Raw genomic sequence first — 144,179 nt, forward strand, 5'->3', positions numbered from 1 at the left:
ATACAGAGTTCTATATTAATATTCATTCTAGGGCACTTATATTACCCACACCATTGTTAACCGTTCAAATCTTAAAAACAAAGAAAGATGTACCTTGACAATGTCACCTGACCCACGAGTGATAAAATGATAGCCATATTTACATAATGTGTTCCAGGTTATAGCAGTCATTATATCGAGATGTGCACGTGATACTATAAGTGAATGATCCAGAAGAGCAAAGGGATTTAGCTACCTCATTGAATAAAATTCTTCATTAAATCTACGTGTACTTATTTGCATGAAAACAAAGGCAGTATAAAATACCTCCTATGATTGCATGCTACGTATAGTCTCTTCTCTTTGCTTTACGACCATCCTTACTCATCTATAATCCTAATATTTATACCCTAGAGAAACTCGCTTACACGATGGTCAACAACCTAGTGCAGCTTTACTATCGCACTGCAAAGTACGTACACAATAACACGTACATTTTAAAACAAGAAACATAATGAAATATTTTGAATCTAAACACTAATTTAAAATAAGATACATCACAGTAACATAGCTCTTCAGAAACCAAATTAAAGTATAAAATGAAGCATATCGTTTAAAATTTCAAAGTAAAACAAGCAACCCCTTCTTAATAACAAACCAGAAATACTTGATGAAAGTAAAAGAGGTTTAATTCCATATTTTATATTAATCCTTAGATGAAAAGACTTGGCATCTTTTGGTGGTTAGGGAAGTCGATTCGCATTCTTCGGGCCGCGAGTTCGAATCCACGTCAACAAACATACTTATCCTTTAGTCGTGGGGGCGTTATTATGTTATCGTCAATCCCACTATTCTTTGATAGAAAAGTGACCAAATAGTTGGCTGTAGGTGGTATTGAAGGAAGGTGCCTTTCTTCCCTATAATCTATCACAACTTAATTAGGAACAACTAGCTTAGTTATTTCTCGTGCAGCTTTGCGTGAAATTCAAAATACATCAAACCTTTAATGAAACAATATCAAATAAAATAGTAGATATTATACTTAAGTTATACGCCTTTCTCAATACTCATGACCTGAAGCTGTAATATTACAAATTAATTTTGCTCACTTCTTTTGACACGAAGCTGTAATGTTGGAAGCTACTGTTTCACAATATTTATGGTTCTAATCTCTAATGTTAAAAGCTTGTCTTTCTCAATGGTCATAACCTAAAACTCCAATAGTACAAGCTGTTGGTTCTCAATAATTATGCTCCAAAACTTTAATATTATAAAGTACTGTTTTTCAGTACTCGTGACTCGAAACTCTAATATCACATGATACTGTTTCTCGAGACCCATAGTCTGAAACTATAATATCACATGATACTGTTTCTCGAGACCCATAGTCTGAAACTCTAATATCACATGATACTGTTTCTCGAGACCCATAGTCTGAAACTCTAATATCACATGATACTGTTTCTCGAGACCCATAGTCTGAAACTATAATATCACATGATACTGTTTCTCGAGACCCATAGTCTGAAACTATAATATCACAAATTACTGTTTCTCGAGACCCATAGTCTGAAACTATAATATCACAAATTACTGTTTCTCGAGACCCATAGTCTGAAACTATAATATCACAAATTACTGTTTCTCATTTTTGAAGTAATTATTAAGTGAAAACTTTCGTGTGAATACAAAAACTATCTTCGAATATACGTCCCTAATTTCGAACTAATATATCACAGAAAAATGGCAGCTATTCAGTACTTACCCACCACCTATTCTGGGCTACTCCTGATTGAATTGTGGGATTTAACTGTCATTGTTATAACTCACAGCTCTAAAGCTCTATATGGATGTGTAAATTCCTAGGTAACGCCTGGCCTCAAAAGTAAGTAATTTTTAAGAACAAGTGAATAAATCACGAAAGCTGTAGGACGTTTAGTTTTGAGTACAAAGAGTTTGTTTACTTACTGCTAAAAATCAGTTGAACATAATTATTTTTATAATAGAATAGAATATTGTCAGAGCAGACATGTATGCTAGGTGATATACAGTTTATGACAATTTTCATTAACGTACATAAATTGAGATAGTGCTGTGGCATAATAAAAGGGGGAGAGTAAATAACATTTTTTTTGGTGATTGGTTTCAAGGCTGGGTAGACGCTATAAGAATTAAACAGGCAAAGAAGTTATTTCTTAAAAGAGTTGTGAATAAACGATATATTCCTAAGTGCGAAAAGGGATAAAATACATATTATCCTTCAAGTGAGAAGAGATTAAACGACATACCTCTGAAACAAGAAGGTAAAAGGCATAGTCTACAATCAAAAAGAGGGTAAAATACATATCCTTCAAATTAAAAGTGTGTAAAATACGTATCCTCCAAGTGAAAAAGAGGGTAAACGACATACCTTCGAAATGAGAAGAGGGTAAAAGACATATTCTCCAAACCAGACGAAGGTAAACGACAAGAGGGTAAGTTGCCTAAATTACTCTTGTATACACCACTTCAACTTATGTGTAATATGTTAGCAAAAGAAACTGTAAGCAGGACACACCTTACGTCGAAATAAAAAAGTGCATTTTAACTTCCGTAGAATAAGATGACGACAACATGTTGTCCTATACACAACAAATAAACCAGTAACCTGTGAGGCTTTACGTTTCACCCTGAGTGCTAATTAAGTATTAATCTTCGACGTATCTGAGTGAAATGAGAAAATAAAATCTTGCGAAAAAAAGATGAGTCCAAACAACATATTTGATCTCCAAAAGAAAGTAAAAGGAGGAACATTAACAATAACCTGGGAATTCAGGTCATGAATTGATCCTGGTGGGAAGCAAACTGTAATCAATGACTACTCCTAACGTTAGACTTTACAACTAAAAATCAAGATCTACCTATTCAGCTATTACAAAAGTTCTGCCGATACAGAAGAAATAAGGACGATGTTGGGGAGATACCCTTTGAACTTGTATACAGGAAACTAGTTAAAAGAGGGTCACTAACGTTTACGGCCAATAATTTTAAGCCTGACAACATAGGCTAACAATAAATCAGCTGAAACCATTCTCGCCTGTATTTGGGTGTTTGGAACCTGGTTAAGCCATACTGTCTGATGGTTAAACTCCGGTAGTGAATTATGGGACATGTTTTCTGTGCTCAATGGTCCACGCTTTCGAATGAAAATTAGCAGTCACTGAAATCAAAGTAGGATGTGAGGAGCACGAGCGAGTGGTTGAAAGGGTGACAAATCATGCTGGTCATTTTCTTGCCCATCTGCGATTTTTTTTGGTCCAGTTATTCTTCATGTTTTATTACTTTCGTTTTTCTTGTTATAACTTGAAGAAGGAAAACCTAAGCCTAACACGAAATGATCCTTTAAGAATAGAATAAATTCATGAGATTTTCGGTATGTATAAAAAAAAAAAATTAAGTAAACAGTGTTGGTGAAGATCCGTCAAAAGATTTCGCACGTATCGTGAGATAAATAACGAATAGAAGAGAATATGAATTTTACTGCATAGGCCTCTAATGCATAGGACAGACGGGGCACGTGCCCTTCATACTTCTTCTGGTTAATGTACATACTATATTTTTAAGAACTCTGTTAAATTGACTTACCTTCCTCCAACTTTCTAACAAAGTTGGACAATCATGTTTGGCTAGAATGTTTTTATGATATATCTTATCCAGTAATAATAGACAAAAAGATATTACCTAATATGTTATAAAAATATACTTTAACAATAAAAGTTATTTAAAATGTACACAAAGTTTTACTGTTTCAGTTAACATCGTAACTTAAACTACCTGGGGGAAATATTAATATGATCCTTTTTCTTTCAGTTGTTAACAAAAAAAACAACAACCGCGATTTAGTTTGATGGTTAGAGGGACTCATTTATCTTAGTTTTTAAGGTTATTGATCTATATTCCAGAAGTTCGATGAACTTCAGTATGGTTGCAAAAGCAAAAGTATTACAATTAATTTATTGTGATGTAGGAACATTTTATGTATATTTTTAATAGCTGTAAAATATATTGTTTTTTAATTATATATTTATTATTATTATCATCATTATTATTTATTATTATTTGTTACAATTTAGAACAGTAAATGTTGTGATCAGTCAGGATTTGTCCCTCGCTGGTACAGCGGAAAGTCTACGGATTTACCACGTTAAAATCAGGGGTTCGATTCCTCTCGTTGGACTCAGCAGACTGCCCGACGTGACTTTGCTGTAAGAAAACACACACACACAGGGGCACGATTATAGCTTACAGACGTTGGTTGATCTTGGTTTATTATTAGTCGTAGATATTTGGTTCAACACGAGAATTTCAAGACTACGACCATTTGTCTTCTTCACTTTGTTTCTTCGGGAGCTTCACTTGATCTTGCTTCAGTTATTTTAATTTTTACCATCTTTCCTGATAAGAGTTTGTTTGTTTTTGAATTTCGCACAAAGCTACTTGAGGGCTATCTGTGCTAGCCGTCCCTAAGTTAGCAGTGTAAGACAAGAGGGAAGGCAGTTAGTCATCACCACCCACCGCCAAGTCTTGGGCTACTCTTTTACTAAGGAATAGTGGGATTGAGCGTAACATTATAACGTCCCCACGGCTGAAAGGGCGAGCATGTTTGGTGCGACCGGGATTCGAATCCGCGACTCTCAGATTACGAGTCGAACGCTTTAACTCACCTGGCCATGCCGAGCCTCCTGTTAAGAGACGGTTTCTTTCTTAAAATTAACATTAAATCCCGACTCAAATAGGATTTGAAAGCCTGAAAGTCGAGCGCTGTAACTAGTAGTCCATTCTGAGATCTAGTGATTAAAACTCAACTTTAACAAATGTTAATTTAGAATATCGTGGTATTCGTATCTTATTTGCACTAAAAATGACCGATTTCATTTGAAGTTTGGACACTCGAACTACTAAGGCAGTTTGTGAATTAGAAAACATTAATAACAGTGTGTGTGTTTTTTCTTGTAGTAAAGCCCCATCAGGCTATCTGCTGAGCTCACCGAGTGGAATCGAACCCCTGATTTTAGCGTTGTAAATCCGTAAACTTACCACTCTACTAGCGGGGAGCCGTTAGCAACACACAGTGGTTTTTACATTTTTACATATACGGATACCTGTAGTCAGGGTATGTGTTTTCTTATAGCAAAGCCGCGTCGGGCTATCTGCTGTGTCCACCGACGAGAATCGAACCCCTGATTTTAGCGTTCTAAATCCGAAGACATTCTGCTGTCTCAGGGGAGGACTGTAGTCAGGGAAGGAACGGCCATAACAGTAGTCGGTGCGATCACTAGGCTGGTCCTACTGTTTTAACCAATTACCAGCCCGCTGGACTATTAATATACATACACATAACAATAAATATAAACATAATATACCTAAAATTAATCTTTTTTAAGTTGTTTTCATTCGTCCGCATAAAGTAGTATAGTTTAATTAACGATTGAACTCTCACAAGGGTTTAGGTGGGTCTAATAGCCAAATCATTGGGCCACTCTGACTTCTCTGCTCACCACTGTCTGTGGCGTAAAATTTATAATTTTAATACAGTGGATGAATTCAGTTACTGAACAATCAGTATTAGCTAGTCTGTCAGAAATTTGGTTTATTTATTGATTTAGTAAGCCAATTTTTAAGCTGTGAGATTTTGTTTTTGTTTAGACCTGGTGTTTAACAAGTTATGCTTTCTTTCACGTATATGTGTGATTAATGAAATAAAAACCCTTTAACCCGAGTCCCTGAAAACTGTAAGGGGAAAAATTGAAGAAGAAAGATTCACCTTCTGAAAGCGCTCGGGTTATATGAATTTTTATATCATTTTTATAAAGACTTCTGAAACATATGTATTTCTCTAACTTCTTTGTTTTTCACGCAGAAGTTCTCTACAGCATCGACCTGAAAATGGTTGAGAAAATTTTCTAGTGAATGTAACTTTCACAGTAGTCTTTGTTGTTGTGAGTTCAGACAATACCATAGCTGCTTCAATACTGCTGGTGTTCCGTGATCGTGCTGAGTATATATATATATATATACAAAGAAAATTAACAAAACACAGTACAAAAATATCTCAAATATTTTATACATGTCTATTTTAATGGTCTTAAATGATATCGTGTTGTTTATTATATGTGTATATTTCACAACAGTAAAAGCAATAACAATAAAGATGTTTGGTTTGGTTTTGGAATTTCGCACGAAGCTACTCGAGGACTATCTGTGCTAGCCGTCCCTAATTTAGCAGTGTAAGACTAGAGGAAAGGCAGCTAGTCATCACCACCCACCGCCAACTCTTGGGCTACTCTTTTACCAACGAATAGTGGGATTGACTGTCACATTATAACGCCCCCACAACTAAAAGGGCGAGAATGTTTGGCGCGACTCGGGCGCGAACCCGCGACCCTCAGATTACGAAGCGCACGCCTTAACGCGGAAGGCCATGCCAGGCCCAATAATGATGTATCGTGGCGATTAGAATTTGAAGCATCTCATATTTTATCTCGTTATTAAATATTTATTTTTTTTCTCCTAAAATCAAAGTTGCGTTTTTGTCTTTCGAAAGCATCTTTTGTAGTTTTGTCTTCCACATTGAGTTTCTAGCTTTGTAGAAGTTCCTGGCCCGTTCTTCTGTATAGAAAGATCCCTGTGACGTACGATATGAGAAGGAGGTTTTTAGAACATGTAATTGGTGGGATCAATCGAAACGAGATGTGACGAATATTGACAACTTGACAGAGTATTTTCTGATCGGTATGGAAATTATTGTATCAAATAGCATTATGGCCAATAATAAAATAGTAATCCTAAGTCATATTAATTTTGTGTTTATATGTTTTTATCTTTATTAGGGAAAATATTATTTATATTTGAAGAAGGATATAATCGAAAAGTGTTTTTTTTTTCAAAGTGTCAGTTCAGTGTTCCACCAACATGTATTTAAAAATATGCAATTGCGTTTATCTTTGAAAACTTCAAATCTTTAATTGGTAAAATGTATTACGAAATGGAAATATATATAGAGAAATTTATGCATATATGTTCTTACAGTGAACTAGTTAAACCCGTTACTGACCAGTTAGAATTGTGTGAGGAACTTATTACAAATTTTTCTTACCATCATTATTATGTGTTTTGAACAACTTTTATGATTAGTTAGTTCACGATTATGGTTTTACAGGCTTTAGTGGATCTACATTTTTAATATTGCTAGATATTTGAGTAATGCAAGAATATCTTATGTGTGGTTCTTCTCGTGTTTATTGCAAATAGTTTCAAGCGCCTGAATATAACACATCTTCCTTTATTGAGTTCAACTCTCATAATATCACAGAAATTGATGTTCTAAAGACTTTATTTAATACAGTTAAAATTACACGTGATCACCTAATTGAACTAATAAAAGAAAGCACGAACAATGTATGAACATTAGAAATATTTTTTTGAAAACACAATACCATTTCAGTGTACATAATAGTAACAAATTAATTGAATTTTGCAATAACTTTTGCAGGAGGCCATGTTCACTGATCGGTCTAACTTCACTTAAAATATTTTCAATACAAACTCCAAGACAAACGAATATCAAACTTATTTATAAAATTATTTTAAATTCATCAATAATTGATCGATAATAAATGATTGTTTGTTTGTTTGTTTCTGCATTTCGCATTAGCCGTCCCTAATTTAGCAGTGTAAGACTAGCAGGAAGGCAGCTAGTTATCACCACTTACCGCCAACTCTTGGATTACTCATTTGCTAACGAATAGTGGAACTGACCGTTACTTTATAATATTCCTACGGCAGAAAGGGCGAATATGGTTTGTTGTGAGTAGGATTCGAATCCGCGACCCTCAAATTGTGTGTCAAGCGCCCTAACCAACTCTAAATAAATGAATGGTAGAAGAACGCAATAACTCTCACTGTCTAATTCACTGATACGGAACTGAATAATTTCTCAACTGAATACTTCACTTATTCTGATAGTTATATAGTATTCTTATTTCTACACACTATAGAAACTTCTGGGTTACATAGAGACCATAACTTTCGTGAAATTTCTAGATCTTGCGTCATGGCAAGCTTCCTGTAGCAAACAAATATCTGCATTAAAATAGTAAAAACCAGAGCTTACCTAGATTGCTAAGTCTAACAGTACACTAAACTGTCCACTCATTATTCAGGTTTTTTGTGGTTTTATTTTCCAAAGATCATGGTATGCAAATGGATGAGCTCTTGTCCCTTGTCGTTATGTGCTGTTCTGTCACTAGTGGAATTCTCCTTATAGTCGAACGTATTATCTTGCTTCTCTATCCTTCGCGATCCTTTAAAAATTGTCTCGACTGAAACTTGGGCTTTTTATTGGGTTGATTTTCTGCTGGCAATTTCTTTTTTGAAGTTACGTAAGTAGCTGTTTTCTCATTAATGTCTTTCCAAAGATTATTACAGTATATGATCTTTGACTTGGATTGCCTGTCTTCCTTGATTCTGTTGACTATACCAGCGTTCCTTTTCAGTATAAAATATGGCCGCTCCCAGCATACCTATTTAACTTTGAATGGAGTTCGTTCTTTCTTACTATGTCACTTCAATGAAATCCAAGCTGTAGCATTTACATTATAGTGAATTTCATTCTATCACTAACTTATTTTAATTTCTTTCCAGTTAAAGTCATGTTTAACATTAATGATGTTGTTAGGTTGTTCGAAAAATAATGGCGAATTTTAAATTTTAACTTTAATAAGAAATAAAAAATCAAAAGCAGCTTTATTTATCCAAATAAAAACCTAGTGAATCTACGCACTTTTGTCAACGAGAAACAATATTATTTATGCCATGACGATAAAACTCTGAAGTCTTAAAACTTAAAAATTATTTAAAGCCAATCTCTGCCACTGCTCTGTTGTTGAATCTTTTGTCCTGTAAAAAGTGCTTGAAAAACTGGTTGTCTGTGGGAAACAGGTCTGGAAAGTAAGGAGGATGAGGCAGTGTTCCATAGCCCAATTCGTTGAGTTTCTGGAGCGTCATTTGAGCAACGTGTGGCCGAGCATTATCATGAAGCAAGATTGTTCCTCTTCAGTTGACTAATGCTGGCGATTTTTACGCAACTTACTACGCATTACTTTCAATTCTTGACAGTGAACCTCTGTAGTAATATTCTGGCCCTGGTTGAGCAAGCTGTAATTGACAATACCTGTCGCAAACCATCATACAATGACCCTAATCTTCTGTTGTGAAATTTTGCCTTTGGGAAGTGTTTTGGAGCCTCGTGTCGGTTGAGCCATTGCACAGATCGCTTTCTGTTTCGTAAAGGATCCATTTTATGTAGTAGGTGACAATTCGATCAAGAAATGGGTCATTTCTGTTGCGCAAAATTAGCATAGAGCACAGTTCAAAACGGCAATTTTTCTGACTCTCATTGATGAGTTAGTATAAAACCCACTTGTAGAGCTTTCTCACTTTTTCAATTTTGCTCGAGATGGTCCGATTATGAAATTGCCAATATTCAGATCTTGTATCATTTATCGAACAGTTTGACATGGGTTTCTCTCCACTAATGCTGTCAATTGGTCGTTTTTAATTGCAGAAGGATTTCCTCTGCCCTCCTTATTTCTAAAACTCACATATTCATTACAAAAATTTTGAAACCAATGCTGTATGTACTTTCGGAAGTGGTTCCTTTGCCCCATGCTTGGTTCATATTGCGAGTTGTTTGCGATATATTATGACCAAGTTTGAATTCATGCAAAACATGATGCGCAATTTTTTTTCCACCATTAATTATAAGGGTCTGACATATTGGAAATTTAAGTTTTAGAAAAGAATAGAAGTACTAATAAAGAAAAGAAAACTTAGTTTTTCATTGATATATATATGAAGTCTCAAAAAAGAAGAGGTTTCTTATCCCTGTAAATGACTAAAAGTTTAATATAAAACTCTGTCATTATTTTTCGTACAACTTAATTCTTAGTCTCTCTACATAATCTGTATAAGACTGCTGAGTGACTGTCCTGTGAATGACTACAGAAAACATCCAATGGGATTTTAGTTTCTCTTCCAAACATCAGTAGTCATGGCTTGTAGCTTTGTGTACTACTGTTCAATAATTCATAAATAGTAACAAATCTTGATCGTATATTTTCTGATGTTCGTATACATAAATGTATAGTTTATTTAAAGGTTTACGTTTTTATTTTTCTACCAAGCTATAAGCACCTGAGCTTTTATTATTATATTAAGGATATAACACACCTTCGCAAACAAGTTGGTTTAAAGTTCTGTTCTTGATCTGAATGAAGTCCCATGGGTATCTCAAATCTTGAAATAAGTTTATTTACGAGTTTTCCAAAACTTTTATTCTATGTTTAAGTGAAAAGTCTATCACAATCATGATATATTTTTAACACTGTCACTTTGTAATATATAGGCCTGGCATGGCCAAGCGCGTAAGGCGTGCGACTCGTAATCCGAGGATCGCGGGTTCGTGCCCGTGTCGCGCTAAACATGCTCGCCCTCCCAGCCGTGGGGGCGTATAATGTGACGGTCAATCCCACTATTCGTTGGTAAAAGAGTAGCCCAAGAGTTGGCGGTGGGTGGTGATGACTAGCTGCCTTCCCTCTAGTCTTACACTGCTAAATTAGGGACGGCTAGCACAGATAGCCCTCGAGTAGCTTTGTGCGAAACTCCAAAACAAACAAACAAACAAACAATTTGTAATATAGGAGCAAGTGCATCGACAACAGCTCTCTCCAGTCGTGCTTCAGACCTTTTCACCCACAGTATAGTTCTCTCAACTTACACAGAAGCTTAACAGAACCTTGACAAACAACTAAATAGAATCATTTTCTTTGTTTTTCCAGGGTCTTCTTGACACCTACATATGCAGCTGTTGGAAGAATGTGAAGTTGTAGAGAATGTGGAAGTAACAATTATATTTATTATTGCTGTTTAATTGTGTTTTCTAGTGTGGAAGGCATTATGCGAGAATAACAAATAGTAACATACTGCTGTCAGAAGTGGGATTCATCAATTGTTAGGAATTAAAACCCAATAATATCAGTAAAATCCGAGAAGGAAAGTTAGTTGGGTGAAACAGTAAAGTCAGAAAAGAGATTAAGATTTATATTTCGTTCTTATTTTGCCTGTTTTGGATTAGATGATGCTTCAATTAACTCTTACTAGTTATAAATTATGTGGTTCATCGTTTAAGAGTGTAAAATTAATTTCAACATGGGCGAGAATTGAAAATCCTTGCCGAGAAATCATGTGGTAAATAAATATAGAAAATTGAGTAAAACATGTTGTAGCAATTGGAACAAAATGAGATACCTGAAATAAAATTACATTAGATAATTGTTTTTAGTCTTTGGCATGGTGAACATTTAGGAAATGCGAGTGGTTTTTGCCAAGGTTGTCATGGAAACAGTTAGATCCTACTAAGATACAGCTTGAAATAAGATGCTAGAAACTTGAAAATAAACACTTAGAAGTAGAAGGTAAGAGTAAACGCTTCAGAACAGATGGTGAGAAAAAACATTTAAAGCTAAAGCTAGAAGAAAGGGAAAAATAATAAATAATATTAGTTGATGAAGAATTAAAAGCAGGATGATTCTTGTAAGAAAAAGTTAACACATGAAAGAAGCACCCACTTGGAGTCATCTAAGATTTGAGAACGTTATATAGATGTAGTTTTTTTGTGTTTTAAAAAAGTAGCGAAAACAAAGGAATGATAGCCACAGGATACGGTGAACAAATTATTTTCTGCATTACCTGTAAAAGCATTAGAAACATACAATTAGATTGGAAGTACAAAATAATTAAATTATGATATGAAATTAGTTATTTTAGAGACGTATTAATTAAGTCTGGATATTTATTGCAAGAAGCTTAGAGAGTTAGAAAAAAAAAAGGCAAATACGGCCTTTACAAAGTATGGAAAAATGCTGCATGAGGCAGTAGTTAAATGGGTTAACGAATTTAGCTATACTGGATATACTGAATTAATTGCAAATTTGGCATTTCAAGAACAAATGTTGACAAGACTATCAACATAGTTAGTAATTATTTAACAGTTAGAAGGCCAACAAATGCATGTGAGACAGTGAAGTTAGCAGATGAAAATCAAACTAGTGGAACTACTTAACAAAGATAAATAAAACTAAGTCAACGTTCCTCGATATTCCAATGAAGAACCTCTCAGCAGATTGATTTTGTTAACAAGGAGAGAGGTTAAAAACGTTCACCAAATTGTTTACGATGTGACCATGTCAGCTAAGTTCTGCAGCAAACATTTGAAAACTACATAATTAAGAGAAAATATAATATGTTGTATTGAAGTCAAAGATAAAATGTCTAGTATATCAAGTGCTAATGATAGATAAGACTTTCGGATTTTCTTAGTAATGGAGTAGAAGCTGTCGGGTTGAAAAATACATCAGTAACAATAGTAGATGACAAATAGCCAGAGTAACCAGGTAAGAGATGAGATTAGAAAGAAAAACAACCAAGACGAGATGGAATCAACAGTGCTGAATGTATTACGGACAAGAAGGAGATATGTTATTGATTTAGACATAAGGAACATCAGTCGAAAAGTTCATATAGTAGCCAGCATTTGGCCTGTCACTAAGGAATTAGAAGATTACAGTACTCTAGGTCAATAGAAAATAATTGGTGTGAGTGAATTAGTGGCTGCCTCTTTCAGTTCAGCTGGATTGGAAACCACAAGACTCCATCTGGTTATGAAATGTTATAATTTGAAATACGGGAGACAGATAAAAGGTCAGAAGCAAAGGCATCTATTTGGCATAAGCTTAAGAAAAGAGTATAAAAGACAGAAGTTTACCGAAAAGAAAAGAAAGAAAAAAGACTGGGAGATGTGAAAGAGAGCAAATAAACTAAAAGAGGTGAAATAAGAAAGTAATATATCACCAATAAGAAACAGAACCTGTTTCTAAGTCTATTTATTATTCATTGTCAGCAATGAACAATAGTTTGTTATCAGTGATGTCGAGAAAACCCACTAGTAGAGAAATATATATGCAAAAACGGCTCGTTTGGGTTGAGAAAATATTTTACATAGAAGAGCGAACAACTTTTCGACCTTGTTCGCTCTTCTATGTAAAATATTTTCTCAACCCAAACGAGCCGTTTTTGCATATATAATAGTTTGTTATGTTTATATTAGTATGAGTGAATTCCTAATAGTACAAATTAAATATGACTGATGGATGTATGAAATGTAAGCGAAGTACGAGAACAGTACAAACGTAACATTGGCAAACTTATCTATATTTTCAATAACATCGCAATGAACTGAACAACGCAACAGTTAAATGATTTTACTGATTCTTTTACTTACTATCCTGCACTTATGTCTGCACACCACACAACCAAAGCCTCCACTTTTATGAAAAATTTCTAAATGTTGTGTCAACATGACATTAAAAGCTCTCTTTAGCAAACAAATATCTAAATCAAAGGAAAATAAAAATATGCTTTTAATCAAATTGCTTGAAAAACGCTCTTTAAAGCAGCCGCAAGATGGCGAGAAGTTAATTTTCTTCAACTCCTATAGGAATAGAGATAAATCTGCTCCCGAAACTTTCCTACGGGTTACAAAAAAAATCCCTAATTGCAGCATATTCTTCCCATGAGTTTGCACATGTTTTGAATCCTTAAGCACATATAGAAATGAGCATTTTACTTCTTTTGCTCACAATTTTAAATTGCGAGTTGTATGACCTGTATTAATACACAATTTGAATAAATTAATGCAAAGAGTTTTAAAGTGCTTTGAAGAACAAGAAAGATCTTACAATACATATCTTAAAGTCAAGTTTTTTATATCTTTCTAGGTAACAGCATATAACTGGAAACCACGATGTTTAATTATGATAGCTTTTTTGATTTTTTGTGTGAATATTTGAAACCAAAACCAGATATGCTTACAGCTTTATTATGTTTATTTGTAGTTACGCACAAAGCTGCACAGTGACCTGTTTGTGTTCTGCTTACCACAAGTATCAAAACCCGATTCATAGTTGTATAAGTCCGCAGACGTATTGCTATGCTACTGAGTGCACTTAATTATGAATTGTAATAAAGCTTAGAATAAGAACAAAAATACAGAACTCAGTAAAAAGTGAAGAACTGATCTAAAACTTCATGTAGGATTGGCAGAAAATTTAAATAGGCCACGAATTGAATGTAGAAAGACTATTATGACATGTAGAAATAACTCATTATTTTAGTGTTACTCCAATACCGGATAACTATAATACCAAATCAGCACTTCTATATAATACCAGATAAAGATCACCACAGGAAGAGGTGGGAATTAGTGAAAGGATCAACTACCAGAATCAGACAATTGGACTACCAACACCTCTGTGTATGAAAGTAAAAGAGGCCTGAAACTGCTTTGCAACTTCTTGACTTGTCCGGTAGTTGGAAGCTTGTGTCCTGTAATGTTCTCCATCTGATCAAGGAACTTGGCTATGTCAGACCTCAGCTTTGACTTGGTTGACTTGGAAGCCAGAGTTTGTAACTCAGGAGGATCATATTGTTTTCCACTTCTAATTTCCAGTTGAAATATCTGAAATAAAAAAAAAAATACAGTTATTTCTGTTCATATATTTAATTGGTATGAATAATGTTATTACAAATAAATACCCTTGTCAAAACCTTGTCAAATAATACAACAATGGTTAAAGCTTCAAAAATGAATGTCTACAAGTGGTAAAAATATATTTATTTTTGGGTCGCTAATAAGCTGACTGGAAACACTATGTGGGGAGGGTCGTCACACCTCAAGGCAAACGCTCACTGGTTAAATTTTTTTGCTCAATTTTCAGTGAGCTGTTCTTAAAATATTTAATTTTGAATATTTTCAGAAAATGGAGGAAACGAGCCCGATTTTACTGAAAAACGCGGTGAAATATACATGCCTTGGGTCACGCCTTAGAATGATCCGATAGACCTGAAACTCTTTTGGTGTTTCAACAACTAGCATGTTATGTGTTAAAAACATTAGGATAATGTAAAACTATTTCTGTTACTTTTGAATCGCACTAATATATATACATATTGAAACGTCAATGATCAAAACGAGAGCAATTTAGCCCAAACCCAAAACACAATTTCAAGACAACAATCAAGTGTCAGTGAACCTAAATAAACTACAAGATCAAGCATTAGTTAAGAAGTTTCAAAACCTAAATTCTAACACAAGCTTATATAGCCTGTAGTCTGTCTAAGGACCAACAGAAGAGTACGTGACATGACCAAAAATAAGGATATATCCTCAGAAAAGAATTGTAACCAATTTAAAAGCTAAACAAAACATCAATACGACTTAACCGCAGAACGAGTATCGCCCATAAAAACGGTAAGTCTTAAGATTTATAACGTTAAAAACCGGGTTTCAATATCCACAGTTGGCAGAGCACAGATAGCCCATTGTGTAGATTTGTGTTTAAAACTAAAACTAAAGAAATATATGACAGATCAAGGACTAAAACAAACAAAAAACGATTATATGATACAACCTAGGACTAGAATACAGCCTAGCGACCCGACCAAAATCCAAACCAATCAACCAGTGAGAAGGAAGGTCCAGCATGGCCAGGTGGGTTAAGGCGTGCGATTCGTAATCTGAGGGTTGCGGGTTCGAATCCATGCTGCACCAAACATGTTCGCCCTTTCAGTCGTGGGGGCGTTATAATGTGAAGGTCAATCCAACTATTCGTTGGTAAAAGAGTAGCACGAGAGTTGGTGGTGGGGGGTGATGACTCGCTGCCTTCCCTCTAGTCTTACACTGCTAAATTAGGAACGACTAGCGCAGATAGCCCTCGAGTAGCTTTGCACGAAATTCAAAACAAACAAAACCAGTGAGAAGGCTAAACAAAATATCATAACTGCTATATTTATACTGCCTATCGAGAAAAAATAAACAACAACACAAAACAGACCAAAACTACAGCAAATAAAAGCTGCACGACTTGTCTAGAAAAAATTTAAAAAAAACAACTATAAGACAAATAAATGATTCATGGATAGCATAAAACAAAGGGAATGGATTATAGTTAAATAAATACAATGACAGAAAGGAAGATATAAAAATACACAAAAAGAAAGAAAAATATAAGGGTATTCCAGTTAAAACCGTCTAATTTGTTCTCGTTCACAGAGCAGAAGTTTTCTAAGCCTGTAAAGTATCTTATAAGCCAAACGTGTATCTTGTTGATCTTACGGTTCAAGCATATCTCTATGTAATTACATTTATTCTAGACAGGCAGGTTCATGGCTGTAAGTTACTTCAACTGCCTGAGGTCTCTTATAAATTATGTCTTCAGTATTTTTCTAGTTTAATATACAATTCTTTGATGTTATGTAAGGTCGATAAACTCGCGTATTACTTATTCATTTATTTTTATGTTTCTTGTCCATTGCCTATGCGCCTTGTGAATCTTTGGAGTAATTTATATAACCTGTTTTGTTTTGTAACATACAATAGGTATTTTCAAGTCGTATTTGAAAAATTATTTGTGATATAAACTTATTTTGGTTATTTTATTACTATTTGCTACAAATTTAACCGTAGGCGTGATCACAAGGTGGCGATATTTGGTGTGTTCTTTTTTATTTGCACTTTTTTTTTTTTACCTTACTCAGATAAAGTTCGATATTTAAATGTTTCACAAGTTTCAAATGGAAAGCTAAAGTTGAAAACTGCCTTTTTAAAATTTGAGTTAATGGAGTAAAAGATAAGACCCATAGATCAATTTGTACAAAATAGTTTTTGAAAATTAGTCAGTAATTATTTTAATACTTCTTCATTGTTCAGATCTCATGTTCACGAGTGTCAAAATAGGCTTATGTGTTCATCTGCTCATGCGCCCAAAAATTACCCATGAGATCTTAAGGATTAACTTTGACTTTTAAAACATATTTTGCCAAACATTTTAATTATTTATGAATTCATGACTTTGCATATATATTGTTTTACGTATACGTGTGGGTTTTTTATTCTTATAGAAAAGCTCCATCGGAATATCTGTTGTGTCGACCCTGATTTTAGTGTTGGAAATCCGTAGACTTACGGCTGTACCAGCGGAGGACGTGGTATTACAAAATTCCTGTAGCAACTTATACTTCATGCAGAAAATAAATGACATCACCTTTTATATTTTCTTCTCCAGTTATTTACACTGAGTGTTGTAATAAGCGAAAACATAAACATTACATCAACACATAAGATATGTGGAACTTACCAATTACGCCATAAAATAAGATATCTATATCTCATCGATTACTCCATGAAATAATGTATATATATGTGTGGATTTCATCGATTATTACGTCATTACATATATGGACTTTACCTATTACTTCATAACATAAGTTATGTGGACCTCATCAATTACTTCATGACATAAGATATGTGGACCTAGCCGTTTATGAACAATAAGAAACAAGTCGGTAATTTGAAATCATATTCTTGTTGCTGTGTACAGTTCTACTCAACTTTTAAGTAAATAAATGTTACATCTTTTTACAGTATTTACTTCTCAAAGATATCGTGAAGTTGTTTTATTCCTTAAATACATAAACTTTGTTTGGTTGTTATTAAATACAAATCTACAGAACGGGGTATCTGTACTATACATGGGATGGGTATGAAAACCTGAATTTTAGCGTTGTAAACTGTGAGAATTGCTGCTAAGCGTCATGGGAGCTCTGAGTGTGGGCCATCTACCAATTATCACTGCAGAAAAATATTTGAGAAATGTGATTTATATATTTCTTTTCTTTGTAGACCTTAAGACATTACAATATGGATATATCAAAGATTTATTATTTTCTAGGAACAGTGCAGTTGTAAGGTTGAAACTGAAGAACCATATGGTTGTTTCTTACACTGTGAATCATTACCAAACTTTTATTACCTCACGCTTTCTGCCGTAAAATCGAGACATTAATATATCACAGCCCTACTATTCGTTCAAGCAACAAAATGTATACCTTTATTTTATATACTTACCGATACCCCCGTAATGTCTTCACTATTTGGCGAAAATAAAACGATTCCCACTAATACTTTGAACTCTAAACATCGGGTTCGAATTTCCATAGAATCAAACATGCTCGCCCTTTCAGTCGAGGGAGCATTATAAAGTGACTGTCAATCCCACTATTCGTTGTTAAAAGAGTAGCCCAACAGTTGGCGGTGGGTGGTGATGACTAGCTGCCTTTCCTCTAGTCTTACATTACTAAATTGGGGATAGCCCTCGTATAGCTTGGCACGAAATTCAAAAACAAACAAACAAAAACGACCTGACCAAGTATTTCAATTAAACATTCATAGAATATGTATACAAGCATATATATACATATATAGATATTCATATTTCGTGTCAGATTATAACCAAGCTTCCTTAAACTTACGCTTTGTGAGCCGTTTAACGAACTTTCATTGATCACCAGATTAAATAATGAATTAAAAAAACATTAAATCTTCAATAGCACTTAAAGCTAGTTCGATACACATAATCTGTGAATTGCGGGTTTGAATCCCATCACCAAACAGGTACGCCCTTTCAACAGTGAAGATGTTATAATGATGTTCAATCCTATTATTCGACAAGAATTACCCAATCGTTTACGGTGGATAGAATTGGTTAGCTTTCTTCCCTTTGGTCTATCAGTTTTAAATTAAGAATTGCTAGCGCAGATAGCCGTCCAGTAGCCTTGCATTTAGAGTCCTGGTCAGCATTTAACGTATCAGTTTTTATTATTGTATTTTCATTGTGGAGACTGTTTTCCTACGTTAACTTAGTACACGTATGGTTATAGGAATGACTAACTGGCCGAACAATGTGAGATATTATCGTTAACAATAAGGGTACCTAACAAAAAGTTGTCACCTAATTTTTATAAATAATAATAATGTAAAAATAATGCATTTAATTAGCTGTGATCATCACCGATGTAATTCTATTATTGATCTAAGTAGGCAGGTTGGTTGTTCTGACCGAAAGCTTATATTGATAGACATTAAAGTCAGCTTATAGTTCATTACTAGACAGTTAGCAGCTACAAAGTAAAAAGTAGGAAGTTCCAACTTTGAACTGGTGAGCGAGAAAGGCGAACAGTTCGATGGTAGAAAAAGCGAGTTATCTATCCAGTGACTTTCCTTCATTACCAGCTCCCTCTTTCTAATGTCTCTCAATAAACGTGAACTTTCACATAGCATAAACACAAGGTGTTATGTTCAGTATTTCTCCTCTGCTATTAACGCATCCTATCAGTATATAATAGCTATTATATGTCAGTAAATCACATTGTTTGGACACGACAAATAATTAGATGTGATTTTATTCTAAAGAAAAACTGTCTTTTGTATGCGATGCTTTGTGTTTCTAGCATAGTTGTTTCGGTCATCTCAGTTAGTTTGAAGTTAAATACGAAGCTACATCATGGTTTAACTGTGCTCTGCCCACCACGGGTATCGAAATCCGGTTTCTAACGTTGTAAGTCCGCAGATACATCAACTGGTATGATACGATTTATGTTTCTTCACGACATTTTTGATAAGCTTTCAGTAAACATTATAAGTCTTTTGTACAGAACACAATCAGAACCTTTAATAAAACAGTTTTCCTAAAAATTAATGCATTAATAAAGTAAGATGAGTATTCAGTACCATGTATTGTATTCACTTCTTTTATAAGAAACGTTACACACAAAGTAATATAACAAAGTAACAATAACAAATTAGACAAATAGTAACTTTATTTCTCTTGCCAGCTGCCATTTAGTTGATCAAAACTGAGAATCTGACAAAAAAAAAAAAACATTGTAAACTGTGAAGTACTTAAATAAGACAGTGTTGTTAATACAGATAAATAAATTATAGACTAGACTGTCAAACTTTGAAACAAACCGTTGGTAAAGCTTTTGTATCTAGATGCGTGTGATATCATGGGTTCAATATCTAAAGATACGTATTGCATCGAATACTAGAATGAGATGTCCACCTTCTATCAATGTAAATAGCTTTAATCAAGCCATTAAAATGTTAATCGTTTTCATTAGTTGTTTTTGTTTATTCTATATGATTCCTTGACCAACTAATCTTTTATTAGTAATTTCTAGTTGGCTGATCAAATGAGAGTAAAAATAATATATTTTCTAGTCTAATTAGACAGGAAATATCTGTACTCCTAGAAGTACTTCCTGAATGCTTTCGTACATCTTCACTTCCATTTATTATGTCTTCAGCCAAACCTTCGCAATCATCTATTATCTTAGCGATGTCATTCACGGTATAGTAGTTTACTTTGGAAACCTTTTCTTGGTAAGAGTAATATATTTTGTTCATCTGTAATGTTAGTCTTTTTTTGAAATGTTTGTACATTTGTGTTACAGGAGGCCCTGTTGTAATGTCTTGGTCAGTTAAGAAAGTTTCTTGAATGCCAGAAAAGTTAGCACTAGAATACATTATAGGTAATATATATACATACGCTATTCCTTGTTTAGTGCTACTCTTATTATTAAATTGTTATTACACACATTATTTTACGCCGTTCACTTGGTATACAGATGTAGAGTGAATCTCATGAGATGGCCGAAACTCGTAAAAGATAAAATTGGGCTTAAGTTTGAAAATATTGTTAAAAGCGATGAAACAGTATATTCTAATCTCTATAAGTAACAAAGTTAAGAACAATATAGTTAATTAGCTATACTTATTCAAACGTTGTTGTTGTTTGTTTGTTTTTTTATTTAACGTTTAATTACTATTAATATGTAGTAAGTGAGGTCAGGGTCTAAAAGTAAGTCCAGTCCTTATTGGGTCACCCGTAAGTTCACGGACTTACAACGCTAAGATCCGGGGTTCAGTTCTCTGCGGCGGACAGAGTGCAAATAGCTTACCATGTGACTATGCGCTGAAACAGACAATTTAACGGTTACGTCTCTGGGAAGAACTGATTTAAAGTGAATGTTATCATAAGGTGTAAAGTGTCTTAGCTGGCAATATTTGTATAATAGTAATTTCAAAATAAGATTCGCGCTGATAATAATTTAAATCACGTTATTAGTAAATCACCTAGTGCAGGTTTCCATTAACAAGAGTAACTATAGTGTTTCAACTATTCTTTGACAAACATATTTATATTTCGCATTTCACCAAATACGCTGTACTGTACAATTCAGTCTACCTGATGAGTCCTGGTATTACAAGATTATTCCTCAGTGGACTTAGCAGACAGCCTGATGTGGCTTTGCTATAAGAAAACACACACACATGTAGAAGATTATTAAAAATTGTTAATGTATAAAAGGGGAATAGGGATCTTAAAACAATTATACAAATAAAATAGATTGCTTAAAATGAAAGTGCAATCGCTAAAAGTCAAGAAATGAGCGTAAAGTTAGAGATATCGTGTTGACATTATTTCAATTAACCTCTCTTGTTAAATTAACAAATCTTAACAATCTTGTTTCTTTAGTTTTATGTCCCTCTTTTATGAACTTAAATCTGAATTATACAGTCGTGTGAAAAAGTTAGAACACCTTATGAAAGCCTGTGTATTTTTGTAACATTTTGGATATATAGATATTTACTCTCAATTTCAACAATGCTGAGAGATTATAGGAATATAACTAAACAATTAAAACTGAAGAAAAGACAAAAATGCATATTCTAACTGAAGGAAAAGTTAGGACACTCCCACATTTATTCCCACTTAAAATGGCTCAACTCACACACAGATGTATCACACCAGGTGCACATGATTAGAAGATCGTTACTCAGCATGTTGAATGAGGCTTGCCCTATTCAAACCTCAGACATTTAGTTTGGTGTGCTCCTGACTGTTGAAGTGAGAGTGAGCACCATGGTGAGAGCAAAAGAGCTGTGAGCCCTTCAAAAAGAAAATTGTAGCAGCTTATGAGTCTGGTAAGGGATTTAAAAAGATCCCAAAAGATTTTGAAATCAGCCATTCCACTATTTGGAAAATAGTCAACAAGTGGAGGGCTTTCAAAACAACTGCCAACATGCCCAAGTCTGGTAGTCCAAGCAAGTTCACCCCGAGAGCAGACCGCAAGATGCTAAAAGAGGTCTCCAAACACCCTAACATGTCATCACTGGACCTACAGCAGGCTCTGGCTACTGTTGATGTGAAAGTGAAACCCTCTACAATCAGAAAGAGACTGCACAAGTTGCAACTTGCATGAGAGGTGTGCAAGGAGGAAACCTTTGCTCTCTAAGAGAAACATCAAGGCCAGACTGAAGTTTGCCAGAGAGAATATAGACAAAGACCAGGACTTCTGGAAAAATGTTTTTTGGACAGATGAGTCCAAAATTCAATTATTTGGACACCAGAACAGAGGACATGTTTGATGTAAACCAAAAATAGCATTCCAGGAAAAGAACCTTATACCAAGGTATAATGTTGTAACTTACAACATTATAAGTACAAATACATATATAATACATATATATTGTATGTTATACAATAAATTTGTAGTAATTGGGCCATCAAATTACTCTGACTGAGTTTTCTCCAGTAGCAAATATTTTATTGTTCAGTGTTTTGAAGTGTCATGGTTTGGAGCTGCTTTGCTGCAGCAGGACTGGACATCTCACAATCATAGAATCCACCATGAATTTTACTGTGTATCAGAGGGTGTTTGAGGATCATGTGAGATGATCTGTACCAAAATCAAAGCTGAAGCAAAACTGGACCCTGCAACACGACAATGACCCAAAACATACCAGTAAATCTACCAAGGCTGAAAACTAAGAAATGGAGAGTCCTGGGATGGCCGAGTCAAAGCCCAGATCTTAATCCCATTGAGATGCTGTGGGGTAACTTGAAACGGGCTGTACATCTCACAGCTGAAATAATTCTGCATTGAGGAGTGGGGCAAACTTTCTTCAGACCGATGTCAGAGACTGATAGATGGCTGGCTACAAGAAGCGTTTCACTGCAGTTATTTCATCCAAAGGGAGTAACACTAGTTATTAGAGGGTAGGGTGTCCTAACGTTTTCATCAGTTAGAATATGCATTTTTGTAGAATTACATTTATAGAAGATCTTGAAAAGTCTTTCCTTCAGTTTTAATTGTTTAGTTATATTCCTATAATCTCTCAGTATAGTAAAATTGAGATTAAATATCTATATATCCAAAAATGTTACGAAAATACACAGGCTTTCATAGGGTGTCCTAGCTTTTTCACATGACTGTATCTCATATAGTACTTACAAATATTGACATATAACAATACCTGAGAATCCAGAGGTTATGAACAAATTCTGACTACATTTTTGAAATCAGCACCATCAAATTACTCTGACTGAGTTTTCTCCAGTAGCAAATATTTTATTGTTCAGTGTTTTGAAGCTCCATGTAAATTATAGATTCCATTAACAGGATTGGATGTTAACGGTTATACAGCCGTTGTTGCTTGCTAGGTAGTCAAATAACCATAAAACCTACTCTACACAATGCGGAATGATGCATTTAGTAATATTAGCCACGTTTTAGTACAAAACTCACACCCAACAATATAAAATAATAATAATAAAAAAAATAAATTGACGATTCCTGTTATAAACCACTACAGTGATCCATGATACAGTGTTCTTAAAGGTCCAGTACAGTGCAGTATCGTGTATATTATTACTGAATAATAGCACAATCAAATTGTGAAAATTCTTGAGTAAGTTGGAAGAAGTACAACTTCAGTAAGTTGTTCTATTAGAGTATCGAAATTACAAGAAATAAGAAAACAATTTTTCTATAGTTTGAAAAGATAATTTTCCTTGATGATTATGTAAGTGATTTGTAGATTTCAAAATAATTCACTTGAAAGCTTATTACATTACAGTACGTTTTCTGAAGAAGACTGAAGTGCACTAAATGAAAAATCTATTTTTCTTTTAAATACTTCATCTTTGGACTAACTTTGGACTGCACAAGGAGTAATATTAAAAGATACTTCTTAATATTACTAAATATTCATCCTTCGGTAAAAATTCTATTCTCATACAGTTTGTTAGACACTGTTCTAAGAAGCCATTAGAGGAAGCGAGGAATAATATGTTATAATATATATTCAGTAACGACAAAGGCCTTTGTTGGGCCACTTGGAGACGATAGACGTAAAAGCGCTATATATATATATATATCATCAGTTTTCATGAGCAACATTTGTCATGCTATAAGCCAAATTAAGCAAGCGAATGTTTAAGAGAAGATCTTGTATAAATTATCTTTAAGTACTAACAGCGGTGAAAGGGTGACGTGAAAATCATGGTGGAGCAAGTGAGTCCAGGAATCGGCAGTAAGTAGAGTTTGTGAAGTCCAGAGATTTGTGTTACGCATGTTACCTATTTATAGTTAAGCAAAAATGAATACAAAACTGCAGTTTATACATAACTAGAACAAGGAAGTTCTACACTTTAACATGAACACGATATTCATGTTTACAGAGAAGAAGGAGGAGAAATAATTGGCTATTGAAACAGCGATCAACACACTGGGAGAACAGATGAGATATACTAAAGAAGGCAAGCATAAATGGAAAGCCTTGTTCCTTATAACAAAAAAGGATTATTTTAACTAGATGTACCTCTGCAGTGTCCCCGAAAGTGTTCTATTTCAAGAGTAAATAAAACCATAATTAAAAGTAACAAATACTTTAATGTCTTGTTTTTGAAATTAATATGCTATGTTGTATTGTAGTCTACAGAGTGCATGATGTTTCTCGATATTCATGGCATCTGCACGTTAAGCGTCTCTTATTTGACGTCATTTTAGTGTTCACTGACTGACTGACAGATACGCTACTGTATAATGGCTTAAACAGATGATCTCTCCAGTCGGACTGCGGCCCCTTTTGAGGTAATAATACCCCCCACCCCACCAAACAAGTGGAGGCCAAAAACCTGCTGAAGGTATTTATATAACATAATACTAAATGTCATCGACGCGGATTTGTCAAGCCTAGTAGGTATCACTGGAGGAGCTGAGAATTCTAAAGAGTAAGAGATAGTGGACTTAGAGACACAATGCAAAGATACTGAGGCCAAGATGACTGAGTATCTACAAACAGCTTGATCCCAAGATAATTATATAACTAATATATTTTTTATATTATTTTATCCAATGGGCGAATAGGAAAGATAGCATAACGTACGTGACGATTATGATTAGCCGTCATATGAAGAACCTTGTGATAAAATAGTATACAAATAGCGTACGTAAAATGTGTTATTTGAATACTAAATTACTATACTTTTATTATAAATAACTTACATTTCAAGAGAATTTAAATTATAAGATATTATTCTAGAAATATGCACAAGAAAACTTATACGCTAAGTTTGTTAATCGTATAATACTGATGTATTTATGGACTTTTTATTATTTAGTTAGTTTGTTTGTTGTTTTTTTAAATTCGCGCAAAGTTACAAGCTAGCCGTCCCTAATTTTGCAGTGTAAGACGAGAAGGACTGATTATAAGATTATTCATCACCAACCATCGCCATCTCTTGGGCTACTCTTTTACCAACGAATTGTGAGATTAACCGCACATTATAACGCCCCCACGGTTGAAAGGGCGAGCATGTTAGGTGTCACGGGTATTCGAACCCGCTACCCTCAGATTGCGAGTCAGCCGCCTTAACAACCTGACCATGCCGGGCCGTTTTATTAGTAGTAAACTTTTAATATTGTATAATTTAAGTATATTGTACATGAACAAAGAATATAATTATTCCTGTATTTAAAGTCAATTTAAAGTGCACCAATATAATTTTTAACCATATTAATGTGTAATCAAACCCAACAATATACTATTATTGTATTTGAAACGCATGCGCTTTCTACTCGAAATACATTGTTGAATGTATTGAAACGATATTCAACATTTAAACTAAGTTTTATAACATTAAAAGTTCAGTTGCTTGTGAACTTAACTTTTTGCTTGCTTATCAACAACCCTGTTGTCCCTGTTAATACAGCGGTAAGCTGACGGATTTAGAATGCTAAAATCAGGGGTTCGAGTCCCCCTCGGTGAACTTAGCATATAGCCTGATGTGGCTTTGGTATAAAACACACACACACAACCCTGTAAAAACTCGAATGAGGATTTTCTCAGCGTGATGCATTCTGCGCAAAATGTGAGGCAATCGCTTATGCTGTGGTGACTTTGTAGTTGGACTTTTTGACCTGAAGCACTTTACTCCGGTGATCTGTAGTAGTCAGAACCGTTGAAGTCCAAAGGTTCGTTCAGTTTGCTTACATGTACAGCAAGCTTTTTTATCGCGAAGTACCATATTCTTAAAACAAGAATTTAACATTCTTTGACAAAACTAGACACAGAAGACGTAAAAAGTAAAATTTCTTATTTTTTGATAATTAACGTTACTGTCTACCATGTTGTTTATCGTTCTGTACTGTCAACCGAAATGTTATTACTGCTGGTGGGGTATACTTAATTAATGGACAAGAAAATTAAAATATTTTAACTTTCGCTGAGATATCAGCGGATGTTCACATTTCTCAGCCTCTAGTGGAAAGTTGTAGAGCACTAAATTGTTTGAAAGAAGCGAAATTTGAAAGAAACAAAAACTCCTTTAATCTAGTGATTAATTTGCAAAATCATAAATAAGCAAGAAAAATTCTTAGAATCAGTACCAGTAGAGTACACCACTCTATATATGCTAATTGAGGAAGAGCTACATAAAAAGCGCTCACAAAGAGCTATCTCAAAGCTTTGCATGTGGCTAATCTATTGAAGACTAAACAATTTTCTATTGAAAATTTGTGAATTGTTGTTACGCGAAAAAAATAATATCCTAGTTCAACATGCTTAAGCAATACCTGAAGGCTAGGTATAATAGCATTGGCTCATAAAACCTTTTCTGATTTTGGACCACTTTTCAAACATCATAAACAATCTCTTTATATAGATTAAAAAAATTTAACTAGCTACTCTGAAAATGCCACAACATTCTACACTAGACTACAGTTTTGCTTGATTTAAATATATATCGGTACACTTGATTAAGATTTATAACAATGGACAGTTTTATGTCATTATCATTGTTTTATATTCATCGTTTAACATATTTGTTAATAGCACAAACGTAGAAGTCGACATCGATCAGATTATAGAGGAATTGATTTAATATGTTTTGTAGAAATCTAGTGTTCTGAAAATAATATTTTATCACGCATGTTTAGAACAGTGATATTCATAAATGTATGTTCTTTATACGCTGAAATTAGGTTTCAAAGAAAGTGAGTTGCCATCTGGCAGCTATAAAAACACGCTCTCGACAAGCCCGGATGTCTATCAAAAATGATTGTCTGCCTCGCGTCTGTCTTCCAACTCGCAGAACCACGTAAATTATTGGTTTGTTTACGTCGCCCGTTCGTTCCAAAACCTACGCTTACTTACTGGAGCCTCGGTTTCCGGGTGTCAGCCTTCGCTTGCTACACTCAAGCAAGACCAACATTCCCTTCTGGATCAAATGTCAAATGTTTTTATATCATTGTCCAAAGTTAGCTAACAGCGTTGTGAAAATAGAACTTGGTGTCTGGCTCAAAATTATACCACGGAAAACAAACAAACAAAAAACTCGGATGTATAGAAAGTATTGTCCTTCCTTACTCACTGTCATAAGGTATATGTATGTTTATAATGATGCTTATTAATGTATGTTCCTGGACTTACTGGTCTGTTATAACTTAAAATGTATTCATTTCATTTTATTTGTTGTTTCAGATATTAGTTTATAGCTGACGTCTTTCCAAAAATTGTTCACATGAGGTGCCAAAACTTTCACGTAAAATCGGGTGATATTTAGCTCCTGGTATTATCACAGTTTAGCACATTACTTGATATCACGTTTATATATGTGTGTGTGTTTTTATAGCCAAGCCACATCGGGCTATCTGCTGAGCCCACCGAGAGGAATTGAACCCCTGATTTTAGCGTTGTGAATCCGTAGACTTACCACTATATGTCCTGAAATGCTCTTTGATGTTTGGTAACACAAGAATGGATTTTCTTACAATATAATGGTGTTGATTTGAACAAAATTTCCTGAGAAAAATTTAAAGATGAAATGAAAGTGGAGCATTTTTATTGAGCTGCCCCCCCTCTAGTACAGCGGTAAGTCTACGGATTTACAACGCTAAAATCAGGGATTCAATTCCCCTCGGTGGGTTCAGCAGATTGCCCGATGTGGCTTTGCTCTAAGAAAACACACACACATACACACATCTTATTGATCTAGGGGAATAAATATACGTCGCTTTACTCATTGAATACTATGCAAAATATGAATCTAAGAACACAAAAAATTATAAAAGTCAGTAACATTATTAATTTCACCGTTCGTAGTCGGTCTGAATGACCGAGACGGTTTTCACTTCTGGTAAGACTAATATACCATAAAAGCAAGAGAACCCACGAACTACTGAATTAGCTGATTTTTCGTAATTTGTAGAGTACATGAAATGAAAATGTGACAAATGATATAAATTCTTTAAATTTGTCACGAAGTACAGAATATTTGTTCAAAGACCAAATTTATAGAAACAAAAAAATTCTTTACTTTTGATTCAGTTCAGGAATTATATTTTAAAAACACTTTACTTCTGTTGCATTTACCATTTTCTTCACTGACAGAAAGGATAAGGTATCTACAGTAGTAAGTAATTCAAAGGAGAATTTTTGAACCAGGAAATCTCGCAGACTAGCATTCTAGATGTGACAACACAAGAACCGTAGAACTGCATACTTTGGTCCACTTTTATGTGAGACGTTTTCTTAGAGAAAAACATAAGTTCTTCTTTCCTTCAGGGTTTTTACTCTTTGATTTTTAACTGAAAATAAATAGAAACTATTTACTTATCTCCTAAGCAAAATACCAACCGCGCTATATTTCGTTGATTCAGTGGAAGCTACTTAACATTTATTTTAAAAGAAATACTTAATTTTGATCTAGGTGTTAGTAGCACGTCCACCGGGATGAGGGCAGGCTTCACTGAAGAGCTCTGATCCCAAATAATCGCATATGAGGTTTATTATTTTAATACTTTTTAATTATCTACGTCATAACTTCCATCGATATGAAAGTGTTATTTCTGCATCTCAAACTAACTTTTCGCCCCGTTATGCCTCCTTATAAAACACATTTTAAAACTTCATTGCAATGAGTATGTGTCTAATATGTTTATTGTAGCTGAGAAAATAAAATCCTATTTTGAATTAACTACCTATTTTAACTCAGGGTTATTTTAAAAGGTCAAATATAGATCTTAGCTTTTCTTGATACCTTTTTTAGAACTACAAATTTTACAGAAACTCACGGCAGATTTTGTTTATTATCCTCATCAGGATTTTTACCAGACGACTCTCAAATTGAAATTATTTCAGCTAAAATTATATTAAATTAACATATGAGTCCAAAATTGTAATTGGATCCCAGATCAGTCAGGATATGACGGAGCTATGAGCTGAAAGTTTGTATTTGAAAAACTCAGACCCATTCTATGATCCACTATGCCGTGACTAAAAAACACCTTAGATGTGAAAAAAGTGATGCCCCCCAAAAAAACGATTCAGCATACGACTTAAAGAAATGAAACCACAATTGGCGGCCCAACTGGTAGCTACACTTATAGCGTTCATAAAAATTTTAGAGCAAATATTAATTTATTAGTTAGCGAGGCTGTGTATTATGCTCTATCTACTATTATACTTCAAGCTGAATATGAGTCACTGTTAAGTAAGAGGGATCAGGGTGTCAGACACTCTAGCGAATATTAATTCCTAGTACCGAAGTCGTGGGATGCTGAGATAATAGCTATATCTTATCCATGGGTCCTGTCAAATTTCTGCTTGTTCTGCGGTAAATGATTATCTTGACAGCTTTTCTCTCATCTTATAGAGGGTCTCTGCTGTTCCCATTAGTCATAATTCTTTTCCATGAATGCACACTCATCTTTGATTATTGAGGTAGTTTACCTGACTCCTAACTTTCAGGACATTTTGGATATTTCTATTCACGAGTGACCACTGTTCGTGCTGACAGAGCTCCCCTCCACTAATGGCATATCTCCTGTGAAAAGCATCAACCAGAGATAGGACTCTGTCTCCTGATTGGCATATATCTATGGATTCTCTAGAGATTGCTCCACAAAGTATAAGATGCCTTAGCCTACTCACTACCAAAAAGATTTCATTTTGTCCAAGGGGTTGTTTTGATGAGAACACCATATCACACTTATTTTCCTTTTCAAAATTATGGCCGTAGGGTGATAGATTTTAGAGAACTTTGAAGCAATGAGAAAAGTTCAAGACTCAGAAGAGGTATCTCCCCAGAACTTGCTAACTTATTTACTTTCTACCCCGCCTCAGAACCTGACTCTTCCTCCTCCTCCAAGTTGTACATCTTACTTTTTGTAAAAGCGTTATTTCTGTGTAATAATAGAGTTGAGATGCTCACTCACATGTGTAAGAGTTTGGCTGTTCACCCATTCAAGGACAGCACAAACATCTGCAACAGTGATATCGTTAGATTATTACAGTAAAATTCCTTTTTCCTTCTACTGTGTGGTACTTTATGTTGTACAATTTTCCCAAAGAACAATCATTTAGAGCCTGCTAATAGAAAGTTTGAAGAATAACGAGTTATAAAATGTAATTATGTTTATCTCTTTGCACTTTAAGATTATATTCAAGAGAGGTAAAAACAAAACACAATCAATGTCATAATAGGCTGCAGAAGACAAAACATAAAAAACTGTTTGTGATGGGTGTATTAAATTGAAAGTCAATTGTAAAGAAACCTTTAATAAATTAATCTTATCATATTCGGTGCGTTTATGTGCTTGTTTTGAATTTCGCACAAAGCTACACGAGGGTTATCTGCGCTAGTTGTACCTAATTTTGCAGAGTAAGACTGTAGGGAAGACAGCTAGTCACCACCACCCACCGCCAAACTTGAGCTACTCTTTTACCAACGAATAGTTGGATTGATTACTACATTATAAAGCCCCCACGGCTGAAAGGGCGAGCATGTTTGATATGACGGGGATTCGAACCCAAATATTGCGAGTCAAGCCCCCTGACCATTTTGCTATGCCGGGCCCCAATGCATTGTGATCTTCCTTGTTAGCTATACTAAAAGAAAGACTGTAAAATAAATTAGCTCTGATAAATTTTGTAGGATGTAAATACATAATAACTTTAAACAATGCAAATGTTAAATTATGAAAAAAGTTAAGGTTACTATCTACAAAAAGTTGGCAACATCTAGAAATGACTAAAGTTTATAGAAAATTATTTTATAAAAGTAAACACGGTGACAAAACCTAATCACAACAACGTGAAGTTACACAACCACACCTTGTCCACGTAATCTTTATGTTATGATAACTGATTGCAAGGACATGCCAACTCAGGCCATTATGCAATTTGCCATTATGAAGTCTATCCGTCCATTATGAGCTATCTTTCTTGAAAGAAAACATGGCTAACTGCCAGTTAGTAAATTAAGTGTATTGTGAGCACCAGGAAAGTTGAGTTGTTTACTTAACCGATTCTTTATTCAAACTGAAATGAAATAAAACAAACTTCCAAAAATCTTATGTGTTAATTAATGGGAAGTTTAAGTCATAGCACAACCCTATATGACAAAGTGAACTTGCTTTTCATTAAAAGTTATAAATACAATAGATACATGTTAATTTTCTATCCTGACGCGGTTTGTTATCATAACACATTTCATTGTCGAGATATGGTTTCTTATCTATCAGTTTTACCATTAAATTACGAGTCGAAAATCCTCACCACTAGGCCATGCCAGGCCTTACTGGGGAATAGTTTCGTGGAACATTTTCACTACAAGGTTGGTTTTATCTGCTAGCTTTTATTGCACATTCATATTGTAATCAGAACATCTGAGAGTAGGTAATATCTCGAAAATTTAAAATAAAGATTAGGTGTTTCACATTAAAGATTTCATTTAGAGGGAATAAAGAATAAGAGTTTGTATCATTTAAACTTAATAAGGACTTGAAGAGAAAATTCGGTTAACAACAAGCTAATTTAATTTTGTATAATAATTTGTACATAATGAAAGGACCTGGCATGAAACATGGTCATCCTCTCATTCATGAGGGCATTATAATGTGACAGTCAGTCTCACTCTTCGTGGGTAAAAGAGTAACCCAGGAGTTGGCGGTGGGTTGTGATGACTTGCTGCCCTCCCTCTAGTATTACACTGCTAAATTAGAGCCAAATAACCTTCGTGTAGCAAAATTCAAAATAACCAAACTATGCAATGAAGATTATTTACAAAATTTTCTAATTCGAGGTTGGTTCAAAGATGAAGCCTATGAATATAGTATTTAAAAACATGTATATAGAAAAGGAACAGTAACAATTCTTTAAAAACAATCTGGTTCCGAACACATTAAGAAAACCTATAGTGACTTAGCATTACCCTAAACAGTTTTAAAAATTGAACTGTGTCTTTTCTAAATATACAACATTTATTCAATAACGATATTAAATAATGTTTCAAGAACAGTGGGTAACACAGTAGAGAAATATTGAAAAATTCATTTTCTGGTTTGGAAAACAATTAAGCCCATATGTAAACGTGATGATGTACACAATTACTTAATAAAGGACATATTTATGAAAAATTTTAAGATTGAAAAGAACACGTAATAAAATATCTAGAGAACCCAAAATAAATTGTGACGTATAACAATTTATCTCGGACAAGTCTGATTTATTACGTGACGTACGTTACGTCTTAGAATTTGAAATAGCTGAAAATTTTAATTTAGAAGTTAATTAAATGTTAGCATGCATCAACTTTATTATATTTGTCAAAAGATTGATACACACAATTTATTTCTTAACATAAATATATTTTAATATACAAAAAATACAATTTATAATAACGGTTTTTACAAATAGTTAATAAAAATAATTATTTATATACAAAATTTTACAAACTCACAAACAATATTCAATCTTCTATCTAGTTTGTAACTGAATATTTTATCAACGGTCCAGATACACAAGGCACAAAGTACTTTTATGTTGATACACAGGTACTCTTCACTTGACAGGAATACTTGCTACCTTTATTCTTGTTTAACCTAAGGCGGTTTACGAGCTCACATTTTACTGAGGAAGATATTTAATGTCCTCTTAGAAATGCTAACGTCCGAAGTTAATTCACTGAAATTCGAAATCTATAAACGTTTCTGCACACATTATCTAGTTTTCCGATAATTAAGCGTTAATCACAGTCATAGCTTCCGAGGCTTATAATTTAGTGACTGTAGCTGACTAATAATATTTTGTTCTATCTCTCGGCGCGTCGATTTATATACTTTAAGGCGAGATTCTCGAATGTTCAACAATGTTCAAAGACATGCTAGTGTTTTCGTAAACTATATATTATTGGATCTTGTTTTCGAGAATTTTCTACAAATTTAGAGAACAGGTGGGACTGCACAATACACATCCAATAATATTGGTCACATGCGTGAAACTGAAATAAAAGTAGGTATTAAAATAAGTATGTAACAATAAATCCATTACAATATATATATAAAGCTTGGAAACGATCTCAGAGTAGTTCAAGGTTACAATAAAACCTAAGAAAAAATAGTGAATTCACTGTACAATTATGATACATTAGTTCACGAAAAGTAATTATTACCTCACTAGCGTAAAACCACTTCAAAAATGACGGGAAATCACTGGAAACCAAAATATTCCCTACAAAATTGGTAATACACAAAATAAATATAAAATTTTCTCATCCAGAAACATGGTACAAATTGTTCCTGAATCCACTACATGTAACTAACGAACATGCTACATATTGGTGGTTTGGACAAAATATTAAGACATACATGTGATTACCTACACACCTGTTCTTCTTCTGAGGAAAAGTTGTCCCTTTTCTTCACAGATAATTGGTATCTTCAGTCATAAACAAAGCATTTTTCGTAATAATTCCCAAACATAGAATTACGCTAATGTTTGGCTTATTTTCCATAAGTGTTGATAAGGTAGGGTGCGAATGTAACTCCATGTCTTCGATGACGGAAGTCTTCCAGGCTTTCCTACTTAGCTTGACGTCAAAATTATGTGAATGATACTATGTCTCACACAGTTTAATTTCACAATATATTTTTCGCAGAACCCCCTGTTATTTTGCGGATCTTACTCGAATACTTGAATATAAATCAGTGAATCATAAGAACTATATAAATAATACATTTGTCAGTTTGTCTATATGGAAGTTTTTTGTAAATTACTTAATTAAACACTACAGATCTTATATCGTTAAGAACTACAATACATTTGTCACACGAGTACAGATTGCATATTGGCTTTGCCATTCAAAATCGCTTTACGTTTTTTGTTTATTTGTTTCCTTAGTTAAATTTTTCAATGCAACAAATATGCTGCACGATAGCACACTATCGTTATCGTCACGTGACAACTGGCTTCAAGTTCAACTTCAGTTTTTTTTTTGTTATTTGCAAATTATTTCACGTAAACAACAGGTAACATGTGTGTAATTTCCTTTAAAAAACTAATATTACGCTAAATACAATTTACATGGCTTTCTCGATGTCCATCAGTAGCACAAGTGCGTCTACGGACTTATATCGTTAAAAACCGGATTTCAATACCCGTAGCTGGAAGAGTACAGATAGCCTTATGTAGCTTTGTGCATAATAACAAAAGAAACAATCTTTCTCGATTTATTTAGGCCTAAGATTTGCGTGCACAGTTCGTTCGAAACCATATGCTTATTATTTTGTGAAAATTCCTTCAGACATCTCTACATATACAACTAAGTGTGCCTTCATTATAACTTATACATTTACATTACTTTGTAATAAACTGGCTTCTGCTCGTTTCATAGACAGCATTAAATACTTTTTTATCACATATTTCTTTGGTACTTATTTTATTTATTGTTTCTGTGAATTTCTTTGTTTCAAGTCATAAAACATTGCCATACACCGAACTCTCATAAATAAGTATATAATGATTACATTATCTTGTTTTGTGTAGCTCTATTAAATAAAGTTGCATAAGTATAGTTTTATTAAATAAAGTTACATCTACGTAAGAGTTTGTCTGACTGCTTACACATTTTTCAAATAGACCAGAAAATATAACTTAAATACCATGCGTCAAAAGGAAAGAATAGGAGGGGGAGTGAATGGAATGAAAACTACGGTAAATGTTTTGCGGTCGAAGCTGGTATTCCACATAAAAACTGAATCAATTTTAACATATGTTATGTGAAGCATTTCTATGTACAAATCTACCAGAACATCAAATTATGTTTTCAACTAAGCTTAAGTTTATAGTTTTATCGTATATTTGTTGTTTTTAATAATTAGGTTCTTTGATCTAGTCATATGTAATTTTTCATTCACAAAAGTAAACACAAAGGCAATGGAGCCTTTCAATATATCACGCGTTAGTTAAAAAGAAGTTAAAACATTATCTACAACTACGACTGGTTATTCTTACGCATAATTTTAGATAAAATATGTACATTTATTAAATTGTTCGTTTTTGTTTGTTTGTTTGCTGTTAATCCCAAATACAATTGGTTATCTGTACTTTGCCTGTCACTGGAATCGAACTCCGAATTTAACATTTATCGCTGAGCCACCAGAGGAGTAATTTATCAAATTGAGTAAAGTTAAATAAACGACCTTTACTCTCTACATAATAAATAAAGGCTTTTATTTAAGTCAGTGTTTTATTGTTGTGGCTTGTAAACCTCTACTCTTATACTTTTCAAACGTAATAATAATAATAAATAAATTTGTTTATTTTAAAGCAAAGAAGCAATGGGCTGTCTGCTGTGTCCCCCCATGGGGATTGTAGCGTTTTAAGTCGGTAAACTTATCGCTCTCTGAAAGTGGTGGGGGTGGGAGACAAAATTATTAGGAGAGGGGCTCACTGAGACTCCAACAAAGTACACTGCTGGTCAAAATCTTAAGGCCAATGAGCATAAAGAAAAAATATGCATTTTGGGTTGTTAGCCTCAACCACTTATTTGAGAAAAGGTTCGAAGGATGAAAATAAGAAAAGGGAAAATAAAAATAAAAACTTTTTAGCATATAATAGGGAAAATGTGAACACTATGAAATTAGCCTAAATACTAGCTGGTCAAAAGTTTAAGACGTGTTCAAGCATTAGCGTTGTCAACATCTCCCACTGACATCTCCTGTGTTACATTGGGTAAACACATGGCAAAGGCTAAAAAGTTGACATAGTTTGAACGTGGCAGAATTATCATGCTGCAAAAGCAAGGTCTCTCTCAACGTGCCATCGCTGATGAGATTGGGCGAAGAAAAACTGCTGTTGCAAATTTCTTAAAAGACCATGAGGGGTACGCAACGAGAATTTCAAGTGGAAGGAAGGTCCAAAACAATTTCGCCGGTGTTGAGCAGGAATATTCGAAGGGTTGTCCGACAAGACATCAGCCGACCGTCGAACCAGATGAAGGCCCTTACGGACGCAGAATGCAGCTCAAGAACAACATGACGGCATCTATGAGAGAAAGGCTTTAACAACCGTAAAGGTCTTCAAAGGTCACGCCTCCTTTCACATCACGAAACAGCTCGGTTAAACTTTGCTGAGAAGCACCAAACATGGGACGTAGAAAAATGGAAGAAGATTTTGTTCTCTGATAAGAAAAAATATTAACCTGGACAGTCGAGATGGCTTCCAACGTTACTGGCACGATAAGGATATCCTACCGGAGACATTTTCTACACGACACAGTGGAGGAGGTTCCATCATGATCTGGGGTGCTTTCTCCTTCCATGGAACAATGGAGCGTCAGGTTATACAGGGGCGTCAAACAGCAACTGGCTGCATTGACATGTTGGAGAGAGCATCCTTATTGACTGAAGACTCTCACTTGTGTGGGAATGAATGGATCTTTCAGCAGGACAACGCTGCAATCCACAATGCCCGCAGGACAAAGGACTTTTTTCATGTTTGAAGTTTTTCGAAATGACGGCCGTGCAACTCACTAATGAGACCTCTTGTTGGGCATTTTTGGTATGGTCTTAAACTTTTGACCAGCTAGTATTTAGGCTAATTTCATAGTGTTCACATTTTCCCTATTAAATGTTAAAAACGTTTTTTTATTTTTATCTTCCCTTTTCTTATTTTCATCTTTCGAAGCTCTACTCAAATAAGTGGTTGAGTCTAACAACGTAAAATGCATATTTTCCTTTATGTTCATTGACCTTAAGATTTTGGCCAGCAGTGTATTATATCGCATAAAACGAATTTTAGTGTCTCAGGTAAAATTATATATATTTCGATTAGTGTTTTTCCTAAGCCTGGCATCGCCAAGCGCATAAGCCCAAGAGTTGGCGGTGGGTGGTGATGAGTAGCTGCCTTATGTTCCTTGATGGAATCTAAGGGTGATAACTAACTAACTGTTTTTCCTATTTCACAAGATAACATTCACTTGGTAATATTGCATACTTGCGCGGATATATATATATGTGTGTGTTTATAGCTTTTACACCTTGTATTTAAATACCAAAACAAAAAACACGTCATTATGTGAAAAAGTAAGAACCTTATATTTAAATAATCCTTCATTAGCGGTAAGTCTGAGGGCTTATACAAATAAAAATCGGGTTTCATTACGTAAGAAGAGCGCTGATTAGTCCAATGTATAGCTTTGCGCTGAATAGCAAACAAATATAATACAAAAAAAAAAAGAAAGAAATGAGAGAGAAAACTTAAAAATCAAGCATGCGCGGAATCTTCCCAGTCATTACGTCAGCTTGGAGCATTGTTGCGAATCTGGAATGAGCCACTAGGCTGTTGCTGGCATAAAACAATTTGAAGAACAAAAACTCTAAACGTTAAAATATGACATCTTATCAAGCAAAATGTTAGCGACAGAACAAACGACCAATTTTACTTGCTTTTTACAAACAGTTAATTTGTCTTTTGGAATAACTACTTTCACTGTCCGATTACCATACAGATCGCAATTTATCTAACTGACGCCAGGCCGGTCTGGTGTTCAAGGTATTGTGTTGCTTGCCAGGTGATGTCACAATTGTTATTAAACTCTTAGGGATCTCGCGCACTCATTTATTTTTTATTTTATTTTGTAATAGTTCATGGCATTGTAATGTAATTTCTCCAAGCCATCGTTACAAGTGAACAATGTAGTTGCGATTCAGTTATGGCAGGTTTTTTGAATGTCTAGACAGTAACTGACAGAAAAAGAAAAGTAAGATAATTCAAAGAAATGGAAGGCTTCCTCGAGTTGTTTGAGTATGCTGGGAAGGGCGTGTTGCACAAACCCGGCGCCAGGTTTTCTCTGGTCCTGATGCAGAGACGTATTCATAATAGGATCCCCTAATTTTTAGTTTATTTTTATAGGCAGTATGGAAATAACAGTATATATATATATATATATGTATTCAAAAACATTAAGTGTCAAATGGATCATACAACAACTATTCTATAACACATGAGACCTATGAATATCGAATACCTTTGAGAACCTTTTATTACTAGGGTCCTGGTGCCCTTTGTGTTTTCACCAGTACCGGTACTGAACATGTATTGATTGTTTCATGAAATCATTAAGCGGATGGCAATCAGTACAAGTTTTTCTGTTTTAAGGTGAACAATTTTTCTGTTTTAAGGTGAAAAATGTGAGTACAGTACACCACGATGGCTTGTCAAGACTTCTGCTGAGTAATAAATCAGTCCCGGTATGGCCAGGTGGGTAAAGCACTCCACTCGTGATCTCAAGGTCGCGGGTTCGAATCCCCGTCACACCAAAGATGCTAGCATTTTCAGCCTTCGGGACGTTACCATGTTTATGGTCAATCCTCCTTTTCATTGAGAAAAGAGTAGCCCAAGAGTTGGCGGTGGGTGGTGATGACTAGCTGCCTTTCCTCTAGTCTTACACTACTTGATTAGGGACGGCTAGCGTAGATAGCACTCGACGAGCTTTGCGCAAAAATTAGATAAAAAAAGAATAGTAAATGACAGAACAACTTCTATGTCTTATTGATTTATTTACAGACGGCATGCACGTACACAGCTGTTTCAAAGTTGCTTAACATTTCAGGATAATTCCAAGAAACCTGATTCCGTGAAGCAACTGAAAGTACACATAAGCTTATTCAGGCACACGTAGACCAAAGATAAAACTGAAATACATAAATCAACAGTTAACAGTGTCACCCTGGGAAAGAAACTTCATAAATTAAAAATCTTAAGCTACATTTCTACACAGATGTTTTCTGTTATTTTAGAGTTAATATATTTGCTGCTGTTATAATAGAGGCAAAAATTGCATCAATTCATCCATTTATCTTTTTGTCTGTTTATATAATCACACTGCACAACAATTTTTTTGAAAAGCTTTGCTTCCTGAAAAGTCTTTGCTGATTGTGACAGGTACCTGGTGGGTATGCACAAATATAGTTTTGGTTTTGCTTCATCACGTTGGAACTCTGAGAAATAGACAGTTAACTGTTTACCGGCAATAACGTATTTAAATGCGTTTATGTTTCTAATACGCTATTAAGTTCAACATAATTAAAAGTGTTTTACTCCTGATTTTCGTTTGAATTCAATATCCGCCCCCCGCAAGTACAGCGGTATGTCTCCGGATTACAACGCTAAAATCAGGGGTTCGATTCCTCTCGGTGGGCTGAGCAGATAGCCCGATGTGGCTTTGCTATAAAAAAACACACACACAAACACACACTCAATGTCCGGTGCATCACGTTGCAGTGTCCAACAGTAGTCAGCAAGCATTGACGGATTCCAGTGGCCTTGATATCGTTTTTCCATTGTAGCAATGTCCTGGTGAAACTGAAGATTTCGATGAAATTGTACGTGATGGGCAAAAGTTGGATCTCATTTTCGTGATCAGCAGCCAAAAATCTATAAGAAACACCCAACAGTGTTCAAGAAGCAAAAATTTTGTTGTACAGTGTTAGCGGTCGTAAATACGGCTCAAAATGTTTGTTTAACCTCACTAAAAAATTCATTGCACCTTACGATTTTATAAAAATACTGGTTAAAATCAGCATACAAAAGTGTCAGTAACGGACCAATAGACGTTTTCGCTTATTATAACAATAAACCTGGTGGCAGGAAAGTGAAAATGTGTGGGTCGGTTTTTACTTAAGCCTTGTGAGGGATTGACTCATCTTGAACAAAGTAAAAAACAAAACGTATGATTTCCAGTAACTTGTAGTTTTACATTATAGATTGACTCTTATTAGAGCGTGACTTGTTAATGTCGGTGATGTACGACACACTTAACATAAATAATCATGAAACTTGTAATAAGCCCCATCTGAACTTTCCTCGTACTGTTTAACATACTGTTTAACACAATAGAATGAAAATATTTATTATTATTTAATTTCCATTCATAAGGTTAATTGATTGTTTGGAGTTAAGCACAAATCTATGCAATGGGCTATCTGTGCTCTGCCCACCACAAGAATCAAAAACCGGTTTCTAGCGGTTATAGCTGTGCCATGGGTGAGGGGGATATTCAAAAGGTTAAAATGATGTCAAAAAAGTTTCCGGGTGAGATATCGGTAAATTTGTGAACTTACAACACTAATTTCTGAAGTTAGATTCCTCACGGTGGATGCAACAAATAGTTCAATGTGGCTTTGTTCTACAAAACTACAAAAGAAAGAACGACAAATTAATAAACAATAATTAGAAGAAAAATGTTACGCAGTAATGGGAAATCACTGCTTTATAGTTTTAAAGACGAGAACATTTCTGTGGCAAATCTGTTTGTTTTTTCCTTTTAAATTGTTATTTTTTAACATTTCTTACTCAAATGTTTAATTTTTCTTGTGTATTTACTAGGAAATTCAAGAAATACAAACGGTTAGTATCTTTATGTCATAATTCATTGTCTGACGTGTAAGCATATATGAAATAAAAAAAACCATAACTCGAGAACTTTCGAAAGGTGGACCTTTTATCTTCAGGGACCCGGCATGGCCAAGCGCGTTAAGGCGTGCGACTCGTAATCTGAGGGTCGCGGGTTCGCATCCCCGTCGCGTCAAACATGCTCGCCCTTTCAGCCGTGGGGGCGTTATAATGTGACGGTCAATCCCACTATTCGTTGGTAAAAGAGTAGCCCAAGAGTTGGCGGTGGGTGGTGATGACTAGCTGCCTTCCCTCTAGTCTTACACTGCTAAATTAGGGACGGCTAGCACAGATAGCCCTCGAGTAGCCTTGTACGAAATTCAAAAACAAACAAACTTTATCTTCAGGAGCATGCCCCCAGTGGCACAGGGGTATGTATGCGGACTTTCACACTAAAAACCAGGTTTCGATACCCGTGGTGGGCAGAGCACAAATAGCCCATTGTGTAGCTTTGTGCTTAATTCTAAACAAACAAACAAATCTTCAGGAGAAAACTGGTTTCAAGACTTCTTGAACCTACGTGTTTTTCTAACATCATGGCTGTAATCATATATAGTACTTATAAAATACTGCTCAGAAATGTTCCCACTTTTGCTAACCATAGCCTTTTTTTTTTTTTTTAACAGAAATTTCAACCTCACTCAGAGGTATCTCATGGGCATCTATAGGAGACTCCTTGATTCAGATATATTCATTCCTAATATTGTATTTCTAATTCAGAGAAGTTAGCCGACAACATTCATTGCCATAGGGGTTACGTCCTTCTTTTCCGAAATAAAAAATAGAATTCACTATCAATTCACTGAAAGTGCGAAATGTATTTGGCAACCTCGCGTCTCGAATACCGGAGCCTGAAACATTAACCAGTAGCAACGTTCGGCTTAACCCCATTTTACGAGCTATTTCACCTGCTATGTTATCTTAATATTTTAAAACTGAAAAATAGTTGATTATTATTGTATTTGTATTTAATTTCACACATGTGATTCTACCTTGATACACCCATCACTGAACATACTCGACTCTTTGATCCAAATCAGTCTCTAGTGAAGAACACAAAAACACATTTAAAGTTTATAGATCATACAAATCCAAAACTGTATTTAGCTATAACTTTTTGTAAACATTTCAAATAAATAGTTATTCAACTGATTCGAATAATTTTATTGTTTATAAATTCCTTTTGATATTGTTATATTGTTGTTATTTTGAATTAAGCACAAAGCTACACAATGGGTTATCTGTGGTCTGCCCACCACGGATATCGAAACCCGGATTTTAGCGTTGTAAGTCCGCAGACATACCGCTGAGACACTAGGGGCTATTCCTTTTGAATCAGGACGTCTTGTACAACAACATTACTTCCATTGTCCCCGCTAGTACAGCGGTATGTCTCCGGATTTACAACGCTGAAATCAGGGATTCGATTCCCCTCGGTGGGCTAAGCAGATAGCCCGATGTGGCTTTGCTGTAAGAAAAACACACAAACACATTACTTCCATTAATGTGCTTCCATTATTTCTTTATAACAATTAGGATATTTTTTCATCAACATTTGATTTAAATGTACTTAACCCTCTAAATACAACTGAGCTGTGCATTTATGGACTTCTGGTTATTGTTTTGAGACTGTGAGATCATAGGCGCGCTGAAAGTTTGTCAGGCTTACCGTTGGGATCAGGGCGAAAGAGAAAAAAACTAAAATAATTTTATACTAAGGAAATAATTATATACTAATGGAATGTTAAATGGTTAATAAAACTTCTAATAAACACCAAATGTTTTAGCTGCCTGACTATATTAAAAGTTATAGTATAGTGAAAGTTCCTATTTTTATAATTAACTGTTTCAAGACTGATTAATAATTTAAACGACACTTTAAACTTTTTTCGCCATGTTTTCCATATAACCCTAAAATTCGAGATTCGATCCTCACATTGTTTTATTTGTCTGTTGTTTATGTTTTGGCTGCAAGCTTACTGCTAAACACCAGGGGTATCCTTGAGCGAACGCAATATGTGCATCCACCACGCAGCTTTTTTTAAACAAATAAACACCTTACCATTACGGTAACAAACAAACCTAGATGTTTCTAATCTGTTTCCCCAGTGGCATAGCGGTTTGTCTGCGTACTCACACCACTAGAAACTGAGTTTCGATACCCGTGATGAGTAGAGCATAGATAGCCCTTTGTGTAGCTATGTGATTAAACCCAAACAATTATTATTGTTTCGTGCCCATTAATATAAACAATACGTTTTGGTGGTTGATTAATAAAGTTTTTCTATTTATATGACCCTGGCATCATCTTGTGATTAAGATACTGGATTCGTAACGTGAAAGTCACGTGACTAAAACCCGTCTCCGGACATGCTCGTCCTTTTAACCGTGGTAGCGTTATAATTTAACAGCCAATCCCACTTGTAAAGATTATACAAGAGTGAGCGATGGGTGGTGTTGGTTGGCTAGCTAGCTACCTTTCTTCAAGATTAGAAAAGCTATTGCAGACAACCGTCTGTTGGTTTACACGAAGTTCAACAATCAGCTTTCCCTTGGTCCTGCTGTTTTAAGACCAAACATGTCTTCCGGTGGCTGAACGAAAAGCGACAACTTCATCATGTTGCTTCGCACTAAAACGAGCAATAAACAAATAATAAGTCCAGATAATTTTCTTTAAAAACAAACATTAAGTAGTTTAATACTTTTTTAAAGTACTATCTTACAATAACACACATAATTAAAATTTCATTTATTCTTTTTCTGTATTACTCTTCGCCGGATTTCTTAGAATATCACAAAAAACAGCATCAACTGGTAACTGTGATAAATAGCAGCTGACTCCATTTGAGACAAGACAAAGGCCAATGAAATCGTTTGTTTACACTGTTAGAAACGTAAAATTGTTGACTAGCAGTTGAAAATTAACAATAATTTAAGACATACTGTAATCACGATGATAGTATAATAACAATATTAAATTTATGTGTGAAATATATATAATCTGAGAAGCTTCGTTTAGTTTTTTTTTTTATTTTCGTTCAAAGCACACGAGAGCTATCTGCGCTAACCGTCCGTAATTTAGCAGTATGAGACTAGAGGGAAGGCAGCTAGTCATCATCACCCCCAGCCAACTCTTGGTCTACTCTTCTACCAAGAATGGTGGGATTGACCGTCACATTATAATGCTCCCACGGCTGAAAGAGCAAGTATGTTTTGGTGTGACGGAGATTCGAACCCGCGACCCTCGTATTAAGAGCCAAGCGCCCTAACCACCTGGCCATGCTGGTCCGTCTGTGTTATTACTACATATTCTTCTGTTACACAAAATTCATTTGTCAGTGGCTTCAATGACTGGAAGAATAGAAAGAAAAAAATCCTTCAAAAGAAAATTCAAGCAAGTATATTAGGAATGACAAGAGAATATAGAACTGGCATTAAATTAACAATATATTTCGCTCAAGAAAACGTTACTGGAAGAGAAAGCTAAAAACAACTCAAGTCGTTGGCTTTTTATGACAATGGAATCTTACTTTCAGAAGGTATAATAAAATAATTGGGTTTTGTCACAATAAAAACTATCCAATGGCTGTTGTATAACTTTCTGAATTTAATCTATCTCTTGTTGAACATATTCACAAAAGCAGAAACAAAGAGAAACGTTCTTTCTTGTACTTGTCTTCTACAGTTTGTAAGGAATTTATTGAATTGCTTAAGAAGAATCTTCATCAATGTGCCACCAATGTACTTTTTCATTAAATGTTGACTCAGCGCTAGATGTCAGTATTAATAATTTGTTTGTTTGCTTTTTGAATTTCGCGCAAAGCTACACAAAGACTATCTGCGCTAGCTGTTCCTAATTTAGCAATGTAGAGCGAAAAGAAAGGCACCACCAAGTTTTGGGCTACTATTTTACCAATCAATTGTGGGATTGACAGTCACCCTATAACGCCCCCACGGCTGAACGGGCGAGCGCATTTGGTGTGACTGGAAATCGAACTCGTGACCCTCAGATTTCGAGTCGAGTGTCTTCACTACTTGGTCATGCCATGTCTCAGTATTGATGAACAACTAGTCATTATGGTAAGTTGCACTGAGAAACTAGTCATTATGGTATGCTATATAAAATCAAATAGAGAAGTTATTGTGCTTTTTTTTTTCAAAGGTTTATAATCACTCATTCACTACTATGAATATTAATATGTATTAAAGTCTCTTGCAAGAAGTGTAGTAGATAAGCTCAAAAACCTTGGAATTAATATCCACAGTTTTGAGAGACGTATTTACTACAATTGTATTCAGTGTTTACGCTCCATGCGCGACTAATTAGTTGAATATGTTAGATAACCAGCAAACTTTTGCCAAGTTGTAGTGAAGTATTGCAGTATCATTCAACATCCAAGTACTTTTTACTTTTTCTTCAAAGTTAACAAAAAGATGGGAAGTGCTTACATCTGGCATTGAATCAAACAATAAAAGCAGACAGTGAAACACAGTGATACATGATGGGCAGCTCATACAAAGCCCTTCACATTCATTTGACAGTCCACAGAAGAGGAACGTTGATGACAGAAGCATTTCTGAAATAATTTTTCAGAGCAGTCAAAAGCTACGAGTTGGGTCTTATAATGTAATAATGGACAGACTTTTCCAAGATCTTCAGAAGAGCTAAGCAGCATACAAAAGCCTGGCTAGTATATTTGGATTTCTTACACACTTGAGAAACTGCAAGATGAAGGCATTCACACTCAATGTCTTGTGGAATGTATGCAGCTGAAAAATATTACCTAGTCTCCTTAAAAAAAAAAAATACAGCAAATTTCTTTCTGAGAAATTTTATTGTTTGAGATTAGATGCAATTTTTCTAAACTTTCAATTACTTTACGAATATACCTCCCAATTCCAATACCCAATGGAGAACACGAACAAGTTTTTCACCATTGAAATAGATCGAAAATGAACCGTGATCTTGCTTTGGCAAAGGCAGATAAATGCTCTTTCGCTTTTGACTATCATAGAATATTCAAGAAAACGCCGATATAATTATAGACAAGTATACAAGGCTTAGGATCTCGGAAAAGAAAGTTGTAATGTTCGTGTGAATATTTTTGACAGTTAAAATTTCATAATAATAAAGAAACCAACCTCGTTCAGGAAAGTAATATATTCTAATTTGTTTTGCTAATTGTTAGTTTGCAGATTTAAATGTCATTATGTTCTGTCCACAGCGAACATCGAAACCCGATTTTTAGTGTTATAAGCTATAAAACTTGCTACTGAACCAGTGGGAAAGGAGCTTCTCTTTGATAACATGTTTTTCTTCACATCTGTTATATATACGTATATATGTAAAATAAACAACAGGCAAAATTTACAAATTTGTTATATTAATTTTTTTTTAATACTTTATGCGGCGAACATTTGTTCGGTGGACTGAGAGGGCCCAACTTAACTATCTTAATCTATCACTGGCAGCACCTATCGCCTACATGGCTTACCCTAATTGCGGGACTGAGTGCCAAATTTCTTATGTTCAGCATCTCACATTAACCACTAGGCCAAGCCCGTCTGAAATATTAAAATAGCTAGTATTATAGGAATCGTTCATCACAAAATTCGTAATGTCCATGAAGTATATTTGAATATATTTGATATGGTTTCAACCCAAAACTTTTTGATACTCTTATTGTAATGGGCCCGGTATGGCTAGGTGGGTTAAAGCGTTCGACTCGTAATCTGAGAATCGTGGATTCGCATCCCCGTCGCACAAAATGCTCGCACTTTCAGCCGTGGGGGCGTTATAATGGTACGGTCAATCCTACTATTCATTGGTAAAAGAGTAATCCAAGAGTTGGCAGTGGGTGGTGATGACCAGCTGCCTTTCCTCTAGCCTTATACTGCTAAATTAGGGACGGCTAGCGCAGATAGCCCTTGAGTAGTTTTGCGTGAAATTCAAAACAAGCAAGCTTATTGTAATGAAAACACAAAACATAATAAACTGGAAACTCTATTTTTCTAAGCCAACCGTCATTAATACGTTCAATATATTTTCAGTTTGATGCACAACTTAACGTTTTTCAGTAACTTTATATTTTCATTGGAATATTTTTTTTTATTTAAAAAGGTTGTAAATTATGATGAATTAAAAAGATAATAAAGTTTGACAACAATAATACAATAATTTTGGAAGAAATTTTCAGGTATTCATTAAGTAAAGCTATAGATCTCAAATTCTTAAAATCTAACTCATATCTCCCTTTCTCTCCTCTTACCGCTTTTTCAGCCGTGTGAAATTATAATATGACAGTCAATCCCACTGTTCGTTGGTGAAAGAGTAACCCAAGAGTTGGCAGTAGGTGGTGATGACTAGCTGCCCTCCCTCTGGTCTTACACTGCTAAATTATGGACGGCTAGTGTAGATATTCCTCGTGTAGCTATGCGCGAAATTCAAAAGCAAAGAAACCATTCACATTAAGAGATCAACTGTCACTCTTATAACTCTCCCACAGGTTAAACTATGAGAAACCTTTCATGGTATTTTTCATCAGCTCTGAAACAGAGATTTCTGCCACACTACCGACACAGGCATACAGCTAAACTAATTTTTAAGCGATATTGCTTAAAAAGAATGAACTACATAAAGAAAATTAAACAATTTTTTCTTAAAATAAAAAAAAAGAATTAATTATACATTTTATATGATGTGTAAAAAATTTACTGTTGTACATTTATTTTAGTGCCTACGCTTGTTTCTGTATAATTTTTCATTTTTTGCATGTGACGTATCTTCATGGCTGTGTTTTGCGCAAGTCCCTCATGTTCTCGAAATTTATAGCAGATTCTTGGGCGTAAGAATCGACAATGTACTAGGTGTGTATGTAATACTGGTGACTAACAGTATTGTTGTCAAGTGAACTTTAGTGAACGTTCTAGAGTCTCGCATGATTCGTATAAAAAGCAGCTAGTGAGAGACAGAAGAATAATATTAGTGGTCGGAAGTTACAATTGTGATTAACGCCTATTAATTGTAAAACTACAGAAGTTGACGAGGAACGTTTGTAGATTTCGAACATTACAAACCGTTTAACTTTAGTAAATTAATTTCGAACCTTAGTATTTCTACTAGGACATTAGATGTTGTCGCCGATAAAAATTTACGTGTGGTGCATGCTGAGCCAACCGTCAAAAGGAGTATACAGGTATATCAAAAAGTCATTAATTTGTTCTCCGTCAACGTGATAAAATATTCAGTTCTAGACAAGATACAAGACTCAGTATTGTTTGTAAGTTTCTAAAGTTCTTGTACATAAAGCATCTTTTATAATAACTATTAGTAATAACCGTTATTATAAATTGTACTGTTTTTATATTTGTATATTCAAATATATTTATATTTAAAAAATTGTGTGTATCAATCTTGTTGGCAAATATAACAAATTTAATACATACATATTAACATTTAATTAACTTATAAATTCAAACTTCCAGTTATTTGAAATAGTAATATGTAACGTACGTAACATAATAAATCGGAGACTTGTCCGAGATAAATTATAGTACGTACCAGATCCAGTTTAAGAGCATAGCAATTACTTATCATAAGAATGATTTTCGTCGGAGAGTTTATCACTAACTTATGATAAGATCGGTGAGAAAATAAAACAACAGCAACAACAACTAAGTAATTAAACACTTATTGTTTGTTTGTTTTCTAATTTGCCACAAAGCTACTCGAGAGCTATCTGCGCCATCTGTCCCTAATTTTGCAGTGTAAGACTAGAGGGAAGGTAGCTAGTCATCACTACCCACCACCAACTCTTGGACTATTCTTTTACCAACGAATAGTAGGATTTACCGACACATTATAACGCCCTCACGGCTGAAAGGGCGAGCATGTTTGGTGTCACGGCGATTCGATCGCCCGACCCTCGGATTACGAATCGCGTGCCTTGACCACCTGGCCATGTCGGGCCAACACTTATTGCTATTAACGTAATCGTCTGGTAGAGTAATATTTTGCGCAATCTGCGTTTGAGCCTAGTATTTTCATAAGTTCAGGGAAAGAAATTTAGAGACTTGTGTTGGCTTAAGAAGACTTAAGTTGGCTTAAAAATTGTATTACCCCACCCTCAGAGCTATAAACTCTTATAATCACTGATGTTATTACTTAAACAAATGCGTTTAAAATTAAAAATAAATAACTAAAACCATGTTTACGATTTTTTTGTATGATAAGGGGGAAAAGTGTGGGAGGGGTTCCTGCTTGTTGACCCATATGGGTCTTAAAAACTTCCAGGCCGAGTATTTTCACAGACTGCCCTTTGACAAAGTGTAATTTTGCGCATTTTATACGTGGACCTGTAGAACGTCGGACTGAGTATCATCAGATGGATCGTGGAACTAGGTATCTCGCAAGAGAACCTTTTATAAAGTGTTTCAGGCGGTCCTTGAGCAGCTAGCTGTCCAAGATGCACAATCTATGTATGCACTACCCAATAGTTTAAGCCAATTCTTAATAAAAACATTTTTAATGAATGGTTATCACGCAAACATTTTTCAAAAACGAGTCGACCAATATACTTATCAAGATGGCATTTCAAACTTGTATAACATCTATGTTACGCTACAAAGTGCATCAGCATTAATCATTTCTGTTGTTTTGAATTAAGCACAAAGCTACACAATGGGCTATCTGTGCTCTGCCCAACACGGGTATCGAAACCTGATTTTTAGCGTTGTGTGTGGGGATTTTAATCATTTCCTTTAATATCTTCAAACAGACCTAGTCAATAGATAAATCTATAAGCATTAAAGGTAGAGTACCACATGCTCCTCAAAATCGACTAGTTCCAGTCACATTGTCAGATGTATCCATATAGTCATCAGGTTAGTGATGAATTACAGAACTAATATCACCACATTCTTCAACATTGACTAGGTACACCGATATCTTAAGTCGTCAGATGCATATTGTTTCATTTCTGTTAGAAATACAGAGTTTCTATCACCACATTCGTCAACATGAATTAATTAGTTCTAGTGAATTCCTTAGAGCATTTCATCCTCTGGAAAGTTACCGTGTTAAACGTTTGTGAGAAGCAAAGAGCTCACATCACCATGTAAAACAACATCAATCAATTTCAAAGTTATATCCAGTGACCTTCAACCACCAGGTGAATATTAATAAAGTTTTGTGATTAGTAGAGCTTACATAACCATGTACGTCAGAATTAATTAGTTCCAGCGATATGTTTAGGGAGTTCAACCATATAGTGAACACAGTTTAATTTCTGGGAAAAGTGAATTTACGTCGTCTTGCACTGTAACAGTTCCAGTTATATCCTCTAGCCCAGTGGTTCCCAACCAGGGAGGCGAGATAACGTTCCACGGGGTGCGAGATAACATTTGTTTTGGCCACCTTCACCTTTATTCTCAAATAAATAATTACTGTGAGGGGTGCGAGAATATATTAATTTTTTTTAGGGGTGCGGTGCATAAAAAAGGTTGGGAACCACTGCTCTAGCCACAGAACGAGAAGTCAACAATTTACATCATCACGTATGCTAATATTAATCAAATTCAATGATATCTTGAGACAGCTCCAACCATCAGATTCATGGATGCAACCATAAAGTGTAGACACCTTACATAACCAATAACCTCCTAGTGGCAAAGCGGCATGTCTGTAGACTCACACCGCTAGAACTGGATTTCGATACCCGCGGTGAACAGAGCACAAATAGCCCATTGTGTAGCTTTGTGCTCAATTCAAAAACAACAGCATGATCATAACCAATCATGTGACCATTAATCTGTTCCAGTTACTACAAGGATGTTCCAAATTCAGGTGAATAATGTTGATCTTTTATGAGCAGTAGATAAATGACGTTAATGTTAGTCAGTTCCAATGGATCTATATACAGCTCCAGGTGAATATTGTTAAGCTTCTCAAAGGAATATAGTTCACATCACCAACGTAAATATTAATCAGTCCCTCTTGATATTTTTAGAAAGCACCGGTCTTCAAGCAAGCGTATTTGTCATCTTTAGTGCCAACGAGGAATAGTTCTATTCACTATAAGAATCTTTGAATGTCTTACTGTTTTCTTCTTGAACTTCAGAAGAATACCAGTCTACAGCCACTAGCAACTACAAATCCATCTGTGCATGGCCTTCGTTTACAGGCGCGAGGACAAATTATTGAATTGTCTGCTATCGATTCTTGGATGTCTCGAGGAGGGTGTGACTGTAACAACACACTGGCCCGCTGCCCTACCCAGAGTGTCTCCCCTAATCTATTGATTAGTTAACGATAGACGCCTAAGAGACCGGGAAGATTAACGATTCCCTAAAGACAGATGACACCAACACTGTAGACGGTATATATACAGCTACGCGCCTCATGTTGAATAATATACAATATTATTTTTTTTAATAAACTCATAATAAATCCAGAAATATGAAAAACGATACGACAAGAAAAAAAAACAGAGAGAGAGAAAATAAGTGAAAAAGGCATAAAATTTTTAGAGCTGGATTATGACATTCATACTAACTCTATGAAATTGTCGTGTACATTTTTGGAAAATATATACACCCAGAAGAGGTAAATTTTTCGGTTTGATATAAAAACAGGTGTTCTTAGCTGGAGTGTAGTGGCAGCTGGAAACGACCTTTATGAGAGGTGAAGCACGCGCTATACACGGCAACGTTTTCAACGAACTGAAATCGACGTACGTCACGTCACGTCCCGCACCTACTCGTCTCTACAGAGTCCGTTTCCTACTACTTTGTTCGACAATCTATAGCTCGCTTAACCAAGCTCTCCTGTTGGCATGGCAACGTGCCATTCTGGCATACACTTTGTTTGAACTCACGAACTGTTTCCTTACACAGAAATAGTAAGTTGTGATTGAAATTTTAGTAGCAATAAATTAATGTTCTATTACACTGTCGTAAACTATTAGAATTAGAACATAATAAATGATAAAAAAGTACGTTTGTTTAAAGTGTTTAGATTAGGGACAGAACATGAACATGGCAATTCTACGTAAGGACGTAAGGCAGTGTCTCAGTTGCCTTACCTGATGAACCGCCAGGTTGAGGTATAATAGAGAAGAATTATCATATGCTGTGACCAGATCAAATAAGAAAAGAAGAGTTTAAGTCAATAAATAGAGAATAGTTGAGAAGTACTGAATTAACATTAATTAATACAGCTGCATTGTTAATTCTGAAAAAAACAACAAAAAACACTATCCAGTTAACAAGATGAAATTGTTTCCGATCCAGACTTTCGTTAGTTACTGGATAATGTTTATTTTGTTTTTGCTGTTTCTGAGTTACAAACTCATAAGTCCAGGGAGTACCAACCATCGGACTTTTGTTGGTAACCAGTTCATGTGTTTGTTGTTGTTGACGTACGAGGGGGGGCAGCCCCCTTGCTTGCAATACATATAGATATTTGAGCAAATTTCCAGTTTTTCATTCGGGCAAAAATTTGAAGTAGAAAATTGGGCGTTTTTTAAATTTTTAACTTAATTCGGTAATCATTCAAGGCCTCATTCGGGAGAAAATGTGCAACTCTCACTCTGAGAACTCCCCCGTACACCCATAAACTGACAAACTTAGCACTGGTTACTTTCCCAGGTATATATATATATTATATTTTTTTCCATTATAGAGCATATTCACACATTTCTATCTTTATTACTCAACGAAATATATTTGATTTATATAAGCCTGTTGTTTCGCCAGTTTTTGCAAATATAACACTGATTAAAATATAACTATAATAAATAAATAACGCTGGGTTATTAATTCTTACATTAAAAAATCTAATATGTAAATAACATAAACAGAATTGATAGAATTTACAATGTATTGCTTAATCTAATTCAAACCATAACTGTCGTTATTCAAGAAAATTTATGACAAATATATATATAACTGCATAGGCCCTGGACTATTACTGTGTCTATATATGTTGTATCTCAGCCACGCTGATTATTTTAAATACTGGGCGAAGGGTTTGTTGACACTGGATTTGACAGATGGAGTGTGATTAACATATTGTAAATAAAACAGTTTCCTGTGTTTTCACTTACAAATTTTAGACTCAACTTTCTGATAATCGAGTCATAAAGTACAAAACACTCAGTAAATTAAATATATTGAAAGTCTTTCATCTAAGAGTCAACTTATAGTGAAACTACTCAGTAAACAGTTTAACATAAGGATTTGGTCTAAAAACCAATTTGCAAACTGTAGACTACTCAGCAGACTATCATTGATTTATATGTGTCGTTTCGAAGCTGCCTCACAAATTATCTTCTATACAGTGAGCCAAGTATGACTTACACTTTCCGTCTCAGAGTTGATACTTAAACTAAGTTTGACTTATGTTCGTTGTCTTAGAGCCAATTCAAAGTGTCTAATATACAGTAGACTAAGTTTGACTTACACATTTCATCTCTGAGCTGACTGAAACTAAGTTTGACTTGTTTTTGTCTCAGAATCAACTCATAATGTGTCTACTACACAGTAGAATAAGTTTGACTTGAGATTATCTTTTCGGGGCTGATTGACAAAACTGAAAACGTTTAGTACTCTGCGTCTCAGGTATAACGTAAATCTGCCTACGCTCTCTAACTCGGTGATTAGATTTATGTTTTGTCTCAGAGTTGATCTGTAAAATGTATACTATTCAGTATAACAGGTTTAACTTACACTGGTTTTCTGCCTCATAATTAAACTGCCGACGCACATCCTAGACGTCCATTGGTTTTTGTATAGCAGAATGTCTAGACTTCATTTGCGCTTGCGCAAACGCTTCTGTCTCGTGCAGAGGAAAGTCATTCTGCACCTCGTTCTTACGTTCCTTCGCAGAAAACGAACTTATTCTAGCTCTCTCTGCATTGACCGCAGGCACTCTTAGGTGATGCCGAACTGTTGGTCACTATCCACCGACACGTCGCACAGCTCTGACCGCGGCGCACGTGCTGTCTTACGTTCCAAGAAGGTTGTGTGGATTTGGGATTTGCAATCTTATGACAGGTGGGCAAGTAGATACATAACGAAAGTCGAAGTGGAATTAATGTACAGGTCTTTGCTTTTCATTTTCTGCTTTATTTACAGAAAAGTAAAAGAAAATTACAACGAAATCTAACAATATTCAGCTAATTTTGAGAAATGTCCCAATGTTACTAAGTTCTTTATATACGTACGGCGTTTTTAGTTGTATTTTATTCACCACAGGGAAACTGTATTTAAATGGGATTCGAAAAATTAGTAGCATTGATCCTATTAATTTATTCCTTTAAATATTTCAACACACGAGTTGTTTAAAATACGAAAATGGACCAAATGGTAAATCGAAGTTGAGACTGAGCTTCAAATTTATTAATTCATAAGTTCCGTGCAAAATGCAATTTTTGTAAGTAATACTTGACTACGTTACGTTGAGGTTAGAATGTTCTGTGTCGTGTGTGTGTGTGTTTTCTTACAGCAAAGCCACATTGAGCTATCTGCTGAGTCCACCGAAGGGAATCGAACCCCCTGACTCTGTGGTGATACGTTTAATCTGAAATACAGTTCATCGTAAATATATATATATATGTTTCGAAGTAAAACAACAACAACAAAACTATATTATTGCGTTCAGTATCGTGGTAACAATTTTTTACTGTTATTGTGTTCAATACATTATTAGTAATTTTTCGTATTATTCTTAGATTTATTATATCAGGGTTAAAATCTTTGTAACTATTATTTTATGAGAATTTGTTATTTCATCTTATATATTGGTAATTAAGTTCTTTAATGTTTTCAGTACGTTGCCAATATAATTTCTATTATTATCACTGTTATGTTCGGTATGTTACTTATAAAATCTATCATTATTATTATTATGTCCATTATTATTGTTATGTTTAATATTTTATGTGATAAAATCTTTATCGTGCTCATTTTGTTTATGGTCAAATCTTTATTATGTTCAGTATATTAACAACAAAATCATCATTATTACTAACTGAGTGTACTCGTTAAGAAAACAAAACTTATATGAAGGGCAATGTTAGATAATGTTTTCTATCGTTTGTTCTTGGCCCGGCATAGCCAAGCGTATTAAGGGGTTCGAATCCTCGTCGTACCAAACATGCTCGCAAATTATTTCTTTCTAGTGACAAAATAAAGTAAAAATGAAGTAAGATAGAAACATGTCAACTTACGAGGGCTTATTACAAAATTGCCATTAATTGTGGCCCGGCATGGCCAAGCGTGTTAAGGAGTTCGACTCGTAATCCGAGGGTCGCGGGGTCGAATCCAGGTCACACCAAACGTGCTCACCCTTTCAGCCGTGGGGGTGTTACAATGTGACGGTCAATCCCACTATTAGGTGGTACAAGAGTAGCCCAAGAGTTGGCGATGACTAGCTGCCTTCCATCTAGTCTTACACGGCTAAATTAGGGACGGCTAGCGCAGATAGCCCTCGAGTAGCTTTGCGGGAAATTCAAAAATACAAACAAACAAAACCTTCGTTCCTTTGTTATTAAATCCATATCCTGTTTTGTGGAAGGTAAAAATTGACTCATTGAACCGATTATGTACTCGTGTCTTTAAAGTCAGAGCCAAAAGTCTATAAAAACAGAAATGTGGCCTATTTCTAGCCTTTTTTATCTTATTGTCTGACAAAAAAATCCTACAACAAAATAATTCATGTACACCATTGAACAGTTTCCGGTAAGATTATGTTCAGTACGTTAGCGATAAAATTGCTGTTATTGTTACAATGTTCAGTAAAATGGTAAAATTATTATTTATGTTGGTGAAATATTGGACTTATGACTGGTGGTCTTAAAAGTAGAACACGATCGTACATTGCAACATCAAAGTCCTTTATTTATTGTCCATTGGTAGTTAACTGAAATTGTAAAAACAAAGATGTGTAAAGTTCATTGTGATATTCGTAATACTTTAAATTAATTTCTTCAAGTTGATTAACTAGATTTTGTTTTGTTTTTTTTTATTTTTGCGCAAAGCTGCTCGAGGATTATTTTCCCTAACCGTCCCTAATTTTGCAGTGTAAGACTAGAGGGAAGGCAGCTAGTCATCACTACCTACCGCCAACACTTAGGCTACTCTTGTACCAACAAATAGTGGGATTGACCGTCACATTATGACGCTTCCACGGTTGAAAGGGCGAACATGTATGGTGCGAAGGGGATTCGAACCCGCGACCGTCGGACTACGAGTCGAACGCCTTAACCACCTGGCCAAACTAATTTTTTTTTTCTACCTATGAAGAACATAACTTATGTGTCTGGTCCGATCACTTCAGTTTTTGGTGTGATAACTAGAAAACGTCTGGTGATATACAAGAACTATTTTATTTTATTTTATTTCTCATCTGAAATAGGTAAATTTCCGCTTTTATCGATTTTTGGCTTTGAATTTAAGGACACAAGTACTTAATAAGGTAAATGAGTCAATTATCAGTTAGCACAAAGTAGGATATGCAGTTAGCATCTGTTGAGGTCGTTAAGGTTTTAAAAACAGAAGAAAGAATGGAGGAGAACATTAACATTATTCTTTACACAATTTTTGCATCCTTAACGGGTACCCTCGGCTAGTAGTTATTACACTGTAAATGAGGTTTATGCAGTTGATGAATAGAAATTGGTAAATACACGTTTTAGGTTCATACTACTATAAGTAACTTCACAAAGGTAGATAAATGTAGTTTTTAGGTTTATATAACTGAAAATTCTCCGATAAAATTGTTGAATAATTTTACGTATAATCCGCTATAACTGATTTTCATGATGTGAAAGAATAGATTTGTTTATTGTACTATAACTGATTTTTATGAGCAGCTTTATATTTATACTATTGTAACTGATTTTCACGAAAACAATTAATATTTTTTTACGATTATATAACTGACTGTAACCGATTTGCATGAATTAACGAATGCTCTTTTCATAAACACAGTAAATGGCATTTTGAACGTTATCAACAAAATTTGTTGCTTATAACAATTAATACTTTTCAAGGTTACGATCGCTGTTTATTGTTAAAGTAATTTTTTAAGGTTGAAAAACATTCTTTTTGTACTGATTCTTCATTCTAATAATGGCCCTATTGTGAATCGTCGGTAAGCTTAAGGGTTTATAATACGTTCTAAAATTTTGAGGAAGATCACTGTGATAGATTTGTTTATTTTTAATTTCGTGCAAAGCTACACAAGGGCTATCTGCGCTAGCCGTACCTAATTTTGCAGTGTAAGACTAGAGGGAAGGCAGCTAGTCATCACCACCCACCGCTAACTCTTGGGCTACTCTTTTACCAACGAATAGTAGGTTTGAACGTAACATTATAACGGCTCCACAGCTGAAAGGGTGAGCATGTTTGGTGTGACGGGGATTCGAACTTGCGACCCTCATATTACGAGTCGAGTGCCTTAACCATGCCGAGCATAGTAGAAAATACATAATATGCTCGCATATCTAAGTAATGGGAATAAACTGTACCACTCGATATGTTTATGTATGGTCAGAGTAAATTTAATACAGTATTTTTGTTACAAATAAAATATATTACTGTGCAAAAGTATTAGGACAATTGAATTTTTTTTTATTCTTCACATTAATGGGGCAAAATCTTCCATGCCATTAAATAATGTAAATTCCAAAAGTATGGTAATGCTTCACTGATCCCTGTTGACAAATGAATGAGTTAGGATGGGAATACTTAACATTCTTTAAAATTCCAATATAGTTGTACCAAAGGCATGTCATAAGGGTTGTGTTTGAATGAACATATTGATGAAATTTAGGTTCTGAAATAACTGTCGTGGTACCCCATGCAATGTCTTAATTGCATAAAAACAAATTAGCAAGGAGCTAGCATATGATACTGGTTTATGTTGGAATACACTTCCACAAATAAACCTTAATAACAACCGTGTTTAACACTATATATTAAGTTTTGTTGTAATGCCACGGCCCAAAAAAGTAGAGAACTGTCAGTACATAAAAGAGCCCACATAAAAACTGTGCGTGATGCTGGTTGGACTCGCCAACAAATTGGGGCAGATTGGAAATGTTCCTCCAAACACTGTCAAATACAACCTATGTCGTGAGACCGAAACAGGTTAATTTGAAAATAGAACAGGAAAAGGCAGAACACCTAAATTCTATAATAATGGTGTTAAGTATCTTCATCTATGCAGTCTTACAGACAGAAGGAAGACCACCACTGATCTCAAGCATGACATAAACGACATGTACTAGATGGTAGAAGAGTGTCCAGATCTACAGTATCGAGAAGACTCAACAAGAATGGAATGTTCGGTTGTGTATCAGTTAAAGAAACCTTTACTTCGATATTCAAATATTGTCAAGAGACTGAAATTTGTTAAAACGTTCAAAAACTGCACTCTTGATGATTGAAAAACGGGCATTATGGACGAATGGGTCCAAGGTTGAAATATTTGATCAAAGTGTAAATTGTACGTACGGCGAAAGAAAGGTGAAATATTCTTACCTCAATGCATAGCATCTACTGAAGCATGGGAGAGGCGGAGTGATGGCATTTTTTCTGTTGAGGCGACAGGAGATATTTGTAAAATAAATGGAATAATGGAGCAGCACAAGAACTTTCAGATACTGGTTTGTGATGGTACACCCAGTGGTTCGTGTATCGTTGGTGAAGGATTCTACTGCCAAGAAGACAATGACCTAAACACTCATCCCACCTATGCAGAAATTATTACAAAAGCTGCCGGAGTCATTCAAATAATGCAATGTCTCCCACAGAGACCCGATCTCAACCCAACTGAGCAGATCTGGGATTTTATAGATCAAAAACTTGACAAATCAAAAGTTTCTTCCACAAACACTTTATGGGACTGTATTAGAGGCATTTGATTAAAATTCCAAAGAAGACTTTGATTAAGTATTTTGCAACAATGCTTGAAAGACTCTCTGCGGTTATTAAAACAAATGGTGGGCACATAAAATATTAACTGTTTGCTGACCTCAAGCATTTTCACCGAATTTCTGTTGTATTAGATATGAAGATTAATAACAATTTTGAGGTGTTATCTGTGATTTACCTTCCCTCTAGACGTCAAAAATCTCATAAAGATTATCTGTTGTTGTTTATAATATTGGAATTGGGTTGTTTTTAATGTAAGATTATAATGATATTAACAAAGTGTACTTATTATGTGTGTGACTGAAATACTGTTTTTCTTGTAAAACCTTAGGAAACTTTTATTTGGATATCGCACCAAGCTACAATAGGGCTATCTGCACTAGCCGTCCTGTATTTAGTAATGTAAGACTAGAGGGAAGGCAGCTAGTAATGATCACCACCGTCAACTCTTGGGCTACTCTTTTACCAACGAATAGTGGGATTGATCGAAACATGATAACGCCCCCGCGGCTGAAAGGACGAGCATATTTGGTATGACTGGGATTTGAACCCACGATCCTCAGATTACGAATCGATCGTCCTTATCACCTGGCCATTCTGGGTCAGGAGAAAGAATAAAGAATATAGAATATAAAGAATATATGACAGGTCTGACACTATTACTATTGTCTTACCAAAGTATAACTATCTGTAATCATGTTTCATTAGCTTGGAAGAAGTATTCACACTATAACAGTTAGTTATAATATTGTTAATCTACTTCGTTATTGTTATTGTGCTAAAGATAATATATTTTTATCTCGTTATGATAATAGTAATAGTAATAAATTAAATTGCACGACTTATTTTGTTAATGGTTGGTTGTAGTAACTGGAAATACTGCATAGCTTTATAATAATGTTAATAACTCTTAATGACGAGAAACCCACTTGAAGTAAAACTGTATCTCAGACAAAGCGATTAACACTTTTACTAATATAGCAAAGAACAACGTTTCGACCTTCCTAGATCATATTCAGGTTAACAAAGGTCATCCTATTTAAAGCAAGTGTTGATACACAATCCAAGGTATAACTGAAGAAAATTATGTGTTCGTTTAAAACTGACGAAATACTATGCCGACTGTCACAAAATTTGGCATGTATCTTAAGAACCCCTTGAGAAGTGACATAGAGGATTCGGCATTGGGATCTGACTCCCCTGTGTGACAAAAGTTCCTATATCTTTCTCGTGTGCCATTTAATATTGAATATAGTATCGTATAGTCACGACTTAAATATATTAAAGATTCTAACAGCAGCTTGCTTTCGACTCTTCAGAAATTGTCTTCAGATTAATGAATAATAAATAGTAATAATAAATGGTATATAGAAATTCACATTTGACCCAATGTTCACAGGTGAGGGTGTAAGTGTGCATGGCATTTTCATAGTTACATTTAAAGTGTTACTAAACAGCTTTATTATCAATATTAGGCAGTTGGAATCAAAAATTAGCTTATAACTAAAGTTTTAATTTCGTAGTTTAAAAATGGAATATTCAAATAAAGTTTCAGCCTTAAATTCTCTGTGCAATGTGATGCCTCGCTTTTCTGACTTCTATATTTTATATTTCCTTTTTTTCCCCTTACATGTGTTTCAGAACGTCCACCAATTAGAAGCACCAACTATAAGATATCAATAAATTTGTTACACCTCTCCCCCACACACACACGGAGCTTCCTCCCAATGCTGCATACATTTGAAGTGACATCTTTGCTCACGCTTACTTGTTTGTTTGTTTTTGAATTTCGCGCAAAGCTACTGGAGGGCTATCTGCGCTAGCCGTCCCTAATTTAGCAGTTTAAAACTGGAGGGAAGGCAGCTAGTCATCACCACCCACCGCCAACTCTGGGGCGAGCATGTTTGGTGCGACAGGGATTCAGACCCGCGACCCTCAGATTACGAGTCGAGCGCCTTAACCATCTTGCCATGCTGGACACGCTTGCTTGTTAATGGTACATGTTTATACCGAATAGAAGGGTCGTTTAGAGAATTATGTTAACATGAATGTTTTTCTTTCACGAAAGAAGGTTGAAACGTTGTTTGCTCCTCTATTAGTGCGTTCTCTATCCATTCCAGTCGTTTGTAAATATATCATTTTTTCTTTACAAGTAGGTTTTCTCGCCATCACGGATGAACGTTTTTCATTTATTTCAGTAAATAATGATATTTTTATAGCCTGTTAATAAGTTACTTAAAAATCAGTGCAAATCGTATTAGTTTTGTGGCATTCTGATTGGCTGCTTAAAACATTGTTTTTGTTTTAAAATGCATATTTTAAAGCTGCCTTTATTATTTTTGGACAAAGTATGGAAAAAAAAGTACGCTAAATAAACGTTCTCCAGTCCTAATAAGACCTGAAAGCAACGGTAAGGGATAAATGTCTTGTTTTTATGTATATTTATTTTTATATATATTTAAACATATGTAACTAAGATATGAAATTTAAAAACGTATTAGCCTGAAGAAAACAAAATTTTAAAAAGTTCTTCACGAGGTATGCCCTCGAGCTTTTGGTGAGTTATGTAATTTGATAATTTCGTCAGCAATTATACAACGCTCCATGTTAGGAAAGAAGAAATAAGACGTAGAGTACAAAGTTTTAACGAAAAAAAAAGTTTTACAAATTAATTTAGGAGGTTCTAAAGTTATTTGAATATATGTTGAGAACTGAACGTGAAAAAAGGCATTTTTGTTCTTTAACATTAAGACTACCTTGCACTCAGACTAGTCAAAGCAAGAGTCAAACTGACTACAAATTCACGGACATATCTTGAGTAAAGTACATTATTAAAACTTTCTTTTTTTGTACAGTGAATTTTTACGTTTACTAAATGCTTCCCAAACTTCATGATGATACATGGACTTTTTTCCTATGTTTACTAAACGCTTGCCAGATGTCATGATGTTACATGGTTTTTACGTTTATTAAAGGCTTGCCAGATTTCATGATGATAGATGAACTTTTTTACGTTTACTGAAAGCTTTCCAGATTTGATGATGATACATGGATTTTTACGTTTATTAAAGGCTTGCCAGATTTCATGATGATAGATAAATTTTTTTTCTACGTTTACTGAAAGCTTGCCAGATTTCATGATGATACACGAAGTAATTTGGAATAACAGTTAGCATTAGTTCTCCCATGTGGAAAACACCAGTACTGAAATGTACCTAGAACAGCGTAATTTGTTTGGTTTGGTTTGTTTGAAATTAAGCAAAAAAGCTACACAATGGACTATCTGTGCTCTTCCCTCTACGGGTATCGAAACTCGGTTTCTAGCAGTGCGAGTCCGCAGACATATTGCTGTGCCACTGGGGGGCGTGTACTTTGTACTGTTGAGAGCTGACGCGGGATATTATGTAACAAAGCACAAGGTTTAGTATGTTTTGAATTTCGCGCAAAGCTACACAAGGGTTCTCTGCGCTAGCCTCCTTAACTTAGCAGTGTAAGACTATAGTGAAGGCAGCTAGTCATCACAACCCACCGCCAACTCTTGAGCTACTCTTTTACTAACGAATAGTGGGATTGACCCCTACATTATAATGCCCCCACGGCTGAAAGGGCGAGCATGTTTGGTGTGACGAAAGTACAAGGAATGAAAGCATAGTACAATAAAAGTAGCTAGAAAATTTAACTGAGTATTTATAATAATAAAAGATCCTGTGTGTGTAGCCGCCATGACTCCAAGAGGAAAGATATTAGAAACACGAAACGTTCCACACATAATAAAGTGATTCTGAGGGTGTGCACCTGGGTATTATTTTTTAAATCTGGCTCAAAAAATTCGGTAATTTGTTTACCCTACACCCTAATAATTCTTGTTCCTGAAGGTCTATAAAAAGTACCACACTGTTTTCTGACTCTCACTTATTGAATGAACAACGTGTGACGGTTTTCTGGCAAATACTCTTTTTCAACATAAAAGTAGGAAGAAAAATACAAATTTGAGGATTTAAGAACGTTTGGAAAACGGTAACAAACAACGGGGAAAAGTGTGAATCAGAGAATATTATATAATTCAGAGAATAAAAAGATTTCAAATAAAAACACAGGAAGAAAAATCTGAACTCAGAAGCTAAGTTAAAACTATTTGTTTTTAAAAAAGAGCTTAAATGAATTAAGTTCGAGAAATGCCAACAGACAAAGCAATTAAAGAATTGACCCATTCGGGTAGCTATAGATCTAATTAAGATAATGAAGACGCTTTACTGGTACACTGAGGCCTCTGTGAATCATGAGGGGTCCTTTGAGCATGGGTATTTTAAAACAATAAAAATTTACTGTATTAGTGTTTACGTTTATTATTGATTACTCTATTGATAAGAAGGACTCGGCATGGCCAGGTAGTTAGAGCACTCGAATTGCAATCTGAGGGTCGCGGGTTCGAACCCTCTCACACTAAACACGCTCACCTTTTCAGCCGTGGGGACGTTTGTGATAAAGTAGCTCAAAAATGGGAGAGGATGGTGATGACTAGCTGCTTTACGTACCATACTTACTCATGTAACTTTGCGCGAAATTAAAAAAAAAAAAAAACGATGATAGGAAATAGCTCCATTTCTCATGTTTACGATTGGTTGTATTAATGTAAATTATGTCTCCGGATTTACAACGCTAAAATTAGGGGTTCGATTCCCCTCGGTGGGCTGAGCAGATAGCCCTATGTGGCTTTGCTATAAGAAAAAAACACACAAACACACACACATTAATGTAAATATACTGCATAACTAGTAAGATTAATATTAATGTTTACCGAAAACCTGCGCACAAATACATATTTGGACTTCACGGCCATCAGAAATTAGGCCAGGAATTTTGAAACGTCTCACAATAAGAGCGAAACGTGTGTGGCCAAGATAACCTGGGGATCTAACACACTAAAATCTACATCTCAAAACAACAAGTATCCAGATCCTCTCGTTTAATATTTAACGAATCAGAGGAAAACATCGTGTAAACAACAAAACATTGCTATGGAACAATAACTTGATCAGTGTTTGATTTGTACATTTCCATATCTTTCAAAACTCAGCGAAAGACTCCAACGTGTTAAAAAGCGTTGAACTAACCATTGTATATGCATCGTTCATAACATTACGTATCTACGATTTTTTCTACGAACGTGGACGTCATACGTCTATGCGCCAAAAAATATAGTGTACAAGGTAACACATTGTATAATTAAACTGATGTTGGTGCAACAGAACTCTCACGTTCCCGATGTTAGAAACACATAACGCCTACGTCACTACGTATTATGTGAAATATCTCAACATTATCTTGATTGTCTTGATCCAACTACCGATAATATATTCAATGGATATATTTCTAACACAAAATAATTTCTCTAACATAAAAAAGAGGCTATTTATATCAAAACACTTAATATAGACCGAGAAAAGGACTAAACATAGATTTTTATGATTTTATTATATTCCTAAGGTTCTCAGTTTTGGACTCCATTTACAATTGAATTTTTATTATTACATATCAGTTTAATTTCTTTATTTTTATCACTTTTAATTTTTAGACATTTACCATTATATTGTTTTCATTTCTTTGGTTCTGTCCGTGGCCTGCCCGCAGTACCTCTCAACACTATAATATGTACTTTATTAAGCACATATTATACACGATACGATATAAGCCTTTTACCTCGTACGTGGAATTTGTTCTTTCTAGTATTGCATTGTGCCTAATAACGACCAAACCAAACGACATTTGACATTTTGGGATTATTGGCTTTACGTTTCAATAATGAATTTTTGTATACCGTTGTGTATTTTCTTGAAGAGAGTCGTAAACTAACTCGTATTAAACAGGCTCTTCAATACTCCAAAGTGGTGTACACCTTTTTTTGGTTTTTAAATATTTGATGTTGTATATATCTGATTATGTATACTCTTTGTTATATAATATCAATAAACTGTATTTCTTGATATATTTATTGTTTGTTATGGTATTGTTAATACAGTGAATAAATGGTTAATGTATTCGCAATCAGCAGATAGCCTGATGTGGCTTTGCTATACGACAAAACACCAGCACACTTTTAGTACTAAATTAGGGACGGCTAGTACAGATAGTCCTCTTGTAGCTTTGCGCGAAATTCAGAAGAAAATATTAATATACTTTATAGCTTGATTAATTTGTTGTTTAGAGCAAAGTAATTTTAATATATTGTATAACTGACTCGGTTTTTTTTTCATTGCATTTTAATATAATTTCTAATTAGTTATGCTTATTGTTTGTTCTAGTAACGTTAATATAATATATAACTGGTTATATCTGTTGTTCCTTATACCTTTGTCAACATACTCTGTACCTAGCCATGTTTATTTCTGGTTATAGCAATGTTAATTTACTGTATACTCTTTAAGTTTATTCTTCTTTAGTAGTGTTAACAAACTATATCAGGTTTATGTTTATTTGTTTTGGAATTTTGCGTAAAGCTACTCGAGGCCTATCTGTGCTAGCCGTTTCTAATTTAGCACTGCAAGATTAGAGGGAAGGCAGCTAGTAATCACCAACCACCGAGCTACTCTTTTACCAACGAAAAATGGGATTGATCGTCACATTATAATGCCCCAACGGCTTAAACGACGAGCATGTTTGGTGCGAGGGGAATTCGAACTCGCGACTCTCAGATTACGAATCGAACGCTTTTACCCGCCTGGCCATAAGGATTACGTTTATTATTTTTGTAGTAGTTGATTATGTATATAGATGGTTGTAGTGTTTTTAATGTACTATGTGACTGAATATGTTAATTGTTAATATATAATTGTTTATGCTTATTGTAATAATGAGAGTAAAGTGTATCACGATATTAAACTTTAACTGATTACTTATAAAATATTTAGTTTCTTGCTGTGCAGTTTTTGCCTGTTATTATACTTACGTTTATTCTTCTAAAATCCATGACAGTTATTTGAGACTTTGTTTTCAGTTTTATATGTTATACATGCTATTGTTTTCCTGAAAGGGGACCGAAGGACACTTGGAAAGGTCATCTGCTTTAACCATTCGCAGCATTATACAGTAGAGTGTTGTCTGCCAGTCAGTCAGTAGACACTAAAATTACATCACACAGGGGACGCTTAACGTTGCAATTTGTACTATCCTGACGTCAGTAAAACGTGCATACGTCATGAATCACAAGAATAATTATGGACTATGTATGCTACAACGCAGTAGGACATATAAACTTGAAAAACAAGAAACAAAAATATTTATTGCTTATAATTTTAATTTCATTTTCTCTTGAACGAGAACTCTGCAGAAGTACATCTAGTATATTTTTAATCCACTAACTTCTTATACCTGAATTTCACTACTGACCTTACTATAACCTTCTTTGTCTTCAGAGTCTTGCGTGTTCAAATGTTCTTCCAAGGAGTGTCTACGGAGCTTGACGCTAGTGTGTAACGGTGTATTCGATTGCTTGAACGGGAACGATGAGAATGATTGTCCGGTTAATATCCTCGAAACGCCAACACCTAATGCGTTTGCCAGTCTGCCTGGTGCTGATGAAGGTAAAGTAATTTGATATTTAATTCTTTCTACAAGATTTAAAGTGTTACGTTTTAAAATGTTTACGCCTATCTCTCGCTTTCTGTTCACATTTTTTATTTGGTTGGAAAGAAGAAACACAGTGTGTCGTAACATTTATTACAGAAAAGAGGTTTCGAGGGGGGTTCTGTTGTTGGGGCATAAGGATTATTCCATTTAAAATAACAATGTCACGACTGTAACAGTAATTAATGATCATACAAGTTTTAGTACTGCTGCACTGTGACGGCATTTCTTCGTCATTGAGAAAGCGTGGTTGGCATGTTCCTTGCGTTTCTTTATAAATTACAACTGCGCTTGCATATCATTTAACGCTAACAAACGGTTATATAAAGTAGCTAGATAGGGATCTAATCTCTTGGAAAACCAATCTTTGGTAATGTGAACAAATGGTTATGTAAAGCAGTTCAAGTAAAGTTATTCACTGATAATGTGAAGAAACAGTAGTTTAAAACAGTCAGACACATAGCTAAGCTGGAGAAAAGTACTTCACTGATAAAGTGAAGAAACAGTAGTTTAAAACAGTCAGACACATAGCTAAGCTGGAGAAAAGTACTTTACTGATAATGTGAAGAAACAGTAGTTTAAAACAGTCAGACACATAGCTAAGCTGGAGAAAAGTACTTCACTGATAATGTGAAGAAACAGTAGTTTAAAGCAGTCAGACACATAGCTAAGCTGGAGAAAAGTACTTCACTGATAAAGTGAAGAAACAGTAGTTTAAAACAGTCAGACACATAGCTAAGCTGGAGAAAAGTACTTCACTGATAAAGTGAAGAAACAGTAGTTTAAAGCAGTCAGACACATAGCTAAGCTGGAGAAAAGTACTTCACTGATAAAGTGAAGAAACAGTAGTTTAAAGCAGTCAGACACATAGCTAAGCTGGAGAAAAGTACTTCACTGATAAAGTGAAGAAACAGTAGTTTAAAGCAGTCAGACACATAGCTAAGCTGGAGAAAAGTACTTCACTGATAAAGTGAAGAAACAGTAGTTTAAAGCAGTCAGACACATAGCTAAGCTGGAGAAAAGTACTTCACTGATAAAGTGAAGAAACAGTAGTTTAAAGCAGTCAGACACATAGCTAAGCTGGAGAAAAGTACTTCACTGATAAAGTGAAGAAACAGTAGTTTAAAGCAGTCAGACACATAGCTAAGCTGGAGAAAAGTACTTCACTGATAAAGTGAAGAAACAGTAGTTTAAAACAGTCAGACACATAGCTAAGCTGGAGAAAAGTACTTCACTGATAAAGTGAAGAAACAGTAGTTAAAAGCAGTCAGACACATAGCTAAGCTGGAGAAAAGTACTTTACTGATAAAATGAAGAAACAGTAGTTTAAAGCAGTCAGACACATAGCTAAGCTGGAGAAAAGTACTTCACTGATAATGTGAAGAAACAGTAGTTTAAAGCAGTCAGACACATAGCTAAGCTGGAGAAAAGTACTTCACTGATAAAGTGAAGAAACAGTAGTTTAAAACAGTCAGACACATAGCTAAGCTGGAGAAAAGTACTTTACTGATAATGTGAAGAAACAGTAGTTTAAAACAGTCAGACACATAGCTAAGCTGGAGAAAAGTACTTCACTGATAAAGTGAAGAAACAGTAGTTTAAAGCAGTCAGACACATAGCTAAGCTGGAGAAAAGTACTTCACTGATAAAGTGAAGAAACAGTAGTTTAAAGCAGTCAGACACATAGCTAAGCTGGAGAAAAGTACTTCACTGATAAAGTGAAGAAACAGTAGTTTAAAGCAGTCAGACACATAGCTAAGCTGGAGAAAAGTACTTCACTGATAAAGTGAAGAAACAGTAGTTTAAAGCAGTCAGACACATAGCTAAGCTGGAGAAAAGTACTTCACTGATAAAGTGAAGAAACAGTAGTTTAAAGCAGTCAGACACATAGCTAAGCTGGAGAAAAGTACTTCACTGATAAAGTGAAGAAACAGTAGTTTAAAGCAGTCAGACACATAGCTAAGCTGGAGAAAAGTACTTCACTGATAAAGTGAAGAAACAGTAGTTTAAAACAGTCAGACACATAGCTAAGCTGGAGAAAAGTACTTCACTGATAAAGTGAAGAAACAGTAGTTTAAAGCAGTCAGACACATAGCTAAGCTGGAGAAAAGTACTTCACTGATAAAGTGAAGAAACAGTAGTTTAAAGCAGTCAGACACATAGCTAAGCTGGAGAAAAGTACTTCACTGATAAAGTGAAGAAACAGTAGTTAAAACAGTCAGACACATAGCTAAGCTGGAGAAAAGTACTTTACTGATAAAATGAAGAAACAGTAGTTTAAAGCAGTCAGACACATAGCTAAGCTGGAGAAAAGTACTTCACTGATAATGTGAAGAAACAGTAGTTTAAAGCAGTCAGACACATAGCTAAGCTGGAGAAAAGTACTTCACTGATAAAGTGAAGAAACAGTAGTTTAAAACAGTCAGACACATGGCTAAGCTGGAGAAAAGTACTTTACTGATAAAATGAAGAAACAGTAGTTTAAAGCAGTCAGACACATAGCTAAGCTGGAGAAAAGTACTTCACTGATAATGTGAAGAAACAGTAGTTTAAAGCAGTCAGACACATAGCTAAGCTGGAGAAAAGTACTTCACTGATAAAGTGAAGAAACAGTAGTTTAAAACAGTCAGACACATAGCTAAGCTGGAGAAAAGTACTTCACTGATAAAGTGAAGAAACAGTAGTTTAAAGCAGTCAGACACATAGCTAAGCTGGAGAAAAGTACTTCACTGATAAAGTGAAGAAACAGTAGTTTAAAACAGTCAGACACATAGCTAAGCTGGAGAAAAGTACTTCACTGATAATGTGAAAAAATTGTGTGAAATACGTAAACACCTCTGGGTTTAAGGAAAGTTATTCACTTGTAACGTGAATACATTGTTGTATAAAATAGTTATTCAACTCCAGAATAAAGGAAAGTTATTTAACTAGTGTTACGTATTATAATTTTCTTCGGATACCCAGCATAGTCAGGTGGTTAGGGCGCTCGACTAGTTATCTGAGAGTCAAGGATTCCAATTCTCCTCACACTAAACATGCTCGCCCTTTCAGTTGTGATGGCGTTATTAAGTCAATCAATCGCTCTATTTGTTGGTTAAAGAGTAGCCGAAGAGTTGGCGGTGGGTGGTGATGACTAGCTCCCTTCTCTCTGCTAAATTAAGGATAACCCTCGTGTAGCGTTGTGCGAAATTCAAACAAACAATTCATTTCGGATTTGTCTCCGCTTTGCTGCGTTACGTATTGCGAGTTCAAATAGCCGGAATTTTTTATTTTTAATTTAAAAGTTAATTAAATGTTGGTATGTATCAAATTTATGATATTTGCCAATAAGATTGATACATACAGTTTTTTTCCTTGACACAAATATATTTTAATATACAAACAACAATACAATTTATAATTATGGTTATTACAAATAATTATTTATATACAATTTTTTTTTTACAAACATCCAGACAATATTCAGTCTTTTCTCTGGTATGGAACTTAAAATTTTGCCGACGGTCCAGGTCTACGAGGCGCAAATTACTTTTATGTTGATACACAGATATATTTCGCTTGACAGGAATGCAAGTCACCTTTATTCTTGTTTGGCCTAACGCGGTTATAAGCTTACTTTTTATACAGAGAAAGATAGATATCGAATGTCCTCGTTGAAATACTAAGGTCCGAAGTTAACTCTCCGAAATTTAACGGTTCTTAGTGTTCGACAGCTATAAATGTTCTTGGTCAAATTCTGTAGTTTTCCGATTAATAAATGTTAACCACAATTATAGTTTCCGAGGTTTCTAGTATACTGACTATAGCTAACCAACAATGCATTCTGTTTTCTTCTCTCGGTTATTCGTGATGACGAGAAACCCAATTGAAGTAAAAATGTTAACCTAAAGACGACCTAAGAAGGTCGAAACGTTGTTCTCTACTTTATTTTAATAAAAGTTTTAATACCCATACGAGCCGTCTTGAGATACATCTTCTCACGATTAGATTTTATACCAATCACTCGAGTTTCTCGAACGTTCAACAGTCTTCGAAGACACGCTAATACCTTTGTACACCACATATTGTTGATTCTTGTTCTTGAAAATCTTCTACAAATTTAGAGAACAGGCGGGACTTGCGCCATACACATTCAACATTATACGTTACATGTATAAAACTGAAACAAACGTTGATATCAAAAAAAATTTTTACCAGTAAATCTGTCACACTAGTAAAGTGAACAAATTGTTGTATAAAATGCCTAAACACCTCTAGGTTTAAGGAATAGCCCGGCATGGCCAAGTGTGTTAAGGCGTTCGACTCGTAATCCGAGAGTCGCGGGTTCGAATCCCCGTCACACCAAACATGCTTGCCCTTTCAGACGTAGGGGCTTTATAATGTGACGGTCAATCCCACTATTCGTTGGTAAAAGAGTATCCCAAGAGTTGGTGGTAGGTGGTGATGACCAGCTGCCTTCCCTTTAGTCTTACACTGCTAAATCAGAGACGGCTAGCGCAGATAGCCCTCGTGTAGCTTTGCGCGAAATAAAAAAATCTTACTTGAATCACCCAGTGGCACAGTGTTATGTCTGCGGATTTGCAACTTTAGAGTTTTCGATACCCTGGTAGGCAGAGAACTGTGCTTAACTATAAACAAACAAACTACTGCTTGAAAAATAGAAATTGCTAGCGCAGATTGTCTTCGAATAACTTTGACCGAAATTCAAAACAAATAAAGCATGATAACGATACTAGGAATTGCATAGTTTGGAAAGCTGTATTGGATTTAGTTGTTAAGGCTGTATGCTTACGTTTATTTCCTGTATCCCCTATTATACGATATTTGCTAACTAAAAGTTGGCTTTTTTTGTTAATAAACATTAAACTGGAATGCTATCACTCTTTTCAAATTTATCTGCAGTGCAGGAGAGATCACTCAACTGATGGCTATCGGAACGAGTGTTATCTTGGTCGGTCATATGTAATTAATGGTGAAATATATGGAAAAACGTTAGCTTGTTATGACATCCAGAGATGTCAACTGAGGATCTTGTTCAGGCTCTTAGGTATAACTAATGTCTTGACTCAAGACGTGGATTACATCTAAAAGAGACAAAAAGCCAGCGGGAACTTTGCAAAATTATTGATTGTCAGCTTGAACGTGCAGATGATACCTATACCACTTTGACACGACATCCACTTCTTGGATAAATTTTGAAGTCCTTCACTTTGTCTCTTTTTTTCCCCTCAGCGGGAGGTCTTGTGTCTGTGTCACGTTTTAATTAGTTCCATGTGGTAACGCAGAGTTCACCTGCCATTCAAGTCTCAAAGAATGTTTCATTGGGCAAACACCAGAGCTGTGAACAAGTTACTGAGATATATTTCACTAACGATTCAGGAAAAAAAAAAAAAAAAAATTCTTCCTAAGTCAAAGCTGTTACGATGGAAGATGGCGCTGCTCCATGATGGCTTTCTGACAATATCTTCAATAATCCCAATCAGTCGCAGACGATAACAACTTATTTAAAAGGTGAAGTTATTTTAAGCCAGGGCTTGGGTCTGTCCTTTAGCTCCAGAATGTCCAGGAAGCGAAATCTCACGGATTTAGGAAGATAAAACAAAATTTTATATTCCTTACATTTCTGTAAATTCCAGTAAGGAGGCAATTTGTTTTTATTTTATTTTGCGATGTGAGTTATCATTTATTTATGTATACCACTTCCTAAAACCCTGACGGTTATTTCATTTCAAATTTAATGTATCTTAAATCATGAATAGAGTCTAAAAGCCAGGAACTTTTTTTCTTCTGTTTTTCAGGATTATAGTGGCTCAAACCTCAGATTCCCAGCCGGAATCCTAAGTATTTTATTTACGTTATATTTTATCTTAATCAAAGTTATTAAATAAATTATCCGTGCCATATTTAACTTAAGTGATTAACAATAGTTCAAAAACATAAAATTGATAAAACTTTAAGCATTTACACGAGTAGTTTGTAATTGGAACAGTTATCTTACTTTATGAACTCTGAAATTGATTTGATTTGGAATGTAAGTCTGACTGCGTCATAATCATACAGTAAGCAAGGTCGTTTAGCATTCAATGTGTGAACAATCAAACCCGGATACACACAACTATCTAATGACTTTTAATGAAACTTATTGAAGGGAAAACGACACTTGTTACAGATCTGTTTACATGTAGGTAAGGGAGCAAGATGTACATAAAATGAAAACGATTTTTGTGTAGTTTGAATAATATTAAGAATATAAAAACACATTCAGTGAATTAATTTATAAAACTGCTTGAACTTGAAGGCATAGATAGTATAGTGTGTCAAATGTGTATCACAACAAAATTTGGGAAATTTTACACTCTAAAAAAAATGGACAGGCATGCTAAACGAAAGTATACGAAGAGAAACTTTTAAGCGAAAAGTAGATTATATATAATACAATCATGGTTCTCGTCTATATACTCGGGATTTGGATAACCCTATTAGTATAAGGAATCTCATTATTCCAACCCATAATTTTGAATTAATAACCGATAATAACATCGTTTCTGATGTTTCCATAAAAAGATACATTGTTTTTTATGATAGGCCTTTGCTCTTCACGTCTGATATTTTTATTATGTTTGTAAACTGATGAACGGATTGATAATTGGTTAGGAGCAGTTCGTCTGTCAAAAATTGACGTACGAGAAGCGTTACTCCAACCATCTACCTACTGTAATTTCATTTAAGGAATTTTCAGTTTTACAAACCACAGGTTAAAATGTAGACCACATTGTAACGTCCCTCGTGAGGAGCTGAGCATTATTTTACTTATTCATTTTTGGGATTCAAAAGTTGATTTTTGCGCTTAATAAAAATGTTAATAGGATCATTCGTACTTTTGTATGTCATGAATATTTTAGCAAAGTTTCATCTACTGATGCTAAAATCTACATCATATTCTAGCATAGAGTGTGTGTCCTTTCTGAAGCTGTCCGGTAGTTACATAGAAAATCCCAACTACAAAAATTTAGATTTTTGACTGCATACCGTACCACACTCCATTGTCTGAGCTGCATGTCAAATAAAATGTATTTTAATACATTAAGACATATTGCGTTTCAGGAGTTTGATGAACTTAACCATTGTAGAAACATCATGTGGACGTTCTTTACAGTATAATGGTGAGAAAAATAATAATCATAAACAACTCTGCCTTCTCAAAGCTTGTTTAACATTTGGCGCTGATAACTGGATGTGCAGCAAAATGGGTGTATATACAATCCTGATATAAGTAAAATCTTCAACAGCTTTATTATATACATCCAAACTCTCCAGAAATCGTCAATACAACCAACGGAGCATATAGACAGCGTTACTTTCCATAGCAGTGGACTTTCTAGTTAGTACCTAAATGTAATGAGTATATATAAGGTGAACTACGTACATATAAAATCATATTCACAGAATCAGCAGTCGTGTAGCTGGTATTAGATCCATGTTGTCCAATACATATCTAAACAAACACCCTCGCCTGGTCGTTCAAGATTGACGTCAATGTTTCACTCGAGTACCTCTCAGTTAGTATTACAATAATGATATACTAATGTAGTTGATTGTTAACACATCTGTCATATTAAAAATATTTAGGATCAACACCAGTGTCAAAAATACTGTACAAACCAATGTGTAGTACTAACAACAGTGTAAAGAAAGGGCTACACAACCATCATGTCAAAAATACAAAATTAACCAAAATAGTGTTAACAATTACGTAAAAAAAGCTGTACAACATAAAAGATTTCATGTTAATAACTGTGTCAGAGAGAGCTATATTAACAAGAAATTATAATTTCGAACAATACTGTTAAAATGACCAGAAAAAAAATGTATATTAACAGTAATGAAAATATAGTTTAAAATATTCTCAGCTTTATATATTTTTTTGTTCGTACTTTTTATAATTGTTCTCTTTCGATCAAGATGTTATGCTAGTGTTGAACTGTTCATAAATAACAAAATATTTCGGTATTTGCGAATCGTTATTGCTTTACGTTTCACATCAGAGTTGTGATGGCAAAGATAATTTACAAGTAAATTGAAAAACAAAATACTATCTTTTTTCTAGAATTATCAGTTTCTTTGTTTCTCTTGTCTCGTTTAAAGAGATATTTTAAATCAATGGTACTGAAAATAATGATGTCTGTTAATGTGGAAATACATGGAATATCTTGTATTTTCTGCGATCTGACACAAAACAAACTTGAAACACAGAATAGACGGAGAAGTGAATTGTTTGAATAATGCCACTGATATCCAGAAGTAGTTCTTATAACTTTCTAGGTAAAGCGTGATCTAAAGTCAACCTATGAAACTTCACATGTATATACTGACTAACCAGAGAAATGACTTGCCAACTGTCTTAAGGGTTTTTTTCTGTGATGTGGTTATGCAACGGTTAATTTAATTGGTGAAAATAAAGAAAAACATGATTGGGACAAGTTAATTAAAACAATAATAAAAAGTGTTAGTTCGTACTAACATCACCATTCAGTTTAAATTTGTGAAGCTTTGAACTCTGTTTACCTGGTAATGCCACATGGTTAAGGTGCTCGGCTTGTAATCTGAGGTTTGCAGGTTCGAATCCCAGTCACACCAAACATACTCGCACTATAATGTTACGGTAAATCCCACTATTTGTTGGCAAAAGAGTAGCTCATAAGTTGGCAGTGGATGGTGGTGACTAGCTGCCTTCTTTCTGGTTTCATATTGCTAAATTAGGCACGGGTAGCGCAGATAACCCTCTTGTCGCTTTGAGCGAAATTCAAAACCAAACAAATAAACAATTTAAGGCTGTTTATAGATTCTTGGAGATAAAATGCTTAGGTAATTCTAGTCACTTTAACGTTAAACTAGAAAAGCGAACTATGTGCATAAATTTAAGACTGGGAAGATCATAGTCCTGACGATATTAACTGAGGTGTTTGTAATAAATATTTATCTAAACATACAAAACACTACAGTTTTATATCAAGATACTGGAGTCAGTTAAACATATAAGGATACAAAGAAGTAAAAATTGTATCTTGTACCAAACGTACTCCTTGGTTTTCTCATGTTGTCGTATTGTTTCGTATTTTCTCTATCCCAACTAATTTAGGTTCTTTGAAGACAGAATTAGTATTATAACAGACTTTCTGTTGTTCATTTATTTTATTACCTACTTTTGTTTCAGTATATGTTTTTAATATATTGTAGATGATTCTTGTGTGTAAGAATCTACAGTATTTATGTACGTAAACTCTAGCGTGTTCGAACTTTATCGAACGTTCTAGAATTGCGCGTGATTCGTATTAAAAGAGCTAGCCGAGAGACAGCAATAGAATATTATTAGTCAGCTACAGTCAGTGTGCTATAAGACCTAGGAAGCAATAATTGTGATTAGCGCCTGTTATTCGGAATACTATAGAATTTGACCAGGAATGTTTATAGATTTCGAACATTACAAATCATTCAACTTCAGTGAATTACTTCTGACGTGATTATTTATACGAGGACATTAAATATCTTGCTCGGTAAGAAAAGTAACCGGTGTCAGGCCAGCGAAGAGAAAACAGCGTTAGCTTATGCGAGGCGCAAAAATACGAACCCAGAATTAATTTATTCATCGTGTTCCAGGATTGTCAATAAAATATTCAGTTCTAGATGGATATAATACTCGGTATTGTCTGTGACTTTATAAAACTGCTGTATATAAACATATATCTGTAATAACTATTTGTAATATACTTTATTATAAATTGTATTTTTTTGTATATTAAAATATATTTGTGTTAAACATTGTGTGTATCAATCTTGTTGTCAAATATCATAAATTTGACACATATTGAAATTCAAATAACTGCTAAATTAGAATTAAAATTTGCGGCTTCTTCAAATCGTGATACATAATGTACGTAACACAGTAAATGGGTTCGGCATGGTCAGGTGGGTTAAAGCGTTCGATTCGTAATCCGAGGGTCGCGTGTTCGAATCCCCGTCACACCAAACATGCTTGCCCTTTCAGCCGTGGGGAAGTTATAATGTTACGGTCAATTCCACTATTCGTTGGTGAAAGAGTAGCTCAAGAGTTGGAGGTGGGTGGTGATGACAAGTTGCCTTCCCTCTAGTCTTTCACTGCTAAATTAGGGATGGCTAGCGCATATAGCCCTCGTGTAGCTTTGCGCGAAATTCAAAACCAAACAAACATAGTAAATTAGGGACTTGTCCGAGATAAATCACAATACGTAACTGTGAGTGGACAGTTCAGAAGCAATTTAAAAGCTCAGTAAATATCTAATTTTATATATATTGTATTTATGTATAAGATAAAGAAATGTAGTACTATCAAATTAACTTAGAAAATAAAGAAACACGAAAGATTGTCTTTCAAAAGTAATTTAAGTATATAAGAGCATGCAACGACATTGGATAATGTATAGAGAACCGTACCTTGATATTTTTGCCGATACTAACAAGCGTGAAGGAAGTTTAAGTGTATATTTCTGTTGAAACTGGTTAGAGTGGAGAGAGACACAAACTGATTGGTTGAACTGTTTTAACATACTCACTAGTCTTCTTGTAATTTAGACTAATTATTCTATGAATTGAAAAAACGCTTTGAAACCGATAAATATTTTTATTACTGATTTGTCAGGGATGTTTCCAATGAGTACAAGTTATGATTTATTTGTTCTTTCGACTATGTTTTGTTGCGACTGGATTTTAAGTAATATAGTGTTACGTATTATAATTTATCTCGGACGAGTCTCCGATTTATTATGTTACGTACGATATGTATTACGATTTCAAATAGGCGTAAAATTTAATTTTAATTCAGCAGTTAATTAAATGTTAGTATGTATCAAATTTATGATATTTGAGATTGATACACACAATTTTCTTAAAACACAGGTATATGTTAGTACAGAAAAGCAATATAACTTGCAATAACAGTCATTACAAAAATGGTTTATATACAAGATTTTTACAAACTTACAAATAATATTGAGTCTAATATCTGGCTTGGAATTGAATATTTTATCGACATCCAGTTCCACGACGAGCAAATTAATTCTGAGTTGATACTATTACATCTCCCATAAATTAGCTGTCTGTCCTTAACTGGTCTCACACCGCTTACGAGCTGACTTTTTACGACGAAGATATTTAATGCTGTCTTAGAAATACTAACATCTGAAGTTAATTAACAGAAATTAAACGGTTTGTAATGTTTGAAATCTATAAAAGTTCCTTGTCAAATATCTGTAGTTTTCGGATTAACAATCGTTTGTCATAATTCGAAATATATTCAAATTCAAATCATAATTTGTTTCATATTTATCAGTGTCAAAAATATTTCATCATATCTGATTATTGAGGTTTTCTCGAATCACCCACCCTCGAACAACTAGAAAAATATAACCAAAGTGAATTGCTTGAAATATTAGTTGATAATGATTTGTTGTCTAAGGATGCATTAGGGGAATATTATAGTGTTTCCACGAGCCAATAAGAGTTGAGTGATTAAGATAAGTTACGAATCTAGTTAAAACTCAAACAAATCAACCTTGAACAGGCCTGCATCAAAGCTGAAAGAGAAAATAAATGTATCAAGGCCGAAAAACCCGTATTGAAGTCAAGAAAGAAATTAGGCTAAAAGAAATGGAAATTAGACACAACTCTGATCGGCCAAAGTAAAATGAAATCTTTAAACTCAACTGGTATAATAAAGTACCACCATTTAATTAAAATGAGGTTGATAAGTACTTCCAACATTTTGTGAAGATTGCCTAAACCATGGAATGGCTCATCGAAATATCATCATTATTATTACAAAGTGTTCTGACCGGTAAAGCACAAGAAGCTTATGTCACACTCTCTCTAGAAGATTGTAGAGATTATGAAAATGTGCAAATTTGCCCGTTTTTACATAGAAAATAGGTTAATTTCTAAATTTCATTATCCAGGTCACAAAAGCAAAGTTTGACGGGAATAATGGCCGTTTTCTGTACTTTTACAACATAAGCAATTAAGAAATAACACATATTATCCAGGAACAAAATTTGTGTTACATAGTGTTATTGTTGGGAAACGATTTGGCTGGGGGAAAGTTTTTGCAGAACTCAAAATGGTTAGCAAGCTGATCACTGTTTAATATGAGTATGATGATGTTGTTGAGGAGAATCCAGACGTGTTTCTCTCGTGTGCTATGGCTTGAGCTCAGGCGAAGAAATTAAGTCAAAAACAAGTGATAGACATTTGTTAAAAGGACGATAATATAGATTTGTGTCAGACATGTTTTCGATCTGATGGGGATCCTGTGAATAACTGTTCTACTGACAATTCTTTGGTGAGTAACAATGATGAACGTGAGGGATTTATTTCAACTGGTGAATTTCCGTTTTTGCTAGAACTAAGCTAATGTATGAGCAAGAAAAGAATGCACAAATATCATCACTATTTAAATGTGCACTCTCAAAAGTTGAACTGGAGAAAGTTCCAAATGTTGTTGTTTTTTCAAAGATTATGTGTTCGTGAGAAAATGTGGATCATTAAATGTACAAACTTCAGATTACTGGGATGTAGTTTTTCAAATCATTGTTCCAAAAGCATTTGTTCTGATATATTGAAAATTGCCCATGAACTTCCGGTTGGATGTGATTTAGGAGTAAACAATATGTGTGATAAAATTATGAGACATTTCTTTTGGCCAAAGAATAAGTAAAATGTTTCTAAGTTCTGTAAAAGTTGTCATACATAACAATTGGCTGGAAACTCTACTAAGAAAAGTCTTGTTACTTTTTTAAAACCCATCTCACCTTTCAAAAAGCACCTCAGTCATGTAATTATTGATTAAGCCAGAAAGATAACATTAGTGTTTAAGCATTTTCACGTACTATGTAATTTTATTATCATAAGATCATTTGTACTGATTGTGTGATGTAGTGTGATGATTTTTCACATTCTATAATTCTTTATATATATTTATAATATTTTAGTTAATATTTATCTACTGTCAATTTTTAATTCTCTAAGAATGGAGGTGCAACAGATTTACTGTTAAACGTTTATTTCAATGCTTGCGTTTGTTTCAGTTTCATGCATATGACGTATATTGTTGAATGTATATTGCGCAAGTCCCGCCTGTTTTCTAAATTTGTAGAAGATTCTTGAAAGTGAGAATCAACAATATTTCTTTTATGAAAACACTAGCGTGTTTTCCAACATTGTTGAACATTCGAGAATCTTGTCTTGCACTTTATTAACCGACGCGCCGAGAGACAGAATAGATTATTATTGGTCAGTAAACTATAACCCTCCAAAGCTATTTTCGCGATAAAAGCTTACTAATCGGAATATTACTGGTATTTGACCAGGAACGTTTATAGATTTCGAACATTACGAACCATTCAATTTCAGAGAGTTGACTCCGTATGTTAGTATTTTATGAGGACATTCGATATCCTACTCGGTAAAAGGTGAGCTTGTAAATCGTGTTAGGTCAAACAAGAATAGAGCTAACTAGCATTCCTGTCAAGTAAAGGGTATCGGTGTATCAACAAAAAAAGTACCTTGTGCCCTGTGAATCTGGACTGTTGATAAAATATTCAGTTCCAGACCAGATAGAATGCTGAATATTGTTTGTGATTTGTAAAATCTTTGTATATAAATATTTATTTGTAAGAACTATTTCTAATAATCGTTATTATAAATTGTATTTTTGTTTCTATATTAAAATAGTTTTGTGTTAAGAAAAAAAATTGTGTGTGTCAATCTTGTTGGCAAATATAATAAATTTAATACATATTGAAATTCAATTAACTTCTAAATTAAAATTGAAATTCCTGGCTATTTGAAATCGTAATACGTAACATATGAAACATGATAAATCTGAGACTCGTCCGAGATAAATTATAACGCGTAACATACGAGACTGGCGGTACGCTGGTATCAGGATCAGTGAACACTTTTCAAAACAGGCAATACTTAAAACTGCATAACTTTAGGTTTTTTGATGTGCTTATTGAAAATAACGAAAAAGATACTGAGGGATTTCTGTGACAATTTTTGAAACATCTAGTACCACACTGACGTAAATAGATCATATAACTCTTAGACCGTTTTTAGTGAAATTTAGCTCATCTAATACAAGTCGTATTTTATAGATACCATTATTTTAAATGTAGAGGCTTTCTTTCTGTACCTACAGCGTGATGACTGGCATAGTTCGTAATATACAAAGAATTTATTGACGTAAGCTCTGTTTATGCGCTGGAGGAAGCTTTGCAGACAACCAGTTACGTCTATCAAAGACATAACAAGTTATGAAATAGCACGTGATTACTCAAGCCAGATAATACTGACGTAAGATTAAGTAAAAAAAAAACAAAAACAACTGAAAACTTAAGGAAAGTGTTTGTGATACGTAATGTAAGGTAAAAACTAAAGTTCAAACTTATGAATAATATAAACATTCAAACATATAACACATAAATTGCCTATTTAGATTGAATTCGATTTTAAAGTCTAAATCTGACTATCTTTCTAGGAAGGCGCTAAGATAATCTTCAGACCTAAAGGGTATAGTTTAATTTTAACATACGACATAGATCGTATAAGGTCTAAAAGGAGACCTTTGATTGCTTCTAAAACCTTAGCATAAATCCATAATAAGATACACACCCGTTAATTTTTTCATTTCACACAATTTGATATTCTACAGCTAGAACAATTAGAATCATAACACGGAAAAGAATGAACATCCTGAAATCAAGCGACTTCTTCCTTACACAAGTGTTTTTTTTTTAGAAATTGCTTACCTCTTAGCTCATACGTTGACTCACAACATTTACACCCCCGCGATAATAGTAGGCGCGTCTCTCCCAGACATACGCGTGGCCGCAGACGACTGTATTGATCAACACCATGTCTAGCTCACGACGCGTGGTTTCTGGTCACACCTGAGAAATGCGTGCTTCAGTTACAAACAGAACTCGGTATGGCAAGGTAAGTAGTGTCGTACAGATCGTCTTACGTGCTAGTAAACTAAACATTTGTGATTTGAATCAGTTTCAGCTTGTAATCTAATTATTCTGTGCATTGAATTATATTTGCCGCAGGTACTGGAATTTTAAGATGTTATAACTGAAAGTAATGTAAGATGTGTTATAATAAATAACAACTACATCACACCTACCATATCCAATGCCGACGAGGCCTTTCGCTCAATGCCGGGGCTTATTACACCGGTTGGAGAGTGAACTTTACCAGAGTTTCTATATGAGAGTTTTAACACCTGTAACTTAGCGTAATTTGGTTTTACTTTCACACTTATAAAGAATGTGGAAACTTACTGATATTGATAAATGATATAGTGGCAATTAATATAAAGGCTTACTAGGTGCATAATCTTATATATTTTATTCTAAGCGTACCAACCTTTGTTTAATTACAGAACACACAGGGTATGCTGTGTTTTTTAAATAAGCTTATGTAACTTGCAATTGCATGAAGTGTCTTAAAATTCTATTGGTGTAAATAAATAAATCTTTAAATGTTTCATACAGGGACGGCGCTAGCTGGGATCTGGGATTAATGGTAGACATTTGACCCCATAGCAATAATCAAGGGAGCTACAAACTACTCCCCCCCTTCAGTGAAGAGACCCTAGAACCACCACTAGTTTCAAGCACCTTCATTGTTCATAGACAACACTGATGTTGCATTAAATACCTTTGATGTCTTTATTGTTCAAAACCAGCCTTTTTCTTTTTTTTTTTGAAGAAGTCTCGAATAGAGCCAACGTTGGATTTTATAAACACTTTAAATCGTTCTGTTATTTACACTGTTACTGTTAATTTTACCTCCGCCATCTTTGGTGGCGGAGTTTGAGTTTTCATCCTTGTGTGTTTGTACGATTTCTTGAAAACCTAAGCCTGTCTTTTACAAATATTGTGTCGTCTTTACCAAAATAAAGCACAAAGAAATTATAGGCCCGATCCTAACTAACCTCCGGATAATCTTGTGAACTTTAATAAGATTATTTCTTACATATATTTTCTCGAAATAAAAGGTTATTTTAACACATCCCTTTAAGATAACCCTTCAATCCCAGGAATAATTCTAATAGCTTTTTCTGAACCCTTTCCACGAAGTTAATATCTTTTCTTCGAGAAGATCACTGAAATTGAACAAAGTACTAAAAGTTAGACTTAACTGATGCTTTCTATAGAAGGATGATTATCCCTTTTTACTTGTAATCAGTATGTTTTTACATACACCATAAAGATTTTGTTCTCGCCTTAGAACTAGCAGTTGTTTTGAGTGACGTCACCATCACCATTTCTCCACTTTTACTTTTAAGTAAGTCCGGAGTTGGCTTCCTTTCCTATTAAACGTTTGATTCAGTATTATGGTAGCCGAAATGAATTACCTTGCACATACCGAAGTTCATTTCCTCACATATATCTGATTTACAAATTGATTTTGTAAGACTTTAACATCCTCAGTACAGGTAGAAATACCTAAATATTTGAGTAACGTCTTGTTAAAGAATATTTAAGCCTAATACAGAAATGTTTGTTTGTTTTTGAAGTTTACACAAAGCTAGGTAAGGGCTATCTGAGATAGCCATTCCTATTTTAGTAGTGTAAGGCTAAAGGGAAGGCAGCTAGTCATCAACATCCACCGCCAACTCTTGGGCTACTCTTTGACCAACGAATAGTGGGATTGACCTACATTATAACGCCCCCACGGCTGAAAGGGCGAGAATTTTTGGTGCAAGGAAGATTCGAACCCGCGATCCTCGGATTACGAGTCGAGCCATCTTCACGTTACGGTGTTGTTACAAGTCCTTCTGTTCTCCTTAATTAAATCAGAATATTTTTTACTTATGCTTTGCATTGATTCTATTCATTTCTGATATTGAAACCAGATATTTTCAACGTTACAATGTTATAGTAAAAGATGCTTTCACCTTACGGTATGCGCATCATTTTATCTTTACCTCATGATGTACACCATTCGCGACATCGAAACCATTCTCCTTACTACATTTTGATGAGCATACTTTACAGCGATACACAAAACAGTTTCATGTGATTTACATTTATTATTTTCTTTTCCTTGTATGTTGTACTCACTGTTTTTTCTTCACTTTAATGTACAAGTAGAGAAAAATTTTCAAACAATGTAAACAAGATAGTAGAGGTGGCATTTCCATCACCTCTGTATAACAGCAAGGGCACACAATGTAGTAGAATGTTAACAGACAGAAATAGGATAAAGTAAACTCATATTGCTATATGTTAATGCCATCTATACTATCTTATTTGCATTGTTTTTGAAGGATGGTATTGGCCATCCCTACATTTACTTCCTTTCTTGAAAATGTTTCTTTAGTTGTTTTTTTTTAATGCAATGTTTCAACAGACATAGGAAGGTTTTATTTATAACTAAGTTCTAAATACAATGAGCTTTCAACTGTAAGAAAATAATTTCAGGTGGTAACCATAACATCATTTACACTAGATGTCACAATTGGTAACGTTTCTCATTCAGCATAGAAAAGTCAATTTTCTTTCCTAGAAGCATTTGTAGTTTCGATAAAATGTCCCAAATGCATTAGTGCCATCTTGTGATCATACTTGCTACTATAGTAGCCAATAACAATCCTTTTTGTTTGTTTGTTTGGAATTTCGCGCAAAGCTACTCAAGGGCTATCTGTGCTAGCCGTCCCTAATTTAGCAGTGTAAGACTAGAAGGAAAGCAGCTAGTCATCACCACCCACCTCCAACTTTTGGGCTTCTCTTTTACAAACGAATAGTGGGATTAACAGTCACATTATAACGCCCCCACGGCTGAAAGGGCGAGCATGTTTGGTACGATCGGAATTCGAACCCGCGATCCTCGGATTACGAGTCGAACGCCTTAACCTACCTGACCAAATCCTTTTTGAAACTGGTTGGTATTTATTATCCTATCATACTTGTTACTGCAGTAGCCAGTTATAGTCCTTATCAGAAATGAAACTTGTTGGTACGTTCCAACTTATTATAATGCTACTGCAGTTGTCTATAATAATCCTTATCAGAAATAAAACGATTTGCCCTGTATTCCGTTGTTATTATACTTGATATTGTGGTAGTTTAAATATAGTCTTAACGGGAAACAAGACGACTTTTGTACCACGTTGTTATTATAGTTGTTATTGCTTTATCTTCTGACAGTCCTTGACAGAAATAAAATTAGTTAGCATGTACCATCTTGTTATCATATTTGCTATTGCCGTAGTCTATAACAGTCCATTCCAGACTCAATACTAGTAAGATTGACTATACTAGAAATAAGACTAGTTGATATGTACTCTTTTGTTATAATACTTTCATATTGCACTAGCCTATAACATTCCACATAAAAAATAAGACTATTTGCCATGCATCACCTTGTCACAACATACATGTAAAATGTAATTAGCACTGATGATTTCAGGTAGAATAAATATACAGGGAGACAGGGTTTTCGTAGGGGAAGCATGTTGAATATCATTCTCCAGAAAAGACAACTTGCACATGTTGGAAAGATGTTTCACTAGAAGAAAAGAGGTATCTTTCGTGGAGGATGAACTGGAGATTTTAGCAAATTGGCAAGTATGACATATTTGATTCGAAACTTCTGAAGATAATGAAGAATATTTGGAAACGTGATGCGATCATATATTGAAACAGAAGATTATGATTTCTTCATCATATGGTTTTTTTCTAGAGAATGATATTCGACTTCCGTCCCCTACCAAAAACCCGTTTCTATATATTTATCTAACCTGAAATTATTATTCTTTTATCACACCTAATTTACGTTTAGTCTTGTTTGTGTGTTATGAATTTCGCGCAAAGCTACTCGAGGGCTATCTGCGCTAGCCGTCCTTAATTTAGCAGTGTAAGACTAGAGGGAAGGCAGCTAGTCATCACCACCCACCGCCAACTCTTGGGCTACTATTATACCAACGAATAGTGGGATTGACCGTCACATTATAACACCCTCACAGCTGGAAGGGCGAGCATGTTTGGTGCGACCGGATTCAAACCCGCTACCTTTAGTCTCCCAGTGAGATAGAGGTAAGCCTATGAACTCACAACGCCAAGTCCCCCGCTGGCACAGCGGTAAATCTATGGAGTTACAATGCTAAATTCAGGGGTTCGATTCCCCTCGGTGGACCCATCAGATAGCAAGCCCGATGTGACTTTGCTACAACAAAACATACACAACGCTAATTTCCCAGGTGCGATTCCCGGTGGTGGGCACAAATTATAGCTTAATGTAGCTTTGCTTTAAAACCCAAATAACCAAGCACTAACCTTTATCACTAATTAAATAGAATTTTAAGCATCAGTATCAGGCCTGTTATATTTTTAAACGCTGTATTATTTTCTTCCAGCCCCTTCGGGTTGTAAAGATTTTAGAAGAGTGTATGACAGTAGTGTTACAACAAGGGCTTAGATAAATAATGTAGTTTTAAAGTATAATGGGTCTAATAATAATGTCTTATAACAAGTATATTTATTATTATGCTTCGCTAGCTTGTAAAGGCGCTTACACAATAACAACTGTACCATGGTTTGTTTTGTGGAAGGGAAGGGAACATTCTACACGATAATATTTATACCTCTAAGAAAGGTTGTACCTTCTGTTGAACACATTGTCAAACTATACTCATGTATCTTTGGGATCCTGACTATAATATTGTACTCGCAGTAGACTTACCATTTATCCTTTCTAAATTTGGTTATTTTTAAGTAGCGTCTGATGATTACATTGGATATTCGCCTCCTCCATTTCTTTCATCCTGAGCAACTCCCTTTTCTTTAGTCACCCATTGTATATGCAACAGTCCACAATTGATATTCTCTTGTGGTTGAAGAGAGGGCGTAGCTTTCCCAGTGTCCGCGAGCATCTGGGTTAGTTTAAGATAACGATATAAAAAGTAGATTAACAAAAATGTATACATTAGTTAAATCAGTGATATACATACTTAAAAGTTAAAATCTCAAATATAGGCACATTGGTGAGTAAAAGAACAACATACATAAAATGTACAGTTCACAGTTTTTATTAAAATGCTGAATTTTAATGTTTGATTGTGTGATTCTTTAAATGTTGAAAACATCAGATGATAGGTTTCTGTTTACATGTGTTTGTGGGTTACCATAAATAATTGACACAGTTTGATATATAATCTCGGGCTGAAAAATGTGTGTTATGGTGTTCTTGACTTCTCAAAAGTAGTCTTCAGTAGACTTGCCAGACTGCTACAGGTCATTAGTGCCAAAATAAATTATCAAAAATTAGATACATCAAATAACGAAAATGAGCATAGCTGTGGCGCAGTTTATTCTAGCTATACCGAAGGAGTTTGAAAGGACTGGGTATCCATTAAGAAATGTTAATGTAGGTACCTGAGCATGGTTACCTAAAACATCTGTGTTAGGAAATACAGTAATAGAGCACAATTATTTAACTTACACCTTGTTCCTTATATGGAGCTTCATTCTTTAAGTGAAAAAAAATATGTAAGTTCAGAAAGAACACAAAAGTAGAAAACCTTATTACCCTGGCATTTGCAAAAAATGCATTTGTTTTTATCAGAGTTTTTCCCTGTTGAAAATAATTCCATCTTCTGAAACTGCTCCATTAGAGGATTTTGTACTTTTCTTGTGAATAGTTCTAGTTCTTCAATCCCAAGTCTTAATTTTTAGATTTATTGTGTCATGGGATAGTGACAAAGAAAGGAATTCTCTAAAACTAGTATAACTCAATGAGATGTGGTGAATTGAAAACTTTGGTTTTTGTTTTAAATTCTAATATTTTAAACATCTTGCATTTCAATAATAATTCAGAAATATAAATTAAAACCATCAATACTATATACTCTTCAACTTCTATATAGATATAGATTTACTGTGGTGAATAAAAGACAACTGAAAACACTATAAATACATAAATATTATGTATTTCTCACAACCAAAATATTTTTTTGCTTTTTTCAAGTTATCCCTGCTCAGTGTTAATAATGAAGGGTGGAATTCTCTGAAACCCAAATAAATTGGTGACAAGTAGCTAATAGATTGGACTTTATTTATAAATATATTTAGTAGTACCATAAATGTATTGTTATTTACTATAAATAACAATATTGATGTGTAACCAATGTGATGAAGTTTGATATTGTTTTATTGGCATTCTTTGTAATTTTTCTGTTATATTAACTTGAATTCCATTTCACCTTATTGAATCTACATATATATATATACATATTTGGTGCTGTAAATGTAACTAGGAAATTTCTATCAATAACATAACTTTCAAGACTATTTATTTTATGTTATGATAATAACTGATGAAAGTGCATCATTATGACCAGTTAATAAGCAGAATTTTTTTGTCTTCAAAGCAGATGCATTTTAACATGTGTGAGGACTTAGCCATTAGTGCCTAAATTTTCAATAACTGTATTTGATTATGTAATTATAGTTTGCACTATTTGTAGCAATATTTTAACAGAGAAATGCATAGTAGCTGAATAAGAAATACATTATTTCATAGACTGCTGGGTCAGTAAGTGCACACACTGTTTTAAGTAATATCTATGCAGCACAATATGGGATATAAAACACTGAGAATAAAAACTTTAGTCCTTTACATCGCCCATAGAAATCACAAATTTCAAGCTTCTGTCACTAAATAGGGTACTACTAAGATGTATTGCTTACCAAACCTGAAATACAATAAAATAGAGCAAAGCCTAATATAAATGATATTGTATTTTCAGTTCAAACTGATTTTCTTTAGATAAATAGGATGGGTCTGTTCAATAACAAGAGATACTATAAGATATGTGTTACTAAATAATTCTGAGTTCTCTGACTTTGAATGAACTTAAGAAAGGAAGAGACTGGGCACAAATGTACAAAAATCCAAACAGCCTTTTTATATAGTAAAAAAAACTTAAATAATTTACATAGAATGAAGGAAGCAGCTTTTCTAAATAGTTAATTCCCTTTTACAACTTATGTTGTACTTTTAGTAAGAATTAGTTATGTTACACTTACAGCTCAAACTTTAGGAGACTTATGCTCTCTACAAAGAAAAGACAAACTTCATTTACAAAACCAAGAGTTTGAATTGGAGAGAGTTAAACAGTTCAACATAGTGTTATATACCCAGTATCTAATAACACAACATAGTATTATATACCCAGTATCTAATAACACTTATTATCACCATATGTCTGCTTTTATGTTGCTGTTAGTAAATTCTATTGAAATATAATGGAGGTCATGACCTTGATATATCACCTGACCTACAAGTAGTAAACACTACTTTTGACATCCTTGTACAAATGCACTATTGCAACAATACCCACCATGGGTAGCCCAAGAGTTGGCAGTGGGTGGTGATGACTAGTTGCTTTCTGCCTAGGCTTACACTGCAAAATTAGATAGCTAGTGAAGATATCCTTCATGTAGCTTTGCGTGATATTCAAACAAACAAGCTAACCATGAACAGAACAGCTGTTATCTACTCAAGAATGACAACACAACAAAGGCACCTAGAACAAAATGAATTTAACAACCTTCTGAACCATATATTGTGTAATATGCAAATTTACGCATACCTAATAAATTTAGAATAACTACTACAATATTTTATGAAGTTAGAAATTCATAGTGCATTTACATACCACAAGAACAAAAAGGAGTGATTTACCAAATTGTCCAAAATAAGAGAACTTTGTATGATAGAGAGTAATGTGGCAACTTTAACATTGCTTCTTTATCTCTTTTTTTCTAGTTTCAAGTATTCAAATCATCATCATTGTGATAGCTATAGTATTAAAACTGGGCCTTTTAACCTGCATCATTAGTCATTATAAAATGGGAGCTCGGTCGTGGAGTGAGAGACAGGGTCGGCCACCTCCTCAGACGTCTAGAGCTCGGTCGTGGAGTGAGAGACAGGGTCGGCCACCTCCTCAGACGTCTAAACGCCAAGCTTTTCTTCTGGCACCACTGCCTCATCAACAACAACTTTACCTATCTGCACCACAACACTCGGTAAGCATGGATTTTTTATCGACCAAAACGTTCTTTTGATTTACACTTTATTACATCTGGAATGAATATCCGAAACATTTAGGAATATTTATAACACCATAATCTATACTGTATTAGCTTTTAAACAAATAAGATAATCAGAACTTTTCTAAAGTGCGTTTTATTCTCTTTTGTCAGTTAAATATTAGAGAGACAAATTAATGTTGAATATTGGAGAGGCTGGAAAGCATATATTTGATACTGGGGTAGCTCTTATAAGGGTTTTTTTGGAGCATCATACAGAATAGCATTGATCATACATAATTGAGAGATAATTGAGTAAGAGCTTTGATTTTAAAGAATCAGGGTTAGGTAAAGGGGTCTGGGGTAAGATTAAAAACTAATGCCAGAAACAAACATGTATATTGTGAACAAAATTTGGGAAATAAATAGGCTAATTATCATTAAGTTGTATAGAGAATTGATTTATTTGTGCTTTTGTTTTCAAATATGTGTTGAAATATATATTTGTTTTTTTTTGCAAAAAGAATTAATTGCTTTTGTGTGAACAGTTTGATATTCTGTAAAATAAAGTAAATTTAGTTAACTGCTGTTTTTATCTTGTTACTTTGAAGATTTAATTAAACGTAGATAATTTATGCAATAGTTAATATATATATAATTATTTTTCATAAGATAAAATTTTTTTGATTTGAAAACATAGAAATGCAAGTTGTCATTGAAGAAACTATAATTTCAGTATTTAAGAACTCTAATTAAATATACTGCCAGATTTTATTATTTTTATTAGAATACTATGTTTTGGATACATTTTTACAATCCAATATTCATGATTTGGATATTGGAACTTTACAGAAGCTATCTTTAATATTAATTTTGATCAATATATCGAGGTTTTAATTTTAGGTACTTTACACACAACATAGTATACAAAACAAGAGACAACTGGAGTTGACAACTCAACGAGAAAAACAGATTAGACAACAATCAGTTCAGACAGATATAGCACTCAACCTTCCAGTTTCTCTTACTTTACCTGATGGTGAGGAATTTCCTTATGGTAGCTCCACATTACTTCGCCTTCGAGATTCACAGCAGGAAAGTGAACTTCGTAGAGGCTGTGTACAACCGCCTCCAAACAGGACAGTTATTCAGGAGGATTGTTTCCAAGCTTATCGTTCCAAACCTAAGAGCCAAAATTTTAAATCGTCTACCCCAGCTAGTGTATTGCAAACTATAGATGAAAATCCCCTAGTCATACCCTTTCAGACTATTAAGAACAATAGCTGTACTAAAAGTCAGGCACTGCCCTCTTACCTCAAATTATCAGAATCTGCATGTGACAGAACCACAAGCTTCAAATGTGACAACTCCGACAATGATCTTGGATATCAAGGGCAAGTTATCTTTGGAGCATCAAACTCCATACAAATACAGAGACAGTATTTGTAACCATGACCATTTTAGGTTTACTGGGCAGTCAGGAAATAAAATAGTGTTTGAATCACATACTTATCTAAAAGAAACAAAGTCTTTCACTTGTCAGCAGACGTCTTGTGATAACAATTCAGCTGAACCTCGCTAAAGGAGAGCGAGTTAAGAGTTGGGAAATCCCTGCTCTTAGTGCCTCAAATTTTGTTGTTTGTGCTGCAGCAGCTGAAATGATGGATTTGAGGTTTTGTATGATTTATTTGTTTGTTTTCGCATCCAAGATGCTAATAGGTAAGACTCCAATTGTAATAAAGGTTAAAAAAATTTGTGTGTGTATATGTAGTTCAAAAGTGATATATTTGTGATGTGTAAGTATTAAATTTGTAATTATGATGATAATATAGTCATTGCAAAAAATATACAAATACTAAAGAATATGTCTTTTTTTTTTTGCTGTTGTTGTTCACAAACAGGACAGAAAGAATCGTGTAGCCACATACTGATCTAAAAGAAATAAGTCTTTCACTTGTAAACAAATGTATCATCATAATGTTTTACTTATACCTCAGTAAGGAGAGCATGTTAAGGGTTGAGAAACTACTTCTTTTAGTGTATCAAAAGAGAAATAAGAGTAGAGTCTTATCCAACCTGATTATTCTTGTTGGAAAAATAAGAAAAAAAATTTCAAAAGATAAACTAGGTTTACAGTTTTAGGTAATTTTCATTGATCTATGTACACCCACATTCAACTTTTTCATGCAAGTTATTTTCTAATAGCCTAAATAGATTTTAAGTATCTAGGTTTACAATAGTTTTGGAAGACTAACTTTTCTTTCTTTTAAGTGTATCACTAGCTTGTAAAAGATGAATGGTTTTTTAATCTTTCCTTATTAATTGTTTATTTTACAGAACATTAACTTTTTAAGTTTTTTAGTGCAATTTAACATGTGAGAACACAGTACTTTTAATTTGAAATTTCTTCAGATCTCTTACATTATATCAGAAAATAATGTGTATATGAGCATGAAAATATTAAAACCTTATGTGTTAAGTAAAACTTTCACAGTTATTTATGGTTAAGCATTAAAAGCAGTTAAGATCCACAGTGAGAAAGTGTGCAATTTTACAATAATAATAAAAGACATGATTGTGCTAATGATGTGTAGAGATGACAACTATCACTGAAAAAAAAGTAGATAACATTAATAGGGTTAAAGTTAAAACACTATTGAAAATTAATGGTCAGAAATGGTTTGCATGCATTTAACAGTAAAGACAATACTGTGGCTTGAAACTTTTATTTGTATTAAGTTTTGTTTTCTAAAGATGGAAATGCTCAGTTCTTTTTAGAATCTTGTAATAAATCAATAACATCTTTCCTTAAAAAGTAATCAGTGTTGGTGATTATGTAATAAAGCTTATTTCTCATACTTGCATGTCAACTTATATTTGTATATGTTTTCTACAAGCTTTTCAAAGACAAACTGTGTAACAATAATACTCTCCTAATGTACACGTTGATTTCTTCCAGATGGACCATGACGTGGTTCCTCTCTTATAGTGCATGTTCACCAAAGTAGGGTTATGAATCAATGACGTTTTCAGACAGGTTATGAAATGATGTCTTGCCAATGGTATACATTGATGAAACTGTGTAGTGAGTCACTAATTATGAATATTGTGGAGTTGTGCCTTCCCATTATTGTACATATATATAGAGATCATGGAATACCTCTGTGAGTTTTTTTTGAGATGACTTCTTGATCAATGTTAGGTAACACATTAGTTCTTATAACTCCTAACAAAATAACATACTTTATATATGTATGTGCAAGGTTTAGTATATAGTAATTCTTTGTTTTCTTCTGCTACCCAGATATTTTTATACATAATATAATGGCAAATGTATTCACATTTATGCAGCATTTATTTCACTGGCTTCATCAGTCTTACAGGTCTAGTGAATATAGGTGATCAGAAACAGTACTCGTGCTATATGTGGCATTAAATGTCCCTTTCATCTGGCGTTTAGAAATAATTACCAAACTAAAACTTTTGTGTTCAGTTGTTCATATACTTGAATTCTTTTCCCACATTTCATTGTAAATGGTTCAGCCATATCTTCACAATTTGTGATATCAGGACATCAGACAGGCAGACAAATAATTATGCTTTAAATATTTACATATATATTTCTGCTCCAATATCTATCTGGCATTCCTGACAACCGGTGTTCCATGATACTTGTATGTGTAAGTACAAAAATTAATAGCACAATTATCAAAATACATCCGTAAAATGGTTGAAATTTGTATTTCAACAAGAAAAAGCATTTTTATGTAGTTACTTCCCACTTTAAAAATGTTAAGGGATAATATTCTTATTCAAATAAATGACCAAATTTAAATTTTGCATTCTATTTGATATGTTTTGTAACACATATACATTGTGATATATCACTTACAAAGACTATGTTTAAGATGACATACAATGTTTTGTTTTCGTTACACTCTATCAAGGAAAAAACATCGGTAAATGTTTGGTTAACTAACCTTTGCGTCTGTAAATGTATTTTTTTCAAGTCCCATTTTGGCAGTAGTTTGATTTCAAGCTCACACACTATTAAAATAGTATATGTTTTACATCAAATCTTCTGCTTTGTTTTTCATAAGTTTTCAAAGTGATACAATATAACCATAATGTAAGACCCCTTAAATTTATATTATGACAATGTAACAACTATCAGACATTGTATTGGTTAATTGTTGATTTGTGCACAAAAGTTACCTAGGACTACTTGCACAGGCCTCCCCTAATTTTAATGTGATATACCAGATAGAAGGCAGCTAGTTAAAATCACTTACTACTGATTCATGGACTAATCTAATTGAATAGTGTGGATTTGATCCTCACTATTATAATTCACCCATTGCCTCAAAGTATGCAATATGTTTTTGTTTTGGTTTCTGTAATGTGGTGTAAACTACAGAACTTCGAATCAGCAGTCTGGCATACTAAAGATTAGACTACACACTCTTCTCAGACACATCAGCTAGTTACTGGCTAATGGAAACCTAGCTTATTTTGCTCAGTGGAACTGTAGCTTGGATGAAGGTTGCAACTGAGGTAAGTGATCACAAGCTCGTGTGGAAACCTTGGAAATGTAAGGAAAGAAAAAAACAGGTATCCCAACCTTTATTTTCTTCAATTATTCTATAAAAGCCTTTAACACTTTGGACATTTATTTTGTAAAATTAAAAAAGTTCTCTACCACAAAGACATTTAATGTCAACAGGACATATAAACAATTGTGATACATACATTAATATAACACTTACTCGTAGTCTGATAGATGTGTATGTTTATGTTTTACATACTATTCATCTTAAGTGGTTTTAGGATTTGTTTTTTACTACTATCTATGAATTGACTCAGCAGACTTGTCTTTCCATTTATTTAAGGAAAGGAAATAAAAGTGTGTTTTAGGTATAATGGTAAGGGAAATAACCCAACAGAAGTTGTTTCTAAAATCTTTTAAGTTGAAAGGGAGTTTGGGAAACAGTTTGGAGTAGGTACTTGCAGTTTACTGTATTTTATCATAAAGCTGCCTTTTATTGGAAAGTTAAAATGAAATACATGTCTATAATGAATAACAAAACAAGCAAGAAATAAAAATATATACAATGACCAAACCAAAAATAGGCATATGCCCTGTTGATTATTTTCTCTATTGATAATATGAAATATGACAAAACACTGGTGAAAAATAACCTGTATCTGTGCATGTTAACCTTTCACACTTTTTAACCATAATTTTGAAAACTTAAAGTGATGAACAATCTTATTGGGCTCTGCTCAGTAGAATTTCAAATTTAACAAAGGTTCCAGATTAGTTGCCTGAAACTTTTAGTAAACCTCAAATCCTTCAAAGAAGTCTATTTGTTAATAAATATTGGAATGTAACAAAACCAAAGTGAACTTCCATGATGGAGTTTATAAAATGTACTATCATTATTAATTTGCATTTTATTCAAAATAAATTATTAATCTCTAGAGCAAGGAACCCTCTGATTCTTAGTGTACACGTTAAAACAGTGTTTTTCATAAAGAATGTAATTACTGTGTATACTGATCCTTCAGATCCATTTAAGAAATACGTGAACATTAAATAAAAACAAATAAATAGTATAAAAGCAACGTGATACAAGAGATGCCCAAAGTATATGTTTAGCATCCTGAATTGTGTGATATATTTTCTGTAATTTAACTTGGTCAATGAAAAATCAGTTGAAACCATGTGATAGGTTTAACTATGGTACCAGTTTATCAAATCACAAAATTAAAATATTCAGTTAGCTGTTTTTCAGAGAATTAGCTTGGATAATATTAAATTAACTGATGACTTCAAAGGCACTGAGCTTTCAGTTGAAATGTGTGGTAATCTTCTTGCTAAACCTGTTAAATGATACCTCTCTAGCTGCAGGTACTTATCTTCATATCAACACAGTCCATGAGGTAATTTCATTCTAGTTGCATGTACTGATCCGTGAACCAACACAGCCCATGTGACAGTCTTGTTCCCTTTGTAAATATTAGCCACACACCAATACAAATAATGATGTGATTTTGCTTCAGTTGCAGGCACTAATTACCATACCAATATAGCCTATGAGACAATCTCACCCCTGTTAAAGTCGTTAATCACCACATTAAGAAACTGAGTCCAAGCAGCCTTGTCCCAGTTGCAGCTCTAATCACTATACCAACAGAACTTATTGGGTAATCTCATCCCAGACAGGAGTGGTCTTAAATATTCTGGAGCCCTAGGCATAATTCAGTATATTGGGTCCAGTAATGGTAAGAAAACTCAGAAGTAGATTAAAAGGTGCAGCATCTAAGGCTCTTTCATGTGTGGGGCACTGGTCAATTACCCAATAGGTAAGGCTGGCTATGATTCCAAACAAAGATGCTAATCACCATACCAAGAAACTGAGCCCATAAGATAACCTTGTTTCAATTGTGTATACTAATCACAATACCAACAGAATGAACAGGGTGGTCTTGTCCCAACAACAGGCACTAATCACTATACAGGACAGCCAGCCTGAGATAGTCTTGCTCCAGTTAGAAATACTAATCACTGTATCAACACAGCTCCTAAGTGATCACTTCCTAGGTGTAGGCAGGTACTGGTCAAATTACATGTCAACACTGTCCACTAGCATGTTTTAATGGAAGATATTTTTCTATTTTGAGAATGATCTTCTTTGACTGTGCAAATTTGATCCTCACTGCAGTTGTGTTGTTACATGATATTTAGAAAAATAGGAGTATGTTTTTGTGTTTAAAACAGTTGTAATGTTGCATCTCAGTTGTAGAATAATAGTCTATTTCAAAATGTGCAATTCCAGTGTGCAGTGTACATGTAGTTGTAATATATAACACAATACCTATCGCTGGTATGAAAATTTCCTTTCAGCATAATGTAGTTCTGATGTATGGTGTACACACAGTTGTGGTATAACACAGCCTTCTGATGCAAACAGATTACTGACATAATGTACATGTAGTGTTATACAACAAAAGAGCTAAATGATATGAAAAAAAACCTTTAAAACATTTAATCTTGATATTAAACACACTTGTGTTATTATTAAATACTTTTTTGCTGTTATTTAGAAGAATCCTGTTCATCATATATCATTCTTGCTTTTAATAGTTTGCTTATTAGATATCAAAACAGCTCAATAAGTTACAAAGATAACTTTAAGGATGCATTAATCTCACGTGTAAATAAACTGTCAAAAATCATAACTAAAACTGTTTTCAATGAAGCTTCATTCAAGATAATAAAATATTTCCCCTGAGAATAATACTCGTTTTTTTTTGTATGATAATATAAACAGTTACTGAATAAAGGTGCTTAGATGTTCACTTTTAATATATATATATAATTGTATTCTATGCTCTTTCAAATATAAAGAAATGTAAAGTTAGTGTTATTTGCAGAGTTCTTCAAGAGAAATGATTAAGTATGCTGAAAATTAACCATTATGTTTAACCTTATTAGTCATTATAACTAAAGTAAAGAGTATCAAACAATTATTTTCATAATATATGGGACAAAACTTATTTTAAAAATTATATTACATTGTTTTTTTGATGAATAAAAATTATCTATTCTTGCATGAAAAAGCATGGTATGTTCTAAAAATATATACATTATTGCTTTGTTTGTTTTTGTTTTAATACAAATGTATTTTGAAATTAATTTTATTCTCCAAATTAGCAATTAAGTTACACAGTGAAGATCTGATCACCAAATGCAAAAAGAAATGGCATGTTTAAACAGTGGTACAGCAATAAATCTGCAGACTTATAACACAAGAAAGCTGGTTTTGATACCTGTGATAAGCACAGCACAGTTAGTTTATTGTGTAGTTTTATGCTTAACTATAAGTAAACAAATTCACACTACATTTTGCATATAATCATAATCGTGTTTTAACTTCTACATGAACATTCCTTGAATAATATTATTTCGAATGTTTTCATTGTTACATAATTTAAATATAAATATATTTTATTAAACCATGATTATCTCCAAGAAAAGACTCCTTTGTTAAAGATATTATTTTGATGTTCACATAAAACAAAATAATATTTCTGTGACAAAAGTTACTTTACAAAATAGTTAACAAATTCAGTTCCTTTAGCACTTTCTGAAAGAAATAATGAATTTGTTTTTTTTATTTCTTCTGTATGGGTAAATATGTTATAAATCCAACAAACTTTGACATTGTGTTACCGTTATATACAGGTATATCTCTGTAATGAAATCATTATTTAAGGCCACCTCAAAACAATTTACTCTTCCAGTAAAAGTGAAATTTATCTTCATCTCTTAATCCAGTATGGTTCTGTACTGTCTCTTTCTCTTTTTTAAAGTTCACTAAAGACTGACTTGGGAATATAAATTGTTTTGGTTTCAGTGAACATAATATAGTCAGTTGAAGGTTTTCTCAGTAGACTGAATGTAAAGTTATGCAAATATTTTAAGATCATATATGAGAGTTTGAAATTTTGGGATAAAGTTATTGGCTCATGTGAAATTATTATACGTTTTCTGTATTATTCTCTTAGATAAAGAATTGCTGCCAGGTAATTTAATAACAAGAAATAAACAGGGAGTTTATTGTTAAAATAAATAATATATATATATATATCAGCTCCTTAAATATTATTCCTTGTGAATGTATGTTGGTTTGTAAAGTTTAGCTGGTCATGTCTTTATCAAATCTTAACACTTAATGTAAAAGGTAGTAGCTGTTACTAGGTGAAGAAGATATGTATCTACGTCACTGTTATACCCTGATGCATTATACATTTTACTTTGTAAAGAAACTTATCAGATGACTGTTAACATCTATTAACACTTAACACATCAGAAAACAATATTTCATGAAAAAATACATCTACTACTGCATTTGTTAAGCACAAAACATTAAAACACTCTGCAGCTGTGCTAAATACATATCCTATACAATCATGAATCCCCAACAAACCAGTATACTTTAAGTACTACTAACTAACAAAATTAATGCTTTTAGAGAGTAACTTTATAGTATCAAAGCTTCAACAAATCAACTACAGAATGAAGATACATGTCATGTAGTTACTAAACTACTAAATTACAGGTTTATGATCAGGTACCTGAAGCATTGAACTGAAATTCACAATTAAAGTGTGTTCATTGTAAAGATATTTTGCATACGTATATTGTGATGAAACTTCAGAGAAACAAAGCAGAGGTGAAAAAAATGATCATAAATGTTCATATGAATAAAGATGTTATTTTAAAACTTGGGTTTTAGTTATTGTATCACTTTCATATTTTAACGTTTAATTCAGGTGAAGTTTGAATACTCCAATTAAACAAAGAGGAATGACAAAAGTTACCTTGTGGAAATTATTTTATAGGGTAATAACTACAGAATCCTACTTATAACAGATTCTCATTTTACAACTTAACATGTGTAATTATGATTCAATTTATATCATTCCAGAAAAATAATTATAGTCACTTGTCTTAGTGTTTGAATTAGGACTTGATGGGCCTCATATTTACTGTTTACTTAGTATTACAGATACAGTGTCCAAATGTTATATGATTTCCTAGTTACCATTCATTATAGCTGCAGTATCCTAATTTTATATAATTTACAACATACGTAGTAGTATAGCCATAGTATTCCAAGTTAACATAGTATTAATAGGGCTACCAAGAATAATCATGAGCCCCAAGAAATATTATAGCCCCCAACATGCACCAAATAGTGTTTGAAGGGATGATGCTTGGAATATCCTAAACTTACACAGTTTTCTAGTATTATAACAACAGAATCATACATTTAATAATTTGTTACTTGGTAGTTTAGCCACAATATCCCATATTCTCATATTTTGTCACTTAAAATTATAATCATAGTATCCAAGATTTACATATATTGTCTTTTAGTATTATAGTCAGAGCATTGAAGTTCACACAATTCACTTTTTAAGAAGTATAGCTGCATAACTTTTATTTCACACAATTTTCATCTTATTGTAATAGATGTTAGATGTTAATACTGTTACATTAAGTCTAATTAACGTATATGTAATTGTGGTATTCCCTTGTTTATTCAATTAAACTTTTTAATCTCTCCCACAGAGAAACAGCTCAAAAAGTTATGAACAGCTACATAAATATTTACATCACTTTTATGCAAAATTATATTACTGCATTACTAAAATTCATCCCAGAAATGAGAAAACAATCACAATTCTGTCTTAATTTTTGAATGATAACTAATTCTCCTATAAAATCATCTATATCTGCAATACAATTTTTATCATTCTGGGAAGATAAATAAATTTTATTACAAAGGGTTAAACCCAGAAATTAACTATTACAAATCAAAAACTACTATTAGGAACCCACCAGCTGTGGCTGTAATTAGTTGTGGATCCTTTGGCTTCTTTCCAACACAAATGTAGTATGATTATATGTGGTAGAATACTGGTACCTTTTGGAATTAGGGATTAGTGGGCCTTTGTACGTTGGCACACCCTATAAGGCCACCAGTAGAACTCGTATAGTATCAAAACTAGATAATTTATTAAATAATAAACCTCATAACCATAGCAATCTTTGAAGGTGGACCTTCTCTCTCAGTGGTTAGTTGGGAACAAGTATATAGTTTAAAAGTTAGTGGTCTTAAATAACATAATGAGTATCTAAAACAACCCACCATGTTGTAACTTACAGATTTGAATCATTACAAGTGTATGAAATGTAGAACCAATCTCATTAATTGCTTACACTTAATTATAAAATTATTTTCATACAAAACTTCCATAGTTGGAATAATTGAAAATAGTAATAATAAAAATACTAATTTTGATTAATTGATTCACTTCATAAGTCATGATACTAGTTGATTAACCTGAAGAACCTTTAATTAATCAAAAAATAATAATGAAAAATTTATGTAATTTTAATTAATCAGTTATCTTATATGAAACTAATTACTGTTCATAGGCAATAAATTTAATTGCCTAGCTGTAATGAAAAAATAAAAATAGTGTTAAAAAATGGAGTGTGCAAAACTAGAGAAAGTGATTTAAAAACAAAATTCCAAAATAATATGAATACTGGGATGGTCATCTGGATAAATTTTTATGGAGGGAAGCAAAGTTTTTGAAAGTATAATAAAACATAATATTACTTCAACCATTCTAATCAATCATTTTAGTGTTGTGGTTCCCTAAGATATTAATCTGGTTTTAGAGCTAAAACAATTGGATTGATGACAATCAACAGGAAATAGCTTCATCTCAAAGAGTGATACTGATCTGGGATGAAAATAATATTTCTTCACAAGAACTAACATCCATGAAGATAAAAACATCTCAAAAACTGATACTTTGTAAGGTATGAACATCTTGTCTTAAAAAACAATATTTGATACATATATAGATGATTGAGTACATTATATTAACAACTTGTAACATACAAATTAGCAAGTTATGACAACCACACCTAATATAGTTGCAGTGGGATAGAATGAATCAACTATATTTTGACACTGGCAGTTATCACTGTTTGAAAGAGTGTGTGACACTCTATTCTGATAAAAATAAAAAGCATTCATAACTTCAAGTCATAAAGATTTGTTGAGGATTAGGGATTTCAAATTTTCAAGACATAAATATATCCATTATATTTATTGATATTAAAAAGCATAGGGAAGTAAAAAAACTTGGTGAACCAAAACCATCTAGAAAAATACCTCTAAAGTTTTTTTTTTAATAAAGTATAGAATCTTGTAACAGGCCCTCAGACAGATCATGACCAGATGTGGTGACCTGAATTATAACACACTAAGGCTTACAAATTTAGTGTTTTTATAACATTCTGAACCTTTACAGGGACCAAAAGGTCTTTCAACTCAAGAAACAGATAAAGAGAAGCACAAATATTTAAAATCCTAGAGTGCAATTATGTTATAAAAACTATCAAGATGTTTCTTGATATTATCAAAGTATCTTCCTTGCCAACTATAAGTGATTTTTCTAGGATAAATATTACACTCTGATGATACCCATATTGAGTGTTCTGTTAACTAACCAGGAACAAATGATGTTTTTGAATGAGAAATTTCTGTGCATTTACTATTAATTCCAGCTGTAGAAGGGTAAGAAATCCAAGATATACTTTAGTTACTGTTGTCTCTTAACACATTTCAAACATTCATATAAGCTTGCTATTATGTATATACTGAGTTTGATTACAGAACATGTGCTTGAAAAATGGGATTTAAAATGTTTTCTTTAGCTTGCAAGAAGTGAAACTGCTACATGAATGTAGCTTTGAAAGTTAGTAGAAAATCTATCTTATGATTTCCTTAAGTTGTTGTAGAGGTAGCACTTCCTGTCAACATCTCCACATATTACAGACCATTTACTGAAACTTTCGTTGTGTTTTTTATTGTGAATAGATTCCAAGCTGTAAACTGTCGTTCAAAAATTTCTGATGTGAATGAAGTATTGTGAATAAGTTGGTAGAGACCTGCATTGTAAACAGCCAGAAATTGCCAACTTGACAGGATGATAAAAAGTTGTATGTTGATATTTAAACCTTTGACATTTAAGACCTAATGCTAAACCTAGAAAAAGTAATAGTCTTGCTGAAGAAAAGTATGGTACCAGAAATATCAGAGAATTAAAGTAATGGTCAGGTGGCCTACTTATTATTTGCTAAAATGGTCAGTTGTTCAACAATCTTAGCCTTTTTTGGATGTAATGACTGAATGAAAATATGTGCACATTGCTGTACAAACAGTTCTGGAGGTTATTTTAGAACAAACTTTTATTATCTTTCTAACTTATCAACACTCCAGATCTAAAAGTAGAACTGGCTTTTAATTTGTGTAGTTTAACAATATTTTACAAATTCTGAAATTGTATCTATGACTACATCTCACCAATAATTACTGTTTTTTTTTTATTCCTAACTCTTTTTGATGTTTCTGTTTCTTTCTGATGCACATCATATCATTCTAGGTAGCATGTTTTTTTATACTAAGACAGTTAATAAATCTAATTTACATACCCACATTCTTTCTAGCTGGTTTTTAAACTCAAACAAGTAATAGATCTAATTTTAAGGCTAAATTCTGTCTCACTTGTTTAATCTTAACTAGATTTCAAAGTCTCTTCTTAACATGATTAAATTTCACAAAATTATTCCAGTTTAAGTTTTGTACTTTTTATTTTCTGCAAACAACATGAATAAAACTTGTAAAAAAATATCAGAACAACTGCTTATTTCCTGTTCTGATGCTGTGTGTTAACTTTTGTATTAAACAAAGAATCTTATATGTAGTCACATTATTTATTATGGAAAACATACATATATTCTACTTCATCTAATGTTGAGGCTGCTGTTGACATTAGGTGTTGCACTCATGTTTGTTGGAAATATCAACAAAATACAACAAATACAATGAGTGTGTTACAGGTAAGTAAAGGGGTTACGTTTGAACAGCACAACTCAAGTTTTCTTTCTTTTATATCATCAAAATTATTTAGAGAAAAAGCTATTACTACGTTTCATTGCAGAGTATTACTAAACTGATGTGCATTAGTCATTAAATACACAAACCTCTGCATTACAAATACCAGTACCAATGTGTTCCATATGAAATACAAGGTTTAAGTGTTTTTTTCACTCAGTTTTATGTTAAATTCAAATAGTCAAGAAAAGGTAACTATTCCTGTAGCAAATCATGCTCCCCAAAGTAAGTTTTATTTTCTGTTTATGTAGTATTACCTTACTTCTTATTAGTGACTAACTGTAACGGATGTAGAAATATAGACACAGAGAGAAGTGAAAGAACATATTTAAATGTACAATTTTAAAACACGAAGTTATACACCAAATATTTAAAATATAGAAGAAATAATTTTAGTGATTAAAGCCTCACACAAAGCTGTAGTTTCAGGCATACACCGATTAATTTCAACCATCTCAGTTACCTTTGAAATTGTAACTTTTTAAAACCAAATCAGAAGTTAAAAAACTCCACTATGTTTAATACACATTTACAGAAGCTACAACTTTAGTTATTACTAGGTTGTGTTTTCTTAATTATAAATGGACATATGAATAGCTTTATTTTCTGTCATTTTGAACAGCAGTGTTTGTAATTTTACTGCTTTTTTTGAGTTTTTATTAACCTGTTCAGTGCCTAGACGAAATAACTCGTTCAAGCCGATCGGTAACACAGTGCCACAGACAAGTTAATTCGTTTCAATAATACCTAACTTCAACGCTAGATGTCAGCACCATACATGCATTTGAACTACTTACAATTTGTTTCACTTTCGATCCAAAATGGCGTCACGAAAACGGTTACAAAATGAAGAAGCATTAGAGTTATATTTTGAACTTGGTTCGGAGTTGCCGTTGCAGCTGAAATACTTGGCAGTCAACAGGTTAAGTGTTTACATTTTTCGTTGGCCCAATATCAACTTCACATTTTTGTAAAAACTACTACCCGAAGAATGAAAACCAAAATGTTTTGTAATTAATAGAAAGCTAAATAAACAATGGCTGTTTATGAATAGAAAATATGATATGTGCACAAAAGAAGACAAGTATCGATGCTTACAATTTTTCATTTTTACGTTGGAAACTAGTACAATAACTTTTTAACTGGAGTAAAAATTAGACAAATATCAAACATAGAAGTTTTAGCAGAAAATAAGCTTTCTGTATGGATGGGAGTGACCCTTCCTTGCAGACTCTTGGCTCGGCATGGCCTAGCGCGTAAGGCGTGCGACTCGTAATCCGAGGGTCGCGGGTTCGCGCCCGCGTCGCGCTAAACATGCTCGCCCTCCCAGCCGTGGGGGTGTATAATGTGACGGTCAATCCCACTATTCGTTGGTAAAAGAGTAGCCCAAGAGTTGGCGGTGGGTGGTGATGACTAGCTGCCTTCCCTCTAGTCTTACACTGCTAAATTAGGGACGGCTAGCACAGATAGCCCTCGAGTAGCTTTGTGCGAAATTCCCAAACAAACCAAAACCTTGCAGACTCAGAGGCGTAGATTTTTTACACCCGATGGGGAGGATGAATTTTGCAACCACTTATGTAGACTGTTCAATTTGCAAATCGGTAATCTCTGATTACGTGAACCTGAAAGCTGTAAACATGCAGTCACAGAGTAATCTTGTTTCCACAACACTTCAAGGTTTCCATTTGTGTAAGTGAGGTGTTGTGAACAGTTTTCAAAATATTAATAGAATAAAGACAAATGTGTCACAAATTAACTGCCACATGAATTTATTCCTGCACACAGCACAGTATAAAAAATGGCCATTGTACTTGACAAGGTTACTAATAACTTTCATTGCATGAATTACGTTTTCAAATATTAATAAAATTAGTAATTACCCTTGATAAGTTTATATCTACTGAAAAACTGTTTATGTTGTTTGATAAAAATAATTAAAATGGTATGCAAACTCTTGAAAATCAATACAATGTAACACATAATTATTCATACTTTTCATTGAAGTAAGATTCATTTAGTCCTTTAGTCTACATGTTTCCAAACGTAGACCTCCTTTGTGATGATCTGTTTATGAATTCTTTCATAAGCTCTTCTATATTTATCTTGTCGACCTCATCTTTGTGAGTGTGACAAACTGCCACATGGTTAAGGCGGCACTGAGACATTGTTGACCTAAATCACGTCTTCAACCGTCTTAATACAGCTGGATACTGTAGATACAAGCAAAATTTTCATGAGAAGAAACACTTCTCTAAACATCTGCTGGCTTGTTTCATTCATTTTACAGTAAGCATCCTTTGCATCTTTCAGAAATACTGCTTTTGTTGTTCCTTTGAACATGGGCAACTGAAACTCGAGCCGTTGTGCAGAGATTTCTAAATAAGTTTATAACCGAGTTGTCAATCTTGCCAGATGTGATCATGTTCTCAAGTGCCAGATATTTCCTCAAGTCATTGTTGTCTGCATTGAATCTAGTGGTCAGAGGTTCTATAACTGTGTCCACAAATTCAAAATATTGGTAGTAATCTCTAGCTGTTGCAAAATGGTGTCCTGAGCCATCACCTGTGATCCTTCTGGACATAGTTGGCGGATGTATTTAACTGAACCATTACAGTTGTCTGACGATACAATATCTTCAAAGATTGTCTTGTATTTGCCTGACCTCTGAAGCAAAACACCAAGTTCATGTATCCATTGAATAGAATCTCGAACACATTCACAAGCTTCAACTGCATGTTGCATTATTAAATTAGCCTTGTGTGCTTCGCAGTGAAAAACAAAGCTGACGGTTGCTTCTCTTTTATTTTTGCCTGGCATCAACTGTACGCATAAAAAGGCCTCTATTTTCCGCCTTGGCACAATGAAAGCATATGACTTTTGTGTCTGATTGTCGAAGTGCAGTCATGGGAACTCATCAAACCACTTGCCCTGGAAGTTAATATTTTGAGATTTTGCTTTCTGTCGTGGTATTAGTTGTGCGTCAGGATGATATGGCTTTCCATACTGTATCTGTGGAGTGTCAGATTTTTCATTATTGCACAAACTCGTTTCACGACTATCTGGTGGTTCATGATGTGCAATAGTTGCACAAGCATTTTCAGACTCGTCCTCTGATGAACATGGTATTTCCTCTGTATGGTAAGTTTCTATTCCTTTGCTTGAATCTGTTGGATTATCTGCATCTGCAGTGTCACTTGTAGTACTAGTAACTGACTTGAAGAACTGTCTAATATCGGAAAGTTTCAGACGCTTGCTCGTCATGACTGGAATCTGTTTCCCAGATGACTCAACAGGCTAAAATACAGCCTTCATTGAAAAACTCTAACGTACAAAGAACGAAGATAGAACAGAATGGAAGTAGGACTGAACTGTACAATGTATTTAAGTCGAACGAATTGACTACCGAGCTGACTGACTGCCTGGGCATCGCTGGGACAATAATGTGTGCTAGTTACAACACAAGTAATTGCAAGTTTCTCGAAAAATACTTAAACAATTACAAATATATTATATTTCTGTTAAAGCTCATCAATAGCTGGCCCGGCATGGCCAAGCGCGTTAAGGCTTGCGACTCATAATCTGAGGATCGCGGGTTCGCATCCTCGTCGCGCCAAACATGCTCGCCCCTTTCAGCCGTGAGGGCGTTATAATGTGACGATCAATCCCATTATTCGTTGGTAAAAGAGTAGCCCAAGAGTTGGCGGTGGATGGTTTTGACTAGCTGCCTTCCTTCTAGACTTACACTGCGAAAGTAGGAACGGCTAGCACAGATAGCCCTCGAGTAGCTTTGTGCGAAATTTAAACAAACAAACTCATCAAAAGGCAAACATGTTGTGATATAATGGCTATAAGTACGTCTATTAAGTAAAAACACCTGAACAAAAACGAGCAATACAATTCAAGTAGAGGCTTTAGGCCGTTGAAATCGCTCCTTTCGTGTTCTAATTATACAAGAAAATACAATATTTTTACTATCTATGATAAGAGAATATATTGTTCTTTTACCATAAAGCACGAGCACTTTATTAGAGGGCGGTGATAATCTGAAATTTCATGGATTAATGAGGGCCACAAACACAGGTCTAATGAACCCTGTTGTAAAATCGAGGCTCAGACTAAAGGAAGCGGAGAGGGTGATATAGAGCGCGTCTGGATCCGAGCGACCCTAACCTGCCGTTAACTGTACACTGAACGTACACTATGGTCAGCAGCTTCGGCAACAAAGGAGAGTAAGGCGTTCGACAATAAAACTGGCTAGACATACATAAGAACAAATGGCGTAGGAAAACCGCACAATATACACATAAGATTGATGCAGCTACAAGCTACAAATGGCCTGCCAGATCTAGATCACAGGAGTTTACGCTTGGTAGTAAAATTTTCGAATTTCATGCTCTATTCAATCTGTTGTGATGAAAATTTTACTTAGACTTACACTACGTACAAGACGTATGTAAATTCTGTGACAGTGCTTGCAAGCTTTGCATGTATACTTAGGCCTACTGACTGATACCTACGAACTATCGCTTAGATCGAAAAGCTTAGAAGCACTCCTATATTAAAGATGTACATTTCGGCTACTGAAAAAGCCTACATCTAGGCCTAATTATGTTATTCGATTAGTAAGAACACAAGAATCACAAGAACAAACACACAATTTGTAGGCCTGTGATGCAATAAAACAATTCAACAGACCAAATTCTACCCCTCACCTAAAATGAAGGGGAGATGTATACCCTCCATCCCCCAGGATCTACGCCCCTTTTGTAGTCAGAGTAATAAACTAATACACATACAAAAATTAAGTTGTATTAAACACTTGTGATCCCTAAATAATAGATAATATCCTTTCAGGGCTTATTACTGATTAAAGATTCTGTTATACAAGGCTAGATTTAGTAATTTTTTTTACTAAAGCTAATTTCTGCTTCTCGATCTTTTATCAAAGTATAAAAAAATCTAATGGTATATGAAAGAGAAATGTATAAAATTGATGTAAATTTTCCATGAATTCCAAAAACAAACAAAAACAATTTTCACAGCAAAAGTCAAGAGAGTGAAATATTTTTCAGTTTAGGTCACCAACAGGTATTCACAAATCTAGATTACTTTTGAGAACTTCACATTTACTGAAGGTATTAAAATATTCTTTATAAAGCCCCATTTAGTTGCAATTCTACACACATACTTTGAAAGTTTTTACAGTTGTGTAATTAAAATCAGAACAGGATAAGGTGTATTAATTCTAAGCTTGTTAATAAAAAAATTGGGAAGTTTAAAGACCAATAATACTCCTTGACCAAATAATATTTCCCTAAGTATTATGACAGAGGTTAAGGTTTGGATATGTAAGTCACATGCATTTTTTTTTTTTTTGAGAAACCCTTCGGTAGTCAGCAGGTGTCAGAAGATTGGAAGTTGGCTAATGTTATTCCTCTTCTCAAGGTAATGACAAAAATTGTCCCAATACTTACAGGCCTGTTATTCCTACATCAGTGATGGAAAAAGTGTTTAAAAACTGATTCACGGTGCTTTGTAAAGTCTCTTAACAAAGTTTAAATTATTGGATAGTTAACAGGGTAAAAATCTTGCTTTACTAATCTTTTGACTTTCGTTGAATAACTTAAACCTTATGTAATTGAAGGTATAAGTGAAAATTTAGTACACCTGAAAAGGTGCCACACAAAAAAAATAAATAAATAAAATTATATGTGTAAGTGTGGGAATTAGGATTTACGTATTGGAAAGAAGAATGTTGGATAAAAAAAACAGTTGTTATAAACAGAGTTCAGTCAAACTGAATTGATGTCACAAATGGAGTATCTAAGTACTTAGATTTTAAGACCTTTATTATTTTTTATTTATGTAAGTAATATGTACAAAGGTGTGGTCAATGAATTATTTAAATTTTTTGATGATATTAAAGCTCTGGATTTTGCGAGATGTGTGGAGAAGGATGCTTCTTTAGAAAATAATTTAGATTATTTGGTGAGTTGAGTGAATAAATAGCAGATGAATTTTAATTATAGTAAATGCAAGGTAATGTATGTGAGATACCACAATTTGAATTATGAGTGAATTTTTAAAGGGAATAACCTTAACAGTGTTATAGAAATAAAGGATTTGGTGTTCTGGTTGATCAGTCTTTAAGTGAATTACGTAATGAGGTTTTAGAATTGGCAGGGAAAAGATGATTTGTATTTGTATCTAGAGAAATACTGAACACAAGTCTAAAACGGACATAATTTCACAGTATAGGTCACTGGAGTTTGATGTTTAGTCTCAGGATCCTTACCTTAGGAAGGGCATTGAATTATTGGAAAGGGTTTAGGGAATAACTACTAGAATGATACTTACATGGAAAGTTTGTCGTATAACAACAAGTTGTTTCCTATTGAAATGAGGGAATTTAACTAAAGTGTTTTAATATTCTTAAGGGAACTATGATGTTGGTGCATTGTTTCTTTCAGTATTTACCGTTGAGAAAATTAAGAATAGAGGATATGATTATAAAATCTTGTATAATAGGTGGCAAATTCAACTAAAAAAGTTTTTCTTAACAGAGTTACTGGCCTTTGGAATAGGTTAACTTCAAATTTGGTGAACTCAGTAAACTTAATACAGTTTAAAAGATAGCTTGATGAATGTACAAATGCTAAGAGTTGGTTTTGAGTGTTTTTTATTTATTTTAGGATTTAGTTTATTGGATAGAATGACCTAGATGAACCAACATGTTCCTAGTTGTCCTTAAATTATGTGTCACAATGTTATATTAAAATATACTATGAAATTACTTAACGTATTATAAATGAAGATGAAACCAAATTAATGGAGTGACCTAAGAGCGACAAGATTTGAGAAAGTAAAATTGAGATGCAGTTGGATGGAGATCTCTTATTTTTTTCAAATATTTTATATTATTTGTTATTTCAGGACACTATTCCCTGTCTGTATACACTGCCCAACCCTTATGTAGGTATAAAACTATTTAACATAGAATAAGCATATTATTATTTTTTTGGTGGAATAACTTCTTTGTTACATTCTGGCTGACTTGTTTACAGGAGGAAACCCATAGCTTGTAGAAATATCTATCATGCCATTGAGAATTGAGAGTGGACAGCAACCTAGTGACAAACTATTATAAGCTTCTGTGAAATAGCTAATGACGAATATAATACTTATTTAAGTAAAGCAAAAGGATTAGTACATGTCTACTCTACATGTCTTTATGACCCTTCAGCATCCGGATAATAAAGATTCCATTAACTACGTACAAAACATACACATAATAGTCCGGAAAACATAGCTATATACAGCTTACTACAATTATTTTCGAATCTAGATATGAAAGGTGAAATCAATAATTATTTCAATCGTGACAAAAAGTTCTATCTGTTTATAATATACTAACTGAACTCAGAAATTGTGTTATGAATGGCATTATTTATCATACGATCTTGGTTTTGAGGTAAAAACTACTGTAATGCTGAGGCGTCGCTAGGTGTCGTAGAGATTCAGAGCTTGGTCCCATAAGCGAGGAAATTTTCGGCGTTTCAATATTATATCAATATTGGTTTTCTATTCTGATTTTTCAAACCACTATATTTTATATTATTTGTTATTTTAGGGCACTATTCTCTGTCTGTATACACTGCCCAACCCTTATGTAGGTGTAAAACTATTCAACATAGAATAAGCATATTATTATTTTTTTGGTGGAATAACTTCTTTGTTACTATGTACTTTCTTTTTACATATATAATTCCTATCATTAAACACTTTCTGCACACTTCAGTGTTATTTTAAATCTTATGTTTAAGTCTTAAACCTGACTACTTGAGTTGCCCTCATTAGGGACCAAACTGACCAAAATAGAAAAGAAATTTACTTTTAAAAGTATGGCGTACGACTCGTAATCTGAGGGTCGCGGGTTCGCATCCCCGTCGCGCCAAAGATGCTCTCCCTTTCAGCCTTGGGGGCGTTATAATGTGACGGTCATTTCCAAAATTCGTTGGAAAAGAGTAGCCCAAGAGATGGTGGTGATGACTAGCTGTTTTCCCTCTAGTCTTACACTGCTGAATTAGGGGCGGCTAGCATAGATAGCCCTCGAGTAGCTTTGTGCGAAATTCAAAACAAACAACCAAGAGTATGGCAATTAATAATCTAACTATATGTTGGTAAAGGAGTAGCTTAATAGTTGGTGATGAATTGTGTTGACTAGCTCCCTTCCCTCTGTTAAATTAGGGACAGTTAATGCAGAGAGCCCTCATGCAGCTTTGCGCGAAATTCAAATCAAATCAAACCAAAAAATATCCATATTTTAAAATCAAGGTTTCTAGTGTGATATTTCATAACACATAGATTACGTACGTTAAGGACCATTCTGGCTGACCTGTTTACAGGAGGAAACCCATAGCTTGTAGAAATATCTATCATGCCATTGAGAATTGAGAGTGGACAGCAACCTAGTGACAAACTATTATAAGCTTCTGTGAAATAGCTAATGACGAATATAATACTTATTTAAGTAAAGCAAAAGGATTAGTACATGTCTACTCTACATGTCTTTATGACCCTTCAGCATCCGGATAATAAAGATTCCATTAACTACGTACAAAACATATACATAATAGTCCAGAAAACATAGCTATATATAGCTTACTACAGTTATTTTCGAATCTAGATATGAAAGGTGAAATCAATAATTATTTCAATCGTGACAAAAAGTTCTATGTGTTTATAATATACTAATTGAACTCAGAAATTGTGTTATGAATGGCATTATTTATCATACCATCTTGGTTTTAAGTTAAAAACTACTGTAATGCTGAGGCGTCGCTAGGTGTCGTAGAGATTCAGAGCTTGGTCTCATAAGCGAGGAAATTTTCGGCGTTTCAATATTATATCAATATTGGTTTTCTATTCTGATTTTTCAAACCACTATATTTTATATTATTTGTTATTTTAGGACACTATTCTCTGTCTGTATACACTGCCCAACCCTTATGTAGGTGTAAAACTATTCAACATAGAATAAGCATATTATTATTTTTTTGGTGGAATAACTTCTTTGTTACTATGTACTTTTTTTTACATATAGAATTCCTATCATTAAACACTTTCTGCACACTTCAGTGTTATTTTAAACCTTATGTTTAAGTCTTAAACCTGACTACTTGAGTTGCCCTCATTAGGGACCAAACTGGCCAAACCAGAAAAGAAATTTACTTTTAAAAGTATGGCGTGCGACTCGTAATCTGAGGGTTGCGGGTTCGCATCCACGTCGCGGCAAAGATGCTCGCCCTTTCAACCTTGGGGGCGTTATAATGTTACGATCAGTCCCACTGTAATGCAAAATTAGAATACGTAACCCGTTTGTCAGCGTCTAGCGACATCTCTGCTGTATTATATTATTTTATATTATTTCATTAAGTGATGATAATAAAAACATATTGACTCACTACTAATATTTGAATGCAATATATGATGCAATAATATATTTTTTAAAATAACACAAGTGGTATCTGTTGATAGAAACATAGATTATGTGCTAAATATAAACATCGACTAGATGTAGGCCTTTTAGTGGCTCATCGACACGCCTAAAGGCTTATTTGATACTGTAAAACGGATTTCTATACTCTTGGTGGATACAACATACGCAGCTCATTGTATAGTTTTGTGCTTAAAAAAATAAACACAAACGTTTTCTTAAAAGAGATACAAAAATAGCTAGAAATGTTTTCCTCGTATTCTTAGCCTACAAAATGCAACCGTATATGATGCATAAAATCACATTCGTTCCCAGTGAAGTTCATACTTTGCAGCACTATTGGATTTTCTTTGGATTTTCTCCAGTTCATGTTTTATTTTTCAATATTAGGTCTTTCGTTTTTACTGTTAGTATTCGAAACAGCACGCTTCTAAGTCCTAAGGTGAAATTTATTGTATTATTGTACGGTATTTAAATGAGGTTATATCAGAGCAACGAGAAAAGATAAGTATTTCAAGTTATCTTTTAATAAGAATAAAAAAATGATTGTTTGTTTATGTAAAGAGGTGATTTATTTTAAGGAACTTGCATTATGTATTTTATTTCAATATAATAGAAAACTGCTCTACATGTAGTTTTTGTTTTGGTTTAAGATCTTTCTGGAACGCTTCTTAATTTATGATACCAATATTCCACTTAATAACACAAATAATGAAAAAAGTGCCTAACTAATGTAAGCAGCATGAAACTGAATAAGCCTAATTTTATTTTGATAATATAAAGAAAACTGTATTTTAGTTCTTTATATGGCCTGGCATGGCCTAGCGCGTTAAGGCGTGCGCTTCGTAATCTGAGGGTCGCGGGTTCGCATCCCCGTCGCGCCAAAACATGCTCGCCCTCCCAGCCGTGGGGGCGTTATAATGTGACGGTCAATCCCACTGTTTGTTGGTGAAAGAGTAGCCCAAGAGTTGGCGGTGGGTGGTGATGACTAGCTGCCTTCCCGCTAGTCTTACACTGCTAAATTAGGGACGGCTAGCACAGATAGCCCTCGAGTTGCTTTGTCCGAAATTCCAAAAAAAACAAACAAACAAGTTCTTTATATATATAAACTTCTCCCTTTTTATTTTTTAACTTATAAATTTTTTTGACTGCAGAATATTTTACAAAATAAAGTAATAAGGTTTAAGGTCTTACACTGCTAAATTAGAGACGGTTAGCGCAGATAGCTCTTGTGTAGCTTTGCGCGAAATTCAAAATAACAATAACAAGTACTGGAGACAGCAGGCAACTATTTTTTTCTTCTGTGAAATATACAATTGCATTAGGATAGTGCGTATAGAAATACATTAATGCTGCCCATCTATTTTAAAAGTGTAACATCAAGAGGTTTTGTTCTTTCTAAATAAGATACTCAATTTTGTAGAGTAACCCTTGTAAATCTGTATGTCGCACTCTCGCGCTTCTAAGAATCTTCCTGAAACAATGACGTAGCGCCACCTCTCCTCTACCCTTCCTGACGAGCATTTTTAAACAATCAGTATACCTTGGTATCGTTTTACAAATGCCGATTTCTTGGATAACAGGTAAATTAGTCGTAGCGATTACTTTTTCAGCTGTGGTTTGTCGTAAGAAGTCGATATCTCAAGTTCTCAAAATACCACACATAAGTATTCTCTGTTCGAACCAATCAGCAAAATTACTTTTTCCAATAACATGGAATGAATTAGTAAAAAGCAGATGAATTTGTTCTGTTATAAACAAATATAAATGGAATATTATTGCCTCAAGTGATGCTTGTTTGAATATTCTTTGTGATTTTTTTTGTTAAACCAAGTACTATATTGTTCTTTATTAACCCCGTCGAGTGCTGCAAATAAGGGGGACACTTTTCAGAGACTAAATAAGTATTATGATAATGCTTCTATTATAAACAAATATATCTACAATAAGTAGCAGTAAACATAGCCCATTATTTCTTGTTTTATTATAAACATCAATAAATATGGTAATCAATCAAAAAATTCTGTGATGTGGTCCTACCATGTATTGGGTAACCTCCTTTCATTGGTTGGCACCGCCAAAACGTCTTTGAAGTCCGTTGCCATGGCGAAGAAAGGCGGAAAAATCGCGACCTGTGTGACATTTCTAAATTACTAGTATTTATTGCTGATCCCTGCGACACAGTTTCATTTGGCATCTTACTGTCAATTAGTATGGTTGTGGTGACTAGCCGCAGTAAAAGGTCGTATACTGCGGCATTAAAACTTAAAGTTGTGGCGAGTCGCTGAAGAAAAAGACAAGTGCCGTGCAGGATTATATGTTGGATTACTATTGCTGTCGCATAAGATGAGCTTTATAATAATACCGAGGAGGCGTTAATTAGGTATAGTATCGTATATCCCTGTTTCGTAGATTTCACACTATTAACTCAAAGCATGGTTACATTTAGTTTCATCAATAGAAGTATTTTACTAGGCTCATTTCGTCACAGGTATATAAGTGTAATAAAATACAGACTTTCATTTTACCAACCTACAGACGTCTGTTTGCCTAACATATCTGGTATCAAGTTTTGTTTGTTTGGAATTAAGCACAAAGCTATACAATGGGGTATCGAAACCAGGTTTATAGCGTTATAAGTCCGCTGTGCCATTAGTGGGGGACAAGGTTTTGTCATTAAGTTCTTTTTAATTATTGCTTTCCTGAGGCATTGCTGTTTAAGTACGAATAAGACCATGTTTAGTTTTAATTACTCCCAAACCATCCTGAAGGGGTCACCAGTTTTAACCATTCGCACCACTATACAGTAGTATGTATGTCAGTCTGTCAGTGGACGTTAATATAACGTCGCATAAAGGATGCTTAAGTTTACAATTCATACTGTCGAGATGTCGGTAGAACGTGCGCATACTCTGCATCACGAAAATAATTATGCCCTCTTTATGTACGACATATAGTTACATATCATAATATTTCCTGGCTGAGCCTTCTGTTTATCATATTACGTATTATGATTTCCAATAGCCTGAACATTTAATTTTAATATAGAAGTTTGAATGTCGATATGATCAAATTTATGAAGTTTGCAAACAAGATAGATACACACAATTTTCTTTCATAATACATGTATATTGTAGTATACAAACAACAATACAATTTATAATAATGGTTATTACAAATAATTATTGCAAATAATGATTTATATACCAAAGTCTTAAAAGTTTACAAACAATACCAAGTTGTTCCTCTGGTCTGGAACTAAATATTTTATCTATGATTCACGACGAATGAATTCATTTGACCGGAAGCAAGCTAGTTCTAATATCGGTTAGTTTCACGCAGTTTACGAGCTGATTTTTTACTGAGGAATGTCCTCGTAGAAATAGTAAAGTCCAAAGTTAATTCTTTAAAGTTGAACAGTTTGTAATGTTCGAAATCTATAAATGTTCCTGGTCAAATATCTGTAGTTTTCCGATTAATAAGCTTTTATCACAGTTATAGCTTCCGAAATTTATAATATATTAACTGTAGCAATTTAACTATTCTTTAAACTGTTTCATGTTTCGTCGATTTATAAACTTTAGGCTAAGTTCTTGAAAGCTTAGTTGGCAATAGTGTAAAATATATATATTGTTGATTCCTACATTCCAGAATCTTCTACAAATTTAGATAACAGCCGGGACTTTTGCAATGCACATTTAACAATATTAGTTACAAGCATTTCTAAACATATATTTAACCAAAACAAATATCGATATTAAAATAACGTTTTCAAAGAATTATAGAATTTCAAAAATCATGAGTACATAACAAAATCAATATAAATAATCTTATTACAATAAAATTACATAGTACATGTAAGTGTTTAAACAGAAACGTTATTTTATAGTTTAACACAATCAATAATAACATGACTGAGATGTTGTTCGAAAGCTGAAATAGGTTTAAAATGAGCAACAGAAATTTTCTGGTTAGACTTTCCAATCAACTGACGCGCATGACAAGCTTTACAAAACTGAGAAACATCTTCTCTGATTTTTGTAAAAAGAAATGTCTCATAATTTTCTCAAATGTCTTGTTCACACCTATGTGATCTCTCCTTGGGAGTTCATGGGCAACTTTAAATATTTCAGATTGATATGCTTTTGGAACAACAGTTTGATAAATTACAATCCAGTTCTCTGAAGATGGTACACTTTGTGGTCTCCATTATCTCATGAGCACACTATTTTTGAGAAAAAGTAAGTATTTAGAATTTTCTCCAATTCATCTTCTTGGAGTGCATATTTAAGTAGTGAAGAGATCTGTGGATTCTTTTCTGCTCAGCGATCAGTTTACTTCTTGCAAACGGAATTTCAATAAGTGAACCAGATCCTTTACATCGATCATTGCCACTCACCAAAGAATTGCCAGCAGGACAAATATTCCCCAGATCCCCATCGGATCCAAAAAATGTCTAAGACAAACCTATATTATTGTCCTCTGAACATCTGTCTATCGTTTGTTTTTGGCTTAGTTTCTCATCTTGAGCTCAAGTCACAACATACAAGGGAAACACATTTGGATTCTCCTCAACAATAACATCATTCTTAGATGAAACAGTAATTAGCTCATTAACCGTTTTGGGTTCAACAACAACTTTCCCTCCAGCCAAATCATTTTCCAACAACAATGATACACCCTGAACCTGCAGTTTAGGTCTTATTCGAACCACAACTGGTCTCGAAACTAGGTCTGATGCAAGATAAATGTTATGGAGAGGAACAATAATAAAGCCACCCTCAATATCCTGAGCAATAACAGACTTACCAGTTGCAGAACTATGATCTAAGGACAATATACCCTCTAACAACAATGAATGAGTCGCTCCAGTATCACGTAAAATACGTAGGGTGTGGGATAAGTGTGCCATTTGTCAAAGACACAGAACTAATTGACAAACAAGGTCCAAAATACGCTAGCCTTTTCATCAGTAGCCAAATCAACAAGATCGGATGATTTGGTAAAAATGTGTGCATGTGTGGTGTGAACTGGTTGTTGCCGTCTTTTTCAAACATGATTTTGATAAAGTTTTATCCCGTATGTTGCAATATTTCGAACTAGAGAAATTGGATTTCTTAAAATAATTCTTGACTTTATTGGATTGAATAAATATAGGTTTTTGATGACATAGAAGGAATTTCTTTTGATAAAAAGTTGTTTTATGAGTTAAAGTCTGTCCTTGTAAGCTCTCGATACATTAATCAGCTTGATGTCCTGAAGAAATAAGAGAATTAGTTGAAGTTATGAACAATACAACAATATATATATATGCACACACACAGCTAGAATTGCTTGGAAAAAAAAACAGAAACTTAACGGGCTCACTCTTTCCTGCCCCTCCTACACTGGTTCAGCGGTAAGTCTACGGATTTAGAGTGCTAAAATCAGGGGTTCGATTCCACGCGATGGACACAGCTGGTAGCCCTATTTGACTTTACTATAAGAAAACACGCAAACACTTTTTATTATCCATGTGACCTAAGTAACGATGATAACTTGATATTTCTACTACTGTAATTTATCAATTTCTGTTTTGTAGTAATACTGAATACCTAGATAATCCTAACGCTCTAATTTGTAATGAAAAACTTATTATTGGTGAACATGACATTAAGTCTCAATATGGTAAACTCGATGTTACCAATTATTGTTTAGTTAAGTTTCATCTTTGCAATGTGATAAACATTGTTAATACTACTCAAATTAAATCTTAAAAATAATAAATGTTATGAATTTGTATGCAAATGGAGTTCTACATGAATATATTATGTAATAAACGCCGTCATTACTAATGACGGGCTGGACGTAATCTAGTGGTTAGCATACCGGACTGAACCTGAATGTCCATCACTTCATTTTCCTTTCTACAAAAACTAGCTCTGCACTTTGAGTCCAAGGGTACGTTATAAGAATGACAATCAAATCTCATTACTCTATTTTTCTAGCCCAAGAGTCGGCGGTGGGTGTTGTTCACTAGATGCCTTTCCTCTAGTCTATTTGTTAAAAATTAGGAATAGATAGCATAGATAGTCCTTGCGTATTTTTTGTGCGAGTTTCCAAAACAAACTTAATAAAATATATCATTGAAGTTTTGTATATAATAAATAGTGTTATTATTTGTCAACATGTAACCATTAAGTCTCACTATACAAACTCTATACGAACGCCATCATTACCTGTGATTGTTGCAGACGTCAATCTTTGATATATAACCAACTTTGTTTTTTTAAATCGGTGAGCGTTGAATCTGTTTGTTTGTTTGTTTCTGAATTTTTGCGCAAAGCTACGCGAGGGCTATTTGCGCTAGCTGTCCATAATTTAGCAGTGTAAAACTAGTCATTACCACACACTGCCAACTCTTGTGCTACTCTTCTACCAACTAATAGTGGGATTGATCGTAACATTATAACGCTCCAAGGCTGAAAGGGCGAGCATGTTTGGTATGATCGGTATTCGAACCTCCGATCCTCAGATTACGAGTCGATTGCCCTAACCACCTGGCCATGGCGGGCCCAGCACTGAGTCAGTGAAACTTAATGTATAGTACAGCCTAACTTTTGTTATTATTGGCGATTTGTTTCCGTTTGTTTGTTTGGAATTAAGCACTAAACTACACAATGGGCTATCTGTGTTCTGCCCACCACGGGTATCGAAACCCAGTTTTTAGCGTCATATGTCCGCAAACATACCGCTATGCCACGGGGGAGGGGGATTACTGGCGAAGACCCAGTATGGCCAGGTGGTTAAGGTATTCGACTTGTAAGCTAAGGGTCGCAGGTTCGAATTTCCGTCGCACCAAACATGCTTGCGCTTTCAGCCGTGAGGGCGGTATAATGTTACGGTTAATTTCATTATTTTTTGGTAAAAGAGTAGCCCAAGAGTTGGCAGTGGGGTGATGGTGACTAGCTGCTTTCCCTCTAATCTTACACTGCTAAATCAGGGACGGTTAGCGCAGATTGCTCTTGTGTAGCTTTGCGCAAAATTCAAAATAACAATAACAAGTACTGGAGACAGCAGGCAACTATTTTTTTCTTCTGTGAAATATACAATTGCATTAGGATAGCGCGTATAGAAATACATTAATGCTGCCCATCTATTTTAAAAGTGTAACATCAAGAGGTTTTGCTCTTTCTAAATAAGATACTCAATTTTGTAGAGTAACCCTTGTAAATCTGTATGTCGAACTCTCGCGCTTCTAAGAATCTTCCTGAAACAATGACGTAGCACCACCTCTCCTCTACTCTTCCTGACGAGCATTTTTAAACAATCAGTATACCTTGGTATCGTTTTACAAATGCCGATTTCTTGGATAACAGGTAAATCAGTCGTAGCGATTACTTTTCCAGCTATGGTTTGTCGTAAGAAGTCGATTCGACTTGTACGCTAAGGGTCGCAGGTTCGAATCTCCGTTGCACGAAACATGCTTGCGCTTTCAGCCGTGGGGGCGGTATAATTTTGCAGTTAATTCTATTATTTTTTGGTGAAAGAGTAGCCCAAGAGTTGGCGGTGGGGTGGTGGTGACTAGCTGCCTTCACTCTAGTCCCACACTGCTAAATTAAGGACGGCTAGTACGGACAGTTCTTGCGTAGCTTTGCGCAAAATTCAAAACAAACCAAACAAACAAATAGTTACTGGCGAATTTAATAATAAAGTAAAATTTTTATATTATTAACAAACCTTATTTTAATAATAATTTCTAACATTCACTTGACATGAAGAAAGAACAATTGACGTCACATTTTGTAAATGTATTGTAAAAAAAAAAATCAGTATGTAAAAATTTCAGTTAATATTGCGTTAGTCGTTTCTGTTTAAGTTAATGAGTGAACTGAGAGAGACTCTCCCAAAGTAAATATTAAAGAATAATAAATATTATATTATTTTAATGCTTGTGTTGGTATTCTTGTCGATACCAATAATCTGATAAGTTTTGCTGATAATTAAGTTTGTAGACATCAGTAATACGATTGAAACAAGAATTTATAGTAAACCGTAATTCATAAGTTCTAATAAAGCCTTTGGTCATTTATTATATTCATCCAATTAATGCTTTGTTAGTAACAGATGGAAACTGAAATAATGATATCCTTATCTAATACATAAGGATGACATGTCAAGATAAACTCTTTTTCCGCTTGTCTCAACTGTCTTCATAATCTAGCTAATATAATACAACATGCTATAAGACGTATTGATTTCAACTACAATAAAAAATTCTTTAGTTAAGTTCTTGGCATGTGTGTTATTCGATCTAAAACCTGTTTTTTTTAATGTATAAAGAATTCAAGAGGCAACAGTATAAACATTTATTTATTTATTTTTTCTTCTTATCTTGAACTGGGATAGAGAACCACATTCTTCAGTTGGCTTCTAGACAGGATAAACTTTGCGTGTCGTGGCAGAATATAGAGGTTAGTGAAAATCACGAGAAACGTATTTCAGAAGTCCTCAGGAATAATACATTTTGTTACATGTAAATTTAAGATTTTTTAGAAAAAAATTTAAAATTACCCATTGATTTTAAATTACATTAACAGTATATTTTTTCGAATTTTAAGAACACTAATAATCAGTAATTTGCTTGCAGTTTTAACCTTACTCTGCGACACAATAAAACAGGTAAGCCAGAGTTTACTTTTTTATTTTACGAGTGATCCTTTTTTAGAATAATCTTTCCTACCCATTGTTTGGAGGAAATTAAACTTACTTAAACTAGTTAAATGAAAACTAACAATTTTTTAACAGAAGAATAGAATTTAATAATAAAATAGATGAAGGTTAAATTCAATAAAAATCAATTTCCATCATTGCTTCACGTAAGAAGCAAAAAACGATCGGAGTTGGAAAGAATAAAGCTTTATTCCAAAAATTGTTTAAGACAGTGTAAACTTTATTTAACATCTGGTTTTGAAGGTGTGTCGTTTTATTTAAAAAGTTGTCTGACTGCAATGCTGAATTTAAAAACGGGTTTAAAAAAGTCTAGTTGGTTGCAATGTTTTATCTAAAAACGGAGATAAAGAGTGTAATTTCTATTTAAAACCCGTAGTACAGGATCAATAAAAAAAGTGGTAAAAATGGATCAGTTTCGTTGTGATGTACCTTTAAACAAACTATCGAAAACAATAGAATATCGTATAGTTTACAAGTTCAAGTAAACTGTTGCTTATGGAGTGTTACGTATAAATAATTTATCTCAAACAAGTTTCTGATTTAATATGTTACGTATTATAATTTATTTCGGACCAGTCTCCGATTTATCATGTTATGTATGTTAACGTATTACTATTTCAACTAACCGGATATTTAAATTTAGAAGTTAATTAAATGTTAAAATGTATCAAATTTATGGTATTTGCCAAAAAGATTGATACACACAATTTTTTTAACACAAATATACTTTAAGATACAAACAAAAACAATACAATCTATAATAACGGTTATTATTAATAGTTATTACAAATGATGGTTTATGTACAAGAGTTTTACAAACTCAAAGACAATACTGAGTCTTATATTCAGTCTAGAACTGAATATTTTATCGAAGATCCAAGTCCACGACAAGCAAATTAATTCTGAGTTGATATTGTTACACCTCGCTTAAGCTAGCTAGCTGTCGTTTCTTGGTTGGCTTCACACAACTTACAAGTTCACTTCTTACCGATGAAGATGTTTAATGTCCTCGTAGAAATAATGTTGTTAATTCACTGAAATTGAACGGTTTGCAATATTCAAAATCTGTAAGTGTTCCTTGTCCAATTCTGTAGTTTTGCGCTTGATAGGCGCTAATCACAATTTTAGCTTCCGAAGCCTATAGCACACTGACTTTAGCTGACTAATAATAATTTTACCGTCTCTTGGTGCGTTGGTTTATATAGTTTAAGGCTAGTTTCTAAAACGTTCATCAATGTTCGAATACGCTAACGTTTTTGTAAAACAAATATTGTTGATTCTTCCTTTCAAGAATCTTCTACAAATTTAGAGAACAGGCGGGACTTTCACAATACGCATCCAACAATATAAGTTACATGCATTAAAAAAACTATACCTAAACAAACATAGACACTAGAATAAATGCACAACAGTTAATCTGTTGCACAAGTGAATAATCTATTATAAACACTTAGTATGAACTTTTATCACAGATCCTAAGATTCATATTGTTAATATGTTTTTGTTTTCAGGCTAATACCGTCCACAAAGATGAAGAGAGGATGCAGCTAAATAACTTATCACTACAGTTGATAACAGTTGCTTGAAACAAAAACAAATTGAAAGATATAGCAGAGAATCGTATAAATCATATCCAATAACAAGTTAATGAAATATATAATTGAAGTACAACTAAAACTTCAGGTGCATTCTATCCAGAATTCAGAAAAAGGTGTTTTTGACTCTAGTTTGTGTTTCACTACAAAATTATTATATTTTCCTTTCGTGTGAATTCAGTATGAAATCCGAATAGTGCATGATGTTTTAGCTTAACACAGTGTATTGTAAACGCATTCCGAATAGACTGTTTACAGTTTAAGTGCTAGTTATACAACATTCCTAACATTTAGCTAATATTATTGGTACACCGATCCTAACGTAGCCATATTTTCATCTGTGTTTAATATTTTGCTGTATAACGTATTGTGAAATTCCGATCACTAATTCTTTCGTTTACTATCATTTCCGCACTCGAATTCCAAGATGAAAAACTGGTGATCTTACCCCTGTTACAAACGATTACATCACGTGTTATTTGACTCAGCAGGATTCTGAAAGCACATTAGACTAAGTTACGTATATTTTAGATATCGTAGCATCAATCGTCGAATTATAGTCTAATGATTAAAATACGTCGTTTTATTATAATGTTTGGACGCTTTAGACTATGTTTCTAAGTATTAAGTGAAGTTTAGACTGGACTTAAAACACAATCACGTATGAAGCTAACATCTTCCACAGTATTGGAATTTTCAATCTGAATAGTATCTTATAGATACGTGGGCTAGATAGTTCAGGTACAATCGTTCTTAATTTAATTACTGACCAGAAGGAAGGCAGCAGTAACTTTATACGATTCTTTGAACCGATTAACAGAACTGACTGCAATTTCTATAACACCCACAGCCGAAAGTGTGGAATCTAGTGGCAGTTTTACCAGAATTTAAAAAATAAATATGAGAGCTTAACTAATATTCAACTGATAGTTAAGGCTTAATTACTTCCGTCCTGACTTGTAGCTGAATTTGAGGTTATTGAAGGCGTTTGTGTGATTTCGATTAAACCAGTTACATGTGTTCGCTTGGAAACATTGCAGAAATTTATGAACTTCGAAGTCAACCATGTTTGCCTTACAATAACATGAATTTTGTATGTCACACGTTTGTTGCTATAGTGAATACAGGAATTACAGGAGCGTAGCGACAAGCTTAAAAGATGTAACTTGATTTCATTTTGCATCAATGTAGCAAAATTATAGTGGTACGTAATGAAGCCATTATAATGTACTTATATAAATAGAATAGCGCTGTCTGTTGTAATATGATATCGCTTTACACTAGTCACCTTGAGAATTTCGGAGTTTTTCAAAAGGCCATTACCATCTCTGCCGTAACTAATATAAAAGTACATAAGGTTTTCAAACAGGTTAGAACCGCTTCCGTATCACTTCGTTCACATTGAATTTAAAATTGAAACAACGATTTTCTGATAGATTCTCTGTTCACTATTCATAGGGGCACTTTTATTTAATTATCATGTTGCGGTTTTTACTACATGGTTTCAAAGTCACTAAAAACTGGCTGTTTACGATTATAAGGTAGAATGCCCTATTCTGTGTCGTTATATAATAATTCACGTTCAAGTAGCACTCAGAAATCGCTTGCTCGATATTTTTAGGTACGTAATTTAATAATCTTGACAGTTGTGTATGAAGCGCACACCTTACGTGCGCCGAGTATTCAAAACTTATTAGGGATAAATTTTAGGCTTATTCAACTATTACTGCAATAACCTTTCTGGAATGATAGCTAAGGAAACGACTGATACAAGAGAAAGCATAAATGATTCTGTTTATACATACATATATATATCGAAGCTAAGCAGTGATTTATAATTGTAGATGTAAAATATTAACTGTCGGAGAAGCCCGAAAGTTTTTGTCAAAATTTCTGTCATAGTACAAGATAGTCACATGATATTGTCATGTGATCTACATAAGATATAACCATTAGAAAATTTGGAGATTTCTCTAAAATACATGATATGCATAAGTGTAAGTAGGTTTAGGTATAGTAGATTACTATAACCTATAGATTTTGTACTACAACGCACGTATGCCCTCTGGTGGATGAGCATTACGTTTACAGACATATAATTCTAAAATAAAGAGTTTTATTACACGCCTCCTAGAGCACATAGTGCCTATTGTGTAGTTTTGCGCTAAAACAAACAAGTATCATTCTGTATGACTTATTGTACGTCACAAAAAAAATTAATATTTTTATACAAAAAATTCCTTTCTAAATCTGCAACAGATTATTTTTTACTATTCAAACTATATTTTTATTAATATTCGTAAATTTGACGTCTTCCAAACATGATACTACCTTATACCAGATATTTTGGAAAGATGCAAATGGAATTCTTTACCACTTTATCATAGCTCAATCAGTATCTTTAACACAAGGTTGAGTAAATCCTGTCAAAACTTAAACACAAGTTTAAGAGAATTCCATAAACACTAGATTGCTGTACCAGACCTGTGAGTTGACACGAGACCATGAGAGCCAACATGGAGAAATTAACTTCTAAATGTAAAGTAAAACGATATAGCAAGGAGACATGTTTGAAATGTTCTAGATGTGGTTGTGAATGTGATGGTTTAATTGTAGCGATTAAGATAAACTGTGGGTTCAGGTGGGATGAGGAAAAAACTTATTGGAAAATATTCCAATCGATTTGACATACCAGATGAATCAGTGATTAGTCAAATAATTATTGCTTTGACAATAAAACATAAAAAAAACGGTATAAATAATAGTATCGTTATTTTTAAAAAGAGGAATTAGAATCATATATAATAAATCATTACTTTCAATTCTGTGTGAAATAACGTCACAATAAAAAGCAAAGTTGCAGTGTTGAAATTGAAGTAGATTGAGGATGCATTACAAGATTATTTCCATAGAGATTCTCACATTAAAATTGTTATATCTGTAATGAAGAGTAAACATAAGGACGATGATATAACGCCCTGTGTGGTACCACCACTGTATAATCTATATAGAATTTATTTTGTTATATTTTCATTAATATTTAGTGTTTTATTTTGTTGTTTTAGAAGTTGTCCCCAACTTAATCCATCGATATTTATCTAAAAATCCCTAAATCAACGGTTTTTGGAATAACCATCTTGTTTACCATCATAGAATCAGTAATAGAAGATACTGGATTGTTTCGTGTAGCAGGTTTTAAAATGATTAGGTTCAAATGAAGTGAACATTATATTTACATTGTAAACTTGAAACTTTATGTTCCCTGATGATACAACAGTAAGTTTGAGGACGTATGCTAAAAACTTTATCTAAAAATATTAGCTCCGATTGGTCTACCCATGTGGTAAGTTGATTCTTAAAACTGACAGGTTTTCTGCCTTTCCGAATGTTATTTTGAACCACTAAAGATATTCGTGACGTTGGTCCAACGCAATGCTATCATTGGCTTGTTCAGCAACGTATTATTCAATATGTTATGTTTTTGATGACTTGCAAAAAATGTTGCACGCTCTGAAATAAGTTGAGAATGAGCAGTAATTAAGGTACAGGATTTAAATGCCACAGATGAAACTAGAGCAGCTAATATCTTAACACTCAAGAGAGTGTTTTTATTTTTGTGTAGAATGTTATTATGTAAGCTAAGAACTGGTACATACACTCCAACCCTCAGGTAGCATCACCATCAACTTTCTACAGTAAACAAATTAATAGCAGAGACAGGAAAGAGGTCCAAGCAAAACTGACCTTCTCTAGTCTATATGACGAAAACCCTGACAAAGATAAAAGAGAGCAACATTACTTTTTAAAAATAAATCTTAGTGTGGTATACATACATCAGACTAAACTGGAAGTGTTACTTGCAAGAGCACACTTCAACTCTGAACTGAATGTGCTACATACACCTTGTTACAAACACTAGGTATTTATGGTAAGATACTGCTGGTAACAGTTAACTAGAGATACAGAAACAGTGTAACATATAAAATATGTTTATGTTAACAGTCCGGTTTTTATGCATTGGTCGAATTTTTTGCAGTAGGTGTCTTTATTCGCGATTAGCACAATCTACCCATCAATAGATAAAAATGATATATATAATTAAAATGAAGCCGTGTCACAGTTTATAGAATAAATATAACACTAAAATCTTGTCTCAACCAATGCTGATAGCTACTAATTATTAACACCACACTGACAACGTATACCACATCTCTAGTTACACATTACTACTTGCAAATTTACACTTTACTAATGAAGTAAATTACCTGCAGTTATCAAATAATAAAAGACAAAATAATTTCTGTTTCTAAAATACATAAATCCACCTTCTAGCTTAACTAACATTTGTAACGATTAATTAGTTAAGTCTAACATTTAACAACTGTAATATTCTATAATCCCTTTGTGCTATCTTGAAACAACGAGTTAGGCCTAACCATCCACAAGCGTGAGTACTTCTAATTTCTTTGTCTCAAATCTAAAGCTAAAACAGTTAAATTATTGCGTGTTAACACTTATTAGCAAACCAAAACAATGTTTTTGTCATAAAGACCTAAAACTCCCTATGTGAAATCAAGTAGTGGTACTGTTTGTAGTTGTTGACAATTTTTATGACAGGGCAGGATAGCAGGGCCATGAGCCCATCGAGGTACCCATTTGTGTACGTCACATGATCGCAGGGACTTGGATAGCCTCAAAAATATTTATTACATTCTCTTTAACTTACGGAGAAACTCTTCTTATTAATTATTAAATTATTTAGACAATAGAGAATGTTTTGTCTTCCTGAGTAAGGTTTGTATCGTCGTTAAGTGCAAAACTACACTGTTTTGCTCATCACGTTTGAGAGTTTATGATGCTAAAAATCGGGTGTCAGTACCTTTTAGATGGTGCACTAAGAAATATGGAGTATTTAGGTGCATGTATGATATCTGAACATCGTAATATTTTGTATTAATCTATTCAATTGCGTTTTGTTTTTCTACATGCATTACGCATTAGCGTGTCATGCTAAATATTATTTTCGGGTGTAAGTTGAAATATAGCAGAGAGTAAATTGAACTGGTTTAAGGACAGGAATCTGTCAAATTAAATCTAGAAAATTCGGTACAGATATTCTCTCAGCAGTTAGCAGCAGCGGAGTTAAAATTGTGCATAAGATATCTCATTTGGATTTCATACGTATAGGTGTGAAACACTAAACTCTTAATAAAAGAAAGAACAATTAATAAAATAAGGCATTCTATTTTATATTTAAAATGCTTCATAATATTATTTTTCTCTGAAACTTTAGACTTTTATCCCAGCCTTTTATTCTGTGTTATTTACTTTATTTAAGGCTTCACCCAGTGTTTCAGTGGCAAGTCAGAGGGGCTTATAACGCTAAAAATCGGGTTTCGATACTCCTAGTAGGCGCAGCACAGATAACACACTTTGGGCTTTGTACTTCGTATCAAACAATAATTTTATATAAAAACAATAATTGGATCATAATTTTATTTAAAAGGAATACTACTTTTTGTAGCGATTTTCCGCTCTAAACCCACGCTTGCTGTCCCCTTACTAAAAGCACCAGCAACTTTACCCTTTGCTACAAACTCAGGTAGTGTCACTCCACTCGATAGCCATAAGTTGTGTCATCCCACATTGTCCCACATGTTTCATACTGTACCCAGCAGTAATTAACCCCGCGCTGCAATTTTACAAACCGTAAACGTAGACTAGACTAGGATCACGCGCAAAAAATACACACACAAAACAACAGCAAAAGGAATTTAAATGAAGTTAAATGCGTGAAAACCAATGAAGGAAAAAACAAACTTCATTATTTGATGTTATCATCTGAAAAACAGTCGTGCGAGGCCACGTGACTTTAATCTCTATATACCAGAATCCATTATTTCGGAAGAAAGTAATTAAAAAGTCTAAATTAAAGCTAACTGATACGAGTTACAACAGTCATGACAGGAATATAAAGCACGACGATCATCATGTGGAAGCGTAAAACTGACGTCAGTTATCAAATATAGAAATAAAAAACAGATAAAAGTCTAAGTCAACCTCTGATTATTATACCTTGTAATATTGTCTGAAGACCGTTTAAGTTTCTCACCATAACCTGAAGTCAAGTTCAGAGTACAACTTTCCATAAGGCTGTTTGCCGAAATCACTAAACCGGAAAAAAAAAGTGACTCGTCTACAGCAGAATGGGCTGAGGTTTCCAAACCTTGTGTAACTTTGTTGCTACAAAGATGTGAAAGGCCAATAAACCCTTATAACCCATAGGCTTAAATAATAATACACAAGTTTATATGTTCAATTTATCATGTCTAGTTATCTTTCAAATGACATATTAATATGCATAGTATTCCGTGGCTATTAGGTTATTTTACCCCTTGCGCTTAAAAAATAATAATAAAAACAGAGTTAAATTAAAGTTAGTAAAATCACTTGGAAAGGTGGACAACGTGTGATATGAGAAGAGCCAAGTGATTTCTAGCAATAGATAGTGTTAGGTTGATTCTAGTAATTAATTATAACCTCATAACCAACTGTATGGTCACATTACAAGGTCAGTTTGTTTGTTGTTTATTTTTGTAGCTTTAAAATCCTCATATAATGCGTAATATCCAAACGTTTTTTAACTTTTCTGTTCATTAAAAAAAAGAATAGACAAGCGTATTTTAGCATGTGAAAAGTACATGTCTGATTGCGTAACAATTATTTGCAAAGAAAAATTAGACGTCATTCACGAATACACGTAAGGAGTAGATTAAAAGCTGACAATCAGAAAACATAAAGTGTGTCTTGGGGTTAAAAATGAACAACGACTGAGAGATGAGGCAAAAGTTTTTACGTCACTAACGTCAGATGTTGTCATGTGAGAAAGCTATTCTTTCATGTAAGAATGTTGTTGTTAATGCTGTTCACGTAAGAACACCGTCGTTGACACTCCGTTTTTCAGATGAATGATTATTTATTTTTATTTGATAACAGTTTGACACAACGATAAATAACGAAATTACAATAGATCCTGTGGAAATGTTCAAAGTAAACAATTTTTGGAAAGAAATTTACAGAGAAAAGTAACATATAATGAAAAAAATAGTAATCAAACTCTATACTTTTGCATCTGTAATAAATAATGCCCCCCTCCAGTGGTTTGGTTTGGTTTTGAATTTCGCGCAAAGATACACAAGAGCTATCTGTGCTAGCCGTTCCTAATTTAGCAGTGGAAGACTAGAGGGAAAACAGCTAGTCATCACAACCCACCGCCAACTCTTGGGCTACTCTTTTCCCAACGAATAGTGGGATTGGCCATCACAATATAACGCACTCACGACTGAAAAGACAAGCATGTTTAATGCAACTGGGATTTGAATCCGCGACCCTCAGATTAAGAGTCGAGTGCCTTAACCACCTGGCCATGCCGGGTCCACTCCAGTGGCACAGCGTATGTCTGCGGACTTGCACTTCTAGAAATCAGGTTTCGATACCCGTGGTAAGCAAAGTGCTGAATAAATATAAAGAGGATGGAAGTGGATAAAATATTGCAGAGGAAAAAAAAACAGCTTAAAATCGTGTTGTGGCTAAATATTTAAACTTGTAAGAGTACAAAGAACCTGACCAATGTACAACTATTTAGTCACATAACATTGCTAAAATGTGAATATTTAAGTTCAAAGAAAGTGGTACATATGTTTTCACGTAATTAGATTATTGTTTATTCATGTATTCGTTCGCTATTTTCATGCACTCTTAGAGTTCCGTTTCAGCGGCTATCGTCAGTCACGCGCGTAAATAGCGAATTACTAATCATTTTATTTGTTGAGAGACCAACGTCCAATGAAGCAAGGGATATAATTGGTCACAACTCCTTTTACGTTATTTCTAAGCGTATTCATTTATAATTTTTTCTCTGGGTGTGGCTCTGAGTTTAACGCTATTGTTCCTTCAATCTTGGCTGTATCAATCGAGGAAACGAACTGAATTGTCATTTTCCCTTACGTGCGTAAACCAGTAACGCGGTAGAGCCTATTCATTTCTCGATAGTTACGTATCTCTACAACTGGGTTAGACTGTCGTCATACCTTCTTACCTAGATGCGTGAAGGTTGTGGTATCGTGGACCAGTTTGTCAGATAACGCTAAGGTAAGTAATATCTTGCTGAGAAGAGGTCTTTACATTCAAATACAGGCGAGATGGTTGTAGACTCACCTGGTGTTTATTGTGTGAAACAAAAAATAAATATCATAACCAGAAACTGATTATTAAATATTCATGAAAATAGGGGCGATATGATCGAAATTAAAATTGATAATAACGATATTAGCTTATTTCCTTTCTTCCATAATTTATTTCCTTGATGAAAAGGAATATGAATGTTGTATATTTAGGTAGATTGATTACCTTAGATTAGCTTACAAGTTGGTTAATACAAGAAAATAATTATTAATATTACCCTTTGTTAAAATAAATATATAAAGGGTAAAAAATATTTACCCTAATTTTGATGTGATGTTACGTAAATAATTTGATGAAAAATTACACTTTATCAAATTAATCAAGTTCACACCGTAAAAAGTTAATGTGAAGCAGTTTGATCATATATAAATAGCGTTCCAAGCACTCCTGGATCATTCATATCCCGGCTAGCCTGAAGAGCCCTCATACTTGATATTTTTGTTTGTTTTTTGAATTTCGCGCAAAGCTACTCGAGGGCTATCTGCGCTAGCCGTCCTTAATTTAGCAGTGTAAGACAAGAGGGAAGGCAGCTAGTCATCACCACCCACCGCCAACTCTTGAGCTACTCTTTTACAAACGAATAGTGGGATTGACCGTCACATTATAACGCCCCCATGGCTGAAAGGGCGGGGATGTTTGGTGAGACGGGGATGCGAACCCGCGACTCTCAGATTACGAGTCGTACGTCTTAACCCACCTGGCCATGCCGGGCCCAGCCCAGATACTGGGTGAAGGCTTTCGTCGACGCCGGATATAGTAGATATAGTGGAGTTGATATTATTGTTTTATCTACTTGTTTACTTTTACATCGTAAGAATAGTAATTGCAATAGCAGAACATAGTGGGGAAGTGGTTACGGGGAACTAAAAACATTGTCTTGACTGAATTAGAAGATTTAAGAGAAAGGGCATGATGTAACTAAAGAAAGAAATAATATTTACAATAACACAACAAGACAGTTGTAACGAGTTTACAAGACAATCGACAACATTACTTTCACGAATCTATTGACAGCTCTAAGTTAGTTGAATGCCTGTGAAATTTCTTAATTAGAGTGAAAGATATTGTAAGGAATCCGATAATACCATATTTCCCTAAATGCACTAGTTCCCGAAGTTTCCAGGTGTTCCTACCCCGCTACATGGCTGATCTCATAGGATGTAAAACCACACAATTTCGTAGTGATTCCTTCTTTAACAATGAGTTAGCTGTGTTTTAAAAATGATGTATCTTAATTCCACGAGCGAATGAATTGTGTTTTTTCTTATCGCAAACACTAAGTGTTCATCTGTTTAAATTTAAAAAAAGGAACATCTGGTACGTTTGATGTACCACAGGGAGTAGTAGTAGTATTTCATGTACCACAGGGGGTGGTACTATTATTTCATGTACCACAGGGAGTAGTACTATTATTTCATGTACCACAGGGAGTAGTAATATTATTTCATGTACCACAGGGAGTAGTAATATTATTTCACGTACCACAGGGAGTAGTAATATTATTTCACGTACCACAGGGAGTAGTAATATTATTTCACGTACCACAGGGAGTAGTAATATTATTTCATGTACCACAGTGAATAGTAATATTGTTCCATGTAACGCAGGAGGTAATAATACTGTTCCATGTAATAGAGGGAGTAGTAATCTTGTTCCATGTACAACAGGGAGTAGTAATCTTGTTCCATGTACAACAGGGAGTAGTAATCTTGTTCGATGTACCACAGGGAGTAGTAATCTTGTTCCTGTACCACAGGGAGTAGAAATATTATTTCATGTATCACAGTAAGTAGTGATATTGTTCCATGTAACATAGAGAGTAGTAATATTATTTCATGTATCACAGAAAGTAGTGATATTGTTCCATGTGACATAGAGAGTAGTAATATTATTTCATGTATCACAGTAAGTAGTGATATTGTTCCATGTGACATAGAGAGTAGTAATATTATTTCATGTATCACAGAAAGTAGTGATATTGTTCCATGTAACATAGAGAGTAGTAATATTATTTCATGTATCACAGTAAGTAGTGATATTGTTCCATGTGACATAGAGAGTAGTAATATTATTTCATGTATCACAGTAAGTAGTGATATTGTTCCATGTAACATAGAGAGTAGTAATATTATTTAATGTATCACAGTAAGTAGTGATATTGTTCCATGTAACATAGAGAGCAGTAATATTATTTCACGTACCTCGGGGAGTAGTAATACTCTTTCATGTACCAAAGTGAGAAGTAATATTATTTAATGTATTGCAGATGGTAATAATAAAATGTCTTATATCAGGCACCTACAAGGTTTTGTTGTCTATTTTTCACATTCTTTGGTGAAGAAGGGAGTGAATATGGTACAGAAGAAAACTAAACTATTGATACACCATGATTTCAGTAAGTTAAATCTCAAAGTATTGTAGTTAAAATTCGCAGTTGCCTTCTTCAAACTTACATATCATATCAATGAATTTCGAAATATGTTACCTCTCTCACTGATTAAACACAACAAACAGTAACTGTTTAGAACACGTATTTTGAAATATTATAAATATTGTAAAAATAGTGGAGAACTAAAAGAGATTTAAAGATATTGATTCTCTTCAGGAATAAACTGTGATATTGGACCCATCGCTTCCTGGGAATATTGAAGTACTCTTGACAACCAGCTCATCTCATTGTAACACATTGATGTGTCGCACCCTCAGGCTCAGACGGATACCTTAACCATATTATCAATACGCCAGAGGGCACACCATACGGCTGTAAGTTTTGCAACAAAGTTTTTTTTACAAGACTAATTTTGCTAAAGCGACAGAAAATATATATTCCTTTGTTACTTTTAAATATTGATGCAAAGCTACACAAGAACAATCTGCCCTAGCTGCCCCTTATTTTGAAGTGATAGACTAGAGGAAAGTCCAGCTAGTCAACGTTATCCACCGCTAACTTTAACAGAAAAGTGGGATTTCACTGTTACACTTTCAGCGCACACACAAAACCAAAATGATGAGTGCAAGTTTACAGCAAGAAAACGTAAAATATGAGCTCTCACATACTCAGTCCAACATACTGAACAGCTCAGAGACGTAATGTATTGTAAGTTAAGCCCGCCATTGCTAGGTGGTTAAGGCACTCGACTCGTAATCTGAGGGTCGCGAGTTGAAAGAGTGAGCATTTCGGTGTGAGGGGGATTTAAACCCGCGACCCTCGGATTATGAGTCGAATACCTTAACCACCTGACCATGACCACAAACAACCACATAATATAATTTGCATATTTTCATACTAAAGAGTTTCACCCAATTTCCTAATCATACTTCCGGCAGGTCTGCTATCTTTATTTAGTATTTTAAACTTAATTTTCTTATGTTCAATGACATCAACAGATTTATGTGTATATTCATTCAGGATTTGCTATAAAATCAGTTGTCCCCTTTCAATTGTGTGTTTAGCTTCACTTATATGTTCTGTTAATGGTTTAAAAAGTATTATTTTTTATAAATTTTACCTCTGTTCATTCATTTAGTATTTTTTATTTATTCTAGTTTTTCCTGCGTTCGCTTTTTCACATTCCCTTAATATTATATATATACATATCAGAGTTTCTTATTAAATCAGTGTCATCTTTAGTTAAATTGACAGAATTTGTTCTTTGTTCATCATATTTTGTTGTTTACTAATAAAACGCTCAAAAAAGATCATCAACTGTTTTCCTCAACTTCGCAGATAAATTTGACAGAAGTATCAATGTTATCGAGATAATTAGCGAAACACGCTAACTTGTCTTTACCATGTCATGGTATCAAAAATGTGTCATCAACATACCTCAACTTAACTGACTGTGGGTATATTTAAATATATATGCGTGTGTGTACATGCAATAAATCATAAGTTGTAACAATCTTGCCATATTTATTTGAATACATAAATTTAAAAAAAAAAGATAACAAGGCTTAACCATATACTAGCAACGTTTAATCCAGCTTGAACTGTCTTTCCTCTACAGACAAACAGCGACCACATGCTTTTTAAATGTGATTTTTGTCAGCGACTCTTTAAGCACAAGCGGAGCCGCGACCGTCACGTCAGGTTACACACGGGTGACAAACAATACTGCTGTAAGCACTGCAAGTCCGCCTTCTCCCGGAGTGACCATCTGAAGATACACATGAGGACCCACGATTATGCTAAACCCTACAAATGTACTGAATGTAATCGTGGCTACAGTAGCAAAGCAGCACTTACGTCACATATGCAGGACCACAAGAAAATCTGTGAGCCAACTTCAAGTCCAGCTTTCCACTGTTTCCTGTGTTCTTGCTCGTTCTCTTCAGCCTATGAATTACAGGTCATGGACACTACTTTGTTTAAACGTAGCATTCTAAATATTACACAGCACTTTTGTTTTTAAATTATGGGGTACAAAGGTAACGAATGGATTAAATTATTTGAATCAGCTAAAATGGAGGATATTGCTTAAAAGTTACACGTAGCAATTACTTCTTTTCACCGGTATCAGCTTTATATTAGTCCAGCGGTAAGATCTCTGTTAAGATCTACTGACATCTCCCTGATAAACGTTATAAGACATTACATTATTCATGTCTAAGCACTAGTTTAGCTCAATTCTGATTACATACAAGTAGTTATATATCAAGACAAAATACTTCTGTTTAATACCATGAGATATATGACAATAATATGGGTTAGTCCTAATTACTCATTAGTAATTCTGTACTAGAATTATATACTTCTTAGTACTAGTTTAATGCTAGGTGGTATACTACGATAGTAGGGGTTAGTTCTAATTATACACTAGTAATTCTGTACCAGCTAATTACTAGTTTAGTGTTAAGTGGTATATGACAATGACATGGGTTAGTCGTAGTTCCACACTAATAACTCTGTTCGAGAATCGTATACTTCTGAGTACTAGTTTAGTGCCAGGAGGTATTTGACAATAGTATGGATTATTTCTAATTACACAACAGTAATTCTGTACTAGAATTGCATTTTTTGTAGTATTAGTTTCATGCGAACTAGTTTAACACATTAATGTTCAATTCTAAAATTATAATAACAGTTTTATCATTTTATTTAATTAAAAGCCGGTAGGTGTGTGTGTGTTTTCTTATAACAAAGCCACATCAGGCTATCTGCTATGCCCACCGAGGGGAATAGAACTTCTGATTTTAATTAGCGTTGTAAATCCGTAGACTTACCGCTGTACTAGTGGGGAGCTAGCCCGTAGGTACTTTCGTCAGTACAGTGTTTTTCTTGATGTTAACATTACACTGGTGAGTACACAACAATGGTCATGATTGATAATTTCTTACCAAGTACCTAACAATGCCTATTATTTATTTCTTTTGAATAACTTCACACTAGTAAATAACAAATAATATCCTCTATTTGTTGTATGTATATCACACCGGTAAGTAAACAATAATATCGTATTTTTTTTATAAATACTTTTACGATGGTATGTTTGTTTTGGAATTTCGCACAAAGCTACTCGAGGGCTATCTGTGCTAGCTATCCCTAATTTAGCAGTGTAAGACTAGAGGGAAGGCTGCTATTCATCACCACCCACCGCCAACTCTTGGGCTACTCTTTTACCAACGAAAAGTGGGATTGACCGTCACATTATAACGCCCCTCGGATTACGAGTGGCGCGCCTTACGCGCTTGGCCATGCCGGGCCACGATGGTATGTAATGATGTTGTTTGTTTCAGACTATTGCCTTCTTATGTGTAAATACGTATCTATTTCTTACCAGTAATATCACTCTAGTGTGTATATAAAAATGATGCCATATTTGCTTTAATATTTTCATCCTGTTAATTTTACAGCAGTTATTATCCGTTTCTTGATAATATTTTCACACTACTAATTATGTAGCAATATTATCTATTTCTTAGTAATTGTTCTTGCTAGTAATATATAACTTTATATAGTTGTAAATTTTTGAGTATCTTAAACATGTAAGTTTTCACTAGTAATATTGTACACTAAACGTTAAACCTCTAACCCCGCACAAGTGCAATTTATTTTTCAGTGTTACTTTTGCACACCTAAAGTTTTGTGATTGTTTATTCTTTTTACCCATTATATATTTTCACACCTCAAACTTTAAAATTTCTCTTTTTTTTTTTTTTTTTTTTAGTTTCACGCAAAGTTACACAAGGGCTATCTGCGCTAGCCGTCCTTAATTTAGCAGTGTACGACTAGATGTAAAGCAGCTAGTCATCACCACCCACCTCCAGCTCCTGGACTACTCTTTTACCAACGAAAAGCTTTTAATCTATTGAAATCCTACATTAAATCCTTATTATAGAATAAAATAAACATATTAATAACATACTCAGCGTTTTGGTTAGCTTTTGCTGATCGACGTGTTAGCAATGAATGTGTAATATTCCGCCCAAAACATAACGTTTAATTAGGTTTAGAACGAACCAGAGTTATATACTCCTCCAAAATCCTAGTAATTGATGATTTTATATGACGCAGCCACATTGCTCTGGTCTTTTAAACAACTTATCGAGTAAGAACTATAAGTGTTAAGATCAATACGCTGACCCCTGACCTAATGACGGTGAGTTGAATAATAACATGATTACGTCATATTTTTCAAACTAAAAGAGAAAAACCCAATAACAATGAACATTATACGTGTAACTGACCCAAAGAACACTAATGAACCGCATCGTTTTGTTACTATTGTTTCTTTGTTTATGTTAGCGCAACGGGCTATCCTCGCTGTGCCCGCCGCGGGAATCAAACTCGAAATAAGATTATTGTAATATATTAAAAGTTACCACTGAGCCACAGTGGCATAACTATTACAGCGAACTTCTGGTCTTTTTTTTTTTGTAACGAATGAAACAACTCAACTTTTGTGTTTCACAATAAATCATGCTATATATACAAATCAACTTATAATCCTCTTAATATTCAACATGTATAAAGTCCACACTGTGTTTAGAGTTTTTAATTTGTACTTTCAGAATCATGTTGAGAGACATCCTAAGCACAGAACTTACTCAGAAGTGAATCCTCATTCCTGCGTTGTCTGTAATTTATCGTGTTCCTCAAGAGACGCTTTGCTTTCTCATATGGAACAGAGCCATGGTGCGGACACTCAGAACAAGTGTTCTGTTTATCTAAAGACATTCCACTCATCTAACCAAGAGGCTACACACGAAGAGGTAATTGAGAAATATATTAAAATATGTTTCTTTAATTCACCAGTGTTTAAATGACTTGTTAGGTGCGTGTTTTACCACTCTTCATGTGAATTAAGTCTAATAGTATTATAAAGTTTTACTTTTATAATATTCCATTTCTAGTTTATCAATAGAAAATATTAGTCATCCTAAACCTGGTTTTCTGTAATCCAAAATGTCAAATCTTTGGCTTTTGTCACGGTTTATGCTCCAAAAACAGAGAAATTGTTGCTCATAAGAATACATTGTTTAACATGATACCCGCTTCTTTTCTTTATGAACAGAAGAGGGGTTTTATTATTAATTCTCACGGTGACAACAGAATTATTAGTTTTCCTTAAGTAGTAACAATTTTCACTCATAGATATAATAATTACCTCCTCTCACAGTTTTAATAATATTTTCTATTGTTGTTTTCTAGAGTAAAATGTTTGAAATGCTAGGTCTAAAAGTCTCTTAGTATTACCGAACTCTCAATAAACATCATATCGTTATTATTGTTTTTATGTCAAATGTTTGAAGATATATTTAATCTCTCAGTATTTGTTTGTTTCTTTGAATTTCGCGCGAAGCTACACGGGGCTATCTGCGCTAGCTGTTCCTAACTTAGCAATGTAAGACTAGAGGGAAGGCAGCTAGTCATCACCACCCACCGCTAACTCTTGGGCTACTCTTTTACCAACGAGTAGTGGGATTGACCGTCACATAATAACGCCACCACGGCTGAAAGGGCGGGCATGTTTGGTGTGACGGGGATTCGAACCTGCAGATTACGAGTCGAGTGCCTTAACTCACCTGGCCATGCCGGGCCAATCTCTTAGTTTATTAATATCTTAGTTTATCTTATATTGTTACTTATTGTTTTTTCTGTTTTACTCTCTAATAACATTTGAAGAGTTAGTAACATATTACTGATCTGTTAGTACTTTATATTGTTACTGTTGTTTTCTAGAGTAACATTTAAAAAAAAGATTTTATTACATTGTTATTGATATCTTAGAGTGTCTTACCTTGCTACTGTTATTTTTATAGTACCATTGTATAAAAGGTAGCTGGTTTTACACAGTTATTTATATTTTTGTGTGTCGCTAGGTGGTGATGACTAGCTACCTTCTTTCTAGTCTTTCTTTGATAAATTAGGGTCGGCTAGCGCAGATAGTCCTGGCGCAGGTTTGCTCGAAATTCATAATACACAAATAAACCGATTGCTTCTTTCTTCTTTCTACAAGTATGATGAAAGAAAGGTATACCTATATTAATTTCCTCTTATTTTAAACAGCAATGGTAAAGACTTTAGACCTCCAGGTTGGCTTAGAGGTAGTCTTGTGACTTATACCTCGAGAATTTTAGAATGGTTCTCTGCGGTTAGTACAACACAGATACCTTTACAGCTTTGTGTTAAAACAAACCAGTATTATGTCGAACAGTATTACTATTTTACCCTGAGGAGAGAATAATTTATCTTTATATTACTGTGTCTTGTAGCCTTATTATTCCTCCATGATGATGAAATTGTTTCTTACAGTATGATTGGTCTTCCTGGAAAACTTATCGTCTTTCGCAGTAGTGTTGTTTTCCCATGGGAAAAACATCATGTCTTGTGATATCACTGTTCTTCCTCTGGTTGTTTTGAATGTTGCGCAAAGCTACACGAGGCCTATCTGCGCTAGATGTTCCTAATTTTGCAGTTAAAGACTAGTAGGAAAGCAACTAGTCATCACACTCCATCACCAACTCTTGGGCTACTCTTTTTACCAATGAATACTTGGATTAACAGTAACATTATAACACCTCCACAGCTGAAAGAGCGATCGTGTTTGATGTAGCTTTAATTCGAACCCGCGACCCTCAGGTTGCCATCAAATCGTGTCGGCCATTACTATTCTTGTTTTATTTTGAGTGGGAAACTATGTTTCGAAGTACTACTGTTTGTTTGTTTTTTCTTGTTATTACTGTTCTCTCTCCGATAAGAACACTTTGATTAAAAATTCATGAAATGTGTTAATTTCTTAATACGTTTTCACCAAAAAACTCGTGGATGCATTTAACTAAAGTTTTATTCAAGTTATTTTAAGAAAATACCACACTGTATCATTTTTCTTTTGTCACAGATCCACAAGAATGGAGATAATAACAATATTGGTGTGAGGTCTAAAATTAAACTTCCCGTGTCTGACCTAGAATGTGGATTTGCCTTTGAAAGTAATTTCTCATCTTTGGAAGCTCACACCAACTCTAGCCATGTTACTCCTAGAGAGAATTTCAAGGCATTTCTTCCTATGACTTTCCTCAAGAAATATCAACGACAAAATTTCGATGAAAGTTTCCTCTGCCAACATTGCCCCTTAAAGTTTAACAATTTTTACAAGTTTCAGAAGCATTCTATCACAGATCACAGTATATATTGCTCAAACATACTAGAAGAGGAAAATATTCCCTATTACAAGCGTTCCATGACGTTTTCTAATGACGACCAGCTGTCTAAGAATTTTAACACAATGCACGAAGGTCAATTTGCCAAGAGGAAATCATCTGAAAATAACGCTGTGAACGTGTTCAAGATTTCCAGTCCTTCATCAGAACTGCTAAATGACATTAGTGTACCCCTGAGCTCTTCCGCGCCTTCATTTTGCAGTTATTGTAATGCAAAATTCCCAGATTTTGAAGCATTCCGACTGCATTTAATGTCTCATATAAATTTTGCAACTAATACTTATAAGTGTTGTAAATGTAACAGCGAATTTTCTACAGAAGAACAACTTAGTAATCATATTGTCAATCATTTTCTCGCTGTGAAAATTAAATACGATTGCCAGTGTTGTTTAAAGTTATTCTCAAAACCAGAGGAACTTCAAAAACATTTACTTGAAATTCATGCAGTCCGCCTGTATTGGTGTTCAGAGTGTAAAATGGTGTTTGATTCTAAGGTGAGCATCCAGGTTCACTTTTCCATACAGCACAGTCGCGAGAGCGTTTCACTAAAGTGCACCTCCTGTAGCGCCATCTTTTGTTCGGAGTTAGATTTTCAGTTCCACGTGAAGATGACGCATTTGTTCCGGCTTCAATCAGAATGTTGTCTTTTGTGCAACCAGTGCTTTCCATCAAAGGAGCTATTGGAGCAACATCTGAACACGCACAAGAAACAGTACCCGTGCACAGTGTGTGGACACACCTTCCTTTTGAAATATTTGTTAGATAAGCACATGCAAGTTTGTCATTCTAAAAACTCTGTACCTTAGGAAAATGTTGCTAGTGATCGCACACCTAGCTCCTCTTTACCTGGTTTTAAAAACAGGTCAAACTTCAATAGCCTCATGCTTCCTTAAAATAAACCAACAGGGTGGGGCAAAGCAATTTTCTTTGTGGTATTGGTATTTGTAATGTAACCTTTCTGTTTAAGTCTCAGCTCAGCAACCATCAGCTGAAGATTCATCACCTTGAAACGGCTGGGTCAGAAAAAGCAACCATTAACTTATCTTTTGCTAAGTGTAAAAAAGCATTCGACTTGCGCTTAGAACTCGATATTCACATGAAGACCGACGTCATAAATGCGCAGACACAGACATGTAACATCTGCGATACATAATATATATATATAAGGTGTTTTCATCAACACTCACAATGGCTGAAAACTTATCCACTATGGGGTAGTCAAAGGTAGTGTGTGTGCTACGTGTAAGAGAAGCGTCCACAACGAAGGATAATTTATTAAGCACATGCAAAAACACACAAGTTTTCGCGTAAAAAAAAGAGCGCAAACAGACTTATACTCTACAAGACATCCTTTAATGCTGTGATATGATGTTCTATTCCGACTGAAAACAAGGGCGTCATCTTATGGACGTTCTCCATGTTAAAACAGATCAGTCTTTGAGTTTCAGGATATCATAACAGATATGAACGAACACTTGCATTGTTCAACTCAGCCATTATCTGTAGAAGGACCAATATTTAGGAAATTAAAGGACGTAAAAAGTAATTATAGCTTAATGTTTGATGCCAATTCTCTTCTTTATGTTAAGAAACTTAAGCCATCCGTAAGAAGTCCAGTATACGTGACATAGAAAAATGAATTAAAAATTTAATAATATATTCGTTTGTTTAAAAATCTTTTTAATCCCCCCCTCATTCAGTAATTAAGTAGGTTTATAACGCTAAAAAACGAGTTTCGAAAGGTATGGGGGGAACAGCACAGGTAGCCAGTTGTGTATATTTGTACTTAACAACAAAACAGACAAATAATTTTTTGTGCGAAAAATGCTAGTAATATAATTATGAAAATAATTTACTTATTGGCTACATCATTATTTGGAAATATTTTACGTTGTGAAAGTATAAATAGATTAGTTCGTGGGAATTTCGAAATATCAGTGAAAACGTCTCATTGTCCGTCCATTCAAGTATATAAGACCGTTGCATATAACACGAGATACCAGGTAAAATAGTTTTATACCTTGTAAGTTAAAAACAAAACAACTAGTAAACGAAACCAGAACGGAAATTCTATATATATGAATGTTTGTATTCTTATTTTTGATCGAATAAATGATGCAACGGAACAAGTTTCTCCTAAATATTACAAACTTTGCACAAAAACCCTTGCTGATCAGTTTTGTTTGTTTTGAATTTCACGCAAAGCTACTCGAGGGCTATCTGCGCTAGACGTCCCTAATTTAGCAGTGTAAGACTAAAGGAAAGGCAGCTAGTCAACACCATCCACCGCCAACTCTTGGGCTACTCTTTTACCAACGAATAGTGGGATTGACCTTCACATAAATTTCGCGCAAAGCTACTCGAGCGCTATTTTCCAAATGATGATACTGTATAATTAAGTAAAGACCTTGCACACCAAACTGGACTACCAGTTAGATCTACAACAACTTCAGTTTTAAAATCATTGCTGAACTAAACTGCAAACACTTTCAACTGTTCAGTATGTTTTCTTAGAGCAAAGCCACATCGGGCTGTCTGCTGAGTCCATCGAGGGGATCAAACACCTGATTTTAGCAGTGTTAATCCATGGACTTACCACTGTACCAGCGAGGGACCAATTGTTTAGTCGTGCTTCTATCAAAAGTTGCGTCTATGGATATTAAAAACGTTGTAGCTTTTAGCTTTTCAGTCACCATATCATTGAAATGTATTGAAGACACTGTATGACGAGGTTGTTTACTTTCTACTTACTCGCCTTCAAGGTATCCATTATTATCTTAGAGGTTAAACAAAGCTTTCCAGTTATTCTACAATGTGAGATTATATTTTGTTATAAATGCCACCTTTAACAATTTTTTTTTGTATTTTCTCGATCTTTAAAATATGTTTCTCTATCTTTTAGATAATTAGGCCAATTTTGATGTTTCTTAAGATGGTGTTTGCATCCAAATACAACAACAATATTACCAAACACGCAAGAGGCAGGTTCATTTGCTCTTGATAAATTTAACAGATCTCGAAACTTCCGTATCTTTGAGAGAAAGACACGACTTGCTTTGGTGGTAAATACACAGGTCACATTCTGTCTCTCAGACATAAAAAAATGTATTACACTTATTAAGCATGGACCCCCACTCCAGAGCTATCAAACAGCATCGCCAATGATTAAAGAAA

General features: G+C 34.2%; 1 protein-coding gene and 1 long non-coding RNA gene across 8 annotated transcripts; one reads left to right on the forward strand and one right to left on the reverse strand.

Annotated features, from left to right (window-relative positions):
• Positions 1-13,149: 13,149 nt before the first annotated feature.
• On the reverse strand, positions 13,150-81,637 carry LOC143235571 (uncharacterized). 4 transcript variants are annotated; one of them, XR_013019300.1, is made up of 3 exons: positions 81,457-81,637; positions 66,380-66,564; positions 13,150-14,593 (listed from the first exon to the last, which is right to left on the reverse strand). It is a non-coding gene; the product is annotated as an uncharacterized LOC143235571 (long non-coding RNA). The 4 variants fall into 4 exon arrangements; XR_013019301.1 differs by lacking the exon at positions 13,150-14,593 and adding an exon at positions 37,485-40,039; XR_013019299.1 differs by lacking the exons at positions 66,380-66,564; positions 81,457-81,637 and adding an exon at positions 53,783-53,915.
• Positions 53,922-92,606, forward strand: LOC143235570 (low-density lipoprotein receptor class A domain-containing protein 4-like). Of its 4 annotated transcripts, none has more exons than XM_076473817.1 (5): positions 53,946-54,109; positions 56,137-56,471; positions 66,406-66,573; positions 89,486-89,745; positions 90,652-92,606. In XM_076473817.1, the coding sequence occupies exons 2-5, from the start codon at positions 56,354-56,356 to the stop codon at positions 91,195-91,197; spliced, it is 1,092 nt and encodes a 363-aa protein (XP_076329932.1). In that variant the 5' UTR covers positions 53,946-54,109; positions 56,137-56,353; the 3' UTR covers positions 91,198-92,606. The 4 variants fall into 4 exon arrangements, with proteins under 4 accessions (XP_076329933.1, XP_076329932.1, XP_076329934.1 ...); XM_076473819.1 differs by lacking the exon at positions 56,137-56,471 and adding an exon at positions 59,325-59,641 and having other exon boundaries at positions 53,950-54,109; XM_076473818.1 differs by lacking the exon at positions 56,137-56,471 and having other exon boundaries at positions 53,922-54,109.
• The last annotated feature ends 51,573 nt before the right edge of the window (positions 92,607-144,179 follow it).

The sequence above is a fragment of the Tachypleus tridentatus genome, chromosome 12, assembly GCF_004210375.1.
Source record: "Tachypleus tridentatus isolate NWPU-2018 chromosome 12, ASM421037v1, whole genome shotgun sequence".
In the NCBI taxonomy this organism is placed as follows: Eukaryota; Metazoa; Arthropoda; class Merostomata; order Xiphosura; family Limulidae; genus Tachypleus; species Tachypleus tridentatus.

Coding starts and splice junctions, on each gene's coding strand:
- LOC143235570 (XM_076473817.1), top strand. CDS start 56,354: ATGAAGAACATAACTTATGTGTCTGGTCCGATCACTTCAGTTTTTGGT. Junction 66,574..89,485: donor TCTGCCTGGTGCTGATGAAG/GTAAAGTAATTT, acceptor CTTTTTTTCTAG/TTTCAAGTATTCAAATCATC. Junction 89,746..90,651: donor TATCTGCACCACAACACTCG/GTAAGCATGGAT, acceptor TTTTAATTTTAG/GTACTTTACACACAACATAG.